This window comes from Oncorhynchus mykiss, chromosome 6, assembly GCF_057628025.1.
Source record: "Oncorhynchus mykiss isolate SJ-2025 chromosome 6, ASM5762802v1, whole genome shotgun sequence".
NCBI classification, from domain to species: domain Eukaryota; kingdom Metazoa; phylum Chordata; class Actinopteri; order Salmoniformes; family Salmonidae; genus Oncorhynchus; species Oncorhynchus mykiss.
This window is the reverse complement of record NC_143027.1, coordinates 11596747-11740925: the sequence shown is the minus strand read 5'-3', so window position 1 is coordinate 11740925 and position 144179 is coordinate 11596747. Positions and strand designations below refer to the sequence as shown.

At 42.8% G+C, this 144179-nt stretch overlaps 4 protein-coding genes and 1 long non-coding RNA gene across 28 annotated transcripts; 2 read left to right on the top strand and 3 right to left on the bottom strand.

The window, feature by feature from the left end:
• Positions 1-18729: 18729 nt before the first annotated feature.
• Positions 18730-22430, bottom strand: pheta1 (PH domain containing endocytic trafficking adaptor 1). 2 transcript variants are annotated; one of them, XM_021605250.3, is made up of 3 exons: positions 22249-22430; positions 21705-21808; positions 18730-21066 (listed from the first exon to the last, which is right to left on the bottom strand). In XM_021605250.3, exon 3 carries the CDS (start codon positions 21041-21043, stop codon positions 20201-20203), a length of 843 nt encoding a protein of 280 aa, XP_021460925.1. In that variant the 5' UTR covers positions 21044-21066; positions 21705-21808; positions 22249-22430; the 3' UTR covers positions 18730-20200. The 2 variants fall into 2 exon arrangements, with proteins under 2 accessions (XP_021460925.1, XP_021460926.1); XM_021605251.3 differs by having other exon boundaries at positions 21705-21833; positions 22249-22409.
• A 13968-nt stretch (positions 22431-36398) lies between these two features.
• Positions 36399-49087, bottom strand: prr16 (proline rich 16). Its single transcript, XM_021605247.3, has 3 exons — positions 48314-49087; positions 39928-40830; positions 36399-36931 (listed from the first exon to the last, which is right to left on the bottom strand). The coding sequence occupies exons 1-2, from the start codon at positions 48449-48451 to the stop codon at positions 40096-40098; spliced, it is 873 nt and encodes a 290-aa protein (XP_021460922.1). The 5' UTR covers positions 48452-49087; the 3' UTR covers positions 36399-36931; positions 39928-40095.
• Positions 49088-50814: 1727 nt separating this feature from the next.
• On the top strand, positions 50815-64463 carry hsd17b4 (hydroxysteroid 17-beta dehydrogenase 4). Its single transcript, XM_021605246.3, has 24 exons — positions 50815-51022; positions 51531-51584; positions 51706-51813; positions 52247-52306; positions 53854-53875; positions 54055-54101; positions 54501-54585; positions 55627-55814; positions 56972-57063; positions 57166-57190; positions 57268-57396; positions 58038-58144; positions 58433-58669; positions 58932-58983; positions 59074-59145; positions 59566-59669; positions 59804-59869; positions 60039-60108; positions 60313-60419; positions 60939-61025; positions 61170-61256; positions 61345-61483; positions 61715-61842; positions 63422-64463. Exons 1-24 carry the CDS (start codon positions 50965-50967, stop codon positions 63509-63511), a joined length of 2214 nt encoding a protein of 737 aa, XP_021460921.1. The 5' UTR covers positions 50815-50964; the 3' UTR covers positions 63512-64463.
• dmxl1 (Dmx like 1) lies at positions 64246-119464 on the bottom strand. 23 transcript variants are annotated; one of them, XR_016496508.1, is made up of 45 exons: positions 119050-119464; positions 117937-118139; positions 117417-117542; positions 108293-108370; positions 108046-108124; positions 107716-107851; positions 107506-107572; positions 107188-107366; positions 106896-107103; positions 106186-106357; positions 104223-104402; positions 103202-103437; positions 97065-97752; positions 96841-96962; positions 96639-96728; positions 95975-96074; positions 95746-95865; positions 95409-95630; positions 93195-94898; positions 92921-93031; positions 92466-92635; positions 90379-90476; positions 90106-90271; positions 89555-89831; positions 88432-89447; positions 84870-85061; positions 83629-83705; positions 82314-82435; positions 81322-81573; positions 80831-81015; positions 78963-79114; positions 78780-78865; positions 78351-78552; positions 76780-76897; positions 76359-76498; positions 70237-70323; positions 69639-69760; positions 69240-69378; positions 69060-69120; positions 68708-68835; positions 68353-68430; positions 67676-67767; positions 67489-67541; positions 66536-66753; positions 64246-66241 (listed from the first exon to the last, which is right to left on the bottom strand). XR_016496508.1 is itself a non-coding variant. In XM_036979401.2 (45 exons), the coding sequence occupies exons 2-45, from the start codon at positions 118021-118023 to the stop codon at positions 66017-66019; spliced, it is 9087 nt and encodes a 3028-aa protein (XP_036835296.2). In that variant the 5' UTR covers positions 118024-118139; positions 119050-119464; the 3' UTR covers positions 64246-66016. The 23 variants fall into 23 exon arrangements, 18 of the variants coding, with proteins under 18 accessions (XP_036835296.2, XP_036835298.2, XP_036835301.2 ...); XR_016496510.1 differs by having other exon boundaries at positions 81343-81573; XR_016496509.1 differs by having other exon boundaries at positions 89558-89831.
• Positions 66774-67101, top strand: LOC149982768 (uncharacterized). The gene is made up of 3 exons (XR_016496512.1): positions 66774-66905; positions 66936-66973; positions 67034-67101. It is a non-coding gene; the product is annotated as an uncharacterized LOC149982768 (long non-coding RNA).
• Positions 119465-144179: the final 24715 nt, after the last annotated feature.

Here is a 144179-nt window from a genome sequence, read left to right as displayed (position 1 = left end):
AGACTTTTGGAGGATGGCTTGGTGTCAAGAAGGGCAGCAAATAAGCCACTTATTTCCAGGAAAAACACCAGGGACAGACTGATATTCTGCAAAAGGTACAGGGATTGGACTGCTGAGGACTGGGGTAAAGTAATTTTCTTCGATTGTTTGGGGCATCCGGAAAAAAGCTTGTCCAGAGAAGACAAGGTGAGCACTACCATCAGTCCTGTGTCATGCCAACAGTAAAGCATCCTGATGTGCATCCATCATGTGTGGTTGCTTCTCAGCCAAGGGAGTGGGCTCAGTCACAATTTTGCCTAAGAACACAGCCATGAATAAAGAATCCTCCAAGAGCAACTTCTCCCAACCATCCAGGAACAGTTTGGTGACGAACAATGCCTTTTCAAACCATGATGGACCTTGTCATAAGGCAAAAGTGATAACTAAGTGGCTCGGGGAACAAAACATCGATATTTTGGGTCCATAGCCAGGAAACCCCCAGACTTTAATCCCATTGAGAACTTTTTAAAAATGTGTTTTAAATCCCCCCAATTTAGTGGTATCCAATTGTTTTTAGTAGCTACTATCTTGTCTCATCGCTACAACTCCCGTACGGGCTCGGGAGAGACGAAGGTTGAAAGTCATGCGTCCTCCGATAAACACCCCAACCAAGCCGCACTGCTTCTTAACACAGCGCACATCCAACCCGGAAGCCAGCCGCACCAATGAGGTGGAGGAAACACCGTGCACCTGGCAACCTTGGTTAGTGCGCACTGCACCCGGCCCGCCATAGGAGTCGCTGGTGTGCGATGAGATAAGAACATCCCTACTGGCCAAGCCCTCCCTATCCCAGACGACGCTAGGCATCGCGTCGCCCCACGGACCTCCCGGTCGCGGCCGGTTACATCAGAGCCTGGGCACGAACCCAGAGTCTCTGATGGCACAGCTGGCGCTGCAATACAGCGCCCTTAACCACTGCACTACCCGGGAGGCCCTTCCCATTGAGAACTTGTGGTCAATCCTCAAGAGGCGGGTGGACAAACAAAAACCCACAAATTCTGACACACTCTAAGCATTGATTATGCAAGAATGGGCTGCCATCAGTCAGGATGTGGCCCAGAAGTTAATTGACAGCATGCCGGGGCGGATTGCAGAGGTCTTGAAAAAGAAGGGTCAACACTGCAAATATTGACTCTTTGCATCAACTTCATGTAATTGTCAATAAAAGCCTTTGACACTTATGAAATGCTTGTAATTATACTTCAGTATTCCATGGTAACATCTGGCAAAAATATCTAAAGACACTGAAGCAGCAAACTTTGTGGAAATTAATATTTGTGTCATTCTCAAAACTTGGCCACGACTGTAGATTATTCCATGCATCTGGTGCACAAGATGAAAAGGCAGTCTTGCCTAATACTGTGAATGTCTTGGGGACATTTGGTAGCAACCACCTAGCAGACCGGGTAAGGTAACTGCTGGTGGTGAAGGAGACCTGTCTACATAGGTAAAGAGGAAGTTTTCCCATAAAGGGCTTTGTAGATGAACACATACAAATGTATCTTTCTGCGCATATAAAGTGAGGTCCAACCTACCAATTCGTACAATGTGCAATGGTGGGTGAGTGACTTGGCATTTGTAATAAAGCGCAAAGATGCAATAAATAGAGTCCAGTCTCTGTAGGACAGAGGAGGTTGCATGCATATACAACAAGTCACCATAATCAATTACAGAGAGAAACGTGGCCTGAACAAACTTCTTTCTAGCCATAAGCGGGAAGCAAGCCTTATTACAAAAATAAAAACCCAATTTAAATTTAAGCTTTGTAACAAGATTATCCACATGAACTTTAAAGGACAACTTGTCATCCAACTAAATACCTAGGTATTTGTAGGATGACACTTTTTCTATGGATAAGCCACCAGATGTGACAATGCTAATGTTCTCTGGCAGAGTTCTAGCTCTGGTAAAGGTCATGAATTTAGTTTTTTGTACATTCAAGACCACTTTGAAACCATAAAGGGAGGCCTGCAGTGACTGAAAAGCAGCCTGAACCAGAGAAGGAGCACATGAATATATGACTATCATATGCATTAGATGTAACTTTGCTGGTTGATTCCCATTTCCCAAATCATTAATAAAAATTGAGAACAACACAGGAGCTAAAATGGAACCCTGGGGCACATCTCTATTAATCTCAAGAAAGTTAGACTTGTGATTGTCAGTATATAACACATTGCGTTCTGTCAGAAAGATAGTTCCTAAACCAAGTTACTGCCCTTTTACTGAGCTCAATGTTACTGAGCTAGCAACAATTCATGGTCAACTGAATCAAAGGCCTTTGATAAATCCACAAACAGAGCGGCATAATGTTGCTTTTTATCAAGTGCATTAATGGTGTCATTTGCCACTGCTATAGCTGCAGTTGTGGTGCTGTGCCCCGATCTAAAGCCAGACTGAACACCTCTCAGTATGTTCTTTTCAATTAAGACATTTTTTTTACTAGGGATTCATAGACTTTGGCCAGAATAGGGAGTTTAGAGAGAGGATGATAGTTACAGTGCCTTGTGAAAGTATTCGGCCCCCTTGAACTTTGCGACCTTTTGCCACATTTCAGGCTTCAAACATAAAGATATAAAACTGTATTTTTTTGTGAAGAATCAACAACAAGTGGGACACAATCATGAAATGGAACGACATTTATTGGATATTTCAAACTTTTTTAACAAATCAAAAACTGAAAAATTGGGCGTGCTAAATTATTCAGCCCCCTTAAGTTAATACTTTGTAGCGCCACCTTTTGCTGCGATTACAGCTGTAAGTCGCTTGGGGTATGTCTCTATCAGTTTTGCACATCGAGAGACTGAAATTTTTTCCCATTCCTCCTTGCAAAACAGCTCAAGCTCAGTGAGGTTGGATGGAGAGCATTTGTGAACAGCAGTTTTCAGTTCTTTCCACAGATTCTCGATTGAATTCAGGTCTGGACTTTGACTTGGCCATTCTAACACCTGGATATGTTTATTTTTGAACCATTCCATTGTAGATTTTGCTTTATGTTTTGGATCATTGTCTTGTTGGAAGACAAATCTCCGTCCCAGTCTCAGGTCTTTTGCAGACTCCATCAGGTTTTCTTCCAGAATGGTCCTGTATTTGGCACCATCCATCTTCCCATCAATTTTAACCATCTTCCCTGTCCCTGCTGAAGAAAAGCAGGCCCAAACCATGATGCTGCCACCACCATGTTTGACAGTGGGGATGGTGTGTTCAGCTGTGTTGCTTTTACGCCAAACATAACGTTTTGCATTGTTGCCAAAAAGTTCAATTTTGGTTTCATCTGACCAGAGCACCTTCTTCCACATGTTTGGTGTGTCTCCCAGGCGGCTTGTGGCAAACTTTAACCAACACTTTTTATGGATATCTTTAAGAAATGGCTTTCTTCTTGCCACTCTTCCATAAAGGCCAGATTTGTGCAATATACGACTGATTGTTGTCCTATGGACAGTCTCCCACCTCAGCTGTAGATCTCTGCAGTTCATCCAGAGTGATCATGGGCCTCTTGGCTGCATCTCTGATCAGTCTTCTCCTTGTATGAGCTGAAAGTTTAGAGGGACGGCCAGGTCTTGGTAGATTTGCAGTGGTCTGATACTCCTTCCATTTCAATATTATCGCTTGCACAGTGCTCCTTGGGATGTTTAAAGCTTGGGAAATCTTTTTGTATCCAAATCCGGCTTTAAACTTCTTCACAACAGTATCTTGGACCTGCCTGGTGTGTTCCTTGTTCTTCATGATGCTCTCTGCGCTTTTAACGGACCTCTGAGACTATCACAGTGCAGGTGCATTTATACGGAGACTTGATTACACACAGGTGGATTGTATTTATCATCATTAGTCATTTAGGTCAACATTGGATCATTCAGAGATCCTCACTGAACTTCTGGAGAGAGTTTGCTGCACTGAAAGTGAAGGGGCTGAATAATTTTGCACGCCCAATTTTTAAGTTTTTGATTTGTTAAAAAAGTTTGAAATATCCAATAAATGTCGTTCCACTTCATGATTGTGTCCCACTTGTTGTTGATTCTTCACAAAAAAATACAGTTTTATATCTTTATGTTTGAAGCCTGAAATGTGGCAAAAGGTCGCAAAGTTCAAGGGGGCCGAATACTTTCGCAAGGCACTGTATTAGCATCTGAGGGATCTCCCTTTAGCACCGGGAGGACATAAGCTGATTTCAAAATGCTGGGTATGGAATTGGTCAAGAGACTCAAGTTGAAAATGTGAGCCACAGGTTCAGTAATAATACCAGCTGCTATCTTTAAGAGGTAGGGATCCAGGTTGTCTGGACCTGCAGACTTTTTAGTTTCTATAGCCTTTAGTGCTGCATAGACCTCAGTATAAGAAACAGGCTCAAAGTTCAAATGGTTGACATGAGGGCCTGTATCATAGTTGACTGTAACTGGAGCTTACATTAGAGGCCTGGACCCCACCATTATCAACTAACTGAACCAGCAGATATGAAGTGATTGTTAACAACCCCTACAATATCGGCTTTATCTTTCACTTCATTAGAATCCATCATTAAATGGTCAGGAAGGCCAGAGGATACATTATAACCTGACACTGATTTGATTAGCTTACAGAACTTGGTAGGGTTGTTTAGGTTCTCTGTGACTGCATTTAAATAGTCATCTGATGTGGACTTCCTGATCAATCCTGTGCATTTGTTTCTTAGCGCTCTGAAGGAGGCCCAGTCAAATGGAGCATTTGTATGTCTAGCTTGAGCCCAATAGATATTTCTCTTTCTACTTAATTCTGCCAAGTTATCTGAAAACCAGGGATTGTCCCTTCCACTATATTTCTTCACAGGGGCATGCTTATCACAAATCGACACAAATGTCATATAAAAATATGAATCAGACTTACTCTGTCAATATTATGGTACCGATCATGTAAGAACGTTTGCTCTTCAAACTGTCTAAAATGTCTTTTAAAAATATAACAGGGTTTGGATTTGGTCATTTTTTGTATTTCTAACACAAGCAATTGCACAGTGATCACTGACATCATTATAGAATATCCCAGTCAATGTGTATTTGAGGGGTATTCGTTAGAATAATGTCCAGTAGCTTTGATTTGTCAGGTGCTCTGGTATTCGGTCTTGTAGGCGCATTAATTAATTGAGTGAGATGCAGAGTCACACAGTTCTTTAAAAGAGTCTGATACAGATGCAAGCATGTCCCAGTTCAAATATCCTAAAATAATGAATTCAGAGTCATTTAACTTGTGCAGAACATCCGAAAGAGAGATCTCCGATCTCCCGAAGCCGAGGGCGGTCTGTAGCAGCCGACTACAGTGATGTGGGAATCCTTATATATGTTTGTTTTAACCGCAAGCAATTCAAAATGTTTGGCTTTGGTGATCGAGAGAATTTCAGAGGTGTTAAACTCGTATTTCACATAAATTGCAACCCCTCCTCCTTTACTCATCCGATCCATTCAAAAAAACGTGTACCCATCAATATAAATCCAGTTATTTGACACAGATTTCTTCAGCCAAGTGTCTGATAATGAAGCCCTCAGTCATGTCAAACCTTTTGGGAAGGCTTTGGTGCGCAATTGATGCTCGTATGCTTCTGGTAAAAAGCACTATGTCTTGGTTGAGAGGTCACAGGATGTGACTAAGATCGTATTACCAGATGTTGTAGGGATACCTGGAGAGGTTGGTCCCTGGCCTGTGCGTGTCATTGTTGCATCACCTGCATCTCCTGCTGAGGGTGAAGATTTCAGTCTAAGCTGCTGTCATTTCCGAGGAATGAAGGGAAGACTGTTGCAGATGTTACAGGTCTGATAAGTCCCTCCCCTTTTGTTGATCTAAACACTGCATTGGTTAGTGCCATTAGTTCATTGGTGGAGAAATGTCACCGTGCGGCTACTGAGATGCAAGGTTCCTGAAAGTTACGCTTGTTCTCTGGTGTGAAGCCTACTCCCAGCGGAGAAGAGGAGTATGATGCTTGGGCTGAGCAGACCACTCATCTGCTGGATGAATGGCAATGTAGTGTTAATGTGAAGAAGAGGAGTATGATGCTTGGGCTGAGCAGACCACTCATCTGCTGGATGAATGGCAATGTAGTGTTAATGTGAAGAAGCAGAGAATACTTGAAAGCCTAAAGGTTCTGCTGCTGACATTGTGAGGTTTTTGAAGATTGGAAATCCCACCGCTACTGCTACTGAAAGTGCATCTTGTCTGATGGCAAGGTTCAGAAACATGTTCCAGGAGAGAGAGAAACTTACTGCATATCTGCTGAGATTGAACAAACTGCTGCACAGTGTGCTATGCAAATGTGTAATTTAACTGTCTGAGATGAATAGCAACTGCATTGAACAGGTTGTGAGACGTGCACTGTCGCACGACATGGTTGCTCTTCGCATACGGATGACCTACAAGCTGGTGATCCATCTACCTTGTCTGAGCTGCTTCACAAGGCAAGGGAGGAGGAAGATATGCTTCAAGACAGGACTGTTCCCACAAGTGTTGTCATCAGCTCTCACTCCAGTTGTTGCTGCACCCACAGAAGTCAGTGACATGGAGCTGCTGAGGAAAGAACTGAATGGTTTGAAAACTGAGATGACTCGTCTTAGGTCTGCTGCTGTCACCACAGGTAAGCCTGACACGCTCACTCAGAAGACAGATTCCGCATTCAAAGTCAGAAGGAAGAACGCTGATCCATCTCAAGGTCCCACTAAGGATAAAGGCCGACCTGGCATCTTCTGCTATAAATGTGGAGAGGATGGACACTTCAAACGAGACTGTGAGGGTGAAGAAAATCTGAGGAAAGTCGACAAGCGTCTCATCAGCCAGAAACGGTCAATAGGAAACTACAGCAGGACCCAGGAAAGGAGCGGCCTGACGTCATCAGTGAAGATAAGTTTCACCATGTGCAACAAGAAACGTGAAGAAGCTAAATATATACTAATGTACCTACCGGGTGAGTTGGCCCTAGCGCTGTTTTTTCTGTACAGATTGAAGGCATCTATGCTAAAGCTTTACTAGATAGCGTGTCTCAGATCACCCTACATATCCTTTTACAACGTACTTGACGCCATTAAATCCCATTGAACACTTGGAGCCTTAGCTCAGTGCAATACCCACCCCTATGATGGCTATTTGTTGTTGAAGTTTTCAGGATCAGTAGTAGGTGTAGTGGAGACCATAGAAGCACTTGTGTTGGTTTACCAAACCCGGCCATGAAGTCTCTATCCTAGTTGATACAAACACTTCTGTGGTGAGAAGGCTGATGGCCTGGGAAGAGAAAGGAGGTGAAGGCTTCCTGAGCACACTACAAGTTCATCCTGCTATCAAAGAGGCTTATGAGATTTCATTTTATGTTTTATTTCTAACCTTTATTTAACTAGGCAAGTCAGTTAAGAACAAATTCTTATTACAATGACAGCTTACCCCGGCCAAACCCTAACCCAGAAGACGCTGGGACAATTGTTCGCCATCCTATGGGACTCCCAATCACGGCCTGTTGTGATACAGCCTGGAATCGAACCAGGGTCTGTAGTGATGCCTCTATCACTGAGATGAAGTGCTTAGACCGCTGCGCCACTCAGGAGCACACTGAAAGAGAAAGAGATCCCAACTGATGTTGAAAACCGGAAAAGAGGAACTTTATGGTTTTCATAGACAACCTGTAACTACCAAGAGTCACCGGGACTCAGAAGTTTCCTAGATCACCTTGTGCTCAGACCATTTCGGTAGATAGGCCTGAAGAATCCCAGTGTCCAGAAGATTCCCGGTTTCCATAAGAACTTCTTGTGAGAGCTGAAATTCAGAGGTGTACGCCTGTGTCATCTAGAAGAATAACAGTTACAGTCAGAAATGTATCGTCATGGGAGATAACCTTAAAAAGTAGCATGCCCATTGCTTACCTGTTTCATGTAGATGTAGCTCCTGTTCCTGCTGCCCCTGAGGGGAGTAAGCATAACTTACCTGAGAAGCTGACTACTTCTTCATTTAACTTCGGTGACTCACCTTTATGTGATGAATGGAATAGGAGGTTAAGAGGTGTTGAAACACAAATGATAGTCTCACTAAGCTTGTTGTCTCTGCTTGGCCGGTTCCTCTCTCTCCGCTGGGATTATCTGCCTCTAACCCTATGATGGGGGCTGAGCCACTGGCTTTCTGGTGCTCTTCCATGCCGTCCCTTGGAGGGGTGCATCACTTGAGTGGGTTGAGTCACTGATGTGATCTTCCTGTCCGGGTTGGCGCCCCCCGTGGGTTTGTGCTGTGGGGGAGATCTTTGTGGGCTATACTTGGCCTTGTCTCACGGTAGTAAGTTAATGGTTGAAGATATCCCTCTAGTGGTGTGGGGGCTGTGCTTTGGCAAAGAGCCCGTACGGGAGTTGTAGCGATGAGACAAGATAGTAGCTACTAAACAATTGGATACCACGAAATTGGGGAGAAAAAGGGGTAAAATTCAACAACAAAAAAAGAGAAAAAAGGGGGAGAGATACTCTTGTGAAGTGGGAAAACATTTTGTGCACTAAAAATAGTTTTTTCCTGAATTGGTTTTAACTGCGCCCTACTCTCCTTAAATAAAGAAAATGTATAGTTTAACTTCGCAATCGAGTCGTCTCAATTCGCTTGCTGCTTGGGTGGATTGACGAAGGTTCCAGTTGCTTTGGGAGCTAGTTTGGGTTCGACGGATCGTGAGCTGGGGAGGATGGTTTGGTTTTCGGATACATGCAGGCCACTTTCTGACAATTGGATTATAAATAGGCAACGTCCTTGGAACTATTGGTTTCAAGGGGGTTTCTATGAACCCGTGAGTAACTGTGGGGTTAGTCTAATGTTCCAATGGCGCCAATGACCATTTTCAGTTCAGCAACCGGTTTTAGGTTTAGGCTATTAACATTGTATTGTATCGTGTGTGTTGCAGATTGTTTGCTAGTCCAATAACACAGCAAGAGAGGCAATCTGTGTGTGGGAGATCTTCACCTCGTACTTCTTCAAAGAGGGTGCTGTACCCTGGCAACACCATAGACTACACTATGCACAACCACAGGCTCTTTTAAAAAACTTGTTCAGGATCGGTGTCCCGTCCGCGGGACGGTTGAGCTAACGTAGGCTAATGTGATTAGCATGAGGTTGTAAGAAACAGAAAAAAATCCCAGGACATATCTGATTTGGGCAGAAAGCTTAAATTCTTGTTAATCTAACTGCACTGTGCAATTTACAGTAGCTATTACAGTGAAATAATACCATGCTATTGTTTGAGGAGAGTGCACAATTATGAACTTGAAAATGCATGAATTAACCCATTAGACATATCTGAGCAGTCTTGATACAACATTTTGAACAGATATGCAGGATTTCACTGGATCACTCTAAAACTTTACACATACAGTGCTGCTGTCTAGTGGCCAAAGTCTAAATTGCGCCTGGGCTTGAATAATTCGTTATGCCCTTTCTTTTGCATTTCAAAATGATGGTACAAAAAAATACACAAAAACGGTTGATTTTTTCTTTGTATTATCTTTTACCAGATCTAATGTGTTATATTCTACTACATTACTTTCACATTTCTACAGTGTTTACTTTCAGATGGTATCAAGAATATGCATATCCTTGCTTCAGGGCCTGAGCTACAGGCAGTTAGGTTTGTGTATTTCATTTTAGGTGAAAATTGAAAATAAAGGGGTGGATCTTATATATATATATATATTTAAGGGTGTTGTTCCATTTACTTAGCTGTGTCAACTGCAGTTATTAAATTCCCAGTTTCTCTCCCTTTGATTTCTACTTTTCAGATGGGTGTGCTGTTTAGGTCAGTCTGTACAAAAACAAAACAGGCTATTTTAAGTCACCCATATTGAAAAGAATTAGAACAATTAGACACCCTATTACACACGCATGTATCAATCTGATTAATGTGTTGTGCGGTAAGCAGACTCAGGTGTATACAGTGGGGAGAACAAGTATTTAACACACTACCAATTTTGCAGGTTTTCCTACTTACAAAGCATGTAGAGGCCTGTAATTTTTATCATAGGTACACTTCAACTGTGAGAGACGGAATCTAAAACAAAATCCAGAAAATCACATTCTATGATTTTTAAGTAATTCATTTGCATTTTATTGCATGACATAAGTATTTGATCACCTACCAAGAATTCCGGCTCTCACAGACCTGTTAGTTTTTCTTTAAGAAGCCCTCATGTTCTCTACTCATTACCTGTATTAACTGCACCTGTTTGAACTCGTTACCTGTATAAAAGACAACTGTCCACACACTCAATCAAACAGACTCCAACCTCTCCACAATGGCCAAGACCAGACAGCTGTGTAAGGACATCAGAGATAAAATTGTAGACCTGCACAAGGCTGGGATGGGCTACAGGACAAGAGGCAAGCAGCTTGGTGAGAAGGCAACAACTGTTGGCGCAATTATTAGAAAATGGAAGAAGTTCAAGATGACGGTCAATCACACTCGGTCTGGGGCTCCATGTAAGATCTCACCTCATGGGGCATCAATGATCAGCCCAGAACTACACGGGATCAGGGATCAGCCCAGCACTACACGGCAGGACCTGGTCAATGACCTGAAGAGAGCTGGGACACAGTCTCAAAGAAAACCATTAGTAACACATTACGCCGTCATGGATTAAAATCCTGCAGCGCACGCAAGTTCCCCCTGCTCAAGCCAGCGCATGTCCAGGCCTGTCTGAAGTTTGCCAATGACCATCTGGATGATCCAGAGGAGGAATGGGAGAAGGTCATGTGGTCTGATGAGACAAAAAATAGAGCTTTTTGGTCTAAACTCCACTCGCTGTGTTTGGAGGAAGAAGAAGGAGGAGTACAACCCCAAGAACACCATCCCAACCGTGAAGCATGGAGGTGGAAACATCATTTTTTGAGGATGCTTTTCTGCAAAGGGGACAGGACGACTGCACCGTATTGAGGGGAGGATGGATGGGGCCATGTATCGCGAGATCTTGGCCAACAACCTCCTTCCCTCAGTAAGAGCATTGAAGATGGGTCGTGGCTGGGTCTTTCAGCATGACAACGACCCGAAACACACAGCCAGGGCAACTAAGGAGTGGCTCCGTAAGAAGCATCTCAAGGTCCTGGAGGGGCCTAGCCAGTGTCCAGACCTGAACCCAATAGAAAATCTTTGGAGGGAGCTGAAAGTCCGTATTGCCCAGCGACAGCCCCGAAACCTGAAGGATCTGGAGAAGGTCTGTTTGGAGGAGTGGGCCAAAATCCCTGCTGCGGTTTGTGCAAACCTGGTCAAGAACTACAGGAAATGTATGATCTCTGTAATTGCAAACAAAGGTTTCTGTACCAAATATTAAGTTCTGCTTTTCTGATGTATCAAATACTTATGTCATGCAAATAAAATGCAAATGAATTACTTAAAAATCATACAATGTGATTTTCTTGATTTTTGTTTTAGATTCCGTCTCTCACAGTTGAATTGTACCTATGATAAAAATTGCAGACCTCTACATGCGTTGTAAGTAGGAAAACCTGCAAAATCGGCAGTGTATCAAATACTTGTTCTCCCCACTGTAACTGTGGCTCCTTCCACCTTCAAAGAATAGGCAGAGGACCAACCATGGAGAATAGTAAGAAACTTCATTATTTCTGTGCCTATGCTATATTGTTTGTCCTTGTGTGTCTGTGCATGTTTTCAGTATAGGGTACTCTTCAGCCACTTAGTGTGGACACCAGGTGAGGCCACACACACAGATTCCTTTTGAACACGGTCTCTTTAACTACCTTATATTCTCAATATTAGTCTCTCTCCTTCACTTCACCCCTCTTCCCCCTAAATCCTCTAGGTTATATCAGCTGTGACGGTAAACCCCTCCTGCATCTGAACTGGCTACATAGAGGACACAGCATGAGCAGAGGTCACTTGGTCGGGTCAACAGGAAATATTATTAAAGAGATGCTTTAGATAGAGATGTAATAGTCCCAGAGTTAATGATCCAAGGTCAGTTTTGCATTTCACCTCCTGATGATTATGATGACTGACAGTGTTAGAATAAAATATTTTTTTAAAACAAGGCTTAAACATGCTCTCTCTCTCCATCTGTCTCTCATCTGCAGGTATGTTTTGATGTGAGAGAAGATGCCAACTCCCAGTCCCGTCATCGCCACCTCACCGGCTCTTAAGATAACCTTTGGGCCGACTGGGAGCCCAAGGCTGGTTAGGAGACGCCACTAGGGACACTTATGTAATTGTGATGAACTGAGAGTATATTAATTCTAGCACTGTGATTCATGAATCATATGCTGTCTTCCCTGCTCCTCTGTTCTTACCGCTTTCCCTTTCTGTCTTTAACACCTCTATCACCACATCCTCTTTCTTCCTTGGTTTTTATAATGTACACCAGATGTGCATTGCAGTACATATTTAACTTGTATTTACAATATATTTACAATGCATGTATTATCTATTTATAACACTTAGATAATGAACGTCGTTCAGAAAGGCGTTTCACATTCTCTACTGGTTGAAATTCAGTCTCTCATTTGATGAAATACTACACATTATCCTGTGTCCTCAGATAAATGCAGATTAAGGAAATTAGATATTGAGATGAATTGGGTTTAGAGTATTTACATGATACACATAGGAAGTGTAGTGGTGTACTGTTTAAATGTTTATTTGATTTCTGTATATATGAATTACAAAACAGCTTCTAACTAGTTAAATCATGATTCTAGTCTATTGCATAGTTACAATTTGTAACCATTGAGGTCCCAGGACCAGGATTGGTAAACACTGTTGAGGTGTATACCACAGGTATGACAAAACATTTATTTTTATTATTCTAATTACGTAACCAGTTTATAATAGCAATAAGGCACCTCAGGGGGATTGTGGTATATGGCCAATATACCACGGTTAGTGGCTGTGTCAAGGCATTCCACATTTGGCTGTATGTATTTTTAGATATAGGCCTATTGTAAATGTGCATTGCTGCGTTGTCTTTATTGAAGAAAGAAAAAGTACACATATAACTTGAAGCTACACATTATTGACAGAGGTAATGAACAGTCCATTGATCAGTACAGCAATTGATAAAACAGGACTATTTTAACACAAGTGGTTCTGAGCTTTTGTCAATATTACACAGGTAAGCTAACAGCTAGCAGACATCTGTCTCCAACACACTAACCTACCACCTGTTATGTTGGGCACCTATTGACCAAAAAATGATGTTATGATAATTTATTGAAATGACATGTATTGCTATAATAAAGTTTAAGGAAATACAGCCATGCACCAGAATACTACAAGACAAAACAGCTCAATCATGCCTGATGGTCTTGTAAGTGTTGAGCGGAGCGACACGGGGGAACCCAAGAGCAGACTCAGATGAGGACACGGGGGAACCCAAGAGCAGACTCAGATGAGGACAAGGGGGAACCCAAGAGCAGACTCAGATGAGGACACGGGGGAACCCAAGAGCAGACTCAGATGAGGACACGGGGGAACCCAAGAGCAGACTCAGATGAGGACACGGGGGAACCCAAGAGCAGACTCAGATGAGGACAAGGGGGAACCCAAGAGCAGACTCAGATGAGGACACGGGGGAACCCAAGAGCAGACTCAGATGAGGACACGGGGGAACCCAAGAGCAGACTCAGATGAGGACACGGGGATGAATGAACCAAAATATTTGTTACACAGAGAGATATGGAGTGCAGATCCACGGAAGCTCAGATGAGTTGCAGAAAAACAGATGTGTAGACTGAGGTTGGAGTTGGCTGAGTAGAACAGGGTGAACAGTACTGAGGGGAATCCAAGGTAGTGATGGTGAATAAAATCCAGAGCATGGTAGATGTGGAACAGGAGACAGAGAGAGCGGTAACTGCTATGAGAGGATAAACCGTGTGAGGCAGGGAAAGAGGCACAACAGCGTAACAGGATCTTGCCTAATCATACATGGCTAGAATAATAACTGACTGAGCAGAGATTACGATCTGGCAGAGTGGAAGTGGCAGGATTGAGTATTTGTAGAGGTCTTGATTATGGAACGAGTTGCATCTGCTCTGACTCCAGAACATCTGTCTCCAACCCCACAATCACACAGAGAGGGAGAGAGAGAGTGTACAGGGGGAGTAACTGCAGGTTAAGAAGACACCGGATGAACACCAGAGGGCGTAGCAGGAGAAGATGTGACAGTAAGTTTAAAAGCTAGCTTTCATTTAATTTTAAAAAAAGCTTTAAAAAGGTACAGTGAGGGAAAAAGTATTTGATCCCCTGCTGATTTTGTACCTTTTTCCCCACTTACAAAGAAATTATCAGTCTATAATTTTAATGGTAGGTTTATTTGAACAGTGAGAGACAGAATAACAAGAAAATCCATGTCAAAAATGTTATAAATTGATTTGCATTTTAATGAGGGAAATAAGTATTTGACCCCTCTGCAAAACATGACTTGGATGAGTACTTGGTGGCAAAACCCTTGTTGGCAATCACAGAGGTCAGACGTTTCTTGTAGTTGGCCACCAGGTTTGCACTAATCTCAGGAGGGATTTGGTCCCACTCCTCTTGGCAGATCTTCTCCAAGTCATTAAGGTTTCGAGGCTGACGTTTGGCAACTCAAACCTTCAGCTCCCTCCACAGATTTTCTATGGGATTAGGGTCTGGAGACTGGCTAGGCCACTACAGGACCTTAATGTGCTTATTCTTGAGCCACTCCTTTGTTGCCTTGACAATGACCCATAACACACGGCCATGCTGGAATACCCACCCACGACCCATTTTCACTGCCCTGGCTGAGGGAAGGAGGTTCTCACCCAAGATTTGACGGTACATGGTCCCGTCCATCGTCCCTTTGATGCAGTGAAGTTGTCCCCTTAGCAGAAAAACACCCCCAAAGCATAATGTTTCCACCTCCATGTTTGACGGTGGGGATGGTGTTCTTGGGGTCATAGGCAGCATTCCTCCTCCTCCAAACATGGCGAGTTGAGTTGATGCCAAAGAGCTCCATTTTAGTCTCATCTGACCACAACACTTTCACCCAGTTGTCCTCTGAATCATTCAGATGTTCATTGGCAAACTTCAGACGGGCATGTATATGTGCTTTCTTGAGCAGGGGGACCTTGCAGGCGCTGCAGGATTTCAGTCCTTCACGGTGTAGTGTGTTACCAATTGTTTTCTTGGTGACTATGGTCCCTGGGCTGAAATCATCATAGTTCTGGGCTGATTCATCACCGTTCTCATGATCATTGCAACTCCACAAGGTAAGCTCTTGCATGGAGCCCCAGGCCGAGGGAGATTGACAGTTCTTTTGTGTTTCTTCCATTTGCGAATAATCGCACCAACTGTTGTCACATTCTCACCAAGCTGCTTGGCGATGGTCTTGACATCCTTGGAGAGCTCTTTGGTCTTGGTCTTGGTCATGGTGGAGAGTTTGGAATCTGATTGATTGATTGCTTCTGTGGACAGGTGTCTTTTATGCAGGTAACAAACTGAGATTAGGAGCACTCCCTTTAAAAGTATGCTCCTAATCTCAGCTCGTTACCTGTATAAAAGACACATGGGAGCCAGAAGTCTTTCTGATTGAGAGGGGGTCAAATACTTATTTCCCTCATTAAAATGCAAATCAATTTATAACATTTTTGACATGCTTTTTGACATGCTTTTTCTCTCACTGTTCAAATAAACCTACCATTAAAATTATAGACCGATCATTTCTTTGTCAGTGGGCAAACGTACAAAATCAGTAGGGGATCAAATACTTTTTTCCCTCACTGTAGCTTAATGGGATAATGTCTTACTGTGGTGCGTGAAGAATCCAATACTTTACCTTGCATGCAGTACAAATGGCATTCTTGTGGAAACACCTCCTCTAAGAGTATGAACTAGGCTGTTTGAGAAGGTTTGAATCCTAAGCAACCTGCCTACACACGGTTTGAAGTACAATACCAACATAGCTACTGTAGTAGGTCAAAGCTGTGTGCTGGAAAACCTTGGTAGAGCATGGATGGAATAGACATTGTGGTGCTCGTGAATTTCCTTCATTTTTCGGCTTCAGACCAATGCCTATTCTCACTTAATGTTTTATTATATACAACTAGGTATAACTAGGCAATAAGAGAATTAGTAGATATACAAATATACTGTGGGTATACACAGTTGATATACAGTGGATGTACAAATGTGCAGTATCAATATGAATATATCTAAATGCAGAAGTACAAATGCAGTATAGAGCAGTTATTTCTGTGTAGGCTACCATTCAGAGAATGCTTGATGCAGTGTGCAGCATAGAGTGCATAGTCCATAGGATCTTTTCAGGTGGTGTGGTTCTGGTCATGAGTGACCTGAACTGCCTGCCAGAGGTTAATTTTTTTCTTCTTTCCTGCACTCTCCCTTGCTCTTGAGCTAGGTGCATGACCCTCTGCAGACAGAACAATGCCTTGCAGCTTGCCCTTGCAGCGGGCAGACGCAGACCCAAGCCAGACTGTGATGGAGGAGGTGAGGATGGACTCAACGATTGATGCGTAAAACCAGGTCAGGCTTGACTGGGAGACATTGAGTTTTTTAAGCTGTCACAAGTAGGTAATACATGTATCTGCTGGTGTGTGCCTTCTTGGTGACCGCTGTGATGTTGCCTTCTTGGTGACCGCTGTGATGTTGCCTTCTTGGTGACCGCTGTGATGTTGCCTTCTTGGTGACCGCTGTGATGTTGCCTTCTTGGTGACCGCTGTGATGTTGCCTTCTTGGTGACCGCTGTGATGTTGCCTTCTTGGTGACCGCTGTGATGTTGCCTTCTTGGTTGTCCTCCCACTTGAAGTTGTGGGAGATGATGGTCCCCAGGAATTTTTATGATTCAGCAGTGCCATCAAACTTCAAATCAAATATTATTTGCCGAATACAACAGGTATAGACTTAACATGAAATGCTTACTTACAAGCCCTTAACCAACAATGTGGTTTTAAGAAAATATTCACTGAATAAACTAAAGTTCAACAAAATAAAATAACAATAATGAAGCGTCATACAGGGGGTACCGGTACCGTGCGGTAGCAGAGAGAACAGTCTACGACTTGGGAGAACATTGAGGGGGGAGAGACGGTGGGGGTGTTTTCTGAAGTCAACCACCATCTCCACAGTTTTGTCTGTTGAGTTCCAAGTTATTGCGACTGTACCATTAGTCTTGAGTCATCCTGATCTCGCACGCTCACATTCCATTTCGCACGCTCACATTCCATTTCGCTACACGGGTCATCCTGATCTCGTACGCTCACAATCCATTTTGCTACATGGGTCATCCTGATACATCTGTGTAGTGAAAGAGAATGCGAGTTCGCGAGATCAGGATGATATCGTATGAAGCTATTGCACCAGGCCACCAGCCAGTTGACCTCTCCACGGTACATGGACTTTCACCGTCAGTCATGAGACCGAACAGTGGTGTCGTCTGCAAACTTGAGTAGTTTGACAGATGCGTTGTTGGAGGTGCAGTCATGGCAGTAGAGGTGAGAGCATTGATCCTTGAGGCTTACCGGTGCTGAAAGATAGTCAGAAAGGTTTTTTCCCATCTTCACGTGTTGTGTCCCGTTTGTCAGGAAGTCAGTGATCCACTGACTGATGGCGCTGGACACATTCAGCTGGGAGTTTTGTTTTGTAGCAGTTCTGGGATGATGGTATTGACGCAGAGCTGAAGTCCAATAACAATATCCTTGCATATGTCTTTGGGTTATCGAGGTGTTTGAGGATGTAGTGTAGGCCCATGTTGACAGCGTCGTCCACAGACCTGTTAGGTCTGTAGGCGATCTGCAGTGGGTCAAGGGAGGCGTCAGTGATGGTTTAGAGAGGGGACAGTACCAGGCTCTCAAAGGTTTTCATGATGAACGAGGTGAGCGCGACAGGTTTGAAGTCGTTCAGGTAGGACACTTGTTTTTTCAAGACTGGAACAACAACGGAGGATTGGAAACAACAAAATACAATAAGTCCTTGTAACACTAATAAATACAAACATGTAATAAATTGTCAATGTAGATTTGGTCATAGTGTTTTAATCATCTCTATAATATATGTATTGATAAATTAAAAGGACTAGGAATCAGGGCAGACTACCCATTCCATACAACAGTACAACAACAAAGTCATAAACCCCCCTATTTCTACAATGTACCTTCTTAAAATGTGATTTTAAACCTAACCTTAAAATGAACAACACTGCTAAACGATTTGACCCACAACTCTGACCTTAATTTAAGATCCAAAAGCATATTTTTGTTTTTATGAATTTTTAGAATATAGCAAAGTAGAAATTAGTTTGTAGCGACATCTGGTAAAGTGAAGCATTTTGCTTTCATTTAGAGACAACACAACCCCATTGTCCCATCTGGACTGGTCACCTGATGTTGAATTTAATGCCAACCATTTCAGTTTCCTCACTCACATTAAATTCACATTTATTCTACAGACATTTTTATACCTTTAACTAGGCAAGTCAGTTAAGAACAAATGTTTATTTTCAATGACGGCCTAGGAACAGTTAACTGCCTTGTTCAGGGGCAGAACGACAGAGTTTGTACCTTGTCAGCTCGGAGATTCGATCTTGCAACCTTTCGGTTATTAGTCCAACGTTCTAACCACTAGGCTACGCTGCCAACACAGAAATTGGCATCAGTTTAGCATAAAAAAAACAGCCCAACATGAACAAATGTATTCATTCGAACATTGAAATCAAGGATACACACCTGGACAAAACAAGAGAATCTTTCAGCTGTTTATTGATTTGTTTAAATTACTTATAGGTAATGCTCATAGTATTATAAGTTCAGTCATTCATTCATTCAGGGGTGAGCAGCTGAAGGTAATTGCATTACTGTCTCTAGACACAATCCCATCTTGCCACATGGAAACAGGACATTCTTCTGGCAGTAGTGTACTAAAATATTTTGGTGTTCTTTCCATGAAGTTGACCACAAACAGATTACAAAAGTATAAAGAAGCATTGGGTTGTCATCGTTCCATTTTTAGCACACTGGATATAGAGGTGTCATGCTGTGCAATGTCTCATCCAATAATTTGACATACTCCAAATGTCATATAATTAAAAAAGGGAACTGTAACTCAGTACAAAATGTCCTCCTAGTGTCAGATTTTTAAAAAACATAGTAATTAATAACATACAACTGATCATTCACTCAGTCACAATCACATCTATACCAACCACCTGTAGCCTGTTCAGGATCTTTACTGGCTTTCCACAACTTGATTTTCCATTCCTCGTCCTACCATATTTTTGGCACAAGTAACAGACTTGTCTAAATCTACCAGTCTAGTATGGTATGACCAGGAAACAGAAAAGGCCCCCCTAAAAAATATAAAACTGGGTTATGCCATTATCGGTAAATGTATATATAAAAAAAGTGACTACTGAAAATACTGTGCGTTAGATCTGGCCAAATTGAGCCATTGTCGCAAACGAACAAAAATTGCACTAAAAGTGTGGTTTGGCAAAAACGAAAGGCAGATAAAAGCATTGGGTAGGCCTACACTTATTATTAGATGACTGTCAACGACAGGTTTGGGAGGAAAATCATAAGGCACAGGTTAAAAAGAGAGAGAGAAGAATTTTCTAAATATGTAAACCATTGCTTGAGCAAAATTAATGTGGTATAAAGAATGAATGCGCCGGTGTTCATTCTTCAATGGTCCCCCTTTCAAAACCTCCGGTGAAATGGAATGAAATGCATTTTCTCAACTATGTATATGTACTGATTTCTACTATGTGTCAGACACTCAATTCAGTAACAATCAGGGGTCATCCTTTCTTTTGTGAATATAACAATGGTAGAACACAACAATGACAGAGAAAGTGATAAGTGATCGTAGTTTCTGATTGGAAAAAAACTACAACAAAATAGACAGTAAATACAAAGATTTTCCTTTAAAAAAAACATCCAAAATGTACCATAGACTCATAGAAATGTAGTGACAGACAGTCACAGGACAACACATCATATTCCCACTGGCCCACAAGACCTAAAAATACCAGGAAAGTGCTGCTTTTAGAAAATCAACCAGCTCCACAGACTGCCCCAAGGGTTTGGAATTTTAAGGACACGCTCTCTGGCATTAAAATCAAGGTATTTTGGGGTGAAACAATACTGCGAAGTGACAAGTGCCCTTTCTAATAATGGCTAACAGTTGGGCTGTGAGGTGAGGGGGAGGGGCGCCTCAATGGCTCTGAAGCCACTCCACCCTCAGTTCAGCCACCTCTTTTCCGTACCAGTCGTGAAGTTTGGAGAAGCACCCAGTCCCGGGGGAGACAGGACTCTCAAGAGATGCACCCCTCCTGCGCGGAGGAACGGGCGGAGGCCTGAACCCATCGCCCCCTCCATTCCCATTTCCCTCCCACGGCACACCAGAGTGGGGGCCCTCACCAAACCCATTGACCAGAGCAGAAGGCTTGCTCCAGGCCACCCCGTTCTCTTTAGAGGTGCCTGACGGGAGCTGCACCTCCTCCTGAAGGCTGCGAGCATGAGCCGAACCCTGTGCGAGCGCTGCACCTGTAACCTGGGTAGAGGGCACATGCGAAGCGCTGAATGATGCTCCTGATTTGGAGCGTGCCACCCCCCCAGCCTTCTTGGAGGACTTGGGCCTGCCCTGCAGCCCAGCAGCCCCCTCCTGGATTTCTTCCAGCTGCCTCTCCAACTCCCGCACCACCAGCCGCATGTAGTCGAAGCTGGCTCGCGACAGAGCCTTAACCCACGACTCCATGGCCGCCTGGTTCTCCGCCGCCATCTTGTAGACACGCGCCTTGGCGCAGTCAAACTTGATGGCAAAGGCGAACTCCTCAGCTGACTCGCAGAGCTCTACGGTGCAGCCCTCCAACACGATGACGCCGATGGGTTCCCGGCTCTCACGCTCCTCAAAGTAGAACAGCATGTTGCCCTTCAGGATCAACCAACGCCGGTGGTAGGCTGTGTTTCGCTCCCCCTTCTTGAAGAGGAAGCCTGTCTTGTCTGGCGGCGAGTCGCAGGTGGCATAGTGAGCCACACTACGTTCATTTAGCTTCATCACACCTTCTCCACAGGGGTGTTCTTAAAAAAATTATTACAAAAAAAAAAAAAAATCACAATACAGCATCTGGGTACTAGTCCAGCTCATCAATAAGATTAATTAACTAATTGTTTAGGTATACACACCTCTCACAACACAGGTCAGAGGCATCTAGGATTAGACTACTGTAAACAAATTAAACAGCTCACAAGTCCTATACCTGCCCATTTGTAGTTTACAAGTACTGTAGCTTGCAAACAAAGACAGGGGTCATGCAAGAGGTCACTGTAACAATCTCTGCTAGCTAGCGCAACTTAGCTTAATGCAGCGTTTCTCAAACACTGTCCTGGGGACCCCAAGGGGTGCATGTTTTGGTTTTTGCCCAGGCCATCAGTCTGGGGAGCTCATCAACTTGATTATTTGAATCAGCTGTGTAGTGCTTGGGCCAAAAAATGTATATAAAAAAATCCCGAGGACCGAGTTTGGGAAACGCTGGCACCGATGTTATATGATTGAACAGGTGAAAGTGAGTGATCTGCCATATATATTTAACCTTTCCAGATAAGTCTAATCAGTGATTCATTTTTTATGTATCACAACAGGGTAGTGGTGTTTTACATTTAACAGCATTTTTAGTCAAAAGTGCCGAAGACTGGATGTAGACTAGGGATATACTCACAGATCGCTCTCATATCCAGTTGGTGAACCCTTTACCGCAGGCCTGTTTGATCTCACAACAGCATCGCAGGTCAGAATTCACCATCCCCTTTCTCTCCGCTGGAGCTAGAAAAACACCGCAAATCTTACACTGTCATTTCGAAAACAAAAGGACAGTCTCACACCACAGGAAAAAAAACGGCCTTTAAGTACCAACACATGAATGTTTCAGGAATAACGTTAGCCAGCTATACTTTCAATGGCTTAGATTTGACACGTCACCAGCACAAGGATGCAACGTTACCAATAACTCCCCTTGAAAACAGTACTAGCTAGCCAATCCAACTACTGAAAGAAAGCTAACGTTAACTAGCAAACACACACCTAGCTTGATGCCCCTAGCTAACTGGCTAAATGTTTTTGGTCCAGACAGTGAAAATTATCCAACGTCAGCAAATACAGTTTCCTCGCCTTAAAACAGGATACTTAATACTATGCCTGACATTTAAATATATAACATTATATACATACAATTGTCCCATTTCCACAAGTGTTTTTTCTCATACCTTGCAGTGTTGTTTTAGCTCTTTTTCACCTTTTTCTTTTTAGCCTTTCATTCCTTTTTCCCCTATTCAGTCACGTGTTCTTTCGACACAGCATCACCCTAACCAGCAGAAGGCACACTTGCTGTCCCTCGCTCCGTGCGGGAGGTTCTTCTTTCAGTTTTATTGGCAAATCACAACCAACTGACATGTGCATACACTGCCACCTACTGTACTGGAGGGTAAGGCTGGCCACGACCGAAAGTTGAAGTCGGAGGTTTACAAACACTTTGGTTGGAGACAATAAAACTAGTTTTTCAACCACTCCACACATTTCTTGTTATCAAACTATACTTATAGGACTATAGTCGGTTAGGACATCTACTTTGTGCATGACACAAGTAATTTTTCCAACAATTGTTTACAGACAGATTATCTGTTTACAGACAGATTATTTATCACAATTCCAGTGGGTCAGAAGTTTACATACACTAAATTGACTGTGCCTTTAAACAGCTTGGCCTTTAAAGAAGCTTCGGATGGGCTAATTGACGGAATTTGAATCAATTGGAGGTGTACCCGTGGATGTATTTCAAGGCCTACCTTCAAACTCAGTGCCCCTTTGCTTGACAAGTGGGAAAATCAAAAGAAATCAGCCAAGACCTCAGAAAACAAATTGTAGACCTCCACAAGTCTGGTTCATCCTTGGGAGCAATTTCTAAACGCCTGAAGGTACCACGTTCATCTGTACAAACAATAGTACGCAAGTATAAACACCATGGGACCACGCAGCCGTCATACCGCTCAGGAAGGAGATGCATTCTGTCTCCTAGAGATGAACGTACTTCGGTGCGAAAAGTGCAAATCAATCCCAGAACAACAGCAAAGGTCCTTGTGAAGATGATGTAGGAAACAGGTACAAAAGTATCTATATGCACAGTAAAACAAGTCTTACATTAACATAACCTGAAAGGCCAAGGAAGAAGCCACTGCTCCAAAACCGGCATAAAAAAAAGCCAGACTACGGTTTGCAACTGCACATGGGGACAAAGATCATATTTTTTTGAGAAATGTCCTCTGGGCTGATGAAACAAAAATAAAACTGTTTGGCCATAATGACCATCGTTATGTTTGGAGGAAAAGGGGGGAATATTGCAAGCCGAAGAACATGTCCCAACCGTGAAGCACGGGGGTGGCAGCATGATAAGAGAATTATGTTCTCCAGATACATCACCCAATTTAATTATATTACTCTCTGTCTGCAAACCATAATTTGTAAGATCCTGGTCGAATGAAACAGACGGAGATCCAGCTAAATAATCAAAAAGGTTTATTCACGGAACGTTCTGAAGTCACGAATACAAAACAAGCCTCCCGAGCCCGTACGGGAGTTGTAGCGATGAGACAAGATACCACGAAATTGGGGAGAAAAAAACGTTAAAAAATAAAAAATTATAAAAAATAAAAAAAGAATATAAAACAATTCATTTTATACTGACTTCTCACGCCCACACATTCACACAGCCATACGCACACACACACACACAAACAGACGCACATACACACATATCCACACACACATGCACACAAACTGACGCGCGCACACGGTCTGTCTCACTACCCAGCCGACAAAGATAGTGACCCTGTCCTGCTACACACACTGTCTGTCTCACTACCCAGCCGACAGAGATAGTGACCTTGTCCTGCTACGCACACACGGTCTGTCTCACTACCCAGCCGACAGAGATAATGACCCTGTCCTGCTACACACACGGTCTGTCTCACTTCCCAGCCGACAGAGATTAGTGACCTTGTCCTTGAGACGTACTCCCCGTTCTCTCCCAAATCTCTAGTCAGGTCGGCACCAAGCTCAGACAGTCTGTGTTTAAATACCATAAAGACATATTGTTTAACCCTAATTCTGACTAGGACTACACATTTATTGATTATGATTTTATACATTCTAATCAATTCCATATAATTATATGTTTCAGGGCGGGAATATTCTAATCATTCAATTAACAGACAATTCTCACCTATCACAGCATCATGTTGTGGGGGTGCTTTGCTGCAGGAGGGACTGGTGCACTTCCCAAAATAGATGGCATCATGAGGCTGGAAAATTATGTGGACATATTAAAGCAACATCTCAAGACATCAGTCAGGAACTTAAAGCTTGTTGGGAAATGGATCTTCCAAATGGACAATGACCCAAGCATTCTTCCAAAGTTGTGGCAAATGGCTTATTAAGGACAACAAAGTCAAGGTATTGGAGTGGCCATCAGAAAGCTCTGACCTCAATCCTATGGAAAATTTGTGGGCAGGACTAAAAAAGCGTGTGCGAGCAAGGAGGCCTACAAACCAGCATTGTCAGGAGGAATGGGCCAAAATTCACCCAACTTATTGTGGGAATCTTGTGGAAGGCTACCCGAAACGTTTGAGCCAAGTTAAGCAATTTAAAGTCAATGCTACCAAATACTAATTGAGTGTATGTAAACTTCTGACCCACTGGGAATGTGATGAAAGAAATAAAAGCTGAAATAAATCATTCTCTCTACTATTATTCTGACATTTCACGTTCTTAAAATAAAGTGGTGATCCTAACTGACCTAAAACAGGACATTTTAAATGTATTTGGCTAAGGTGTATGTAAACTTCCAACTTCAACTATATTTATACCACTATATTTTCTTAATTAACTGACCCAGAATTTCTAATAAAATAAAATAATTCCCAACAAACCTCACTACTCCCATTACCCCAACCCAAAATACCACCCACTCCCCTTTCCCATCCAACCTCTCTGACCCCATCAAACAACCTATCCCTTTCTACATCATACATTTCACAATATAAAAAATACATGATCAACCATTTCCTCTACCATACAGCCATTACACATTCCAGGACCATGTTTCCCTATCAATTTCAAAGATGAATTCAATCTCATATTCCTAATATCATCCTACACAACATAACCTCCTCCCTTCTGTTCCCATTATATGACACTATCTCCCGTGCAGATTTCATTGTATTATAACAATTTCTGCCCTCACTATTTTCATCCCATTGTCTCTGCCAGCAATCTAACCCATTTTCACCGAGTCAATGTTTTCTTTTCCCCTCTACCCAACTGCACCATTATATCCACAATATTCTTTCTCACTGCTCTTTTTGTTATTCTATCTACTGTGTCATTTCCATTAACTCCTGTATGAGCCGGAATTCAAAAGAACTGAATTTCAATACCATGTCTTTATTAGCCCAACAGCATCATTATTTCTACCCATAAATCCTCACGTTCTGACGTTCCTGATCTTAAACTACACTAAACTGATGCAGAGTCCCAACATATTACTAGTCTTCTTGATTGTGCCTCCTCTATCCATTGGACTCCAACAATTATAGCAACCATTTCTGTTGAATATACAGATAAATAATTTGTTAGTCTCTTGCATAGATTAATATAGAAATCAGGAATGAATACACCTGCTCCTGTCTTTCCATTCATGAGATCCTTTGAACCATCTGTAGACACTGCAAGACAAAAATAAAACGTATTACTACTATATTGACCCACTATTGTTCCTACATTATCTTCTCACATCACTGTTTCTTTTCTTCTGTCAGGCTCAGATCAACATGTGGTCTTGTATAAAACCACAGTGGCACATTTCCTATTGCCACAGATGGCCTTATAACAACATCTCTGAGTCCATATTCATCAACCCTTTTTCCAATCTCTGGGCCAAAACCCCTCTTTTGTTATTGTTCATATTCCCAGCACTCTTCCAGTACTGACAGTATATGATGGTCTACCATACTACCCTTCAATCCAGTAGGCCAGGGCTGGCTTAACTCTTCTAAGGGATAATGGCATTTACCCAGTATCTACTTGTGAAGCCTCAACCAGTGTAGATTTTAAATGAACCATTGCACATCCTGAGTGCCCTCGCTTGCATACTATCAAGGTGCAACAGCGATGCAAAAGCCGCAGAACCATATACAAAGTACTCAATCTAAATATTAAATCTAAATATTCAGTAAATATTGCCTATCTGCCCCCCAATCATGCCCAACTATTGTCCTCACAATATGTAAGACTTTCTTATATTTAGTATCAATATACAGTGGGAGAATTTGATACACTGACGATTTTGCAGGTTTTCCTACTTACAAAGCATGTAGAGGTCTGTAATTTTTATCATAGGTACACTTCAACTGTGAGAGACGGAATCTAAAACAAAAATCCAGGAAATCACATTGTATGATTTTTAAGTAATTCATTTGCATTTTATTGCATGACATAAGTATTTGGTACATCAGAAAAGCAGAACTTAATATTTGGTACAGAAACCTTTGTTTGCAATTACAGAGATCATACGTTTCCTGTAGTTCTTGACCAGATTTGCACACACCGCAGCAGGGATTTTGGCCCACTCCTCCATACAGACCTTCTCCAGATTCTTCAGGTTTCGGGGCTGTCGCTGGGCAGTACGGACTTTCAGCTCCCTCCAAAGATTTTCTATTGGGTTCAGGTCTGGAGACTGGCTAGGCCACTCCAGGACCTTGAGATGCTTCTTACGGTGTCACTCCTTCGTTGCCCTGGCTGTGTGTTTCGGGTCGTTGTCATGCTGGAAGACCCAGCCACGACCCATCTTCAATGCTCTTACTGAGGGAAGGAGGTTGTTGGCCAAGATGTCGCGATACATGGCCCCATCCATCCTCCCCTCAATACGGTGCAGTCGTCCTGTCCCCTTTGCAGAAAAGCATCCCCAAAGAATGATGTTTCCACCTCCATGCTTCACGGTTGGGATGGTGTTCTTGGGGTTGTACTCATCCTTCTTCTTCCTCCAAACACGGCGAGTGGAGTTTAGACCTAAAAGCTCTATTTTTGTCTCATTGGACTACATGACCTTCTCCCATTCCTCCTCTGGATCATCCAGATGGTCATTGGAAAACTTCAGACGGGCCTGGACATGCACTGGCTTGAGCAGGGGGACCTTGCGTGCGCTGTAGGATTTTAATCCATGACGGCATAGTGTATTACTAATGGTTTTCTTTGAGACTGTGTCTCAGCTCTCTTCAGGTCATTGACCAGGTCCTGCCGTGTAGTTCTGGGCTGATCCCTCACCTTCCTCATGATCATTGATGCCCCACGAGGTGAGATCTTGCATGGAGCCCAAGACCGAGGGTGATTGACCGTCATCTTGAACTTCTTCCATTTTCTAATAATTGCGCCAACAGTTGTTGCCTTCTCACCAAGCTGCTTGCCTATTGTCCTGTAGCCCATCCCAGCCTTGTGCAGGTCTACAATTTTATCTCTGATGTCCTTACACAGCTGTCTGGTCTTGGCCATTGTGGAGAGGTTGGAGTCTGTTTGATTGAGTGTGTGGACAGTTGTCTTTTATACAGGTAACGAGTTCAAACAGGTGCAGTTAATACAGGTAATGAGTAGAGAACATGAGGGCTTCTTAAAGAAAATCTAACAGGTCTGTGAGAGTCGGAATTCTTACTGGTTGGTAGGTGATCAAATACTTATGTCATGCAATAAAATGCAAATGAATTACTAAAAATCATACAATGTGATTTTCTGGATTTTTGTTTTAGATTCCGCCTCTCACAGTTGAAGTGTACCTATGATAATAATTACAGGCCTCTACATGCTTTGTAAGTAGGAAAACCTGCAAAATCGGCAGTGTATCAAATACTTGTTCTCCCCACTGTATGTAATATGTCTCCATGTAAGCCTTTCATAATACCATTGCCCTAAATACTTCAATTCTGTTACCCTTTCCATTCATATTGCATATAATTGAACACTGACATCTTCCTTAAATCTTTTTATTAGTTAACAACATACGGCAACATGGCAACAGCCCCATGATAAGGACCATTCCTTTATTGCTACAACAGCACCTTGTATTGTCTCTATTACATAAAGAATATTTCTTCCCATTTTCCAAATGGCACCATCATCTGCATATAATGCCTCCCCATCACCATATCATCAAACATCAATGTGAAATAAGATAGGACTAACAGCACTACCTTGTGGAGCTCCATTTTCTACCTCATATTCTCTTGATAACGCCAATCCCACCGTGACCTGGAAAGTTAGGTCAAACAAGAACTCCATAATCCAGTTATACATTCTCCCACCCTGCCCATTTCATTCAATTTAATCAGTAAACCGTCCCGCCACATTGTATCATATGCTTTTTCAATATCAAAATATACTATTGACGGCCTCCCGAGTGGCCCAGTGGTCTAAGGCACTGCACCGCACTGTGCCACGAGAGATTCTTGGTTCGAGTCCAGGCTCTGTTGCAGCTGGCCGTGACCGGGAGACCCATGGGGCGGCACACAATTGGCCCAGCGTCTTCCAGGTTAGGGGAGGGTTTGACTGGCAGGGATGTCCTTGTCCCATCGTGCACTAGCGAGTCCTGTGGCGGGCCGGGCGCAGTGCACGCTGACACAGTCACCAGGTGTACGGTGTTTCCTCTGACACGTTGGTGCAGCTGGCTTCCGGGTTAAGTAGGCGTTGTGTCAAGAAGCAGTGCAGCTTGGTTGGGTTGTGTTTCGGAGGACGCACGGCTCTCGACCTTCGCCTCTCCCGAGTCCATACACGAGTTGCAACGGTGAGACAAGACTGTAACTACCAATTGGATACCATGAAATTGGAGAGAAAAAGGGATGAATAATAAAAAAAGATATATATATATATATATACTATTGACATCACTTCCTTCATTGCCTAAGCCTTGGTCACCTCCAGTACCAACTTTAACGAATGCATCAAGGCTTGTTCTTCATTTTCTGAATCCACTCTGGTGTGGACTTAATAGACCCCTATGTTCCAGATAATACATCAATCTTCCTACAATCAACTTTTCCATTCATTTACAGAGATTTGATGCAAGTGCAATATCAATCAATCAATCAATCAATCAATCAATCAATACAATTGATTTATAAAGCCCTTCTTACATCAGCTGATGTCACAAAGTGCTGTACAGAAACCCAGCCTAAAACCCCAAATAGCAAGCAATGCAGGTGTAGAAGCACGGTGGCTGGGAAAAACTCCCTATAAAGAACAGAACCTAGGAAGAAACCTAGAGAGGAACCAGGCTATGAGGGGTAGCCAGTCCTCTTCTGGCTGTGCCAGATGGAGATTATAACAGAACATTGCCAAGATGTTCAAATGTTCATAGATGACCAGCAGGGTCAAATAATAATAATCACAGTGGTTGTCGAGGTCTATAACTAGCAGGACTGGATGGATCTTTACCAGGCTTCACAAAAAGAATATGCAGATCCTGATGATAGCACTCCTGTCCTCCATATTTTGTTAAATAAAATCTAAATATTTCCTAAATCTTGTGTAGGCAAATGTTTAAACAAAATGTAGCATAATCAATGTAGCATAGCATCAATCACCTGGAGCAGTGCAACCAAAGACCTCATTATTTCAAACGTGGCGAATTCAGCATCCAGAGATAATCCAGAATCACATTTCTTACGGTATACATCTTCATGCGTTCTTAGCTTTTCTTCCTGACATCTTTTACATTCATCACTTAGATTGTGAACTTTATTGCACTGCTGCAAAATCTCTTCCTAGAGCGTCTGCTTTTTCTTTGTTTGAAACAGCCATAACATCGTCCTCAACTAACATAGTTATCTGTACTGTCTTTCCTTTCCCCATCATCCTCTTTATCATTTTCCACACATCCCCCAGTTGTTTCCCTTCCTATAGAAGAACAGAATTCCTGCCATGCACCTTTCTTGGCGCTCTTAAGGATGTCCAACCGCTGGGTTAGGGGAAGGTCCTGATCACTGCAAACAGTACAATTCAGCAAGAGAAAGTTTTGAAATTGAACCTACTAAATGGGGGTCGGGTGGAATGTCACATTCCCAGTACTGCGTCTAAAATGAGAGTAGTAATTGTTGGAATGCCAATGGAAATGGAAGAAGTTAAGGCTTCCCTGAAAGGAGGAAAAGTTATTGACGTGAAAAGGATGAAAAGCAAAGGAAGTGGCAGTCGAGTGGACACTACAACTGTACTGTTACAATTAGAAGGGAAGCTGCAGAATAGGGTGCAGCTAGGATCCCTCAGTTATCCGGTTAGAGAGTATGTGCCGCCTCCACTTCTGTGCTTCAAGTGCCAACGGATGGAACATGTTGCTAATGTGTGCAAAGGTAAAATGAGAAGTGCAAAGTGTGGTAGGGATCACATGTATGGGAAATGTGGGCCTGATGCTAGAGTTAAATGTTATAACTGTGAGGGCGGATTTGAAGTACAACAGGAAGCCATGGAAGCACAGAGGTACACAATTACAAACAACGTATCCTATGCTGAGACTATTTGGAAAGTGAAAAACAAACCTAGTGTTCAAAATTCCCCAAATACAACATATTAGCAGATAGTCAACGCTCCTAGGACGCCTGTGGAACCTCAGCCCCATTGATACGCGAGCATAAACGTTTGATTACATAGAAAGATCATGGTAGAAGATTGTGTACACTTCTTGGCCTTCATGTGTAGGGCAATCAATATGACTGCTCCAGGTAAGAACAGGACTGCACAAATAAAATAATTAGTGAAGGCAGCCAAAGATATTCTGGGGATTTCTGAAGTTATGTAGAAATGATACATTGGATGCTGAACCAAAATTCAAATGATGATCAGCATAATACATAGTATTAATAATAATAGTAACAGTATTATGGTGTTCCATGTTGTTTAATGGAATGCTAGGAGTTTGATTGCCAATGGACAAGAATTTAAGAAGTGTACATGATTTAGATGTTTTACAGGACGTGATGTGTGAAAAGGAAACATGGTTTAAACCTCAATTGGATTCTATTATACCTGAGTTTATCTCTGTGAGAAGTGATAGAAATTAGAGTTGGTGGGTTTCATTAATTAAAGAAGATGTAGCACTTAGAGAGATTCATGGTTTCAAAGAACATGAATGTGTGGCACTGGAGATTTGTAGAGAAGGGGGTAATATCACATTGTTTAATACTACCATAATCCTTGTAAACCTGTCTCTGAAAACCCGTATCTGGGTTGTAAACCCGTATCTGAATCTAGTTGCGATATCCAGTAAAGGTGATAATGAGATACAGTATGGTGTGGAGATTTCAGTGTGCATAACAGCTTGTGGGGCAGCAATACCACAGATGCTAATGGTTTAGTGGCTGAAGACTTTATGGAGCGAAGGGGACTAGTTGGTATAAATTATGTTTGGGGGACATGGATAAATGTGACTAAAGGTGCATTGTCATGCTTAGATCTTACATTGGGTCCTCCTCCATTGCTGGTACACAGTATGTGAGTGGGGTGTAAAGATAGAATCCACAATAGGTAGTGATCATTTTCCAGTCACATGCAACATAGATCTTGAAGTACAGTATCACTCAAAAGTTCAGACAGACCTTCTCATTCCAGGGTTTTTCTTTATTTTTGCTATTTTCTACATTGTAGAATAATAGTGAAGACCTCAAAACTATGAAATAACACATATGAAATCATGTAGTAACCAAACATGTGTTAAACAAATCCAAATATATTTTATATTTGAGATTCTTCAAGGTAGCCACCCTTTGCTTTGCACACTCTTGGCATTCTCTCAACAATCTTCATGGGGTAGTCACCGGGAATGCGTTTCAATTAAAACATGTGCCTTGTTAAGTTCATTTGTGGAATTTCTTTCCTTCTTTAATGCGTTTGAGCCAATCAGTTGTGTTGTGACAATGTAGGGGGGTATACATAAGATAGCCCTATTTGGTAAGAGACCAAGTCCATAGTGTCACGACTACCGCCAAAGTTGGCTCCTCTCCTTGTTTGGGCGGCGTTCGGTGGACGACGTCACCGGCTTTCTAGCCATCTCCACTCCATTTTTCCATTGTTGCATTAGTTTTGTCTTGTTCCCTGCACTCCTGGTTGTCATTCCCTACTCACACTGCATATATTTATTCCTCTGTTCACCTCCATGTCTTTGTGTGAAATTGTTTTTGTTACATGTTCGTGTGTTCGCACCAGGCAGGGTTTTCCCCCGTTATTCCGTGGCTTTTCACGAGGGATGTTGATTGTACAACATTTGCTAAATTTTTGTGACAGTTTCGCCCATAGCACTTTTACCTTTGGCTGGAGGTTTGGACGCAGTGGCGTCTGACTGTTTTATTTGCCTCTGCCTTAATAAAGTGTGCGTCTGTTCACAACTCTCTGCTCTCCTGACTTCTCCACCAGTAGCGCACACCTTGACACATAGTGTGGCAAGAACAGCTCAAATAAGCAAAGGGAAACAACAGCCCATCATTACTTTAAGACATGAAGGTCAGTCAATCCGGAAAATTTCAAGAACTTTCACGTGCAGTCGCAAAAACCATCAAGCGCTATGATGAAATTGGCTCTCAGAAAGACAGCCACAGGAAAGGAAGACCCCGTTACCTCTGCTGCAAAGGATACGTTTATGAGAGTTAACTGAACCTCAGATTGCAGCCCAAATAAATGCTTCACAGAGTTCAAGTAATAGACACATCTCAACATCAACTGTTCAGAGGAGACTGCGTGAATCAGGCCTTCATGGTCGAATTGCTGCAAAGAATCCACTACTCAAGAACACCAATAAGAAGAAGACTTGCTTGGGCCAAGAAACACGAGCAATGGACATTAGACCGGCGGAAATCTGTCCTTTGGTCTGATGAGTCCAAATCTGAGATTTTTGGTTCCAACCGCCGTGTCTTTGTGAGATGCAGAGTAGGTGAACGGATGATCTCCACATGTGTGGTTCCCACCATGAAGCATGGAGGAGAAGGTGGGATGGTATGAGGGTGCTTTGCTGGTGACATTGTCTGTGATGTATTTAGAATTCAAGGCACACTTAATCAGTATGGCTACCACAGCATTCTGCAGCGATACGCCATCCCATATGGTTTGCGTTTAGTCAAATCAAACTTTATTTGTTACATGCGCCGAATACAAAGTGTAGACTTTACAGTGAAATGTTTACTTACAAGCCCTTAATAACCAACAGTGCAGTTCAAGAAGTTGAAAATATTTACCAAGTAGACTAAAATAAAAAGTAATAATAAAAAGTACACAATAAGAATAACAATAACGAGGCTACAGTATATACTATATCTGGCACCGGTACCGAGTCAGTGTGCGGGGGTACAGGCTAGTTGAGGTAATCTGTACATATAGGTGGCGGCGAAGTGACTATGCATCGGTTACAAACAACCAGAGAGTAGCAGCAGTGTACAAAAGGTGGGGGGGGCTCAATGTAAACTGTCCAGTGGCGATTTTATGAATGGTTGGTGGTAGAAGCTTGGGGGTAGAAGCTGTTGAGGAGCCTTTTGGTCCTAGACTTGGCGCTCCGGTACCTCTTGCTGTGTGGTAGCAGTGAAAAAAAGTCTAGAACTAGGGTGACTGGAGTCTCTGACAAAGGACAATCATTTGTTTATCTCTCACAAAGGACTATCATTTGTTTATCAACAGGACAATGACCCAAAACACACCTCCAGGCTGTGAAAAGGTTATTTGACCAAGGAGAGTGATGGAGTGCCGCATCAGACGACCTGGCCTCCACAATTACCCGACCTCAACCCAATTGAAAAGGTGTGGGATGAGTTGGACCTCAGAGTGAAGGAAAAGCAACCCAATGTAATATTTCATAGTTTTGATGTCTTCACTATTATTCTGCAATGTAGAAAATAGTACGAATAAAGAAAAAACCTTGAATGAGTAGGTGTGTCCAAACCTTTGACTGGTACTGTAAGTATACAGGTGGTAGACGAAAGATAGTTCCTTGGTGCCTGAAATATGTAATAAAGCCATCAATGATCATGATAATGCTTTTAAAACTTTGAAGAATAATTTTACATTTGATAGCATGATAGTCTCTCAGGGAAAGAGAGTGTTGGCTAGGAAAGTCATTAATAACCCCAATCTCTTCCCAAATGATTTTTTTGTCAAATGCAAAGGATGGAAGTACTTACTTGCTGGTTCTGGGAACACTACCATAACTTTACAACTTTCTACTCCAACCTCTTTGTCTAGTGGTCCTGCGCTTTACAGATCTACTCTCAACACTCTCATGGTTTCCCCAGCAGTGTTCGTCCCTCCATCACCCTCATTGCCATTTCTCTTACTCCTGTTCCTCCTATTTACAACAGGTGTAAATAGCTGATCATCACTGGTCATATCATCATTTACAATATCAGTTGCCCTAACGCTACCATCTGAACTATCTGCCATGCCGACCCCAGCCACAGAACAAACAAACAAAGATACAGCTTGTTACTGACCGTCCGCAGGCCACGTTCGCAGCTACGCTCGCGCCTGGGAGGTTGCAGAATGGTTCTAAACTAGAGCACATGGCATGCCCAGCCTGCCAGACACGCCCGATCCGATAAATCAATGGCATTATAGGGGTGGAAGAGGCGGTGAGAGTCTGCAGTCTGTCACACAACGTGGGTGTAAGGTGTTGTTTCTGGACTCTTGTTTTGCTTTTAACCCATTGACAGTAAAACAATAAGGTTGTTAATATTCACTACATGACCAAAGGTATGTGGATACCTGCTCATCGAACAGCTCATTCCAAAGTCACAGTGTAGTATCATTACACAGTGTAGTATCATGGATGACACCTCTGGAAGTGTGCTCCAGTTGCATAAAAATCTGCTCTAGCAACAGCTGGGGCTCTTGAACAAAGGTAGACCACTATCAGAGGGATCTATTTGACCCAGTTCCTTTGATTCCAAATGGAGAATCTATGGGTATTATAATTATATTCATTCCATGTTTGTTTTTTACATTGAACGTCTTCAGCTAATTGGGACGATGGTCTTACATGGTACAATGATTACATTTTTTATTTAACCAGGCAAGTCAGTTAAGAACAAATTATTATTTACAGTGATGGCCTACCCCAGCCGACGCTGGGCCAATTATGCGCCGCCCTATGGACTCCCAAACACAGTCGGATGTGATGCAGCCTGGATTCGAACGAGGAATTGCAGTGACCCCTCTTCCACTGAGATGCGGTGCCTTAGACTGCTGCCACTCAGGAGCCCAGATATCAATTGTCTTCCTTTTGCCTCTTGTCTTCATTCACTTTGAAATAGGTTTTTGACTCTCACTGAAAATCTAATTTAACGACAGTAGCACTAGCTTGGATGAGCGTTAATACTAACTTTTTCATTTGATTTACAGCGGGGTGATATACTGTAGGTCATTGACCTTTCAAATAGCTTTAGAAGCAGGAATTACCATTTCAAATCAACACAATCAACACATACTTGAAGTTATTTTGTAATTAACATGTTAAAGGAAAAACAAAGTATAAAGACTAACATAAGTGCAAAGTGCAAATGATGTCCAAAGATGTGGACATTGTTTCCCCGACACGTCGTTGACAATGTTTGTTTTTTTTACGAGAGAACACAGTCACAAAGTCCGCATCGACTATGGGTGGGCCGAAGTGAGGTGCACTCCAGTTGTTGGATCCTAACAGCCGCTCCAGGAAATGCATAGCAGACCACAGCGATGACAGGAGGAAGTGGAAAAAGAATCAGTCATGCATTCAGTCAGTATCATTCCTCCTCTGATAAGCACAACAATGTATTTGGTTTAATCTAGTTTGCTTTCACATTTTACAAAAAAATTTCCGCCCCTATACCATAACAATAATGTGTTTATATATATATATATATATATATATATATATATATACTCTCTCACTATATAAATAAATTATCCAGATATGCCCTGCAGAAACGCATGTACTGTCAGAAGAATGACAGCCTTCTTTAAAACACGCCTTTCATCCCACGGAATAAAAAAAATATCCTCTTTTTAAATGTTACAATCTCTGTAGAAAGGTTTTATAAATATATAAATATATACAAATAAAATGTAATGCAAGTTATTCTTGCTTTAAGTGCATGCCATATCTTTGCAAGCAACTTGTATGACATTGATCACACATAGATTTCTATACGCTCAACATAGCATTCCGAACACAAATTAGTGAACATCCTCAATTCCTATATTTTAGCCATTTAACTTGCCTCATATTGTATGTTGGATTTTCAATATGACACATGTATGTATTTCATGTTTCTGTATATTAAGAGCAGTCACTGCAGATCAACAAATCTTGTCCAGCAGATTTTACTGGCTGTTTATGTCTAATACCCCACAATTCACAAAAACCTGTAACCAACACATACAATTATGAACTGAGTGTGTCTGTTCTTGTTCAAATTATGTCATAAGAAAGTAACATGACCATGGTTATGTTTCTCTCTTTCTCACGTTCAATAGGAATGTCTGCTATAAGCAGACTTCCCACCCTTGAAGAGTTCTCAGAATGCTGGGGACATCAGTAATTCCACTGCCTATAAATTATACATAGAATCTCCATTTCAATTGTAAATGAACCAGTCACATTTGGATGCAATGTTTTCATCTTATGTTTGCATTACATTTTTAACTTTTACCATGCTTCTCCCATGAATAAAACTGTGCTACTATGTCTTCCAATTCTCTATGAGGATTAATTATTTGGCCTTGGCTCAGAGGAATTGGTGTTCTGTCAAAGGTAGGGAGCCTCGTTCTCAGTGACTGTATGATGAACCAAAATTGATCCGTTTCATGTCAGTAAAGGCTGTTTCGACTTTTACCCAGAAGGACCTGCAGGGGAAACAAGGAAAACACATTAATGTGAGCATTCTGATAGGAAGAGGGAAATGCAATTGAACTTGCATAACAGCAGTAGCCATGGGGATGAACAGATTAAAAAAGACCATCACCACAATTCAAATAAAAGGATGGGGATGGTTTTTTTGGTCAGAACATTATTTCACAATTCCTTTCAGTACATTCAAGGTTACATTAAACTTATTTGTTCATAAAATCACAAAAATGGTGAACAAAATAGTACATTGTGAATTCTCTTATGTTTTTGATGTGAATGCAGCTACACCATAATAGCCAACATCAATAATCCAGTATGTGGTAGGAACTTTACACTTTCTAACTCACAGATAGATGTTGGTCAACTTGAATGCCTTGTACTTTGACTAAAAATCTATATCTAATCATCAAATTTAAATGGATTACTTCAATGGTGATTACACATTATAGTAGAATGTTGATACGGTCCCTTTCTTTACAGTTTCTGGGTGACATAAAATCTTCTGCATTTTAAGTGTCAGACAGAGGAAGTGGCAGACAGAGGAACTGTGTGTGTTTCGTACATTCTTCATAGTCTCTTGACCAATTCTTCCACTTGACAAATTCTTGACTGTAGATCTGTACAGCTGTATCACCATTTGAAAAACAAACAAGTCCCAATTGCAATATTGTTTATCTTAAAAAAGGAGATGCAGCTGATGTCTCTCCTTTTAGTCTCTAAAGGAGCATAATTATCTGATGTCTCTCCTTTTAGTCTCTAAAGGAGCATAATTATCTGATGTCTCTCCTTTTAATAGTCTCTAAAGGAGCACAATAATCTGATGTCTCTCCTTTTAGTCTCTAAAGGAGTATAATAATCTGATGTCTCTCCTTTTAATAGTCTCTAAAGGAGCACAATAATCTGATGCCTCTCCTTTTAGTCTCTAAAGGAGCACAATAATCTGATGTCTCTCCTTTTAGTCTCTAAAGGAGCATAATAATCTGATGTCTCTCCTTTTAGTCTCTAAATGAGCACAATAATCTGATGCCTCTCCTTTTAGTCTCCAAAGGAGCATAATAATCTGATGTCTCTCCTTTAAATAATCTCCAAAGGAGCACAATAATCTTGGATTAACATTGCTTCACAACTTTCTCAAAAATGCCCTCTCTCTCTCTCTCTCTCTCCCTCTCTCTCTCTCTATGTATGCGATGTATTATTAGCACTCTGATGTTTTGATAATAATATATATATATAATAATAATAATAATGTACTGTAGGTGAACATTTATCTCCATTATGGACGGAACGCCTCTGGAACAAAACTGTATTATTTGTCTTTTCACTTTCCTTTTTGTTTAATTTCTTTTCACTTTATTTCAATTTAGGAAGCTTGTATCCAATTGAAATTAAAGACCTAACCAAGTGATACATGTTGAGTATATCAACAATTGTGTCTGGCACTGTAGTACGATATGGAAGAGTATGATAGCTAATTGTTAATTGAAACAACTGTAATTGTGTCACATTTATGCATATTCCTCTTTGCCAGGTCGGCAAGTGATGATGTCACGCAGAATTTTTAACCATCAGTTTTGCACAATAAGTTTTACACCAGCATTCTAAACGTCTAGAATAGTTTCCCACCCACAGGTACATGCAGAACATGTACTGTAGCTGGGTGGGTGGGATTCATCATTGCGATAGATATCTCTATATATAGTTCTGCTGTGGGCACACTCTTGTGGAAGTCTTTTCTAATCACCCTACAATGCCCATTTCCTTTTAGTACATGTATGCATTTATGTATTTCAAGGGAATTGTTCTTAATTTGTTAGTATTCTATATGACATACATAGAGCTGTACTACTTGATGAAGGTTAAGACATTTATTTTATTTCTCCAGAATAAAATGTTTTTTACTAATCTCATCCACAATGCGACCAGGCGAAGCAAGCCTGCAGGGCATAAGCTGATATCGCTACATCCTTCATGGCATTCCTCATGTTTGTTCCATTTTTTCATGTTTCTGTTTATTTAAAATGCTTGAATAAGCACCAATCCCTATCTAAATGTTGAATGCGGGTTAGTAAGCTTGTCCATGAGAGCAAAGACATTGAATCTCAGCAGCGTTCACATCCCACTTTTTTTTGTCTTTGTTCCCACAGACTCACACACATTTTACACACACATCGCTTTCCCATGTCTACTTTAGAGCATTGTCAACATTTGTGTTGGTACAAAGGCAGTATGAAATAGTGTTATCGGCACAGTAATAGCCTAATCCTGCTAATTAGAAGGCTTGCTAGTAGGAGGTGCTACTATTTCCATTCACCTCCAGGGTATGCCTAATTTCTTCCCTTCCAAAGCACTGAAATGCTTTCATACCCTTTTGATCATTCCTTTCTGAATGACACGATAACATAATAAAGCACCCACACACAGCCACTACTGTTTAATTACAGTTCTATAAATGTATGGTAAATTAAGATTAAAATACCAACATATGTTGAATGGTAATACATCTAACTAAGATTTAACCTCAAAACATCTGAGGTTAAACACTTTCGAATAGTGTCTGTTCAGTCCACCATGGGAGATTTGACATGGTTCGTCTTCGCAAGCTAAACTCAATGTGACTATATTTATTTGACATCTTTCTATAACCTAAGCCACCAGTAGATGTTGCTCTAGATTCAGTAGTGTGACACCCTCCCCATCTCAAGAAGTGAAGTATGGCAGTGAATCAATATCAGGTGACAAAAGATACTATATGCCATCATTGTATTACTGTCTCAGCCCTATACACAGAGGTGTACTGTAGAATCTGGGTCAGCGGTCGGATTTGAGGCAAGCTTGATTTGTTGTTTAACCCAGAGCATAAATGTTCTAACACAGCTTCTTGTTTCTAAAAAATCCCTTAGAAAAACGTGATACAATGTTACTTCCCATCTCTCAAACCAATCCTGCCAAACCCTTACACTAGCAGGACAGTTGTTAGCTGCCACTCACTCACCTCACCGTTCATTCTCTCCTTGTGCATTTCTGAGCTCATGGCCACGTCTTCTAGCGCTCTTTTTTCCTCATCGTTTAGATAATCCACGTTTGACTGGAGTAGAAAGTGCTCATGAAATAGAAAACACTATAAATTATTTAGAAATATTTAAATTAAGGGTGATTAACATCAAACCGTTGTGGTGGTTGATTTTCGAAGGATGGTTTTCTGTGGTTTCAGGGAAGGGTTAGAATGAGGCACACAAGGCAGTTTTGTAGGAGGGAAACTATGGCTGACACTTAGACCGCCATTTTCTAACATGAGCTGGGATGGTGGTGAGGAGGAGGAACACTGATGGACAGGGCTCATGTCATCAGTAAATTCTGTCTGTAAGTGCATATCTGTGTTGTCAACGTCATATTGCAGGTCACAGTCAGGGCAGTACCCGTGATACTGGACCTTTTCACTGAATCGGACCCTCTCCCGGGTTGCCTGGGGGCATTTGGTCTTTTCATGCCGTAGCAAAGGCATAGGCATAAGTCCTCTCTCTTCCTTTGTACTATTAGAGATGCAACACGATAAGTCTCTGTTTGGCTTCCCTGGGAAAACACCATTACGCATAAGAGTCCCGTTAGCCTTGGCTAGTAGGCTCCCTGATAGTGGGTTCTTGTTGTGCTCCTCTGCTTTGATAGGTGTCAGCCTGGGAGGGGGCAGCGGAGGGTGGGGCTTCTTCATCACGGTCAGGATGGCGTGGCTGACAGACGGGGGCCTAAAGATGGCGATCTTGATCTTGTCGATGCTGGAGGCTGTGGTGGTGGTGGTGGTGCTGCTAGAGCTGCTGTTCAGGGTGTCTGTCTTTGAACTGTCTGTCATCTCCTCCTCCAGCTGTAGGTCACACGTGAGGGAGTCGATCTCATGCACAACCTGCACCAAGAGAAAAGGAAAAGGAGGACAGTACATATTTAGTTTGACAGACAAAGAAATTTAACAGACTAATAGAGTAGAAAATTCAGCAGCAGCCAAATTGTTACCGTGTGAAGCACTTGTTGTTGTGCAACCTGGCTAGTAAATAGTTAGGCAGGGGGAGGGGGCGTCTACTAGGCTAAAATATGGAATTGTTTTAAGATGGTCATACCAAGGATCATTTACCCATTTGATTTTGAGTTTTAGGAACCCTTTAGGTATATAACAAAAAAATATATGTATACTGTATATAAAAAATTGAATTTGGCCTTACTGCTATTAGCCCATAGAAACACACTGAATAACAGATTCATACATAGTCCAAAAAATGTGTGCAAAGGAATTTTGTTTTAAAGTGCCTGTCCTATAGCTGAAAGATATAAGAAAGATACGGAAATTATTTGTAATTTTTTTTTACCCATATTTACCCCATTTTTCTTTTGCACTGAACTACTTCCATATACACTACATGACCAAAGGTATGTGGACACCTGCTCGTCTAACATCTCATTCCAAAATCATGGGCATTAATATGGAGTTGGCCCCCCCTATGCTATCCATTCTTCTGGGAAGGTTTTCCACTAGATGTTGGATCATTGCTGCAGGGACTTGCTTCCTTTCAGCCACAAGAGTATCAGTGAGGTTGGGCACTGACGTTGGGCGATTAGGCTTGGCTCACAGTCGGCATTCCAATCCATCCCAAAGGTGTTCGATGGGGTTGAGGTCAGGGCTTTGTGCAGGCCAGTCAAGTTTTTCCACACTGATCTCGACAAACCATTTCTGTATGGACCTCGCTTTGTGCACGGGGGCATTGTCATGCTGAAACAGGAAAGAGACTTCCCCAAACTGATGCCACAAAGATGGAAGCACAGACTTGTCTAGAATGTCGGAATAGAGCTAAGCACAGGTATGCTGTAACGTTACGATTTCCCTTCACTGGAACTAAGGGGCCTAGACAGAACAATAAAAAACAGCCCCAGATAATTATTCCTCATCCACCAAACTTTACAGTTGGCAGTTTACATTGGGGCAGGTAGCGTTCTCCTGGCATCTGCCAAACCCAGATACGTCTGTCGGACTGTCAGATGGTGAAGCGTGATTCGTCACTCCAGAGAGCGCCTTTCCACTGAGTCCAATGGCGGCGAGCTTTACACCACTCCAGCCGACGCAGGCATTGCGCATGCTGATCTTAGATTTATGTGCGGCTGCTCTACCATGGAATCCCACTTAATGAAGCTCCCGACGAACAGATGATGTTGCTTTCAGAGGCAATTTGGAACTCTATAGTGAGTGCTACAACTGAGGACGGACTATTTTTACGCACTACGTGCTTTAACTCTCGGCGATCATGTTCTGTGGGCTCGTGTGGCCTACCACTTCGCGGCTGAGCCTTTATTGCTCCTAGACGTTTCCACTTCACAATAACAGCACTTACAGTTGACCGGGGCTGCTATACCAGGACAGAAATTTGACGAACTGACTTGTTGTAAAGGTGCCATCCTAAGACTGTGCCACAGTAAAAGTAATTGAGCTCTTCAGTATGGTCATTCTACTGCCAATGTTTGTCTATGGAGATTACATGGCTGTTGCCCTCAATTTTATACACCTGTCAGCAAAACAACCAACGTGTATGTGTTCGTGAGAGTCTCACCTTTTCATAGAGGCATATTCATATGTAGCCAAACAGTTTGGACGCTACTGCAGACGTTTTCGTGAGAAGACCAATTTTTGGGATGTCTCAAGGTCTGACAAACACCGCTGTAGCTCGGCCACCTTCCACCAAAGATGCGGAAGGCCGTCATTGGTGGATGCGGTAGAATGAGACATAGACGTGTACATCGACTCTAGGGCGTTATAAAGGCCCACTGCAGTCAAAAACTTGTTTTACAGTGCCTTCAGAAAGTATTCACACATTTTCCACATTTTGTTGTGTTGAATTTATAATAGATTCAATTGAGATTTTGTGTCAATAAGCCTACACACAATACCCTGTAATGTTCAAGTGGAATTTTGTTTTTAGACATTTTTACAAAGTTGATATTTTTTTGAGTCAATAAGTATTCAACCCCTTTGTTATAATAAGTTCAGGAGTAAACATTTGCCCAACAAGTGACATAATAAGCGACATGGATTCACTCTGTGTGCAATTGTAGTGTTTAACATGATTTTTGAATGACTACCTCATCTCTGTACCCCACACATACAATTATAAGGTCCCTCAGATTTGCAGTGAATTTCAAACACAGATCCAACCACAAAGACCAGGGAGGTTTTCCCAATGCCTCGCAAAGAAGGGCACATATTGGTAGATGGGTAAAAATCATAAAGCAGACATTGAATATCCCTTTGAGCATGGTGAAGTTATTAATTACACTTTGGATGGTTCATCAATACCCCCAGTCACTACAAAGAAACAGGCGTCCTTCCTAACTCCGCATGCGGAGAGGAAGTAAACCGCTCAGAGATTTCACCATGAGGCCAATGGAGACTTTAAAACAGTTACAGAGTTTAATTGCTGTGATATGAGGCTGAGGATGGATCAACAGCATTGTATTTACTTCAAAATACTAACCAAAATGACAGAGTGAAAAGAAGGAAGCCTCTACAGAAAGAAAGAATTATGTTTGCAATAAGGCACTAAAGTAATACTGAAAAAGGTGTGGCAAAGAAATTAACTTTATGTCCTGAATACAAAGTGTTATGTTTTCGGCAAATCCAACATAACACATCACTGAGTACCACTCTTCAGATTTTCAAGCATGGTGGTGGCTGCATCATGTTATGGGTATGCTTGCCATCAGCAAGGACCAGGGATTTTTTTTAGGATAAAAAGAAACGGAATAGAGCTAAGCACAGGTAAAATCCTAGAGGAAAACCTGGTTCAGTCTGCCTTCCAATAGACACTGGGAGACAAATTCAATTTTCAGCAGGACATTAACCAAAAACACAAGGCCAAATATACAATGGAGTTGTTTACCAAGACGACATTGAATGTTCCTGAGTGGCCTACTTACAGTTTTGACTCAAATCGTCTTGAAAATCTATGGCAAGACTTGAAAATGGGTGTTTAGCAATGGTCAACACCCAACTTGAAGTTTGGAAAATAAGTACTAATATTGTGCAATCCAGGTGTGCAAAGCTCTTAAAAAGGTACCCAGAAGGACTCCCAGCTGTAATCGCTGGCAATGGTGATTCTAACATGTATACTTACAGTTAAAAGTTTGGACAAACCTACTCATTCCAGAGTTTTTCTTTATTTGTACTATTTTCTACATTGTAGAATAATAGTGAAGACATCAAACTATAAAATGACACATGGAATCATGTAGTAGCATAAGAAGTGTTAAAGAAATCAAAATATTTTTTTATATTTGAGATTCTTCAAAGTAGCCAACCTTTGCCTTGAGGACAGCTTTGCACACTCTTGGCATTCTCTCAACCAGCTTCATGAGGTAGTCACCTGGAATGCATTTAAATTAACAGGTGTGCCTTGTTAAAAGCTCATTTGTGGAATTTCTTTCCTTCTTAATGAGCATATTAGTTGTGTTGTGACAAGGTAGAGGTGATATACAGAAGATAGCCCTATTTGGTAAAATACCAAGTCCATATTATGACAAGAACAGCTCAAATAAGCAAAGAGAAACGACAGTCCATCATTACCTTAAGACATGAAGGTCAGTCAATCTGGAAAATGTCAAGAACTTTGAAAGTTTATTCACGTGCAGTCGCAAAAACCATCAAGCGCTATGATGAAGCTGGCTCTCATGAGGACCGCCACAGGAAAGGAAGACCCAGAGTTACCTCTGCTGCAGAGGATAAGTTCATTAGAGTTTCCAGCCTCAGATTTCAGCCCAAATAAATGCTTCACAGAGTTCAAGTAACAGATACATCTCAACATCAACTGTTCAGAGGAGACTGCATGAATCAGGCCTTCATGGTCAAATTGCTGCAAAGAAACCACTACTCAAGGACACCAATAATAAGAGACTTGCGTGGGCCAAGAAACACCAGCAATGGACATTAGACCAGTGGAAATCTGTCCTTTGGTCGGATGTGTCCAAATTTGAAATGTTTGGTTCCAACAGGCGTGTCTTTGTGAGACGCAGAGTAGGTGAATGGATTATCTCCGCATGTGTGGTTCCCAAAGTGAATCGTAGAGGAGGAGTTGTTATGGTGTGATGGTGCTTTTGCTGGTGACACTGTCAGGGATTTATTTAGAATTCAAGGCACACTTAACCAGCATGGCTACCACAGCATTCTGCAGCGATACGCCATTCCATCTGGTTTGCGATTAGTGGGACTATCATTTGTTTTTCAACAGGGCAATGACCCAAAATACACCTCCAGGTTGTGTAAGGGCTATTTGACCAAGAAAGAGACCGATGGTGTGCTGCATCAGATTATCTGGCCTTCACACTTACCCGACCTCAACCCAATTGAGATGGTTTGGGATGAGTTGGACCGCAGAGTGAAGGAAAAGCAGCCATTGAGTGCTCAGCATATGTGAGAACTCCTTCAAGACTGTTGGAAAAGCATTCCTCATAAAGCTGGTTGAGAGAATACCAAGAATGTGCAAAGCTGTCGTCATGGTAAAAGGGTGGCTATGTTGAAGAATCTAAAATCTCAAATATATTTTGATATATACTTTTTTGGTTACTACATGATTCCATATGTGTTATTTCATCATTTTGATGTCTTCACTATTATTCTACAATGTAAAAAATAAAGAAAATCCCTTGAAAGAGTAGGTGTGTCCAAACTTTTGAATGGTACTGTATGTAAATTAGATATTTCTGTATTTAATTTTCAATAAATGTGCATTATACGGTATTGGGGGTAGATGGGTGAGAATTTTTTTTTTTTGAAGGCACTGTATATAATGTATATTTCCACACTATGTGGTTGGAATAATATTGTGAAATTGTGAAAATTATAATAATGTCCTTCTAGTGTAAGAGCTGTTTGAAAAGTCTGCCTGAAATTTCATTCTGTTTTGGTGGGATGACATCACCAGGTGGTTAGTTAGTTAATAGACCAATAAGAGAGTTTCAAACCTCTTCCAATAACAGCTTGTCTTCCGTTTCCCCTCCCCACGCAGACCAATCGCAGACAGTCCTAGCAACATTTTTGCTTGAGAAATTGCTCATTGCTGAGAAGCTATTTTTGTTTCTTTTTGACCATTTTACACAGTAAGGTACTTAATTGTTACCAGAAATGATTTGATATGGAAATAAAAACTGCTTAATTTGGCATTTAAACTAATTAATTATTCTAATAACTTTGTAGACATATGGTCCTCTCAAGCCAGATTCGCATGCAACACAACAATATTACACAGTATTCTCTGATTAATTGCAGGTTGTGTTTGATTAATTAATTTGCTAGACGTCTTTTTGTAAGGTAAGGGCAAACTATAAACTACCCATGATAGTCCAATGAAAAGAACACACACCAAACTGTATGAAGACTCTAAATCATAAGTAAGACCCTCCGGCTATAGCAATACTAACTTGATAACATACATGATCAGTTTATATAAGAATGAATTCTGTGAGTATGCTCTTGCACATGTTGGACATAATAAGATGAAATTGAAATTGTTGAAAGCACATACTTGGCCCCTCCATACATTCATGGTTGAGGTGATAATAATATACCTACATGACAGGCAGTGAAAATTGCAAAGACATCTCTTTGTAGCAAATGACTACATCTTCCCTTAGGTATGTTTACTAGTTTTGAGTAGAAATAAACCTTGATTACTCTATGTGTATGTGCATGTATAAAATACACAATGTTCAACACTATTATGGAGAGAGTCTGAAATGACTTGTTATTTTGTAATCTATTACTGACACAATACCTACTAATTAAGACCTATGGTATAAGTTGCCTATCATTTCACATTTCAGTGGTAGCCAATACTTTGCCAAACCATATCTGCGAACAGTATCCACATAGTATACCATTTTAAAAGTCATTATATTTTAAAGTAATTGACGCTAGTGAAGTAATATCAGCATATCCACATTTAATGGAATATAAAACTGAGGTTGGGTAAAAAGCTCATGTAGAGTGAAATCTCCATGCAGTCTTAAATGGATCATTTAGTGGGACACAAAAGAGAGTCACAGTATCCATTGCAACATGCTTAGGGGCATGATGGTTCTCTCTGTGCCAAGCATCTGGGTTCAGCTCCTCTTAAACATAGGCTTGAATCCAATAATTCAAGTGTGTGAGTTGCACTAGATAAATACTGCATCTAAATGGGATTTACTGAAACATTGGCTTTGACAATGAACTGACAATCCCCGAGGTGGGTTGTTTTAGTAGTGCACACTCTCCTAAATAGAATATTGATTTGTGTGTTTTATTTCTTATTTAACCTTTATTTAACTAAGCAAGTCAGTTAAGAAAAAAAAATCTTATTTACAATGGCGGCCTAGGAACAGTGGGTTAACTGCCTTTTTCTGGGGCAGAAGAATAGATTTTTTACCTTGTAAGTTCAGGGAATCGATCTAGCAACCTTTGGGTTAGATCGACGCTCTAACCACTAGGCTACCTTCCGCCCCAGATTGATGTTTCTATAACATTGTGTTTAATTCAAATACTTGTTAAAAATGTTGAAAGAGCAGCATTATGTCAGAGGAAATGTGTGTCATGTATCCATCCATTACATCCATCAATTAAGAAGAACAGTGTAGGTTTCATCTAAAGTGACAACCTGTCGTGTAAGGGTGGGTATTTCAGGACCAGCAGGCCGGACAGTTCCTTTCGTACAAACATCTAGGTAGGCTACATCCACGCGTCAAAGCAGGTTAGATTGCGTGTCATTATAGGGACAATGGAAGACCACAAGGATCAATGTGTGAAATCAACAGAAAACAAATATAGTATGAGTTAAATGAATGAATGCTCTAAAATTGATATTCCTAACAAGTGTATATCACTTAGACACAATGACAGCGCTGACACAATCCTGATACTGTAACAAGGTGCCTATCGAGAAGAGAGCTGCTGTATAATTTGACAGGAGACAATTATAATAAAAACAGTAGGCTAGACTGCATTTAGATGATGAAATGCAATGCAAAACCATACCGGTGAACTACACGTGATTAATCATGATACATGTTTGCACTTAAATGATCAAAGCCCAGTGTTCGCACTAAGGCGCAGCTGCGTTGTCATCCTTCGCACATACAACGTGTCCTATATGTCTTTCATGTTCACTAATAAGATATGTGGTCACATACGAAAGGGCAATGCACAGGCCATGGACTTAATTATATCTGAGCCTTCAGATGTTTATTATAGAACAATCGTTTTCCCAATCAGTAAAAAATCTATACCCTAAACATACCTGCATTAAAACAAAACAATGTTCATCTCAAATAAAAAAACACAAAACATAAGCCAGACATAGGAAACCTATTCCACTAACCTCTTTGAGTTCCTTGGCTACATCCCTCAAGTCTCCCAGTATGGTCTCCAAATCCTTCACGATAGTCTTGATCTGCTTTTTGACTTTAACTTTGGAGACTACTCCTTCAGCAGATTCTACATTTGATGTCCCTGACATTCTTCGTTGGCACAACGTATTTTTAAGGATTACAAGTAAATCCTTCCGCTGCCGTCAGACCACTTTGCCTATGCATTTTAATGTTCTGTTTTCTTCACTTTCCTCCCATACAGGCTAAATCACGCAATAATGTAGCGAAGCGTGGTGACAGCGTCCCGGCCAGCACGCATGCGCAATAGAGCATAGCAAAAATAATATTATCATAAAAATGTTTAATAAAATAATGTTGCTGAAGAGGTGTTTCTAGACAGTCGCTCGTGATCATTCCGCCGTTACCTTTTAACATTTCTGTCAAAAATACAAATGCTGATATGTCACATTTCCTTGTGGCAAGATGCCTAGTCAGATATTCGGTCCGTCATTTTAATCAGACTGAAATAATAAGAGAATGAAAAGGAACATGGTACATAGTACACATCAATCCAATCCAAGTCCAATATTCTAATCATAATGGTCCATAGGCTGCGCCAGACATCCCCATTGAACCGATTGTCTCTAAAAAATACATGTATATTCTATAGGTTACATACGACAGGCATAATATATTCATAAACTGCAGTTACTTTGCTGAATAAATGACAAGTGATAATAATCCCTTCTTCACATTGCATCTACATCGAAGCCTCCGTGGTGTCTGATAGCCTGCCCATACACCAGGGGAGAGAATGGTCTCTGCACGGCTGCGCGTGTCATGACACGCGCGCCGCAGAAGCAGGTCACCTTAGGCTGCTCTTCATGTTTTGATTCGAAAAGTGATACATTCGTGTTACTCACCATTATTTCCATAGTGTTATGGTTAAAACAATGTTTCCCGAACCGGTACACGTGACGTGTCATTACACTCAGCCAGCACTTTCACATGGGCTATGTCATCTATTACAACACTAGCACACCTGATTCAAGTAGCCAACTATAGTTGGATCAGGTGTACTAGATGAAATAGCCTTTAGATCACATTTGTCGAACGGCTGCGGTTCCCGATGACAGGTTCCTGGGTTAAAGTATGGCTGCATTGAAGCAGTTTGGGAAAGTTTTGCACATTTCTAGGCTTTTGTTGGGGGGTAAATATTACGGCCTCTTTAGACTTTCTAACATAGGAACAACATATAAATCTTTCCAACTCACTATTACATAACATTCATCAAGTTCCTGGAATATTTCCCAATGGGCTTGTTTCTTCTGTTTGGACAACTCATCTTATATTGCCTGCATGTTTATATGAGAAAAGCTTTTGACTTCTGCTTTTTGGGTGATTATGCCTATAGACAAACTTTAAGATGTAATGAAATAATATTTCCAACCATACTAATCGACAATACTGTAGGCTATTTTAATGGGCAGGGTCATTTACTCTTGAAGATCTCACATCCAAGTTAAGCAATCACATCCATCATCATTGACCTGTGTGTGTCTTGCACACAACACAAGGCATGGATTGCTTGCCTAGGGTAAGCAGTCATTTATTATACTTAGGCCCCACTTGGACATCTAGTTCAATTTTGGAATAAGGGTGCTTCTGGTTTGGTCTGTATCCTCAAACCTTGATCCAAAACATGTCTAGGCTATTTTTGCCATATATGATCAGAGACATGTGTGATCAATGATTTCATTTGATTAACTTCATATAGGCCCTATGACACGGTAGGCTATGTGAACAGACTAGAGATATTGGCTTTGTGAAGCTGTGGTTTTTAATTTGAGAAAAAAAATGAAAGGACATTTAAATGCTCCCACTGCTTTTCATTGATTTTCTCATAATAATGCAAAATGCTGAAGGCATACAATTGCAAGTATGTATCAGTTCAAGTTGAGTCAGTCAAACGCCCACTAAATTGTCATAATTCTTCCTCACTCAAACAAAGTGATTTGGCTGGTAGTGCTGCATCCTTAGTTGTATGTCACGAATTTACCTAAGATCCCATGATTGAGGAGCCCTTTAAAAAGAGCTCCTCAATGTAATTTTCGAACTATAGTCTAGACTATAGCCTATTAACTCACCTGTATGTCTTATTGGCCAGAGTCAGAGCAGGGTCACCATCACTTATGTTGAGCCTAGTATTAAATTAGGCCACAACCTTCTTAAGATATATTTTGTTTGCTTGGAGAACTCAATGACAATGCCGTGCCATCCACAATGGTTTGGAGAGTTGTGACATTTGTTTGACAAGCTTCTTTTTTTTTTGTGCATCCGATGCCTATAATTTTAATTCATTTGTGCATCAAATAAGCACAGGATCATTATAGCAAAAGGTTCAGCTCAAGACGTAAGCACTTTTCATCAGAGGACATTTAAGTAATTAACAGGTTAAATTATCTTGGATTTATGATGGTTTGTACTTGGATCTCTGTGATTGGTTGTTGTTACCTTTGATTACCCAGCGCCCCTCTTGCGGAAGTAAGGCAAAGTTCACCCTGTTAGCTGTTAACATTCTAGTTGTTGCCCTGCTGTCTTCGCATACTACCAGCACAGTTTTGAATCTGGACACAAAGTTAAAATCCAGAACTACTTCATCATGTCTGTGCCTTTGGTTTTCGACGGGAAAGTTGTTATTGTCACTGGGGCCGGTGGAGGTAAATGACTGCTATCTTTTGCTAACATAGCTAGCTTCATTGGGATATGCTCATCTTGTTAATTGCTAACGTTTCGTTGTGCAAGGTGGTGTTGTGTTTTAGTGGTGGTTGACATGGTTGTGAAACCATTGTAAGGATTATTGCCAGTCATATTCTTATTTGTCTGGTAGCAACCGTGGCTAACTAACTAGCTATCCTAACCAGTAGTAGTGCTTGGTGGCTATGCGCTATGTCAGAAAGTAGCCAGTTTGCTAAGTTACTGGAGCAAGTTACCCACTGCTGTCATTGTTGCAACACTTTATACTTAACTGATTTCGCTCTGCCACACAGGACAAAGTACATTTCGCTAATTCCAGATACCTTATGTGAGGGCATTCTTGCAATAAAATGACCAGTATCCCATCCACGCATGAATACAACATGTACTGTGTTGGACACTTTGCCGCAACCGTAAGTCTTATTTTACATTTTCATTTGACCAAGTATTAACTGAAACTTATTTCCATAGGACTTGGGAGAGAATATGCATTGGCTTTTGGTGTGAGGGGTGCCTCAGTAGTTGGTAAGTATTGTGAATGTATATTTTTAAGATGTACATTTTAAATAAGCTGGCAACTATACAGAAAATATACTGTTCAATGCTTAGTTATTGGTTTAATTGTTTATCTTTTCTCTGCACACAGTTAATGACCTCGGAGGAGATATTAAAGGGGGAGGGAAGAGCTCCAATGCTGCTGATAAAGTCGTGGAAGAGATAAAAGCCAAGGGAGGCAAAGCAGTGGCTAACTATGGTGGGTAGATGGACCAAGTTATCTAACTCATTTGAACTTTTGCACATGGTTCAAGAGTCTTGAGTGGCCAACCTTCCAAATCCTGTCTAGAGCCCTGTAATCTGAAGTTAGGTTCAAGGCTATGTGGGCAGGTTACAGGGCAAAATCACAGCCTTGATAGTCTCATTCCGTCCTTCCATTGCCCAATTTTACTTCCTTATGTTTTTTTTTGAGCCCTCAATGAAACTACGACTGTAGACATCCAGAACTGTTTAGGAGCATTATATCAGCTGTGAAAAGGAGCCATGCACATTTGTCTACTGTTTGACGTTTCCCTTTTTTTACTTGGCCACCCAGAAGAGCATAGACTGGTTTCTTTCTTCCCAGAGTTTCTTTGCCACCATCACACCTTGGTTAGGCATTTTGGGGGTTTATTCTCATGTTTGCCCCACAGATTCTGTAGAAGATGGTGAGAAATTGATCCAGACTGCCCTGGATGCTTTTGGGCGAATAGGTGCGTATTTAGACAACTGTTTTCCTTGTTTTAAAACCAATAACACAATGCACATTTAACAATTTTAAACATAGCATGGCTGATGGTAAGTCAAGCATGATTATACAGTGCATTTGGAAAATATTCAGACTCTTGGACCTTATTAAAACATTTTTATTATGTTACAGCATTGTCTTCTTGGGTATGATGCTACAAGTTTGGGGAAAAACTCGCCAAATGCAGATGTGCTGTTCTTTGCAGATCCCCTCAAGTTCTGTCAGGTTGGATGTGGAGCGTCGCTGCACAGCTATTTTCAGGTCTCTCCAGAGATGTTCAAGTCCGGCCTCTCGCTGGACCACTCAAGGACATTCAGAGACTTGTCCAGAAGCCACTCCTGTGTTGTCTTGACTGTGTGCTTAGGGTTGTCCTGTTGGAAGGTGAACCTTCGCCCCAGCCTGAGGTTCTGAGCACTCTGGAGCAGATTTTCATCAAGGATCTCTGTACTTTTCTCTGTTCATCTTTCCCTCGAGCCTGATCAGTCTCCCAGTCCCTGCCACTGGAAAAACATCCCCATAGCATGATGCTGCTGCCACCACCATGCTTCACTCTAGGAATGGTGCCTAGTCTCCTCCAGATGTGATGCTTGGCATTCAGGCCAAAGAGTTACATTTTGGTTATTAGCCCAGCGAATCTTGTTTCTCATTTTCTGAGAGTCTTTTGGGTGCCTTTTGGCTAACTTCAAGGGGACTGTCATGTGGCTTCCCTCTGGCCACTCTACCATATAGGCCTGATTGGTGGAGTGCTGCAGTGATGGTTGTCCATCTGGAAGGTTCTCCCATCTGCACAGAGAAACTCGAGAGCTCTGTCAGTGACCATTGGGTTCTTCGTCAGGGAGGTGACCAAGGCTCTTCTCTGATTGCTCAGACTGGCCGGGCTGCTAGCTCTAGGAAGAGTCTTGGTGGTTCCAAACTTCTTCCATTTAACATGGCTGGAGAACTGATTTCTTGGGGACCTTCAATGCTGCAGACATTTTTTGGTACCCTTCCTCAGATCTGTGCCTCCACACAATCCTGTCTCTGAGCTCTATGGACAATTCTTCGACCTCATGGCTTGGTTTTTGCTCTGACATGCACTGTCAACTGTGTGACCTTTATATATAGAGAGATGTGTGCCTTACCAAATCATGTCCAATCAATTTAATTTACCACAGGTGGACTCCAATCAAGTTGTAGAAACATCAAGGATGATGACTGGTAACAGGATGCACCTGAGCTCAATTTCAAGCCTCATAGCAAAGGGTCTGAATACTTATGTAAATAAGGTATTTGTTATGTTATATAAATTTGCAAACATTTAACCTGTTTTTGCTTTATCATTTTTTGGGGGGAGTGGGGGGGGGGGGGGGGGGTCTGAATAAGGCTGTAACAAAAGTCAAGGGGTCTGAATACTTTCCGAATGCATTGTATGTTCAGGCTTGATTGTGCAGATGGTTTGTTTTGGCATCTTACAATACATGATTTGGTGATAAGAATTTTGATTTAAACAGACCTGTTACTTATCTTTTCCAGATATTGTTGTTAATAATGCTGGGTAAGAATGTGATTTTTCTAAATCCTTTTAATCAGATTTGATGACCACTTTTTTTACAAAATAAACTAAACTGTAGTGTTTCAGATGGATATGTGACATAGAAAACTATTCAATTTGACTCAATGTATATAATTGAATAGAGGCCAAAGTGAACAACATCCTGTTTTATTGATTTCAAGGATACTTCGGGATCGTTCCTTTGGCAGAACGAGTGATTTGGATTGGGGTAAGGAGTTTATTTCTGAGTACACATTCATTCTGTCAATCATCACGGAAGGAGAATATTGCATATTAAACAGTCATATGGAACGAATAGTAAATGTCTATCAGCCTGGAGAAGAGCTTTAATTCCAAGGACTTTAGCGTAGAGAAATGGATGACAAATACAGTCTGAGTAGTAATTTGCAAGAACAGGATAACCTCTACTGTAATGCATCATTTGAGCCTGGTTCCTTTCTAGGTTTCTTCCTGGTTCTGGCCTTTTCTAGGGAGTTTTTCCCAGCCACCGTGCTTCTACACCTGCATTGTTTGCTGTTTGTGTTTTTAGGCTGGGTTTCTGTACAGCACTTTGTGACAATGGCTGATGTAAAAAGGCCTTTTATAAATACATTTGCTTGTATTTCAGACCTCATCCATAGAGTCCACCTGAGAGGGTCCTTCATGGTCACTAGAGCTGCCTGGAACCACATGAAGAAGCAGAAGTTTGGGAGGTGATGTCAAGGGTCAGACCCAGCACCATGTTGCCTATGTAAAAGGAAGTAGAGCTGACTGTTCTGCTGAATCCCAAATCGTACCCTAGAGCAGGCTCTGCAGTCCTGTAGATCAGTGTGGATTGGATAGGAATAAGCAACGTGGTAATTGCCTTCTGATAGCCTGGATAGAATTCTCACCACTGATTTGCTGTCATCTTTTCCAGGGGTTTTTAAAGTGGGGTCCGTGGAGGTACTTCAGGGGGTCGCGGCTAGACGCCAATTTCTGTTCTCAACTCTGGCCTACATGGGCTTGGTTGGCTCACAGGGAGTTGGCCCCCAACTCCATACAACAAAATTCCCAATGACAAATTGTGCAGAATTGCAGGAAATTTGCTTGAAAATGGCTAAATTTGCAACCCATGCCAAGAGATGGGCCTTTAAAATGTTCCTGCTCTGGACTTGGTTTGTCCGGACATGTACTGCCAAAGTCCTAGTAAAACTCCCTGCATGCTATTTTTTTTCTTTTATCTCACTCAAGTTGTTCTGATTATGAAGGGGGGTCTCTGATGACTCGGTCCCCGGGCCCAAAAAGTTTGAGAACCCCTTGACCCACTCAATAATTTCAGCTCATAAGCAGTGCCTAGGGATTCAGAATTCCTTTTGTACATTCAATCAATCCAGCTCTCATACTGAACACACTCCAAACAGTTAGGTAATGGCCGGTGCGGAGTACAGAGCTGTTTCAGTTAGGTAATGGCCGGTGCGGAGTACAGAGCTGTTTCAGGTTTGCGCACAGGTGGACCCTGTCTTAAATTAACGTTGAGAAATCGTCCTTATGATACCCCTTGATTTGCAGCATCGGCACCAAGAATACGTGAGAAAACGGTCTTCAAATGTTGTAGAATAGTTTTTAGGAGGTTGTTAGCGTTTGACAGGTAGTGAAGCGGATGGGTTTCTTAGCTATCGTTGTTGCCACGTGCCTGAAACGGCCTTGGCGCTTCAGTCTAATTCAGTGCACAGTGTTGAATCAACGTGCCACGGTGCCCTGTCTGTTCCCAGGATCATCATGACTTCATCGGCTGCTGGCATCTATGGCAATTTTGGGCAGGCGAACTATAGTGCGGCGAAGCTGGGTCTGCTGGGATTGGCCAACACCCTAGCCATCGAGGGCCAAAAGTACAACATCCACTGCAACACCATCGCCCCGACCGCAGGCTCGCGCCTCACAGAGACTGTTATGCCCCCAGGTCAGAGGAGCTGCTGAGGAATGGCTCTGAACAGGCTGAGCAGCACACATTACTGGGTCATTTCATTAAGACTCAATGATTTCAGTTGATCTGTTGTGTAATATTGCGATGAGTTACCAGTGCTTGGCATGTACTGATGGGTGCCTGTACTCATTGTGGGTGCCGGTATTGTTTTAATTTAGATGCAGGAGCTCTACATAATTTTGAGTTAATATTCTATTAAAGCAATAAGGCCTGAGGGGTTGTGGTATATGGCCGATATACCACGGCTAAGGGCTGTTCTTATGTGCGACTGAACATGGTGTGCCTGGATACAGCCCAGAGCCGTGGTGTATATTGGCAATATACCACAAATCCCAGAGGTGCCTTATTGCTATTACAAACTGGGTACCAATGTAATTAGAGCAGTAAAAATACATATTTTTGGCATACCTGTGGTATACGGTCTGATATACCATGGCTTTCAGCCAATCAGCATTCAGGGCTCAAACCACCCAGTTTAATACAGGAACTCAAGCAGGAGAAAACATTTGAGGTGCCGGTACTCTGCTCTAGTGATCTGCCTAAGTCGAGCACTGTTGCATCATGTAATATTGACATGTAAATGTGTTACGAAAGTTTGTCAAACTAGTGCACTCACAAACTGAGTAAACACTGAGATTAATCATGCGTTCTGACAAATGACATTTATTTATGGGTTGGGCATTTTAATGAGGTGTCGTAGATTGCTTTGGTGGGCTTGGCTGACATCTGTGATTTTCTTCTCTGGTGTCTGCCACGTGATGTCCTTTTCATATCCCATATGAAAGTCGTGTGATATGGTCCCCTTTGCTGGTATTAAAAAAAAAAAAAAGTATCTTAAACTGTAGGACATGGGTGTCAAACTCATTCCACGGAGGGCCGAGTGTCTTGCGTTTTCACTCCTCCCTTGTACTTGATTGCTGAATTAAGGTCACTAATTAGTAAGGAACTCCCCTCACCTGGTTGTTTAGGTCTTCATTGAGAGGAAAAAACAGATCTGCGGACACTAGGCCCTCTGTGGAATGAGTTCGACACCTGTCTTATGGTTTATAAAGATTAAAAAACCAGCATATCCCCACAATGTGCAAACCTTTTCATGTTATTAGCAACTTAACATGTAGCTTTTTTTGTCGTAGTTCTGTGTGAGTCCTTGAAAGCAGAATACGTGGCGCCCCTAGTTCTGTGGCTGTCTCATGACCAGTGTCAGGAAAATGGAGGCCTGTTCGAGGTTTGTTTGAGAACTGTATGAAATGTTCACTTATGCCTTTAACTGTGTCGCCTTACTCCCAATCCTTCCTGATTATTCTGTTAATGTTCTCTCCCTGTTAAGGTTGGTGCTGGCTGGATTGGAAAATGTGAGTTGAATTTATTATTCTCATTTGGGAGTATTTTCACCGTTCTACAATATTTTCCATCAATGTGTTTTGTGTAGTGCGCTGGGAGCGTTCACAGGGCCGCATTGTGAGGAAGAAGAACCAGGGCATGTTTCCTGAGACTGTACGAGACCAGTGGGACAACATCTGTGACTTCACCAATGCCACCAAACCTGCCAACATCAATGGTAACCAAGTCAAGCAGCCCTTAGACTGAACACCTATGCTGGCATATTTTGCCTCTGTCAGATACATTACAGATATTAGTCATTGACTTATACACAGATGTATTGAATTTAACCTTTTTTTTGACAATAGTATAAAATGCAGAAAATGACTGACTAGGTAGGTGTCAGTGAAACACTCAATAGTCCACCTGCAGTAAATGCTGGAACTCTTTTGGTGTTGTAATAACCAATTTCATGGGAAAAGGTCTGCAGTGTAAACTGAGTGGCTGACCAGGGATCAAACCTCTAAGAGAAGTGAACAAACTCATTTGCTTGTGCTGTTATGACACAATGTCAACTCCACCACTGGTATTTCCCCCTCGTCTTTGAATGAAGAGCACAGTACAGTATCGAGCGGAGCGCCTTTGGGTCAGACACAGAAGAGAACATGACAAGGGTTCATTATTCCCTCCTCCCTCAGCTTGCCCTTGGATGTGCAGCAGCCTGGGGGTGGCAGCCTCCAGAGGAGTGCCTCATTACCATGACTTTGTAGTGCTCCTCATTTGTACCTTATTAGAGGACTTTTGGCCGTCTTTGTTCCACAACGTCCTTATTGAGTGAATATAATGAATCTCCTCTTATCCCATTTTTTTTTTTTTTAGAGTCCGTGGCCACATTGGTGGAGGTGCTGTCAAGAGTGGAGACTGATGAGGGAATTGCCCCCAACCCCACCAGCGCTATGGCTACTGCTGCATCTGGGATCAGTCCTGTGAGTGGAGAGGTCAACAGTACTAGGCTAGAATGAAGTGATGTCATGCATGTTGGTGACAGATGGTCCCATAATGATGCTCTGTGGGCCATGTCTTCAAAGATGTTGTTTGGAGTGTCTTTGACACCAAGGGGCCATGTCTCCAAATCAAACAGTCCCTGGCAGGCTGATGTCAATGTATCCCTAGCTGACCTACGGGGCCTGGTTCTACCTAAAGGCATGCTTAGTAAATTACATGGCTTGTGTCCACTTCGTTCTGTGCTGATTGTCGCTGTGCTTCCCCTTCAGCTGGAGGCGGTGGGACAGAAGCTTCCGGAGTCGACCTTCAGCTACTCCCAAACTCAGTGCATCCTGTACGCCCTAGGAGTGGGCATGTCCACCAAGGATGACGACCACCTCAAGTTCCTGTATGAGGGCCACGAGGACTTTAGCTGTCTGCCCACCTTCGGGGTCATCCCCTCCCAGGCGGCCATGATGGACGGAGGGCTAGGTTCCGTGCCTGGACTCAACTTTGACTTCACCAGGGTAAAAGCTCCAGGAAACAATCCCAATCATCTTTATTTCCCCAAGTACAGTAGAATTTACAGTTTTATATGCATTATATAGAAAATAGATGCAGTAAACTCAGAACTCATCCCATACAGAAGTGGCAAGCAACTGTTGCTGTTCTCACATTTAATTTAGTGGGTAAATAATACATTTTTATTTTGCTTGGAGCAAAAACTGAAACCGCTATTGTCACGTAACCAATTTACTCACCTTTGTTCATTCTGATATTGTCACTCAGTTGTTGCATGGAGAGCAGTATCTGGAGCTTTTCCAACCATTACCCACCTCCGGTATGTGTGCCCATTACAGAAGTATCTCTGAGAACAACATTTTCTGCTTACAAAAGCCTGTTATTGAAAATAATTTGTCTGCATTTGCAGGAACACTGACGTCTCAGGCTAGAATCGCAGATGTGTTGGACAAAGGATCTGGCGCAGTCATTCTCCTGGATGGTTAGTTTTGTTAAGCTTACTTCCTTGTCCCTGAGAATTGGTGTGGTAGAGTAAAGGGTTTATAAGTGACATTCCACAGGGTTGAATGAGATGAGCAAAGAAATAGCAGAGGAACTTTAACAATTTAGTTATGGACCTGATATTAAAGGAAGGAAATTGAACACATGCAGTCTAAAGATTCTTTCAGAGAAACTTGAAAGAATATTTTATTTTCTCCTGTGGAATGTAACATTTTTTTTTTTTTAAAGTTTCATTATTGGTGTAAAAAAAAAGAAGCTATTTAGCAGGCACTTTTATGCAAAGCGACTTCATCATCTGCACACATTTTAAGTCCACTGTCCTGGCATTGCAAGCACCACGCTGTACCAACTGAGCTACAGAGGACCATTTGGAAGATAACAACATTGTTTTTCTCCACAGTCCACACGTACAGTGGTAAAGAGCTGTTGTGTTACAACCAGTACTCTCTGTTCATCGTGGGGGCTGGTGGCTTTGGAGGAAAGAGAACATCTGATAAAGCAATGGTAACAAGGAGTCTGTTAACAACACCAATGCTTTCAAACTATTCAGAAGTAATAACTACCATTATTTCTTTCTAGAACAAAATGGTTGACTCTTACTAATTTTCTTTCAACGTAACTTAATCTCACTCTTTCAGAGCACAGTAGCGCATCCAAACAGAAGTCCTGATGCTGTGATGACTGACACCACAACAAGAGACCAGGTTTGTTGTTCCATCTAGTGTATACACTGGTTTTCACTACTAGTGCCCAAACTGTTAGGATTTTTACAAAAGTTGAAGCATCAAATAAGTAGCCATAATGGCTCAACGGGAGCCCGACACTCAAGATATTTCTAAAAGGAGTGACTTGACATTGATTCCACGCTTTCAGGCTGCCTTGTATCGTCTGAGTGGGGACTGGAACCCCCTCCACATAGACCCCAGCTTTGCAGCAATGGGAGGTGAGTCTTCTGACCTGGTACCAGATCTGTTTTGGCAATCGTGTCAACTCCTTGTCATGCCAAAAGAAGAGTGCCAAGGAGTTGACATGATTGCACCAACAGATCTGGCACCAAGCTTTGACTCTTTAAAATGAATAAAACACTGCACAGTGTTATGCAGGATATTGTGTTGAATCATAAAGACCTCTTCTCTCCATTTTTCAGGATTCAAATCCCCTATTCTGCATGGCCTGTGCTCCTTTGGGTTTGCGGCTAGGCATGTGCTGAAGCAGTATGCCAACAACGATGCCTCCAGATTCAAGTCCATCAAGGTGAAGCACGATCTTGGATCTTAACGTCATAGACTGAATAGAACGTCCGTTCCCATTCAAGTCAATGATGGCATAATGGGGGAACTGGCGGAAAATATACAAAAAATATACAATATACAAAAAATATATTCAATTGCATGAGCCACATCAGTTAACTTTCTACATTACCATGGAAACCAGGCAGCCATTGCGAGTGTACCCTTGAGTTTACCGGTCAAATTGCCGGGATTAGAGGTTCCAAAACTGTTAACAGTTCCCGTATATCTTTTTGGAGCTTGGCACTTAATCAAGAAAAATAAGAACACCCTACCGTTGCTCTTGACTATCACTGACTTTGCTGATAGCTGCTTTGAGGAAGGTTTGACTTATGACTGTGAGATGTGGTTGTCTCACCTAGCTACCTTTTTAAGATGGGTGCTCTAACTGTAAGTCACTCTGGATAAGAGTGTCTGCTAAATGTCTAGAATTGAAAATGTAATAAGCTCTTTTTAAATGACTTTTTCCTGGTTCCTACTGTAGGTTCGCTTTGTAAAGCCAGTGCTACCAGGCCAGTCTCTACAGACTGAGATGTGGAAAGAAGGAAACCGAATTCACATTCAGTGCAAAGTAAGCAGTTTTATCATGGTTGTGCAAGAGGTTAATAGTGATCCATTAAGATTAAAAGAATTACCCAAATTAAGTCCAGTAACCTTTTTCCATGTGATACAGAATATCCAGGTTAAATTGATTGGGTTATGTCTTATTCCTCAGGTCAAAGAGAGCGGTGCTGTGGTTTTGTCAGGTGCCTATGTGGACTTGCATGCTGCTGCAGATGGCTCCCCACAAATTCTTCCTGAGGTACATCAGTCAGACTCTTCATGTGTGATGCAAAATCCCAAAGGTGGAAATGACCTCTGACTCGTTTTCCTGTTTTGAACCCTTCTAGGCAGGGGGACTCAAGAGTGAGCTGGTGTTTGCTGAGATCGGCCGTCGCATTAAGGACCTAGGGGCTGAGATGGTGAAGAAGGTCAATGCAGTGTTTGGCTGGGAGATCACCAAGGGAGGAAACACTGCAGCCCAGTGGAGTAAGTGAACCCTTGTTGCTTTCCAAGCCCTCCTGTCAATCAATGCCGTCATGTTGAACCTATGCAGCCTGCTTCCCGGGGCCTGATTACGCCAAGTCCTGGACTAAAAATGATTCTCGATGGAGAATTACCATTGTGCACTTTAGTCTACTACTAAACTTAATCTGGATCTGGGAAACTGTCCCATAGTGTAAATGCCTCAACCATAATTTCATTATGCTCTCCCCCCAGCCATTGATTTGAAAACTGGAGCTGGCGCCTTGCACAAGGGCCCATACAGTGGCAAAACCGATGTGACCATCACTGTATCTGATGATGACTTCATGGAAGTAGTGCAGGGAAAACTCAACCCTCAGAAGGTACAGACATTTCCCCAAGCCTACATGCCTGGCAACATCTGAGACACTGTAGAAAGCTGCAAGGTGACTCAGCAGAGAACTGCCAATGTGTAGCACATTCACACTTCAAAGCTTTTTAAAACTTAGTTTAAAAAAAAAAACAAGTACATCCCAGTAAGAGTGGGTTTTCTTGGCAGGAATGAGCTACATTTCACCTTTCATTGTTTTGTGACTTTAGATCAGGGATGGATAACTGGCGGCCCCTCCTTTCTGTAGGCCCGCGGATCAATTTCAGTAAAATAAAATGAGGGGTGGAGGGAACAATTTTAATGTTGAGAGGTAGAATACACAAGTTGCAGTTTTGAGAAACTGCTGATGCACAACAAATTTCAACAATTTCACTTAAGGCCCCCAAAAGGCTAGGATAGCCTTTTACTGCCTGTGTGCCACTGCAGCTCATCATGAGTAAAGATTTTTTGTGGCTCCCACCCCAATCAAAGTTGCCCTTCCCTAATTTTTATACAGAACAAAAATGTTGGTTTCATGTGCTGAAATAATATCCCAGACATTTTTCATATGTGCAAAAAGCTCCTCTCAAAATTGTGCACAAATTTGTTGACATCCCTGTTAGTGAGCATGTCTCCTTTGCCAAGATAATCCATCCACCTGACAGGTGTGGCATATCAAGCAGCTGAGGAAATGGCATGAAAATAAAAGGCCACTCTAAAATGTATTTTTTTTTCTTCACACAACACAATGCCACATGTCTTGAGGGAGTGTGTAGTTAGCATGCTGACTACAGGAAAGTTCACCAGAGCTGTTGCAAGAGAATTGCTCATTTCTCTACCATAAGCCGTCTCAATATCATTTTTAGAGAATTTGGCAGTATGTCACAACCGCAGACCACGTGTAAACCACGCCAACCCAGGACTTCCACATCTGGCTTCATCACCTGCGGGTTGTACTGAGACGTGCCACCTGGACAGCTGATAAATATGGGTTTGCACAACTGAAGAATTACTGCACAAACTGTCAGAAACCGTCTCTGGGAAGTTCAGCTGCATGCTCGTCGTTCTCACCAGGGTGTTGACCTGACTGCAGTTCAGCATCGCAATTCCTTGAAGCTGAAAATTTCCCAGTCCTTCCATGGCCTGCATACTCACCAGACATGTCACCGTTGAGCCTATTTGGAATGCTCTGGATCGACGTGTACGACAGCGTGTTCCTGTTCCCACCAATAGCCATCAACTTCACACATGCCAATGAAGGAGACAACATTCCTCAGGCCACACAAATCAACAACCTGAGCAAATATGCGAAGGAATCACCAGATACTGACTGGTTTTCTGATCCGACCTTACCAAAACAAATCTGACCAACCTATTCATATCTGTATTCCCAGTCATGTGAAATCCATAGATTAGGGCCTAATTAATTTTCTTCAATTGACTGATTTCCTTATGAACTGTAAATCTTAATGTTGAATTTGATATTTTTGTTCAGTGTAACTCCAGGAAGCCCTTAGCTTATGACCGTTTTAATATGGGGTTGTAAGAGCATATTTTTCTCAGTGACCTGAGACTTGTACTTGTTCTTCCAGGCGTTCTTTGCAGGCAAGCTGAAAGTGCGAGGGAACATCATGCTGAGCCAGAAGCTGGAGGTGATCCTTAAAGACTATGCTAAACTGTGAGGTTGAGCAAAAGGAGAACCACTCAGTTATCTAACGTGTTTGTTTCACCTGAGGTAGCAGCATTAATTGCCAATGTGCATAAAGAAGACAAGTCACGTCATTGTTTTAACACCATCCACAGAGTTCTCCAATGTGCCAATAAATCAGCACAATGTTATTTTCCTTGTTTTTTTCAAATTGCACCTCTTCTGTTGCAGTAATTTGACCTGGATTTCAATGCATCATATCTGGTGAAATAACCTAAATGATAATTTAATGCTATTTCAACAAATAGCCACATTACACTGAGTGTTAGCTGGGGCTGCGATCATGATTTTTACTTTGACGCTGATGAAATGTATAGGGACGTTTTATTAAACAGCGCCATCAAAGCTGCTGATGTGCAATTCTGAATGTCAAGTCAGATGACGGGTGCATGGGGCCAATAAATTACTGGGACAAACTGTACATGAACAATATACTATAGTGTCAACTGGGGATGCTTGCTGTATTCCAGGGCAATGAAGAAAAGGCAAGCAGAACCTGTCTGCTACATTTTTTTCACTAAAATTGCATTTGTGCTCCCAGATTAGGCATAGTTAAGTGTCCTGACTTCCCTAAAATCCAATGTAACCCACATTAAGTGTTGGCTTGGTGCAACATGCTACACTAATTTCTAATAAATCTTACGCACTTTCATCATGTGGCTTCTGACGGGGATAAACTTTTTAATCAAGGTTCCAAACAGACAAGTGTACATTTAAGTTGCTTTATTATATTACACTTGTAAATCTGACTTATTCATAAAATTAGCTTTCTGAGCATATTCACAGTGTAAAGGAAGAAAAACATGGAACCCCTATTGTATATGATGGTTCTAGTTAAATACTCATCCCTTGTCTGCGATAGCATATTACACTAAGCAATTTGTATATCTCCTACGCATTGTTGATTAAAGATTTTATTCAATTACTTTGCAGTGAAATGTGTTTTACAGGGACAGTTGTACTGCACCCCGGGAGGAAATTAGGGTTAAGTGCCTTGCTCAAGAGCACACCGATTTTTCACCTCAGGGATTCAAAACAGCGACCTTTCGGTTACTGGCCCAACGCTCTAACCATAAATCAATGTACTTTGATTCTTATATCTGCCCCTGGAGGAAGTGAAACAAACCCAGTTCTGCATCATGATCAGGCACTATTGTTTAAACACAATCCATAAATATTACTGGTATTTCACAAAATTGTCTTCATAAAGCAGGACTTGCTAAAACATCACAGTAAAGTTGTGAGGTGTAGTTTGTTCTATTTACAGAATGCAATAACGTCATTCCAGCTTATACCCCAAATATAGATGTGTGACAGTATGCCAAGGGGGGTGAAGTTATTGGGAATAATAGATATCACAATATACATGGGCCTAGATTCAATCTATAAGTTACAAGGTCATTTCCTGAAGGCAATGCATTTTGTAAAAATAAAAAGCTATTGTTCAAACCACACAAGTACCCCACTAAGGCAGCCAAATTATTTTTTATACCTAGCAGATGTGATTGGTCAAAAGACCAATTAGTGGATAAAAGATAATTGGGCCGCTTGTCTAAATGCATCCTCACTGACAAGCTAGTTAACCAGTTTGTAAAGTCAATTTCATGTTAGCAAAGGTAAATCCACAATTTAAGTGACTTATCTATGCATTTGTGGTTGATTTGGGGATGGGAGGAGGAAAGTGCTGTGTTGAGTATGAAACTGTTTAATTCCAAGACACTCATTGAAATTAGTGCTCTCTTTCTCTTATTGGCTAATGGGTGCTTACTTGGTGTTACTATAAGCTACTTGATAGTTACAACATTCTGTCTAAAATAATCAAGGGGAAGAACAGACCAATTATATTGGGTTTCCCTGATAAGTGGGTCCTTAAAGCTACATGTGTACCTCCAATAAAATGATCACTTGATTGGTCAATTGCACACAAGGTTCAACCAGAACTAAATACCACTCAACAATACCTAGGGGAAATGGGTGCAGTACCAGTATGAGTTAGATTTATAAGAACACATCACCACTGTTTGAATCTAGACCACAACAATACTAAACAGAATATTATACTTAAGGCTTGGCTTGCTCTCTGGGATCTAAACTATGCACTGCATATCATTTTACCATATTTATGAGCAAACAAAGCGAATTCCTTATGATTCGATAATGTGCTTTATATCAACTGGCCTTAACTCAAGCAAGCAGGGATGTCAGTATTTTACAGTCTTAAAATGGATGCAGAGCACTGTAGAAACACCTGACATCCCAAATCATACACTGCACAGATCTCATCTCTACATGTAAGATTCCAATATGATTGCCTTAGAAAAGTGATCACTGGTGAGAGGAGGAAGCTTGCGTCCGTTTTTGAGTGTCCTCTCCTTGTGCAGACAGACAGTCAGTCCCTCCACACTCATCTTGCAGTAACTTGTGCAAACAAAGGCAGTCTTGGTCACGTAAACCACAAGCTGAGGCTGTGCTTAGTTAGCTAAATGATGAACTTGACGTCGTTCTTCAGGTTGCCATTGTTGACGCTGAAGCGGTCAGGGAGAATCCTCATCTTCATGGTACCATCGGCGCCACACGAAAATATGTGGTTGGCCGGGCCCACCTCGATCTGCATCACGCCCGTGCCCAGATTCCGGAACAGGGACTGGCGAGCGTGCTCGTTGGGGAACTGATGCAGTAAGCACTGCATGGACAGGCTCCACACCTGCAACATCACACCACAGTCAGGGTTGGAGCAACCTTTTTGTTATTTTTGCATACGATTTATGGATTTAAATCTTTAACATGCTATACAAATATCTATTGTAATCCTGATTTTGCAATAGGCTGCTCCCACCACCCTACTCCCCTTGAACCTCCCAAAATCCACCCATAAACCTACCCTATACCGATCCACAACCGTTGTTTTTGACCCATCCTAACCCAGTCACCTGGAAAGAATAAACAAGCAACAGGTGCAGTGAGGGGGACTATGTGGCGAGGGAGGGAGGGAGGGCACCTTGATGTTGCCTTCGGCAGAGCCGCTGATGAAGCTGCCCTCGGTGGGGTCCACAGCCAGGGCCTTGACGGGGGAGTCGTGGGCCTGGAAGCTCTGGCGCTGGTGCCTGTGGGGGAGCTCCAGCACGCTGATCCAGCCCTTCCTGCCACCTGTGATTAGCAGCTGCTGCCTGGGGGCCAGCGACAGCACCGTGGCCCCCGACTCATGACAACTAAAGGCTGCAGAGAGAGGAGAGGGGCAAAATAGGAACAACTTAAATGTAGCTAACTTGGCTACTCTCTGTATTATTGTTGATGGTGTACTGGCTTCAATTGAAACAGCCAGTGTTGGAGGACTCACCATGCACTAGACTGTTCATAGTGTTGTGAAGGTGCACTAGACTGTTAATAGTGTTGTGGAGGACTCACCGTGCACTAGACTGTTCATAGTGTTGTGAAGGTGCACGAGACTGTTCATAGTGTTGTGAAGGTGCACTAGACTGTTCATAGTGTTGTGAAGGTGCACTAGACTGTTCATAGTGTTGTGGAGGACTCACCGTGCACTAGACTGTTAATAGTGTTGTGGAGGACTCACCATGGACTAGACTGTTAATAGTGTTGTGGAGGACTCACCGTGCACTAGACTGTTAATAGTGTTGTGGAGGACTCACCATGGACTAGACTGTTAATAGTGTTGTGGAGGACTCACCATGGACTAGACTGTTAATAGTGTTGTGGAGGACTCACCGTGCACTAGACTGTTAATAGTGTTGTGGAGGACTCACCATGGACTAGACTGTTAATAGTGTAGTGGAGGACTCACCATGGACTAGACTGTTAATAGTGTAGTGGAGGACTCACCATGGACTAGACTGTTAATAGTGTTGTGGAGGACTCACCATGGACTAGACTGTTAATAGTGTTGTGGAGGACTCACCATGGACTAGACTGTTAATAGTGTAGTGGAAGACTCACCGTGCACTAGACTGTTCATTGGATTCACCAATGTATCCCAAAGACACACATTCCTATGGAGACAAAAACAAAGCAAACTGAAACAGGCACTCTATAACATCAGCCCATTTGGTCCCTAGTGAAGTGATTGAGAGGTTTGATCGCAGGGCTCTGTAGCAGGGCTACGAAGCAGGGCTACGTAGTGTACCTGTTGTCTGTTGACAGCCCTGCTGTGGCTATGAGGGAGGATGAGCCCACGAACACAAAGTCGTGAGCCGTCTTATTATGGCACTGCAATGTCTGTGGAGGGAAGAACATCACCAATAAACAACAACGCTACCAGACAGTAGGAGGCACAGCTAACTGCCAAAATAAAGTGTACATCAACATAGTGTACTAATAGGGCATTGGGCCACCACTAGCCGCCAGAACAGCTTCAATGCATCTTGGGATAGATTCTATAAGTGTCTGGAACTCTATTTGAGGGATGAGACACCATTCTTCACACAACAAATTCCATCATTTGGTGTTCTGTTGACGTTGTTGGAAAATGCTGTCTCAGGCACCGCTCCAGAGTCTCCCATAAGAGTTCAAATGGATTGAGATCTGGTGACTGAAACAGCCAGGGCATATGGTTTACATAGTTTTCATGCTCATCAAACCATTCAGTGACCACCCTTGCCATGTGGATGGGGGATTTGTCATTCTGACCATCATTTTTATACATGACCCTAAGCATGATGGGATGTTAATTGCTTAATTAACTCAGGAACCACAACTGTGTTGAAGCACCTGCTTTCAATATATGTTGTATCCTTCATTTATTCAAGTGTTTCCTTTATTTTGGCAGTTACATGTAGACAGAGAGGCGCTTTTTGTTCCTACCAGGTAGGGTTTAGGGGTGTTCCCAGTCGTATTGGTCTGCCATAGACGTAGGGCTCCGTCAGCGTCAACGATACCAAACTGGACAACACAGCCAAGAGATGACCATATTAGGAAGATCATTCAAATAAGGAGTAAAAGTAATGTCCAGCAACAACATCATTCCTCAGCGGTAGCCATGTTGTTGAGGGACTGAGTTGGGCGGGGAAAACGTTACTTGGTGAATAATTAAATGTAAACTAGATATGCGTTCCAGCGCACTACTTTTGACCAGATTCTTATGAGCCCTGGTCAAAAGTAGTGCACTATAAAGGGAAATTGGGAATAGGGTGCAAATGGGGAAGGAAAATGTAGTCACCTTGTTTCCTTGGTGGTTGAATCGTATCCGTGTGACTCTGGAATTGCCTGGACTTCGGAAGCAGATGATCTGCTGAGAGTGGCCCCACTCAAACATCCGGACACTTCCGTCCTGCGCTCCTGTTAAGTCTGAGGGAGGGAGGGACTTGGTAATCACAACCACAACAATAGGATTCTCCAATCCCAATGTAGTATTGACAATAAAAAGACGTGCTAATATTCCAAGAATATACACACAAGGCAAGGATGATAACATCAAGGTCTAAACAAAATAGACATGGTACACACATAACTAGCATGTGTGGCAGTTTCAGTCATTGTATACAAGCAGGAAAGAAGTTACATCTACTTACAGTAAGGCAAGGTTGGGTGGGAGGTCATCCTTCTCACGTTGTTGATGTTCCTTTTGATGAGCTGCACCAGGAAATAAAAGGACAAGATACTCAACAAGACATGCTAGTAGAATGTACTGCATTGTGCTCAATATCAGTGGCAAAGAAAAGGAACCGCAGTAAAAGCTCTGTAGGCCTCACCACGGCAGCGCCTCTCCCCGTCTGCAGGCCCCCGAGCCAGGGCATGTTGATGGGCGTCCCTAGGCTGCTGTGGGTATAGGGGGTGGTGCCGTGGAGGGTGTTGAAGTCGTCCCGGGCCTGGATCACCAGGAAGTCATCACTAGTGTGAGAGTGCGTGTGTGAGAGAGAGAGAAGAGTTTGAGAGGACACTCCCAGACAGAACAGTATTAACACAGACTGACTGCATCCAAGAGCCAAGCTTCAGGCTTTTACTTCTTGCCAATCTAAACATCTCTGATATGGTCAATAGGTATTCAGCAGCCAAATCACAGGTAGGGACACAGAGGGACACGCAAAGTTCCTACACAACTCTAGAAGACACTTTATTTTCTTGTTTGGGTAATTGAGATCCGGGCTCACCCTTTGGCCTCGGCCTCCGTATCGTCATCGATCCACGTCAGAATCTGAGTGGCCAAGATGGAGGACACGTCCAGCTCCTGGATGTCATGAGTGGAGGCCATGACTAAGCAGTTCCGATTAGCCTGGGACACAGAGAGAATAGAGAAAGAGGAGAGAAATCCAAAATCAGTTCTTCCACTTCACACAGCCTATTGAGCCAATGTGACACCTTGCTAGTCTAACATAACATAACGACGCAGATGTCTCCTGTGGAGAACATGCGTAGAACAGACGTCTCCTGTGGAGAACATGCGTAGAACAGACGTCTCCTGTGGAGAACATGCGTAGAACAGACGTCTCCTGTGGAGAACATGCGTAGAACAGGCGTCTCCTGTGGAGAACAGGCGTCTCCTGTAGAGAACAGGCGTAGAACATGCGTCTCCTGTGGAGAACATGCGTAGAACAGACGTCTCCTGTGGAGAACATGCGTAGAACAGACGTCTCCTGTGGAGAACATGCGTAGAACAGACGTCTCCTGTGGAGAACATGCGTAGAACAGACGTCTCCTGTGGAGAACATGCATAGAACAGACATCTCCTGTGAAGAACATGTGTAGTACCTTGTTGATGGCGAAGGCGGTAATGATGTCCGAGTCCTTGTGGATGATCCGGGCCTTGCCTCCGGGGTAGCCCAGATCTGCCTCGCTCTGTAGAGCAATGCATGAATCATTACAGTCTCTGCATGTCTGAATCATTATACAGTCTCTGCCCATCTGAATCATTTCAGTGTGACCTAAAGGAAGTGGTGGGAGATGAATGGACGACGCATGCCTGTTTGCAGTAGGAGGGTGTGTATCTCTAACAGAGCCTTGCCTCAGGGCTACAGGGTGGGAGACTAGAGCATCAAGAACCCACAGTTATCAGGATTAGTGCCATTTACAACCTCTGGAGACAATGCTCAGCACATGAGGCTCAGCAAACCCACTGAGATGGGCGTCTTATTGTATAATATAAACACGAGAAGCCGAACGGAGGCTTTCACAGAACATTAGGTTGAATTACGTTCTACATCACAATTAATTAAATGGTAAATACCACATTTCCTCTCAGAGAGTGTTCGGCTCGACTATGAAGTCTAAATATGGTGACTTGCCATTTTCACATAGTACTTCATCTTAACCCGACGAACATTCAACGTGACACTCTGGGCCTGCTAATCAGAACCTATTGGACTTCATGACAGTCTTATTCTCCTCTGCACATTCTGTGGAATTAGTTTGCGACGAACTATGGCAACCTAATCACTGTATAGACTAGGAAAAGGCTTTATCACAGAGTACAGAACATGCGTTTTTATGTCATCATTTTACCGTCCCAAAATTCTGAAAATGTTATGGTGTTCTATTAAGTAAAATCACACCATATACCGTATATATAGTGAATTTTGTCTTAGATCTAGTCTACTGTATAACATTCAGATAAAAGCATGGCAATGTCTTTCATGTAGCTCTATACCATGACAGTATAAACATTGTTTGGTTCTTTATGAAGCCGTTCATTACAAAATTCATACAAATCTCAGATTGCCTAATGAAAGTAATGCACATGCATTTGTTAGCTCATGCTAACAAGATTTCAATAAAACCAATGCAGCTTTTTTTAAATGAGCCAAATTGCTTAACTAATTGGTCCAATTATTTCAAACAACTTGGGAAATTTGCCAAATGAATAATGCGCTGGGAAAGTGTGACATTCACTTCCGTGTTTTATTTGTTCCGTTTTTTTAAATGGTCTTCAAGTGCAAAAAGCACAACATGCAATATAAAACCTACACAAAATGCAATGTAAAACCTCCATAAAATGCATTAGGTTCAAGTAAATTAATTCACTAATATAATTTGATATACAATGCATCTGGAAAGTATTCAGACCCCTTGACTTTTTCCACATTTTGTTACTTTACAGCCTTATTCTAAAATGTATTCAATTGTTTTTTCCTCCTCATCAATCTACACACAATACCCCATAATGACAGAGTAAAAACCAGTTTAGAAATGTTTGCAAATTAATAAAAAATTACATAAGAATGTTTGAAATGCACACAACTGTCTATATAAAAGGTCCCACAGTTGACAGTGCATGTCAGAGCAAAAACCAAGCCATGAGGTCGAAGGAATTGTCCGTAGAGCTCTGAGACAGGATTGTGCCGCATTAAAGGTCCCCAAGAACACAGTGGCCTCCATCATTCTTAAACCACCAAGACTGACCGGGCAGCCAGCTCTAGGAAAACAGCGCAATCGAGGGAGAAGGGCCTTGGTAAGGTAGGTGACCAAGTAGCGCAGTGATCTAAGGCACTGCATCTCAGTGCAAGAGGTGTCACTACAGTCCCTGGTTAGAATCCAGGCTGTATCACATCCGGCCATGATTGGGAGTCCCATAGGGTGGTGCCAATTGGCCCAGCGTTGTCCAGGTTTGGTCGGGGTAGGCCGTCATTGTAAATAATAATTTGTCCTTAACTGACTTGCCTAGTTATATGATGGTTAAATGTAATTATTATTTTTGTTTTAACCCGATGATCACTCTGACAGAACTCTAGAGTTTCTCTGTGGAGATGGGAGAACCTTCCAGAAGGCCAACCATCTCTGCAGCACTCCACCAATCAGGCCTTTATGGTAGAGTGGCCAGACAGAAGCTACTCCTCAGTAAAATGCACATGACAGGCCGCTTGGTGTTTGTCAAAAGGCACCTCAAGACTCATGAAACAAGATTCTCTGGTCTGATGAAACCAAGATTAAACTCTTTGGCCTGAATGCCAAGAGGTCTGGAGGAAACCATCCCTATGGTGAAGCATGGTGGTGGCAGCATCATGCTGTGGGGATGTTTTTCAGCAGCAGCGACACTAGTCAGACACTAGTCAGGATTGAGGCAAAGATGAACGGAGCAAAGTACAGAGAGATCCTTGATGAAAATCTGCTCCATAGCACTCAGGACCTCAGAGTGGAGCGAAGGTTCACCTTCCAACAGGACAACGACCCTAAGCACACAGCAAAGATAAGGCAGGAGTGGCTACGGGACAAGTCTCTGAATGTCCTTGAGTGGCCCAGCCAGAGGCCAGACTTGAACATCTCTGGAGAGACCTGAAAATAGCTGTGCAGCAACGCTCCCCATCCAACCTGGCAGAGCTTGAGAGGCTCTGCAGAGAGGAATGGGATTCAGTCCCCAAATACAGGTGTGGAAAGCTAGTAGCATCATACCCAAGAAGACTTGAGTCCGTAATCACTGCCAAACAAAGTACTGAGTAAAGGGTCTGAATAGTTATGTAAATGTGATAGTTTTTTTATTTGTAATAAATTAGCAAACAATTCTCAAAACCTGTTTTTGCTTTACCCTTATGGAGTATTGTGTGTAGATTGATAAAAATAAATAAAACATGTAATCAATTTTAGAATAAGGCTGTAACTTAAAATGAGGAAAAAGTCAATGGGTCTGAATACTTTCAGAAATTACTGTGTGTGTGTGTGTGTGTGAGATACATAAACTCAGCAAAAAAAGAAACGTCCCTTTTTCAGGACTGTCTTTCGAAGATAATTTGTAAAACTTAAAATAACTAAACAGATCTTCATTGTAAAGGGTTTAAACACTGTTTCCCATGCTTGTTCAATGAACCATAAACAATTAATGAACATGCACCCGCGGAATGGTCGTTAAGACACTAACAGCTTACAGACGGTAGGCAATTAAGGTCACAGTTATGAAAACTAAAAAGAGGCCTTTCTACTGACTCTGGAAAACAACAAAAGAAAGATGCCCAGCGTCCCTGCTCATTGGCGTGAACGTGCCTTAGGGATGCTACAAGGAGGCATGAGGACTGCAGATGTGGCCAGGGCAATAAATTGCCATGTCCGTACTGTGAGACGTCTAACACAGCGCTACAGGGAGACAGGATGGACAGCTGATCGTCCTCGCAGTGGCAGACCACGTGTAACAACACCTGCACAGGATCGGTACATCCGAACATCACACCTGCGGGACAGGTACAGGATGGCAACAACTGCCCGAGTTACACCAGGAACGCACAATCCCTCCATCAGTGCTCAGACTGTCCGCAATAGGCTGAGAGAGGCTGGACTGAGGGCTTATAGGCCTGTTGTAAGGCAGGTCCTCACCAGACAAACCCACCGTCGCTGGACTAGACAGGACTGGCAAAAAGTGCTCTTCACTGACGAGTCGCGGTTTTGTCTCACCAGGGGTGATGGTCGGATTCGCGTTTATCGTCGAAGGAATGAGCGTTACACCAAGGCCTGTACTCTGGAGCGGGATCGATTTGGAGGTGGAGGGTCCGTCATGGTCTGGGGCAGTGTGTCACAGCATCATCGGACTGAGCTTGTTGTCATTGTAGGCAATCTCAACGCTGTGCGTTACAGGGAAGACATCCTCCTCCCTCATGTGGTACTCTTCCTGCAGGCTCATCCTGACATGTCCCTCCAGCATGACAAAACCACCAGCCATACTACTCTGTTCTGTGTGTGATTTCCTGCAAGACAGGAATGTCAGTGTTCTGCCACAGCCAGAGAAGAGCCTGGATCTTAACCACATTGAGCATGTCTGGGACCTGTTGGATCAGAGGGTGAGGGCTAGGGCCATTCCTCCCAGAAATGTCTGCGAACTTGCAGGTGCTTTGTGGAAGAATGGGGTAACATCTCACAGCAAGAACTGGCAAATCTGGTGCAGTCCATGAGGAGGAGATGCACTGCAGTACTTAATGCAGCTGGTGGCCACACCAGATACTGACTGTTGCTTTTGATCCCCTGCTTTTTCAGGAACACATTCCATTTCTGTTAGTCACATGTCTGTGGAACTTGTTCAGTTTATGTCTCAGTTATTGAATCTTATGTTAAGTTTGCTGAAAATAAACACATTTGACAGCGAGGACGTTTCTTTTTTTGCTGAGTTTACATACATGCATATAAATAAAGTGCCAGTCAAAAGTTGACACACTTACTCATTCCAAGGTTTTTCTTTATTTGTACTATTTTCTACATTGTAGAATAATAATAATAGTAAATACATCAAAAATATGAAATAACACATATGGAATCATGTAGTAACCAAAAAAATGTCAAATACAAAATATATTTTGATTGTTTTAAGATTCTTTAAAGTAGCCACCATTCGCATTGAGGACAGCTTTGCACACTCTTTGCATCCGCTCAACGAGCTTCATGAGGTCTTCACCTGGAATGCATTTCAATTAACAGGTGGGCCTTGTTAAATGTTAATTTGTGGAATTTCTTTTCTTCTTAATGTGTTTGAGCCAATCAGTTGTGTTGTGACAAGGTAGGGTTGGTATACAGAAGATAGCCCTATTTGGTAAAAGACCAACTCCATATTATGGCGAGAACATATCAAATAAGCAAAGCGAAACGACAGTCCATCATTACTTTAAGACATCAAGATCAATCAATGCCGGAAAATTTGCAGTCACAAAAACCATGAAGCGTTATCATGAAACCGTCTCTCATGAGGTCCACCACAGGAAAGGAAGATCCAGAATTATCTCTGCTGCAGAGGATAAGTTCATTAGAGTTACCAGCCTCAGAAATTACAGCCCAAATAAATGCTTCACAGAGTTCAACACATCTCAACAGCAACTGTTCAGAGGAGTCTGCATGAATCAGGCCTTCATGGTCGAATTGCTGCAAATAAACCACTACTAAAGACACCAATTAGAAGAAGAGACTTGCTTGGGCCAAGAAACACGAGCAATGGATATTAGACCAGTGGAAATTTGTCCTTTGGTCTGATGAGTCCAGATTTCAGATTTTTGGTTCCAACCGCCGTGTCTTTGTGAGACGCAGTGTAGGTGAACAGATTATCTCTGCATGTGTGGTTCCCACCGTGAAGCATGGAGGAGGAGGTGCGATGATGCTTTGCTGGTGACACTGTCTGATTTATTTAGAATTCAAGGCACAGTTAACCAGCATGGCTACCACAGCATCCTGCAGCGATACGCCATCCCATCTGCTTTGCGCTTAGTGGGACTATCATTTGTTTTTCAACAGGACAATGACCCAACACACCTCCAGGATGTGTAACGGCAATTTGACCAAGAAGGAGAGTGATGGAGGACTGCATCAGATGACTTGGCCTACACAATCACCCTACCTCAACCCAATTGAGATGGTTTGGGATGAGTTGGATAGCAGAGTGAAGGCAAAGCAGCCAACAAGTGCTTAACATTTGAGGGAACTGCTTCAAACATTCCAGGTGAAGCTGGTTGTGCCTAGAGTGTGCAAAGCTGTCATCAAGGCAAAGGGTGGCTATATAAAATATATTTTGATTTAACACTTTTTTGGTTCCTCCATGAGTCCATATGTGTTATTTCATAGTTCTGATATCGTCACTACTATTCTACAACGTAGAAAATAGTAAAAATAAAGAAAAACCCTTGAATGAGTAGGTGTGCCCAAATGTTTGACTGTTTTTTTCTACATTGTAGAACAATAGTGAAGATATCAAAACTATGACCGTGTTTTTATGAATTTCATGATATAATCTTGAAGTCAAGTTAAAAACAGAAAACGCAGACATGGAAGTGGACGCGGAAATAGATGACATTTTCCCAGCGTAAAACACAGGTGGCAATTAAAAACAGGAAAAAAACTGAAATGATTTTACTGGTCAATGAGCATGATAATTACAACCCATAAACCCCCACCACCAAAATTATCCAAAGCAGTACCTGGTTACAGCTAGGCTCCTCCATCCCTGAACATTTGTCATTTTCATTGAGGTCCTCAACCGACTTAATTATTTGAGAAGCCCCCAAGACATCAGACAAAACAATGTGATGAATCATGCAGAGTCAACAGGAAACACAATCTAGAATTAGACGGTTAATTATCAGGGTTTAAGAACAATAGTATTCACCAGAAATCCACAAAGTAAAAAGGCAATTAGGATATAAATACAGGAACCATGCACAACAAAAGCACAAATGTCAACAGGGATAGAAAAAGTTAATGACGCTCTCTGGGACTAGAAATTATGTTTTAGGTATTATTCAATGGGATATGTTATTTAGTGACAGTATGCAATGTGTCAGTGCTCAGACTGCTCAGCTGTCTGCATGCGGTGGGTGGGTGAAGTGGAGCGGTAGCTACCTCGTTTTGGTTTCGTTTCTTGGTGAAAATATTGCGGATGAACGTTTCCTGCACCTCTTCCTGTTTGACCAGGTACTGCCACAGCCTCTTCACAGGCAGAGCAGAGTGGTGACTGGACCTGTAGCCACACAACACTCCCCTCGGTTATACAGCTCACTTACAAAAAGGCATTTATGACGTTGTGTGGATCATATCAGTGTGTACCGAAAACCTACATTTACAGCAGTGGTCACTAACCTTTTCGGAGTCAAGATCACTTTCGATGTCAAAAAGCAAGCCTAGATCTGACACTCAGATGTATTTAGAAAAGGACTTGTAATGCGCATATGCAACATTAACTTAATAAAAACAGCTCTGTAGGAAAGTTTTGTGCAGTAGGACTGATACATTATCACAGCATATTGACTATGCTTGGCCTGCCAATATTGTTCTTCTCAGACCATATTATATTTTAAAACTATCTTTTATAACAAATTAGATAATTTGTTGTATCAGTTGGGAGGCACAGCTGAGAATAAATTGAAATAATTAGCTTTTTTATTTTACTGGACTGATGTTCAGTCTCAGTGGTGGGAGAGAGAAGCAGAGGGTCCATCCCTCACTGTCCTCTCTTTTTCTCTGGTGAAACTGACCAGAGAGAGGAGACACTGTCTTCCTCCTGACGGCCCAACTAGAGACACGCCACATTATTTCTGTCTCATGCACAAATTCATGTTGTTCCTATGACCAGAGAAAGTGAAATATCCCTTGATATTAAAATATACACGACGAGCTGCTAATGAAACAAATACTGGCCTATCGATACACTTGGCTACTCATGTACTGCAGCTGCAGTGCTGGTTGTAGCGTGAGTGGAAGAAGCGAGAAACACGTTTTATGTTTTGTAAAAGTGCTGAATAAAAACAATGTTAACAGTGTTGAATAAAAACGTAAACACGAAGTCACTTATAAAAACAGCAGCTCTTTGCTGTATTGTCTGACAGTCTCTCTCTGGTCGTGGTTTTAAAAGTTATGAGATCTCACGTAAGCTAGTATCAAACTCTACTGTTGGGTCGTGAAAGCTGTAGGCATGGTATTTTGAGCTATCCGACTGGCCAGAGCAGTAGGCACACTTGATTTAGCTCTCCTGGTCCATCTGGTAGGCGGAGTTTGTCCCTTCAGACAACTGAAATGGTTCAAAATGGGAACACTTCGCCTACCTAGCGCAGAGGGCCTCTGAATCAAGTGCACCTACCATCAACCTCGCAAGACGAATAGAACAAAAAAAATAGCGCGCAAGGCTTTGGGGACCAGCATCGTTGGCTTTTCTACAGAAATGCGCCCTGATGATCGACTAGGAATGCGCCCTGATGATCGACTAGGAATGCGCCCTGATGATCGACTAGGAATGCGCCCTGATGATCGACTAGGAATGCGCCCTGATGATCGACTAGGAATGCGCCCTGATGATCGACTAGGAATGCGCCCTTATGATCAACCAGTCGAATGCAATTGACCGGTTGGTGACCACTGATTTACAGAATGTTATGGCAAACATATGAACATACAGAGAATTCCTGTTTGGCACTCACCTGAAAGGTGTGTTGGAGGGCTCAAACAGGGCTTTGTGTCTGAGGATGGCGGGGCCTGAGGCAGCCGTCTCGTCCAGAGGGTGTGTGGAGATGTACTTGGAGGGCGGCCCCCCGAAGATCTCCAGCCTCTTCAGCAATACCTGCTCCCAACGCTGGAGGGTCTTCAGCACCGCGTGACACAGAGGAGAGCCCACAGGTAGATCTAAGAGAAACACACAAACACTAGGTGACATTAACAACAGAATATTCAGAGGCGTGAGACTTCACAAAAAGGGCAGGCAGTTATCTAAAAGAGAGTCTGGTTCAATATCACAAAATCCCTCTCTTAGTTTGGACTTCACAAGCACTAATGCTTCCAACTAAAATTGTCTCCACAAATAGACATTAGTCCAGTGGTTGTGAAGGCTAGTTGTCGTTAGTGTACGGTACCTAGTAGGTCGTGTCCTGCCATAGGGTAGAATGACTTCAGGCTGCCTAGGACCAGCTGGACCATGGCCAGGCGCATCAGACACCAACTGGACACACACACACACACATCACCATTGTTATGTCTAACCATCACTGACAAGAGTAATGTCCATTTGCTTTGATAGTGCTGCCCACCGACTGTACCTGTAGGAGTTGGGATTGGAATGTTCTCGGCTAGGAGAGTTGGGGTCAAAGTCTCCAAACTCGTCTTCATCATCATCATCATCCTCGTCCTGACTGCCCTGGCTCTCCTCCGAGTCGTACTCCACCCTGCTCTCTGACGGAGGGAGGAAAGGCTGTGGGAGGAGGAGGAGAAAACACTATAAACACAGACATACAGTTGAAGTCGGAGGTTTCCATACACCTTAGCCAAGTACATTTAAAAACTCAGTTTTTCACAATTCCTGACATTTAATCCTAGTAAAAATTCCTTAGGTCAGTTAGGATCACCACTTTATTTTAAGAATGTGAAATGTAAGAATAATAGTAGAGTGATTTATTTCAGCTTTTATTTCTGTCATCACATTCCCAGCGGGTCAGAAGTTCACATACACTCAATTAGTATTTGGTAGCATTGCCTTTAAATTATTTAACTTGGATCAAACATTTTGGGTAGCCTTCCACAAGCTTCCCACAATAAATGGGTGAATTTTGGCCCATTCCTCCTGACAGAGCTGGTGTAACCGAGTCAGGTTTGTAGGCCTCCTTGCTCGCACACACTTTTTCAGTTCTGCCCATAATTTTTTCTATAGGATTGAGGTTTGGGCTTTGTGATGGCCACTCCAATAAACTTGACTTTGTGTCCTTTTGCCCAAACTTTGGGAGGATGCTTGGGATCATTGTCCATTTGGAAGACCCATTTGCGACCAAGCTTTAACTTTAACTTCCTGATGCCTTGAGATGTTGCTTCAATATATCCATAATATTTTCCTCCCACATGATGCCATCTATTTTGTGAAGTGCACCAGTCCCTCCTGCAGCAATGCACCCCTACAACATGATGCTGCCACCCCTGTGCTTCCCGGTTGGGATGGTGTTCGTCGGCTTGTAAGCCTCTCTCTTTTTCCTCCAAACATAACGATGGTCATGATAGCCAAAGAGTTCTACTTTTGTTTCATCAGACCAGAGGACATTTCTCCAAAAAGTACGATCTTTGTCCCCATGTGCAGTTACAAACCGTAGTCTGGCTTTTTTTATAGCGGTTTTGGAGCAGTGGCTTCATCCTTTCTGCACGGCCTTTCAGGTTATGTCGATATAGGACTTGTTTTACTGTGGATATAGATACTTTTGTACCCGTTTCCTCCAGCATCTTCACAAGGTCCTTTGCTGTTTTTCTGGGATTTATCTTCACTTTTCACACCAAAGTACGTTAATCTCTAGGAGACAGAACGCATCTCCTTCCTGAGCGGATGATGGCTGCGTGGTCCCATAGTGTTTATATTTGTGTACTATTATTTTTACAGATGAACATGGTACCTTCAGGCGTTTGGAAATTGCTCCCATGGATGAACCAGACTTGTGGAGGTCTACAATTTCTTTCTGAGGTCTTGGCTGATTTCTTTAGATTTTCCCATGATGTCAAGCAAAGAGGCACTGGGTTTGAAGGTAGGCCTTGAAATACATCCACAAGTACACCTCCAATTGACTCAAATGATGTCATTGAGTCTATCATAAGCTTCTAAAGCCATTACATTATTTTCTGGAATTTTCCAAGCTGTTTAAAGGCACAGTCAACTTAGTGTATGTAAACCTCTGACCCACTGGAATTGTGATACAGTGAATTATAAGTGAAATAATCTGTCTGTAAACAACCGACTTGCCAAAACTATAGTTTGTTAACAAGAAATTTGTGGAGTGGTTGAAAAACTAGCTTTAAATAACTCCAACCTAAGTGTATGTAAACTTCTGACTTCAACTGTACATACATGTTAGAATGAGCTGAATGACTGGGTATTTCAGAGGGGCATGGTTTAAGTGAACTATGAACCTGGAAGTGTACACTACTACGGTACCTTTGCGATAAAGTAGTCCCAGATGCTGAGCTCCGGGGGGACAAAGTGCTCTTTGAAGATGGAGGTCTCTTGCTCCACCACAGGGCTGGTTGGGCTGGGGGTCTCTGGCCCCTCTCTGGAGGCACTGCGTGGCGACGACGACAGCAGCTTGAAGCGCCTGGGCTTCCTATCGAACTCCTCACTGGCTGCTGAGACAACCACACACATGCTATATTTATTGGACATACTGGACTTGCCATTTTTCAAGGTAGTGCGTAAAACTGATATAATATTACGGATAATATTGAGACGAACAAGAGCTGCAGTGTGTGTAGACTGTTGTTCCAGCCCAGCTGTAATACGCCTGATTCAACCAATCACAATCTTCAACAGATCTTTGAGTCAGGGGTGAAGGCTGCCCACGCGGCTCCGAGTTGCCTACCCTTGCGTTACAGTTACATCAGCCTCTACATCTGACGAGCACACACACACACACACACACACACACACACCTGGAGGTGACTTGGCCTTACTGGGCTTCTCTGTGATGGGGGTACGTGCCCCCCCTCCGAAAACAGCCACCCACAGCTTGCTGTTGAGCGGGTGGGCCACGATGCGGAACAGCTCGTTGCTGGAGTGGGTGGCCAGGCCGTGCACAAACAGGCTGAGGAAGACGGCCGTCAGGATCTCACACAATAACACGGCCAGGCCTGGCTGGCTCTCCTCACCAGCAGAGTTCAACAGGCGGATCAGGGTACTGATACCTGACACACAGAGACCGTGAGGGAGTGAGAGTGAATGAATTGACTAGAATTAAAGAATCACTTTATTCAAAAAAACATTATTTCAGTATGTTGTTCATTAGTCCACTGTTGATATAGTCCCAACAAATGTTTTTTTAGATGGAGCACTTTTACTGATGTAAAAGGCATCACACTTTTTTGCTTTTTAATGAAAGAACAAAATACTAATTAACAAAATATTAACTAATTGTAATTAACAAAATACTAATGAACAAAATACAAAAATGTGTTTGTGTTTAAAGTGATCCTTTAAAAGTTGTATGTTTAGGACTGTGGTGTTAAAGGGGCAAACTGCAATTGCTACATACATTTGACTTCTACATTAATACTATGTACCCATTGATTCTTGAAGAAAATTACTTAGAAATGCTTCATAAGATTAGTTCAACAATCGTAACCCATCAGAACCCAAAATATATTTAAAAAAAGATTCCAATGTTTGTAAACAAATACTATTGCCTCAAGCCACGGTTAAAACTGCCATTTTGATCTCATGGATGGTCAGTCCTTGCATCCCATAGCTGTCTATGAATTTGAGAGTGGTTACATTTGTCCAGACCCATCCCTCAGCGGGGTCTACACTTTGTTATTGTTTGAACTGCAGATTGCCCCTTTAATGTAGCAATCAAGCAATGGTTCTCCAAACAGGGTACAATTTCTGTGAAATTAAGTGAAAACTGGTGGAAGTAAAGTGGGATTACCTGGCCACTGTGCTGGGTGGGTGTTGGGCAGTACAGTCTCCTCCATGCTCACAGTGCGTACCGGGTGGTGCTGGAAGGAGAGGATACTCTGGTACACTATCCCAGTGAACTGGTTCACATGGCTGGGAGGAGAGAAAGACAAGGAAGTACACCCACTCAGTCATTTAGCAAGAAGGAAGGGGATGTTCCATTAAACAAGGGATTATCAACCAGGGGAAATAGCGACGTGTACATAGGCCTATATGGAGCGGACTGTAAATGTTTTAACTTCTCTGAATCCAGAGAACGGCAGACCCATTTAACACACAAAACACTAATACACTGCTGTGGCTCCTCATCCTCTGGTTACAATAAAGAATTCAGGAGATCTATAGATGAAGCGCAGAAGTGTATTCTGACATCAAAGAGCCTTCTCTAGATATTTAATGAGTTGGGAGGCAGCACAGAGTTCCATCTCTCACAGGGGGGATATATAGCTCTCTCAACATGATGGTTCTATTTCAGTATACTGACGGGTATATTAGAGTGCATTGTATATCTACTAAGTCCTCTATTAAGCTTGCATGAAAGAGCTGATTCCTGTCACATAACACAGAATTGAGTTACAGGAAGTGTACAGGCTAAATCTGCAATATTAGAACATAAAGTGCTTCTTTAGTGGACAGAGCAGGTTGAAAAGGACCGTGAAACTGCAACATAAAAAGCCAGCGTTCGAAGCCTTTCACATGTTCGCCAGATGGAATCACCTACCATGAGTTGAATTCAGAGTCAACGTTTCGACAGACCTCTAGCACGACTGCGGCGTGGGTTTTCATTAGCATAACAAAAGGAGAGTGTTGAATTAGAAAAAGCTAATTTAGTCGGACTGCACCGCTTCATTCTCCACACGAGAGGGGGAACTGTTGGGCACGGCTCAAAACAAAGTCCTTACTCATTTACAGATCTGTGAGCTTTGAAATGCCAAGGTCAGGCGGAGGGCCGGGCGCAGTCACGTGATTCCTATTTTAAGGTCATTCAACTATTAGATGAGACAAAGAAAAAAGCCTATTCTCTACTTTTTAACATCATACACTTTTCTCCTTGTAGTAGTACAGCTGTTAGAGAATCAAAAAAACAGGACAAGGTTTTAATGCTCATTATCACATACATTATCATACACTGACAGGCAGATTCTCTAAATCAGATGCATGGTGCAGTTGAAATGTCTGAACTGTTGCCTAATGTGCATTTCCCAGCATGCTGTTGGTTGTGAGCTGTTCTAGCACAGAGATCAGGAGCACAGATCAAAGTTGGCGGCGTTAGGATTCAGACTAACCTGTGGTTGTGGCCGTCGCAGAGACACTGGTATATGCAGGCGGACAGCGAGGCTGCCAGTGTGTGCATCACATAGATCTGGGAGAGCAGGAGGTATGAGACACATTAGGAGCAGCAGAACAGCACCATCATCAACTCACCTTATATTACCAGTGATATCCATCTATCACAAAACCCCCTCTGTAAACACTTCTGATAAGATATGACCCCTGTCAAATTCACAGCACATTACCGCCCCTGTCAAGTTCACAGCACAATACCGCCCCTGTCAAGTTCACAGCACATTACCGCCCCTGTCAAGTTCACAGCACATTACCGCCCCTGTCAAGTTCACAGCACATTACCGCCCCTGTCAAGTTCACAGCACATTACCGCCCCTGTCAAGTTCACAGCACAATACCGCTCCTGTCAAGTTCACAGCACATTACCGCCCCTGTCAAGTTCACAGCACAATACCGCCCCTGTCAAGTTCACAGCACATTACCGCCCCTGTCAAGTTCACAGCACATTCCCGCCCCTGTCAAGTTCACAGCACATTACCGCCCCTGTCAAGTTTACAGCACATTACCGCCCCTGTCAAGTTTACAGCACATTACCGCCCCTGTCAAGTTCACAGCACATTACCGCCCCTGTCAAGTTCACAGCACATTACCGCCCCTGTCAAGTTTACAGCACATTACCGCCCCTGTCAAGTTCACAGCACATTACCGCCCCTGTCAAGTTCACAGCACATTACCGCCCCTGTCAAGTTCACAGCACATTACCGCCCCTGTCAAGTTCACAGCACATTACCGCCCCTGTCAAGTTCACAGCACATTACCGCCCCTGTCAAGTTCACAGCACAATACCGCCCCTGTCAAGTTCACAGCACAATACCGCCCCTGTCAAGTTCACAGCACATTACCGCCCCTGTCAAGTTCACAGCACAATACCGCCCCTGTCAAGTTCACAGCACATTACCGCCCCTGTCAAGTTCACAGCACAATACCGCCCCTGTCAAGTTCACAGCACATTACCGCCCGTGTCAAGTTCACAGCACATTACCGCCCCTGTCAAGTTCACAGCACATTACCGCCCGTGTCAAGTTCACAGCACATTACCGCCCCTGTCAAGTTCACAGCACATTACCGCCCCCACATCCACCCCGCACAACCAACACAAGTACCACTTTGATCCTCAACATGCTCTTTGTTTGAAGTACACAGCATGACGATAGCCTTGGCTGGTGCACGTGTGTCTGACCTCGTTGTTGACGACGTCTGGGTGTGGCGGGGAGTCCAGTGCGTTGATGGTGTGCAGGATGTCGTGGGTGAGGTTAGTCAGATGGACGATGGGGTTGGCCACAACTGTCTTGGCACTGGCAGTGCAGGCCAGCAGAAGAGGAATGGAGGCGTGGTGCAGGTAGGGGGCGACGGCTGACTGGACACCATCATCCTGTGGACATAGAGTAGCGTGGCGTGAAATGTGGCTCCAAGACTAACAGACAAAATACATAAACAACTGAACTGGATCTGTCTGCACTAACTCTGTGTGTGTGCTGAGCCATATGGCAGACTGAGCATCTACCACTATAACATTATTTTTGACCCCCCCCACTTTTTATCTGAAATTATCATCACCAACTAAGTAACTTCTCATATAATGTTTTGAGCTAGTAATGTCAATATTTATCTTTAGAAATGAGCTATGACATACATAGACAATTTATGTAATGCAGCTTTGGATTTCACCCTTCTCAAAAACAGGGAATTTCACCCCATTTGGAACTTAAGAGAGCCGCTCTCTTCTCCCGTTCTGACCAGGGCATCTTGCAAAATCGCTGTCCTTGTTATGAAATTTCATCTTTACCCTGTTCAGTTAAAAATGACCAAATGTACTGATTGTTTGAAGCAGAACTAGCAGAAATATTTTGTATAGTGAACCTGGCAATCGAAAAGCCCCAATCATCAGTTAAATGTGCAATCAGCAGCAAGATGAGAGTTGTGTCCACGATGGTAGACTACACAGCCATGCTGGTAAAACACCATTTTCTACAGCGCATTTGGTAACAATGACATGTCCCTAAAGCCTATGATTTATTATTGCAAAAGCCATTTTCCAAACATCTGAATGCTGAAGGTGCGGGGCAGATATAGCCTACACATATTGAAGCAGGGATGGGGGACGGCCTACTTCTCGTTGGAGCGAGAAGCTGATTCTCCTGCACTGTGCGCAGTTATCTGAATTTTAGATCAATGTCAAACGCAGTTACGGGTATAAAAGTAGGCTGAAGGAGAGGACGCATCAACTCAGTCACAACATGAGGTATTTTCGTAATAAGGCAGGGAAAAAAAGGAACAAAACACGTCAACGAACAGCCGAGTCGGTTATATTACCGATTAATGCTTTACTTGGATCCGTTTGGGATCCGCGGACCGATGCATTCGCATCTTAAACATCTCAACCAGTAAACGATGCGTATCGGCAGATTGTTACATCCCTAAAAAAAAATACTGCTACAGAATTGCATCCTGGCTACTATTCTGCGGTTCACTCATCAGATCAGATGCTTTGATGTCAAACTTAAAGTAAGTCATCTCAGACAGAGGCGTTACTGTCATGTGGTATGACAGGAGCATCTGATGTTCCAAACGCTCCAGAGGAGAGCAGTGTTTGTGTGTTCCTGGTGTTGGAGACTCGATGCTCGTCTCCCTATAAGTAGGACGAGACGTCAGAAGAGAATTGGAATCAGTCTTGTCTGTCAGACAGCCAGCCACTCACTACAGAAGTCACTGATTCTAACCATCAGCAAAACCCCAGCCCGGCAAACGAGAGGCTGAAACAAAATGGCAAGCTCCGCTTTCTTTGCTTCAGTTTTTGTGTTGCCCTTCCTTCGTATCCCTCAGAGAACTCGCTGTCAAGTACTGAAATGCAAGAGCCTTTTTCTTAGTCTTGTTTACAACAAAGATACTTTTTTGTTAGAAGAGTTTTAATACTGCACTGAACAAAAATATATATAAACGCAATGTGTAAAGTGTTGGTCCCATGTTTTGTTAGATGAAATAAAGTATCAAAGAAATGGTTAATACGCACAACAAGCTAATTTCTCTCAGATTTTGTCCACAAATTTGTTTACATCCCTGTTAGTGAGCATTTCTCATTTGCCAAGTTAATCCATACACCTGACAGGTGTGGTATATCAATAATCTGATTAAACAGCATGATCATTACACAGGTGCACCTTGTGCTGGGGGACAATAAAAGGCCACTCTAAAATGTACAGTTTTGTCACACAACACAATGCCACAGATGTCTTGAGGGAGCGTGCAATTGGCATTCTGACTGCAAGAATATCCACCAGAGCTGTTGCCGAATAATTTAATATTAATTTCTCTACCATAAGTCGCCTCCAATGTTGTTTTAGATAATTTATCAGGAGGTCCAACCGGCCTCACAACCGCAGACCACGTGTATGGCGTTGTGTGGGTGAGTGGTTTGCTGATGTCAACATTGTGAACAGAGTGCCCCATGGTCGCGATGGGGTTATGGTATGGGCAGGCATTAGCTACGGACAATGAACACAAATGCATTTTATCGACGGCAATTTTAATGCAAAGAGATACTGTGACAAGATCCTGAGGCCCATAGTCGTGCCATTCATCCACCGCCATCACCTCATGTTTCAGCATGATAATGCACAGCCCCATATTGCAAGGAACTGTACAGAATTCCTGGAAGCAGAAAATGTCCCAGTTCTTCCATGGCCTGCATACTAACCGGACATGTTATCAATTGGGCATGTTTGGGATGCTCTGGATTGATGTGTACGACAGCGTGTTCCAGTTCCCGCCAATATCCAGAAACTTTGCACAGCCATTGAAGAGGAGTGGGACAACATTCCACAGGCCACAATCAACAACCTGAGAAACTATGCGAAGGAGATGTTGTGCTGCATGATGCAAATGGTGGTCACACCTGATACTGACTGGTTTTCTGATCCACTATTTTTAAGGTATCTGTGACCAACAGATGCATATCTGTATTCCCAGTCATGTGAAATCCATGGATTAATTGATTTCAATTGCCTGATTTCCTTATATGAACTGTAACTCAGTAAAATCTTTGAAATTGTTGCACGCTGCGTTTATATTTCTGTTCAGTATAATTATAAAACTGGGTGGTTGGAGCCCTGCATGCTGATTGGCTGAAAGCCGTGGTATATCAGACAGTATACCACAGGTAAGGCAACATGTAATTACGTTGGTAACCAGTTTATAATAGCAATAAGTCACCTCTGGGGTTTGTGATGTGGCCAATATAGCTATGATCCTTATTGATGTCACTTGTTAAATCCACTTCAATCAGTGTAGATGAAAGGGAGGACAGAGGCTAAAGAAGGATTTTTGAGCCTTGAGACATGGATTGTGTATGTGTGCCATTCAGAGGGTGGGCAAGGAAAAATATGTAGGTTTCTATAGGGTATGGTAGTAGGTTCCCAGGCATACTGGTTTGAGTCAAGAACTGCAACGCTGCTGGGTTTTTCACGCTTAACAGTTTCCCGTGTTTATCAAGAATGGTCCACCACCCAAAGGACATCCAGCCAACTTGACACAACTGTGGGAAGCATTGGAGTCAACATAGGCCAGCATCCCTGTGGAACACCTTGTAGAGTCCATGCCCTGACGAATTGAGGCTGTTCTGAAGGCAAAAGGGGGTGCTAATGTTCCTAATGTTTTTTACACAGTATATATGGCTATTGCATCCATTTGTTACTAATTTTAATAAGATTGACAACATACAGTGTGTGTGTTAGTGTGTGCTGTACCTGTTGGGACTCCTGAAGCAGCAGGATGAGTTCCATGCGCACTGAGGCCAGGCCTCCTCCGTGGGAGCCGTGCAAGCTGCAGTAGCTGAGGAACATGCGCAGGAGAGGCTGGTTGCTCTGGAGCCAGTGTCTGCGGGTGCGCTGAGCCTCACCAGGGTGGGCCTGGGCCTCCTCCTCTCCACCCGGCCCTGCCATTCCCAGGGCCAGCTCTGGCAGGCAGGGCTTGTAGCTGCAGCACCTCTGCAGGGCCACCACCTCCCTCTCCAGCCACTGGCACAGCTGGTAGCGGAGCTTCCCCCCATCCAGCTCGTAACCCGTGGACAGAGTCCGCAGCTCCGTGGTCAGGATCTTTAGGCAGGCGCTGAATTTGAGTTGAGCGGCCAGGATGTCCTCAGAGGGCATGAGGAAGTCACCCTCGTCCAGCAGCGTCTCCGTCAATGGAGAGATGGCGTCTTGAAAGACGCTACTGGTGTTGTCGGCACTCTTCATGACCAAGCCCTGTGGTTCGTCGTCGTCCTCCTCCTCTTCCTCCTCCTTGTCGCTGTCCCATTTCAACTCCAGGGCTTCATCCTGAACCGACACAGAGGGCTGGCCCCAGTCAAAACTCAGCACAGAGTCCGATTGGCTATTGGACAAGCTGTCTGACACAGACTCGAAGCCGTTCAACGCGGGCTGAGACCAGTCCAAAACTGACGCCTGTTCCTTTTTCGTCTCGCTCAGGTCGGGGTTGGTGGTATCGTCCTGGGGGAGCTTGGATCTTTTGACGACTTTGGGCATTTTGGAGAGGACCTCCAGGGCCAGCATGGGGCAGCCGGCCTGCAGGTGAGCGTAGGCTGCGGTGAAGAACAGCCTCCTCTCCACCAGGCTGATTGAGTTTGCCATGCGACCCTCCGCTGTCAGACCCACCCTGGTCTTCTCAGACGAGCCAAAATGGCGGCGCAGCAGTAAGGGATGTGTGCGGAGGTAGGTGTAGAAGTTGAAGACCTCCGGGCTACAGAGGGACGTGGACGAGGTACCTGCAAATCACAGCTCTGTCATTTCCCCAGGCATTCACATCGTCAATTTATCTTTCAATTATCAAACGTCAAATCTAAGAAGGGAAAAAGCATCGTTCTCTTACTACTACCTGGTTGAGTTGTGTGGCCAGCCTGAGTGGAGGACGCTAGGTTTGGGGCAGCAGGCTGCTCCAACAGAGTATCCAGGGCCCGGCTGTAGTCCTCCAGTACCCAGTAGGCCGTGCTACGCAGGAAAGGGTCCTGGTGGGCGGGGAGCTGGCGGTCTTGGCCCAGCACGTGCCTCTGCAGGATGCGTTTGTAGGTGGAGGACGTCTCAAACTCGGACTCATAGAGCCGGGAGATCACCAGGGCCAGCTGCAGGTCCTGCATCTTCTCCAGGCAAACCTGTACAAGGCAGGCCAAACCTCATCCAACAGTGTTGAAAGCATTTGCAGTAGCAACACAGAAAAATACCTCACAGGAATATCAAATAAGGTCACCTCTACCCTTTGCATGGCCAGATGTAATTTGTATAAATGCTCAAAGATACAACTTTGTATTTAATTATATATATTTTTTAAAGAGAGAGCTACCTCTCTCCTGAAAATCATTGTCTGAAAAAGGTGGACCTCATATCTACTGTAGTTGCTGACAGCAAAATTAGGACATTTTTTTTAACCTCCACAGCGTCCTTGAGGGAGCCTGCCAAAAGAAAGAAGGCTGCAGAGTGCTGGAAGCGCTGCTTCCCCAGCAGAGAGAAGGCGTTCTTCAAGGCAGCCCTCCTCCACCTTTCCTCACCGAAGTTGTTGCTGAAGAATGTAGTCATTTTAGCATTCTTCTGAGACCTTGATGGAACAACACACGTTGGCATTAGACTGTAATGTGAAATAATTGTTTCAATCTTTTCAGGGGATATGGGAAATTATATTCAAGAACTTCTCAAAGACGTTACCTGTACAGTCCCCAGACCACCGCTTTCTTTTTCATAGCGAGATAGAAGATGGCGGCGTCCAGAGGATCGTTCTGCCTTTGAAAAGATGCTTTTGCGACCTGATGAATAACGGAGGTAGAAAAACACATTTGTATATAGGTTATTCCACATTCTCTGATTTATATTACTGAATTCTGTGTTGCAGCAAAATCTGACTCTGTTCTCCTTTTGTATTTCAAAGGCAACCAATAACTCTTATCTATCCATCTATCCACACACGTTCAAAAGTTAGGGGTCACTTAGAAATGTCTATTTATTTAAAAGAAAAGCACATTTTTTGTCCATTAAAATAACGGCAGATTTTTAATGGTATCTACATAGGCACATTATCCGCAACCATCACTCCTGTGTTCCAATGGCACGTTGTGTTAGCTAATCCAAGTTTATAATTTTAAAAGGCTAATTGATCATTAGAAAACCCTTTTGCTATTATGTTAGCACAGCTGGAAACTGTTGTCCTGATTAAAGAAGCAATTACAACTGGCCTTCTTTAGACTAGTGGGTTCGATTACAGGCTCAAAATGGCCAGAAACAAGGAACGTTCTGAAACTCGTCAGTCTATTCTTGTTCTGAAAAATTAAGGCTATTCCATGCGAGAAATTGCCAAGAAACTGAAGATCTCGTACAACGCTGTGTACTACTCCCTTCACAGAACAGTGCAAACTGGCTCTAACCAGAATAGAATGAGGAGTGGGAGGCCCCGGTGCACAACTGAGCAAGAGGACAATTACATTGTGTCTAGTTTGAGAAACAGACCCCTCAGAAGTCCTCAACTGTCAGCTTCATTAAATAGTGCCAGCAAAACACCAGTCTCAATGTCAACAGTGAAGAGGTGACTCCGGGATGCTAGCTTTCTAGGCAGTCTCTCCAGAGATGTTCAATCAGGTTCAAGTCCGGGCTCTGGCTGGGCCACTCAAGGACATTCAGAGACTTGTCCCGAAGCTACTCCTGCATTGTCTTGGCTGTGTGCCAAGACAATGCCGTTGTCCTGTTTGAAGGTGAACCTTCACCCCAGTCTGAGGTCCTGAGTGCTCTGGAGCAGGTTTTTATCAAGGATCTCTGTACGCTCTGTGCTCCGTTCCCTCGATCCTGACTATTCTCCCAGTCCCTGCCGCTGAAAAACATCCCCACAGCATGATGCTGTCACCACCATAATTCACCCTAGGGATGGTGCCAGGTTTCCTCCAGACATGACGCTTGGCATTCAGGCCAAATCTTTGTTTCATCAGACCAGAGAATCTTGCTTCTCATGGGCTGAGAGTCCTTTAGATGCCTTTTGACAAACTCCAAGCGGGCTGTCATGTGCCTTAAAGGCCTGATTGGTGGAGTGCTGCAGAGATGGTTGTCCTTCTGGAAGGTTACCCCATCTCCACAGAGTTACTCTGGAGCTGTGTCAGTGTGACCATTGGGTTCTTGGTCACCTCCCTAACCAAGGCCTTTCTCCCCCGATTGCTCAGTTTGGTCGGACGGCCAGTTCTAATAAGAGTCCTGGTGGTTCCAAACTTCTTCCATTTAAAAATGATGGAGGCCACTGTGTTCTCGGGGGACCTTCAATGCTGTAGAAATTTTTGGTACCCTTACCCAGATCTGTGCCTTGACACAATCCTGTCTCGGAGCTCTACGGACAATTCCTTCGACCTCATGGCTTGGTTTTTGCTCTGACATGCACTATCAACTGTGGGACCTTATATAAACAGGTGTGTGCCTTTCCAAATCAATTGAATTTACCACAGGTGGACTCCAAATTTTGAGTCTCATAGCAAAGGGTCTGAGTACTGATGGAAATGTCATATTTCAGTATGACATTTTTTATAAATACGCAAACATTTAAAAAAAAACATTTTGCTTTATGGGGTATTGTGTGTAGATTGATGTATTATTCTTTTTTTAAAAATACATTTTAGAATAAGGTTGTAACATAACAAAATGTGGAAAAAGTCAAGGGGTCTGAATACTTGCCGAATGCACTGTATGTATGCATGCATGTATATATTTATTTAAAGGGAGGAAAAATGATCGCAATAGGTATATGGGACACATGGGCTCACTTTTTCTATACACCTTCGGAGTTTATTGGTGCTCCTGAGCCACCAGCCCATGCCCATGGCGCGGAGCTCGGGCCAGGTGGGGTCTCCTTTCTGCAAGGCAGGTAACATGTGGAGCAGCTCGTCCTCAGCCTCGGAGTGGAAGGCCCAGGCGTAGTGACAGGTGGACAGACCTGGAGGACCAAACACAGGTTGTCAAGACAATCAAACGTCACACTAGTCTACACAGCACCAGGCTGGAGGAACTAGAGTTGTTTGACTATGTAATAATATGTTAATTTACCCACATTGATTTAATTTATATGTATTTTTTTACAAAAATAAATAGGCTAATCAGCATAGGTCAGCCATGCAGGAATTAAACCCACAAGTCTAGTGTTGCAACAAGAATCATGTTCTAGCCATCTGAACCTCAGTGGGCTGCTGTGCTCAGTTGTGTTGAGTTCAGCCCTGCCTACCTTGGCGAAGCAGCTGAGCGCGATGGGCAGGAGGCAGGGTGGTCAGCAGGAACGTATGGAGCCTCACAGCCAACAGGAACTTCAGACCGCACTCATCCAAAGTTTCTCCACCTAGTCAATGGAAAGAACATGACCATCTGCAGTACTCCTCACAGGCCTTCTACTAGAATAAAACAAATACACCCCCTTTGTTCATAGTAGTCCATTGAACAACATTTTGTAAGGAGAAGGACTATTAAGGACAGTTTGTGTTGGGTTAAACGAGATACAGTACCTTTACCCCTGCTCTGGCTCTCCCGGATGTCAGTGCTTGTGGTGGCGATGGTGTCAGCCAGGGCCATGAGGGACATCTGCTCCATGCGGGTCAGGCCCGGCAGGCTGGAGTGGAGCAGGTGGCTGGACAGAACCTGGGCGTGCTCTGGCCCAAAGAATGTGGGGCTATATTGAGACAGGTCTATGACCTTAGCACCGCCGTCCTCCTGGTCGCTGTCCATATGCTCCAGGTCGTCCACACCCACCCCGCTGCTCTGGAAGAGCTCATCGTAGGCGTCCGTCTGACTGGACCCGTGGCCACTGTCTCCACTCAAGCTGGCCACCTTGTCCTTGGGCTTGGGGGAGCAGTCCTCGTCGGCCGCCAGCAGCGCGTACAGGGGCAGGGGAGGGATGGAGTCAATCTCTGTGTAGTCCGAGCTCTCGCCCTTGCTGAAGAGCTTGGGGTCTCTGGAAGTGCTGCCGCCGGCGCTGATGGTGCGCGAGCGGAGACGCTTGTCTTGGTTGGTGCCGTTGTCTTTGAGGGCCACAATCTCCCCGGCAATGCATTTGACGAGGTGGGAGAGGATGGCCTTGGCCCGCCGGACCTTCCCCAGGTCCATGAGCTCCAGCAGCTGTACCGGGTGGTACTGGGGCAGTGTGGGGAACAGGTGGTGTGCCGCCTCAAACAGCCCGTAGTCCTCCATCTCCGCAGGCAGGTCGTACACTGTCCTCTTCCCACTCAGCTTCTGGGCCAGGCTGGTCATGGACCTGGTCAAGCTCTTCTTGGGAGGAACGGGGTTCAGGCCCTCCTCATGGCTCTGTTTCATTGCAGCCAGGAGAGATGACACGCTGCCCATGTCTGTGGTGGTGGTGTTCGAGGCAGTGGACTTGGCCAGGGCCGGGGGCTGCCACTGGGAGTACACGTGCATCTCACAGTCCATGCCCACCACCAGGATGCCGTCTCTCACCCAGGACAGGGAGACGGGGATGGGCAGGGAGCCTTCCACGGAGGAGACCAGGTCCACGGAGCGCAGGAGGACCAGGCGGGAAGAGCTCTGCTCCCTGGGGCCCTCAGACAGGCCCAGTTCAGGAGGTTTGCCAGAGAGCAGGCCATACATGTAGAGTTTGGAACCAATCCCCACAGTAAGAATGTGGGAGCCGTCCTCCCTGGAGACCCAGTCCAGGTGGACCAGACTCTTACCAGAGGTCCCCAGGCAGTCGTCATTGGGCAGATAGATGTCCAGGTTATTATTCTCCACATTCAGGTCCTTGACGCCACTCTCCATGTTATTGTTGTTGTTACCAGTGGGAGTGGAGGCATCCAGGACGAGGGTCTGCTCTAGCACCCAGTGGGAGCCACCTGTGGACTCACACTGGAATAACCCTACATGGACCAGTGGTTCCCTGACACCCTGCTGAGGGTTAGGGCTCAGGTGGTTAGGGCTCAGGTGAGGGCTAGGGTTGTGTCGGTAGGCCACTGCAATGCGGCTGGTGTGACAACAGCTGACCGTGACTGGTCTGCCTGACACGGTCACGGCACTGCTGTTGCCCAGCCCCTCCTCCACCAATAGAGGCCATTCCTCCCAGGTGTACGTCAGTTCATTGGTGTCTGGCTCCACTGCAGCCACCCTGCACCTCCAGAACCTCACCCTCCCGTCTGAACAGGAAGTGGCCAGGAGATAGGGAGCGCCACCTGCCGGCTGCAGGGAGGACGCGCTCAGATGACCTGGAACAAGAACAATCATTGGTTAGTTTAGCCATACTTCCTGGGTAGGCTTGTACACTTGTGGCGGCAGGTAGCCTAGTGGTTAGAGCGTGGGCCAGTAACCGAAAGGATGGTGGATCGAATCCCCGAGCTGACAAGGTAAAAATCTGTCTTCTGCTCCTGAACGAGGCACTTTTCCAAGGCCGTCATTGTCAATAAGAATTTATTCTTAACTGACTTGCCTAGTTAAGTTTTTTTTAAGACACAAACTCAATACAATTGACTTAAGCTATATCTATACTGAAATATAACAGTTTGATGCCAGCAAAGTAACAAAGATGCATCCACCCCCCAAAACCGTTCCAAACAAAGGGCTGTTAATGATCTCTTATCCAATTTCAGTTGAACTGGTTCCATTCTATAGAATTAGCCAACTTTGTGAGTTGATTACATTCCTGTGGAAGAACAAACAGGATTGTCCCATTATACAGGAGAGGAGGGCAGTGTGACTGTGGTTCAGTTCCCTCTCACCTGCTGAGGGCGTGACGCTGATCACCTCAACACCATCTGGAAGAGCTAGCTCCTGGCTGTACAACCTGTGAGTGGCCAGGGTGAGGCGACTGGCACTCTGCAGGTTGGACGTGCAAGGCTTGTTCTTCTGGGCCGAGGGGGAGCTGAACGTCTCAAAGCTAAAGGAGCTGTTCATTGGCGACGAGGTCATATTCTCCTTCTCAGGCGGAGCGCCGGTCTCGTCTGTAAAGACACATAAAAACAAATATGTTTTTTTAGAGCCAGGTTAAAGCTGGCTGGCTGGCACACAATGCCTAACAATGCTGTAACATAGAAATGGATCCTTGAGGTCACACACCCATAGTGATTTGGCCAGCTGCCAGTTGCAGGTGCCACATATGCAGGAAAGACCTGCCAGTCTGGGTGAACTCTACCACCACCAGGAAGAAGCGGGCGGAGAAGCCTGGCTGGCTGGAGGCTGCAGGAGCAAAAACAAAACACACACAAGGACACGTACATCACACTGAATGAGATGGCCTGGAGAGTAAAGTGAAGGTTATATTAGTGAGTGTCTCCCCTAATCCTACCAGTCTCTATAGCGGGAGCTTCCTGAGTGGCTTCTCTCCGCTCACTGCCCAGAATCAGATCCTCTTCAAACACATGCAGCAGCTGAGTCTCCTTTCCCTGCTGCAGAACACACATTTTGCAGTTATATTTTTTGTGATTTAGCAAGACGCTATAGCGACTTATAGTAGTGAGTGCATACATTTTTATACTTTTTCAGTTGGTAGAGCACCATGCTCTACCAACTGAGCTAGACAGGACACACAATAGGACAGGATATTCTTTGTCACCGAGGGGAAAAGTGTCTTGAACAATTAAAGAGTGTGCTCATGCTTCCATACATAAATACATAGAATCTAACCATGCATAATCATCATGCATACACACACACAAAAAAGTGAATTATTTCATGCCAAGGTCAGGCTGTGACAAGGTCAGGCTGTGACCGCATGATTTAAGGCCTACTGGCTAGGCTACAGTGTAAAACACCTATGGCATGGCTGACTTTTTCATTAAGATGGCAAGAAGCCTATTAAACAATGTGTTAAATAGAATTCAGTCATGTATTGAATATTGGATTGCGCTTACTATGCCTAGCAAACCCCAATCATGGTGCTGAAAAAGGTCAGTGAAAATCTGTGTGCACTCAATAGAACATATTTCCTTCTTCCATAAACGTATACTTACGAAGTCAGTAATGGCATCTAGCTCGATGATACAACCTGGTTTAGCAGTCGATTGCTGGCTGATGATGTTAAAAACTTTCCCGACATATTTCTGAGACAAAGTAAAAAAAAATATATATATATATATTTGTAAATGTTTAAGATATCGAGAATAGTGAGGGTAAATAAAAATTATGTTGATCTGAGATATCAAAAAGACTTACTGAAATATCTGGGTTGGAGAGCTCACTGAGTAGTTTCTTGGCTTCAATAACAGCCTGATAAAGCCTCAGCGAGTGACCGTCACTGGCCACGAAGCAGGCACTGGGAGAGTTGCAGTAGACACCTGCAGTAGAGAAGAAAACTATTGCAACAAGCCATCTGCTGACATATATTGTAGCTACCAGAGTTTTCAAAGGTAAATCCCACTGACGGTCTCCTTCCTTACCAAGGCAGTTGCTGGGGATAAGTGTGGGCAGCCAGGCTACATTGGAGAAGGCGGAGGAGTGGAGAGAGTTGATCCTGGCCAGCTCAGACACCCCTCCAGAGAAGGACAGAGGTCCCACTGGATCCACCCTCCACAGAATGAGCTCGCTGTAGATGGCGTTGGGGTCCTGCGACACAGCGCCCAGGGACACCCGGCTGGGCCCGCCCCCAAAGGGTTGAGAAAGGGTGGTCGAGGGGGCGGGGACACTGTCCACGTCGGGGGTGCGCAGAGCATTGTGGTGTGAGGTGGTGAGCAACAGGGGCAGCAGGGAGTGGCAGGCCAGGTCGTTGAGGTGGAAGCGGTGGCCGCAGTAGCGTGACTTGTGGGACACGCTGAGCACAGTGGAGAAGGCCGACTCCTCTGCGAAGCTGACTGCCCACTGGTTGAGGGAGCCATCGGAGTGCGTGGAGATCATGAGCACGTTGGGGGTGAAGATGCTGAGGCGGAGGCTGCTGGAGTAGGAGGTCGCCTTGCTCTGGCCGTAGGGAATCAGCACCGACGAGGAATGTGGCAGGCCGGCAGGCCGCTGGCGGCCATGTTGGATGGCTAGGTCCACGTTCTTGTTACAGGCGTACATGACCACGCTGCGGCTCAGGGAGTTGGCGTCACCCGTGGGGAAGGCCACAGGAATCCGGGACACAAAGGACACCTGTCACGGGACAACGGAGACATGATTGGTCAGTTGGTGCTGCTTCACTTCTTCACCCAAGATAATTAGCATATTATTATGCATTACGCTTTCTGACATTTTTTATCAAATGAAGGCAGCCAGCCCTAATAAACCTGGATGTCATTGAGATTCCATCAGCAGCGTTGACTGCCGGATCAAAAGAGGCCCAACCATTATACTGCAGATAAACGCATTTCCAATTTCAAATCATGTCAGACTTAATTATAATATAATTAACACAGTGTCAGTGAGAATCCATTAAAATGTAAGCTGTACAACGCAACTGTCAAAATGATTAGTTTCTTGGAGACAGCTAATGTTGTTTTCAACTAGTGCACGTTGATTTATGTTAATATTCCACGTATTAAAAGACGCAAAAAAGATACGAAAATGAAATCAGTCAGACCACATAACACAGTGCCTACAGAAAGTATTCATACCCCTTGACTTATTCCACATTTCGTTGTATTACAGCCCGAATTCAAAATGGGTTAAATCAAATCTGTTCTCACCCATCTCCACACAATATGACAAAGTGAAAACACTTTTTTATTTTTTATGTTTGCACATTTGTTGAAAATTAAATACAGAAATATCTCATTTACATAAATATTCACACCCCTTTTGACCCCTTTGCTGACACTCCAAATTGAGCTCAGGTGCATCCGATTTCCTTAGATCATCCTTGAGATGTCACTACAACTTGATTTGAGTCCAGTTGTGGCCAATTCAATTGTTTGGACATGATTTAGAAAGAAACACACCTGTCTATATAACATTTCCAACAGTTGACAGTGCATTACAGAGCAGTGCATTTGTTGTCTGAAGAAATAGCCTTGAATTTTAAATCTTGTCTCATACAATCATTGGTTCCTGTAGATGCTGGGTAGAGATATGAAGGGAAGACCGTCATGACCCCCTTTTCAGACCTTTTGTCAGAACGCCCAGAATATGTTCTATAAGTTAAGATAGGAGACGGTGCCAGTCACATACAGGAACCAACCCTATGAACCATGCCTGTGAAGTTTGTTTGTATAGCCATAAATAAGAGAACTAACGGGACTGCCCCGACAGAGCTCCTGGCAGACTTCAGACTGGTACTTTAGGTACTGAGTGTCCCTGTGTTGGATTTCCACAACAATCTGGAGTCAACGAAACAGGATGATGATTCTGCCTGTGGAGCATTCTAGTGAGGGTCTGCGAGGAAACCGGTGGGGCATTTTATGAAACGTGAGGGAAATTCCCGTCTGACCAAAAGATGAGGACCCGCCCAGACCCATACTGCGAGCTGCCCAGGAGGAGACACATCTGCAAATAATTGAGGGACAGAGTTTTTCGACCTATAACCTTAGTGAGGGGGTTCCATCCACCACTGCCCATCGTAACCTGGGACTACTAGTAATAGCACGGGGTGTTGTTTTATATCTATAGGAAGGAGAAGTCTAGAGGCATTTCTGTGAATTGTCCATGTGATCTGGGACCACTGTACCATAGTTTCTGGGAGGCTAGAGAACCGTTGAAGATACATATGGTGCACAGGATGCAGATGGGGTGGTGTGGATATAAATACCTAAATTGTTTGATAACGTTATATAGGGATTCTGTGTGATGTGAAGATATAGGATGAGAGAATACTAAACTGAGCAACAACAAAAAAACATCCTCACTGTCAATTGCTTTTATTTTTCAGCAAACTTAACATGTGTAAATATTTGTATGAACATAACAAGATTCAAGAACAGACAAACTGAACAAGTTCCACAGAAATGTGACTAAAATAATTTGAATAATGTGTCCCTGAACAAAGGGGGGTGTCAAAAGTAACAGTCAGTATCTGCTGACACCAGCTGCATTAAGTACTGCAGTGCGTCGACTTTGATATATTATCGAATATATATTTTAAAAACAACCTGAGGATTGATTATAAAAAACGTTTGACATGTTTCTGTGGGCATTATGGATATTATTTGGAATATACGTCTGCGTTGTCGTGACCGCTCTTTCCTGTGGATTTCTGAACATAACGCGACAAACAAACGGAGGTATTTTGGGTATAAAATAATCTTTATGGAACAAAAGGAACACTGTATATCCAATTTATTATTTTATTGCAGTGGTCACCAACCGGAATTCCTAGTCGATTACCACACATTTAAAAACATTTTTTTAACCCTTTTCTCCCCAATTTCATGGTAGTTACAGTCTTGTCCATCGCTGCAACTCCTGTACGGACTTGGGGGAGGCAAAGGTCGAGTGCTGTGCGTCCCCCGAAAACAAGACCCTGCCAAGCCGCATTGCTTCTTGACATACTGCTCGCTTAACCAGGAAGCCTGGCGACCGTGTCAGCATGCATGCGCCCGGCCTGCCACAGAAGTCACTAGAGCGCGATGGGACAAGGACATCCAGGCTGGCCAAACCCTCCCCGGACTACGCTGGGCCAATTGTGCGCCGCCTCATGGGTCTCCCGTTCGGGGCCGGCTGCAACACAGCCCGGGATCGAACCCAGCTGCGCCACTCGGGAGGCCTCACCACACATTTCTGTAGAAAAGCCAACGATAAAGTCTTGCGCTTCTTTTTTTTTTGTATTGCGCCGTTGGCGGAAGGTGCCCTTGATTCAGAAGCCCTGTGCACCGGTTAGGCAAAGTGTTCCCGTTCTGAACCATTTCAATTGCCTGAAAATATTTAAGAATCTGCCTACCCAGCTGACTAGAAGATCTGTGGCTAAATCGAGTACATCTACTGCGCTGGCCAATCGGATAGCTCCAAATCACCATGCCTATAGCTTCCATGACCCCGGCCACAGTAAACTTTGATATTAATCTACATTAGATTTCATAATTTTATAAAAGACCAGAGAGAATGTCAAAGAATTCCCGCAAAGAGCTGCTGTTTTTTGTTTCTCTTTTATTCAACACCATTACAAAACATAAAAACATCTCTACTTCCACTCGCTCTACAATGAACGAGTAGCTAAGTGTATCAATAGCCCGGTGTTCTTTATTATTAGCAGCTCGTTGAGTCTATTTTAATATCAAGGAATTTCACTTTCTCTGGTCATAGTAACAACATGAATTTGTGTATGATTTGGATGCGGTGCGACTCGAATTTAGCCGTCAGGTGGAAGACTGCGTCCCCTCTCTATGGTCCCTCCGCTGAGACTAATATATAGTGTTCAAAACAACTGGGAACTCGGAAATCTCAGACTTCAGTGGGTTCAACACAACTAGGAACTCTGGAGAAAAAAAACAAGATCCGACTTGGAAGAATCTTATTGAATGGTCATCCAACTCGGAATTCAAAGTCGGAAACTCGGGCATCTTTCCAGAGCTCAGACCTGAAGATCACTCACATCATGATTTGATGTTCTTTTTTCACAGTTGTCTTGAAAGCACCATGACCATCAGATGCAGGTACCATCAGTCCAGTAAAATAAAAAGCTAATTATTTACATTTTTGCTCAGCTGTGCCTCGCAAGTGCTACACCAAGTGATCTATTTTGTTACCAAAGCTCGAGATTTTAAATATAATACCGTCTGAGAAGAACAATATTGAAAGGCCAGGCATACAGACAATATGCTGTAATAATGTATCATTCCTCCAAAACTGTTTGTATTAGGTTAATCTAAAATAAATGTAGTCATGTTTTAAAATAAATTCTGAGTGGTAGTTCACGGCTTGCTTTTGACTGCATAAGTGATCTTGACTCAGAAAAGGTTGTTCTATTGTGAAGCAAAAACCATAGAAATGTCAGTTACGCAATTTTACTGATACTTTTATGACAGGGTAGGTCAATCCATTAGAGATCACATGCAGTTCGATCACATACGCCTATGCCTACGGAAAGTATTCAGACTCCTTGACTTTTTCCACATGACTTTTTGTTACGTTACACCCTTATTCTAAAATGGATTTAATCGATTTTCCCCTCACCAATCTTAAAAACAAAATACCCCATAATGTTATATCAAAAACAGATCATTTATTACAAATAAAAAACTGAAATATCACATTTACATACACCACTGTTCAAAAGTTTGGGTTCACTTAGAAATGTCCTTGTTTTTGAAAGAAAAGCTAAAATCTTTGTCCATCAAAATAACATCAAATTGATCAGAAATACAGTGTAGACATTGTTAATGTTGTAAATGACTATTGTAGCTGAAAACGGTTGATTTTTTTTAATGGAATATCTACATAGGCGTACAGAGGCCCATTATCAGCAACCATCACTCCTGTGTTCCAGTGGCACGTTGTGTTAGATAATCCAAGTTTATCATTTTAAAAGGCTAATTGATCATTAGAAAACCCTTTTGCAATTATGTTAGCACAGCTGAAAACTGTTGTCCTGATTAAAGAAGCAATACAACTGGCCTTCTTTAGACTAGTTTAATATCTGGAGCATCAGCATTTGTGGGTTCGATTACAGACTCAAAATGGCCAGAAACAAGGAACGTTCTTCTGAAACTCGTCAGTCTATTCTTGTTCTGAGAAATTATGGCTATTCCACACGAGAAATTGCCAAGAAACTGAAGATCTCGTACAACGCTGTGTACTACTCCCTTCACAGAACAGTGCAAACAGGCTCTAACCAGAATAGAATGAGGAGTGGGAGGCCCCAGTGCACAACTGATCAAGAGGACAAGTACATTAGTGTCTAGTTTGAGAAAGACGCCTCACAAGTCTTCAATGGGCAGCTTCATTAAATAGTACCAGCAAAACACCAGTCTCAACATCAATAGTGAAGAGGCGACTCCGGGATGCTGGCCTTCTAGGCAGAGTTGCACAGAAAAAGACATCTCTCAGACTGGCCAATAAAAATAAAAGATTAAGATGGGCAAAAGAACACAGAAACTGGAAAGATGAACTCCCAGGGCGTCCCGGAGTCACCTCTTCACTGTTGACGTTGAGATAAATACTTGTGTTCTTGGGGACCTTCTATGCTGCAGACATTTTTTGGTACCTTTCCCCGGATCTGTGCCTTGACACAATCTTGTCTCGGAGCTCTTCGGACAATTCCTTGACCTCATGGCTTGGTTTTTGCACTGTCAACTGTGGGACCTTATATTGACAGGTGTATGTGCCTTTCCAAATCATGTCCAATCAACTCAATTTACCACAGGTGGACTCCAACTTGCAGAAACATCTCAAGGATGATCAATGGAAACAAGATACATCTGAGCTCAATTTCAAGTCTCATAGCAAGGGGTCTGAATATTTATGTAAATAAGGTATCTTGAAAAAAGTGTTTTTACTTTGTCATTATGGGGAATTGAAGGGGGAAAAAACAATTTAATACATTTTAGAATAAGACTAATGTAACATAATGTGGAAAAAGTCAAGGGGTCTGAATACTTGCCGAAGGCACTGTATTGTGATGCAAAACAACAGAAATGTCAGTTAGGTTGCTTTACTGATGAAGATAACATACCTGGACCTGCCGGAACATGCCGGGCTGGTATTCATCCAGCCAGTCCACATGCCACACCAGCAGAGAGCCATCCATGGGGTGGATACTGAACAGCATGTCTGCCCCTCTGTTCCAGTCCTCCAGTAGCACCTCTACCTGGTGCTCCACCGCTGCAGCAGGCAGCTGGGTGGACGCCACATCGGGTCCTCCCTCTGCCGCTCGCCTTGAAGCCTCCTCTACCTCCTCATAGTCAAGCTCTGGGAGACAGACCGACAGGAGAGCTCATATCCAAAGACCTTTCATTTCTAGGTTAAAGCGGCAATCAGCAGGTGAAACAATAAAGCGATCTCCCCAACCATTTCGTTAAACAGCTGAGGGATAGGGCTGGAGAAATGTAACCACTCAAATTCATAGAGCTACGGATGTAAGGGCTGACCATCCATGACAAAATTACAGTTTTAACCATGTTTTGTGACTATATAGTGTTTCTTTACATTTACTCTGTTTACAAACAGTGGAGTAAAACAAGCTTTTATATTTGGGTTCTGATGAGGTACGACAGTTGAACTAAGCTCATGAGGCAGTTAAACAATATGTTATATTGTTCAAGAAACAGTGGGTGTTTCATTAACTCCAAATCGGATGAAGCAACTGCAGATTGCCTCTTTAAAAAAGTGTATTATATTGCTCTATGACTTTTTATTTTATGACATGTTGTGCAATCTGGTAAAGTGTGAGAATGAAATAATTTAGGCCACGTGTCAATTCCCTCCATTCCATGGAGGTCCGGGTGATTACGGGTTTTTGTTCCACCCTTATTTGATGGATGAATTAAGGTCACTAATTAGTAAGGATCTCCAGGACAAGGGTTGCCTACCCCTGGTGTATTCACTGAGGACCAAACCTAAGAAAACAGCCAAAACTCTGAGGTACTAACATGAACTTGTCCAATTAAAAAAAGCTTGTTTTCTTTACAAAGCATTTTCCGTTGCAAAACATTGTGTCCTAATGAATCCACCCCTGCCCTCTACCTAGTACCTACCCTCCTGGGAGTTTTCCGAGTGGTTCTGCTCCACACTGCCTCTGAGCTGCTGCAGGAACACCTCCATGGCCAGGGTGAGAAGCAGCTCCTTGTTGTTGAGCCAGTGCACGGTGAAGGGCCCGCCAGGCTCCTCGTCATCTCCCCCACACAGCGACGTGATAGAGGGCAGCAGGGGGATATCTGCTCCAAACAACACACCCATACTGGATCACTTAACTGGTGTACAGTCATTTGTGCACAGAGTTGGTCCTGGTTGCAGAGCCCTGCATTACCCTGGGACTCCCATATCGCCCGACAGAGAAATGTGCGGCGCGGTCGGAACGTTTCATGCTGCGGGGCGGGCAGCGGACGATCAGAAAGACAAATTCAGGATGAAAATATAAATTTTATTTCTGCAAATGATTTAATAATGGCCGTGTCGCCGTTTAAAAGCACTGCGATCTGTTATAAAACCACTTATCATACGAATCCCTCTCAGTCATTCTGGCTCCTCTCCTCTGAGGCTCGTTAACACAACCGGCTCACGCCTGCTTCAAACAGTAGTGGTGGAAAATATATATATATTTTTTATCTGATGTGATTGAGTTTGTGGCCACTTGTGATGAATTATTAAAGCAATTATCAGCTTGCAGTTCTCACTGGAAAGTATGTTGTTAATCATTTTCTACAGGTAATGAAATAATGGCTATTATGATCGGGCACTAGTCAGCCTATCAATAGACTATTTGTTGCCTTTTCATTTGCTTACTGACAGTTTGAATTGAGCTTATTGGAATTGGAAGTTTACAAGGTGAACAGGGACTTTCCAACCAGCAAATGTCTTATGAAATCATGCATTCATTGCACATTATAATGCATAAGATAGAGGTTTTGAAGATGTGTAATTTTAACATTGCGGGACTGGGTACAGGAGCTGGAAGAGATTTGGCGGGAGCAGGTGGGATGTCAGCAAAAAAAACCTGCGGAGGCAGGCGCAGTATGAAATCCTCTACCTGGTTGTTCTTGGGCAGGTCACATTATCCCTAAATATGTGTGATGATCAGTAGAGTTGGGAATTGCCAGGGACCTCACAATACAATATTTTCTAGAGCCTGACCGATGTGGTATTTTTGGTCCGATATCGATTCCGATTTTTTGGGGGGGACAAATCGTACCCCTACCAATATATCTGCCGATATACTGTTTCATAGTGGGGAAATGAAAAAGTGTAATTTTCCCACAATGAATTCTCCTGAATTGGCATCCAAAAGAGCAGTTGTCCATTAACTATGCTTAAAAATGTCGATTTCATACATTGTGACAATGACATCATGAGTACGGCCGCAATTGTTCAGATAAACACATGAGATTCCCTTTTTCAATCCCATTTATTGAATATCGTTTACCGGTTGAATTATCGTCCGATACTGCTATATCATCCGATAATGTCAGTGAACCGATGTCACAATACTTAGGTGCCGATACGATTGATTGTATATGTATTGCGATCCAATACTGTGATTTTATTGCGATTCCATGGTCTAAACACTGCTCACAATATGTCGGCTACAGAGGGAAGCGAGAGCCATGAGAAAACGAGTTTTGATCAGTCATGGAAATAAAAGGTGTGGGAAACAAATTAGCTCCCCATTTTAAAAAAGATGGGAGTTATGAAGCTATGAAGGAAAAATACTGGTATTTTGGTGCAGGTACAGCCTAATAATATCACGATGTTGTCAAAACGATACAATATATTGCCAAAAATAATATCCCGATATGTAACTGTATCAACTCCACCCTCCATCACTAACAGTCAGTTAGATGGGCTTATAATATTGACTCTTAGGCATAACCTCTGCATTGTCATTCTTATGAATGAAGTACAGAAGGGGTTTACGACAGGCTCGGTTATCCTAAAATCAACTGTTAAGCAATGTAAACATCCTTGAATTAATGCCACTGAACCACTGTCTGTGTGCGGTACCTGTGGCAGGGTTGATGCTGGCAGCGATGTGAAAGTGGCAGAGAGCGTTGGCATGGGGCACGCTGTTGGTCTTGTGGTTGTGGTGACTGTTCTGCTGGGTCGGGAGGCGGCCGGTTAGGGAGGGCTGGGCCACACCTCTCAAGGGGGCTCTCCACGACTCCTGCAGATTCAACTGAAGCAACAAAATAGCTCCTAAGTAGGGATCTCGCTCTCATATGCTTTGGAAAACCATCCCGGAACTAAAATAGTACCTCTGATATCTCAGTCAGTGATGTTAATGAATAACTCAGCAATGTTAGCAGACTTTCCTCTGGGCATTGAATATACATTTGCATATCTATTTTTCCTGCAATGTAATTTGTCCCTTGCTCCTCAATATTTTCTGGCAAGATGCATAACCATGTAATGACAGTCGTCCGATAAGGAAAAGTTCTTTACACAACTAAAGTGAAGGCAATGCATCTGATCATTTAACTAGTTACTAGAGCACCTCAACAAAAAACTAAATACATTTTTCCGCAAAATGAACAGACGTACTTTAATCAACGGATGTACTGTATAGAAACAATATATTTTTCAGTGATCTTGTCCAGGGCTGCGAAGCCTAGAAAACGAGCTTCCTGACAGATATCCTTTTAGCTCTAAGCCTGTTACGCTCTCTTAACTTCTCACCAGCCTGATAGACTACGAGGTGGAAACATTCTTCCTACCTCCAGGGAATTCCTGTCCTGTGTTTTGATACGAGAGGGAGTCTTCTTGCTGCTTGACGATTTCAGCGAGTCGCTGCTCTGTCCGTTATTATTAACGTGACTGAGCGTGTGTCCGGACAGCAAGCTGTCACTGGGAAGCAGGGTCTCGGCCCACAGGCGACACACACTGTCCTTACAGCACGTCAGTAGAACATTGCACACTGAACCCCTGGAGGGAAAAACACAGAGGACACAACTCCATCAGGTCAGGTATGGGAGAAACATATTCTAAAGACTTAACGATGGGCCTTACCGTGGCATGTACTTGCTGGTCTTCCTCCAGGAGAAGCCTGTTACAGTGCGTGGGTGTGCCAGGTAGACAAAAGAGAAGTCGAGCTCGCCCTGAGCGTTGTGCTCCGGTGGGGTGAACAGCTTGGTCACGCCAGACTGCCATTTGCTCGTGCCGTACCACACTTTGACCAGACAGTCGTCCTGAAAACAACGGCATCACTGGGAGTTAGCACACGAAGGGTTACATGGCTGTTGTTAGAATGCGTTTCTCTGTAAGGTCTTTACTTATAAACAAAAGGAACATCTTTATGCGCATGAATGGACACCAAAGGCCACCCACCTGTCCGGCAGTAGCAAAGAATTCTCCATCTGGAGAGAACTTCATGAGCTGAATTGGGGAGGCGGTTCTATTAAGATGAGGGAGACACAACAATACATCAGATGGATCCATGAGAATGTTTTTTTTTTTTTGGGGGGGGGGGTATTTTTTTATTTGGTCTTCTTCTTCTAAACAGGCTACATTAGGACTATTTCATAGTGCAGTTCTTACTTGCAGTGCCAGATACACCTCCAGGGACACTGAGGGTCACCAATTGTCATGTCTGTCTGTTCCCCTGCCTCATCAAAACCATCGCTGATATTGGACCACAGCTGCAGGCTAGCGGACCCAGTTAAGAGACGAGTGCCTGTGTGCAAAATATAAAACAAAAAATCAGACAATGGAGAGAGAAGATTATTTTTAAAGAACACAGGACGTTTTAATTTGCAAAGATAGTATCAAGAGCCGTGTGTAATCTTAACGTGGATCCATAAAGCTTATTACAGAGCAGTGATACTATCAAGAGCAGTTTTTTTTTATACTATCAAGAGCAGGATTTACCTGTGGGGTCCCAGGCCAGGTTACGCACTATGGACTGCAAAACAAACTGTCCACTCTTCTGCCACTGGTAGCTCAGTTCCTGTAAGAACACAAGCATTCAAACGATCAAATCCAAATTGTCAATGCCAAGTCATTAGGAACAATAAATTAATAATTTCCTCACATATTATTTGTATCAGAAAGTTACACTGCAGTGCAGTCAGTAAGAATCAATTACTATTAGAGAATCAATACAATTAGCACTTACTGCTGATGTCCTGTCCTTCTGGTTCATGAGCTGAACCGGCTCAAAGACACAGACAATACTTCCATAGGAAGCTGCAACCTGTCGGCAGCAATTGAAGAGAAGAGACATTTTATTCAATGTGAAGGATTGACCTTCTCACTCTCATTATACCGTAACAAGTACCAAGCACAATACTTGTGACTTTTGAAAGGACTGTGAGCTGCAGCCTAATGGTTAGAGTGAAGATGATTAAAAGATGTGAGTACTGCAATTATGACTTAAGATAGTTGTGGTAATAGCATCCTCACAAACTGTAAATAACCACATGAATTAGAAAACATTTCTTGGCAACCTTAGAAACGTAAGGTCATTTTACTGTAGCCCTTAAAACTCATACCTGTATATGGGTTGAATATAATAGATTAAAGACACTGATACATTTTTAAATTGGAATGAAGTGGCTGTACAGTAACATGCTTTATATGACGCCAGAACTCTGGCTCTGCGGTTCACATCGGTGAATGGGTTTTGACTGACAGATGTCCAGAACTCTGGCTCTGCGGTTCACATCGGTGAATGGGTTTTGACTGACAGATGTCCAGAACTCTGGCTCTGCGGTTCACGTCGGTGAATGGGTTTTGACTGACAGATGTCCAGAACTCTGGCTCTGCGGTTCACATCGGTGAATGGGTTTTGACTGACAGATGTCCAGAACTCTGGCTCTGCGGTTCACGTCGGTGAATGGGTTTTGACTGACAGATGTCCAGAACTCTGGCTCTGCGGTTCACATCGGTGAATGGGTTTTGACTGACAGATGTCCAGAACTCTGGCTCTGCGGTTCACATCGGTGAATGGGTTTTGACTGACAGATGTCCAGAACTCTGGCTCTGCGGTTCACGTCGGTGAATGGGTTTTGACTGACAGATGTCCAGAACTCTGGCTCTGCGGTTCACGTCGGTGAATGGGTTTTGACTGACAGATGTCCAGAACTCTGGCTCTGCGGTTCACGTCGGTGAATGGGTTTTGACTGACAGATGTCCAGAACTCTGGCTCTGCGGTTCACATCGGTGAATGGGTTTTGACTGACAGATGTCCAGAACTTGGGTGACAAGCCAATCCCTCCCACTAATTGGGCAACTTCTGCAAATGTTTGGCTGTCTGAGGGAGGTAAATGCTGTAAATGAACAGGCCTATGCATACTGAACAAAAATATAAAATGCAACATGTGTTGGTCCCATATTTCATGAGCTGAAATAAAAGATCCAAAAAGCTTTTTTCGCTCAAACTTTGTGCACAAATTTGTTTACATCCCTGTGAGTGAGCAGTTCTACTTTGCCAAGATAATCCAGTCACCTGACAGGCATGGCATATCAAAAAGCTGATTAAACAGCGTGATCATTACACAGCTGCACTTTGCAATTGGCATGCTGACTGCAGGAATGTCCACCAGACCTGTTGCAAAATAATTTAGCGTTCATTTCTGTAACCAAAGCTGCCTCAGATGTCGTTATAGAGAATTTGGCAGTACGTCCAACCAGCCTCACAACCGCAGACCACGTAAGCCCAGGACCCCCACATCTGGCTTCTTCACCTGTGATGACGGACGTGCTACCTGTCCCAGACCTGCTGTTTTCAACTCTCTAGAGACAGCATGAGTGGTAGAGATACTCTTAATGATCGGCTATGAAAAGCCAACTGACATTTACTCCTGAGGTGCTGACTTGCTGCACCCTCGACAACTACTGTGATTATTATTATTTGACCATGCTGGTCATTTATGAACATTTGAACATCTTGGCCATGTTCTGTTATAATCTCCACCCGGCACAGCCAGAAGAGGACTGGCCACCCCTCATAGCCTGGTTCCTCTCTAGGTTTCTTCCTAGGTTTTGGCCTTTCTAGAGTTTTTCCTAGCCACCGTGCTTCTACACCTGCATTGCTTGCTGTTTGGGGGTTTTAGGTTTGGTTTCTGTACAGCACTTTGAGATATCAGCTGATGTACGAAGGGCTATATAAATACATTTGATTTGATGAAACTGGGTTTGCACAACCAAAGGATTTCTGCACAAACTGTCTCAGGGAAGCTCATCTGCGTGCTCGTCATCCTCACCAGGGTCTTGACCTGACTGCAGTTTGGCTCCGTAGTCAACTTCAGTGGCCACTGACACACTGGAGAAGTGTGCTCGTCACGGATGAATCTCGGTTTCAACTGTACCGGGCAGATGGCAGACAGCGTGTATGGCGTCATGTGGGTGAGCGGTTTACGGATGTCAATGTTGTGAATAGAGTGCCCCATGGTGGCGGTGGGGTTATGGTATGGACAGACAATGCATTCGTAAAGTATTCAGACCCCTTGATTTTTTCCACATTGCTACATTATAGCCTTACTCTAAAATGGATTCAATTATTTTTTCCCCCTCTACACACAATTCCCCATAATGACAAAGTGAAAACAGGTTTAGAAATGTTTGCTTATTAAAAATAAAAATAAAATACCTTAAGTATTCAGACCCTTTGCTATGACTCAAAATTAAGCTCAGATGCATCTAGTTTCCATTGATCATCCTTGAGATGTTTCTACAACTTGATTAGAGTGCACCTGTGGTAAATTCAATTGATTGGACATGATTTGGAAAGGCACACACACCTGCCTATATAAAGGGCCCACAGTTGACAGTGTAAAAACCAAGCCATGAGGTTGAAGGAATTTTCCAGTAGAGCTCCGAGACAGGATTATGTCGAAACACAGACCTAGGGAAGTGTACCCAAAAATGTCTGCAGCATTGAAGGTCCCCAAGAAGATAGTGGCCTCCATCATTCTTAAATGGAAGAAGTTTGGAACCACCAAGACTCTTCCTAGAGCAACCGGGGGAGAAGGACCTTGGTCAGGGAGGTGATCAAGAATCCGATGGTCACCGAGTTCCTCTGTGGAGATGGTTTTCCTTCTGGAAGGTTCTTCCATCTCTGTAGCACTCCACCAAATCATGCCTTTATGGTGGAGTGGCCTAAAGAAAGCCACTCTTCAGTAAAAGACATGACAGCCCTCTTGGAGTTTGCCAAAAGGTACCTAAAGACTCCCAGACCATGAGAAACAAGATTCTCTGGTCTGATGAAACCAAGATTGCACTCTTTGCCCTGAATGCCAAGAGTCACGTCTGGAAGAAACCTGGCACCATCCCTAAAGTGAAAAATGGTTGAGGCAGCATCATGCTATGGGGGATTTTTTCAGCTGCAGGGACTGAGAGACTAGTCAGGATCAACGGAAAGATGAACAGAGCAAAGTACAGAGAGATCCTTGATGAAAACTAAAAAACGTGATATTTCAGTTCTTGCTTCGTCATTATAGGGTATTGTGTGTAGATTGATGAGAAATAAGGCTGTAAAGTAACAAAATGTGGGAGAAGTCAAGGCGGCTGAATACTTTGAATGCACTGTAAGCTACAGATAATGAACACAATTGCATTTTATTGGTGGCAATTTGAATGCACAGAGATACCGCGATGAGATGCTTTCAGCCCATTGTCATGGCATTAATTAGTATCACCTCATGTTTCAGTATAATAATGCATGACCCCATGTCTCAAGGATCAGTACACAATTCCTGGAGCCTGAAAATGTCCCAGTTCTTCCATGGCCTGCATACTCAGACATGTCACCCATTGAGCCTGTTTGGAATGATCTGGATCGATGTGTACGACAGCGTGTTCCAGTTCCCGCCAATATCCAGCAACTTTGTCCCACTCCTCTTCAATGGCTGTGCAACATTCCACAGGCCACAATCAACAACCTGAGAAACTATGCGAAGGAGATGTTGTGCTGCATGAGGCAAATAGTGGTGACACCAGATACTGACTGGTTTTCTGATCCACGCACCTACCTTTTTGCATATCTATATTCCCAGTTGTGAAATCCATAGATTAGGGCCTAATGAATTTATTTACATTTTATTTTTTGGCAAGTCAGTTAAGAACAAATTCTTATTTACAATGACGGCCTAGGAACAGTGGGTTAACTGCCTTTTTCAGGGGCAGAACGACAGATTTTTACCATGTCAGCTTCGATCTAGCAACCTTTGGGTTACAGGCCCAACGCTCATGTAATATAGTGTCAGTTTATGATCACGATGTTTGATGTACATTTACAAGGGTTGTTCTGAGCCGAATTAGTCTGTCTATTATTAAGAAAATTCACGATGGCACACGCTAGTGTTATCATGATAACAGAATTGACTTCCATATCAATACCAGGTTTAGTATCACGAAACTAAATATCAAAACGATACCAGAAAAGAAAAGACTACATATTAGCCAGTCACAGAATGGCACTTGATCCAGCCAGATAAACTCAGCTACAGCTCTGTTAAATCGTTAGTTCAATATCATTACATTTGAACATTGTCCAATTTTTCGAGACAACCATGTATGCATAAATTGAGTAAATTATACAATCAATTTGACTTTGTAACTTCAAAACAATATATTGGTAATAATTTATTTGAATGACAAAAATATCTATTGATAAACTGGGTATATCAAGATGGAGCCTAGGTCTATTCACAATACAGGTGAATGCATATTATTCAGTAGGAGTGTGTGCATGCATTGAGTTATTGGACTGCTTTGCGATCACAGACTGGAACATGTTCCCGGGATTCTTCAGACGACATTGAGGAATACACCACATCAGTCACTGGCTTTATCAATAAGTGCATTGAGGACGTCGTCCCTACAGTGACTGTACGTACATACCCCAACCAGAAGCCATGGATTACAGGCAACATTCGCACTGAGCTAAAGGGTAGAGCTGCCGCTTTCAAGGTGCAGGACTCTAACCCGGAAGCTTACAAGAAATCCTGCTATGCCCTGCAACGAACCATCAAACAGGCAAAGCGGCAATACAGGGCTAAGAATGAATCATACTACACCGGCTCCGACACTAGTCGGATGTGGCAGGGCTTGCAAACTATTACAGACTACAAAGGGAAGCACAGCCGCGAGCTGCCCAGTGACACGAGCCTACCAGACGAGCTAAATCAGTTCTATGCTCGCTTCGAGGCAAGCAACACTGAGGCATGCATGAGAGCATTAGCTGTTCCGGACGACTTTGAGATGACGCTCCCCGTAGCCGACGTGAGTAAGACCTTTAAACAGGTCAACATACACAAGGCTGCGGGGCCAGACGGATTACCAGGACGTGTGCTCCGGGCATGTGCTGACCAACTGGCAGGTGTCTTCACTGACATTTTCAACATGTCCCTGATTGAGTCTGTAATACCAACATGCTTCAAGTAGACCACCATAGTCCCTGTGCCCAAGAACACAAAGGCAACCTGCCTTTGGTTCAACACTAGTTCCCTCAAAGCTCATCACCAAGCTAAGGATCCTGGGACTAAACACCTCCCACTGCAACTGGATCCTGGACTTCCTGACAGGCCGCCCCCAGGTGGTGAGGGTAGGTAGCAACACATCTGCCACGCTGATCCTTAACACTGGATCTCCCCAGGGATGCGTGCTCAGTCCCGTCCTGTACTCCCTGTTCACCCACGACTGCATGGCCAGGCTCGACTTCAACACCATCATTAAGTTTGCTGACGATCACCGACAACGACGAGACAGCCTATAGAGAGGAGGTCAGAGAACTGGCCGGGTGGTGCCAGAATAACTACCTATCCCTCAATGTAACCAAGACTAAGGAGATGATTGTGGACTACAGGAAAAGGAGCACCGAGCACGTCCCCATTCTCATCGACGGGGCTGTAGTGGAGCAGGTTGAGAGCTTCAAATTCCTTAGTGTCCACATCAACAACAAACTAGAATGGTCCAAACACACCAAGACAGTCGTGAAGAGGACACGACAAAGCCTATTCCCCCTCAGGAAACTAAAATGATTTGGCATGGGTCCTGAGATCCTCAAAAGGTTCTACAGCTGCAACATCGAGAGCATCCTGACTGGTTGCATCACTGCCTGGTACGGCAATTGCTCGGCCTCCGACCGCAATGAACTTCAGAGGCTAGTGCGTACGGCCCAGAACATCACTGGGGCAAAGCTGCCTGCCACCCCGGACCTCAACACCAGGCGGTGTCAGAGGAAGGCCCTAAAAATTGTCAAAGAACCCAGCCACCCCAGTCTTAGACTGTTCTCTCTACTACCGCATGGCAAGCGGTACCGGAGTGCCAAGTCTAGGACAAAAAGGATTCTCAACAGTTTTTACCCCCAAGCCATAAGACTCCTGAACAGGTAACCAAATGGTTACCCGGACTATTTGCATTGTGTGGCCCCCCCTCCCCAACCCTTCTTTTACGCTGCTGCTACTCTCTGTTTATCTTATATGCATAGTCACTTTAACTATACATTCATGTACATACTACCTAAATTGGCCCGACCAACCAGTGCTCCCGCACATTGGCTAAACGGGCTATCTGCATTGTGTCCCACCACCCGCCTTTTTACGCTTCTGCTACTCTCTGCTCATCATATATGCAGTCACTTTAACGATATCTACATCTACATACTACCTCAATAGTCATTGAAAATAAGAATTTGTTCTTAACAGACTTGCCTATTTAAATAAAGGTAAAAAATAAACACCTTTTTAAAATAAATAAATACCCTTTTTTTGGCACCATTGGCTAGAGCCTGTAAGTAAGCATTTCACTGTAAGGTATGTTGTATTTGGCGCACGTGACAAATAAACTTTGATTTGATTGAGCTTGTTTTAGCTGATTCCATTGGGCTACAAATGACAATCCCTTCCATTTAGGACTATTTTATTGGCAACTGATAAGATAACTTACTACTTTATTGTGCTGATTAATAACATTTGCATAGATGGGTTAGCTGCCAACGTCACAGAAACAATGCACACGTTTCTATGGGGCAGAAGTCCGGGTGTTGTTGTGATTCTGGATGGCGAGAACGACAAGAAACTGCCATGTGGGGAATCGTTTCAGCTTGTTCTTCATACCATGTCTTATTTTGACTGACCTCAGGTCTATGCTAATATGGGTCAAATTCACTAACTAACAACAACTGTAAAGAGGTATTTGACAACAAGTGCTCGTTGTGCAAATGTATTTACGTGTTCAATAAACATTGGCGACTAAATATAGTTTACATGTCATCAATCTAAGCCAACCGCGTCTGATTTGCCCCATAATTGCGCACGCGTCAAATGCTAGACAACCAACCCTTCTATAGGATAAGCAATCTCTTATTTTCTAAGTGTGCCTGTATAAGAAATGAATGACAATTTGTTAGGCAGAATGTGGTTGTGGAATCTGATTTGGTAAAGGAAGATGAAGAACTGAATAAGTTTTTGGTGGCAAGGAGACAAAGTGAATTAATAAAATGTTGGAGGGTCAACTTTGAAATCAGCAATTTTTGGCGTTATGGTTTGCATATTATCACAAACAAAGTACTAAATCAAATCAAATTTTATTTGTCACATACACATGGTTAGCAGATGTTAATGCGAGTGTAGCGAAATGCTTGTGCTTCTAGTTCCGACAATGCAGTCGGGTACTAGGGTAGTGAATTCAGCTATAAACTAACAAGGAATGTCAGCTTACAATTAAAGCTGGAAGATACCTGCATCGTCTTGCATTGTAAGTGTTCTAGCCTGTATGGACATTGTTTTTGCAGACAGTAACGAACAGTTTTAACGTTTCAACATAACGTGTTGCATTATTCAAGTTAACTTCTGTGCAGCATGTGGGGACTAGGGAGCTAATGCAGCGCAGACAGCTCTAGCGATGAATGAGTAAGTAGAGCAAGCTATTTGCACTATAAAAGGGACTGCGCTGATACAGACTTGATCCTCTCAAGCACCTTAATGCACTCATGACTACTTTCTATGAATGGCAATGTGAAAGCCTAACACCGTCATGCTAGTCCTGTTGACAACAGAACAAGCTTTCAAAATGATGCCCGCTTGACCCAGATTGCGATTTATAACGGACCGTTCTTGGATTACGTAAACAGTAATTGGGTGATGAATGACAATGCAGGGTTGAGTTCCAAACAAAACAACTACACGGGTGCTTGCTCTAGTTCAACGGCATGCTTGGAGAGTAAACAACAACAAAAAACACCTTATAGTTGAAGACTTTTCTTTGAGTAAATACATAAAAATAGAGAGAGAGAAGAAAGAAGATAAAGGAGAGAGGAAAGAGAAGGGGAGAGAGAATTTTATGGTTTTATGTGGCATCTATCCCACATTTTCCATAAATATTCTTATCATGTTACTGAAAGTAACCAGAGTACCTTATGATTTATCAACAAACGCGGCGAAAAGTACATTAAATGTAAAATAAAATCAACAGTGTAATGTTCGGATTCAGTCTCGTGTCAGGTGAACAGTTGTGTCCTCAACTTTGGTCGAATAATCTTCCCACAATCTCCAAACTGTTCCCTGTCAATTGCTACCATGGTTATGCATATGCTTTTCATATTTATTCTGTAAGAAACATTTCAACTTATCATATAGGCCAATTCCCACGAGTGTAAAGGGTTAAGCATTTTACCACATGCTAAATGTCTACTTAGCATAATTTGAAATCTGCACCAGACCCAATAATTAACACATAGGAATCAAGTATATTGGCCTCTTTCTAACTCTGAAAGTTACTGGTTGATCTAAAACGAGGTAGTCCATAGTCAGGCACAAAAATAACTATAGGCTAACTTCCTTAGATAATACAGGTTGTGTCTAATAAGGACAATATTCTAACAGTCAGGAGAGCTACATGTCATGGGTCGTGACTCGTGAGTCTGAGTCACAACATACAACATTTTCCCACCGTGTATTGGCTGGCTTATTTTTTTTTCTCTTTCTTCATTTCCTTTTTCTGAAATATTGTGATATCTATTGCATTTGTAATATTGCATCATAATTCACACATTTTGCTGCTTAGAAACAATATAGCAAATAAATGTTCAATATTGCTCAAGGTTTAGCTACAATATAGCCTATCGCAAATGAATCGTCAATATTGATACAAAGCAACGGCCATGTAAACAATATGACATGGATATACAAACAGGGTCATAGTAGCATGCAAACTCAACTGGTTCTTCGCCAAACAGCATTGTCTATAAGTTGCAGTAACTACACCAGACAAGTAATACAAGAAACAATGTCTCTTACCTGGCCTCCCTGTAGTGAGCTGTCCACACAGCCCACCTGGATGTTCCCATGCTTCGCTCCTGGGATGATCTGCAGCCTTTCAAAGTCACTGCCCAAAATCACAACGTCACAGCCAGAGGCATATGCCTATCACATGAGAGGGTGGGATGAGCGAGGAATGTCACTCAGTTAGGACAATAATCACAAAGAACTGTCAAGTGCGATTTAATGAAAGTTGAACTTCTAGTATGACTTTGCATTGCATGACACTGACAAGCAGATGATATCTGTAGTATGCATACTAATTCCATGAATAAATATACAGACAAAATGCAGACTGTCAACACGGCATAAGCAGCACAATGTAACTTTTGCCTGCACTAGAGGACAGAGACACAAATAGTCTGATATTGATCGGCTCAGTGAAAGACTGTGGGTATAGTATCAGATTCTCTTCTCTGAACAGTGCTGCTGGACTAGCACGGAGCACTCCCAAAGCATGCTTAAAATGTAGGGAGACTGACTGCCTGAAATATCTTACCGTGAATGGTTGGTTGTTTATGCTACCTACAGAAAAACAATTGTCCCCTGGGTTGACGGCCCCAGTAAGGACTTGGTGAAGATTCATGGTCCTTTGTAACGCTGTCTTCCTGCCCTCACAATGTGGCCTTGATCCAGGACAAATTCATGAGAAACCAATGCAATGACGTGGTCATTGTGCTTCAAATCATAAAGTCAGTTCCCCTGTGAGAAAGAGAAACATGTCAGTTGTTAGTTGTGCTACTGACAGTTAAGACACTAGCTAGGTAACTTGTAGCCATCGCACTCGATGTCATATTCACAGCAAGACAATCTTCAGTGGCAAACATCACCAGACATGTCAGTTAGTGAGACAACCAACGCTGGGTTGATAACTTGGTACAGTACAACATTGCTAGATTAGCAAGTAAACAAAAATGACTACATACCTAGCTAGCCAATGACAGCAAACTAGCAGTAGCAGGTAAGCTAGCTGTAGCTAAAGATTACAGCTAGTTAGTTAGCTAATGACAATGTTGAGACATTAGCCCATAAGTGCATTGGATAAGTTACACCCCTCATCCCATGAAATCATCGCGCTCCTACATGGAAAACCAACCTGAATGTAGAGGTGTTTGGCCCGCAAACTAGAACGGACACCGGCATAACAATCGTTTCTAAACTGGAAAGAGGTGAGCAAGTTCCGTGTGCCAACTCACGTGACACCATCACTCGGAAATAGATGACAGATAGCAACCCATTTAGCTAAATAAAAGCAACAGTCTATCATTTAGATTTTTTTTTTAAAGATATAACTATCAATAAGCAAGTGGTCAACTATCAAGTCAATTCACGCAACAACCAACTAGCTAGCTAGCAAAGACACGAGCATGCTACCTAGCTTTGGGACACATCGGGAGTCACTGTAACTAATACATAGATTACATATGTTTCCAATAGCTAAGCTACCCATGTTGTTGCGTCTCTACAGGCTTACTAGCTAGTTATCGTCAACTAAATGAACTAGTTAGCTGCAGCTTCGATACAAAATATTACGTTACAGTATATAACACTATTGGGCGAAATCCGAAATGTAACGTTACAGCTAGCTAGCCTAGTGTCAAAATGCACTTACTTCTCGTCGTTTGGTTTGACTCATGAATGCATTGCGACCTGCTATCATATGACTGCTAGCAAGCAGTCTGTCATTCCGTCACGTTGGTTGCTAGCTATTCTTCTTGTAAGATAACGGACAATTTCAAATAATATGCTAAATACACACGTTAAACCATTTAGCTAGCTGTGGTATAGAGTTAGCTAGTGGCGCTCCTCTCCCGTGTGACGGTCATGAAACCGTGCTATGGATTGTGGTCATTGTAGTAATTGATGGTGCGTGATTTCATCAATGACGATGCTGTTTGCGGAATATGTTTGCCCTTTACGGATGCCCTCTACATACGGAGAGAGAGGTGCTTATGATTAACTCTCGAAGTTTTAGAATGGATTTAAAATGGCAGCCATATTGGTCAGGGAGAAATCCTAACTAGTCTAGGGAAAGGGAGATACCTAGTCAGTTGTACAACATAATCCAGATTTTTCTTCCACAGGAAAATAAAAGTAAGGCCTGTGATTTATCAGAAATTGTGTAATATAATTATTGTCAACCTAAACTCGTGTCATATAATTATAAATACAGTTTATATAGGTTTTATACAAATTGTATGTATAAGTAGTCTCTAAAATATATGTAAACAGATCATAAATTTCTCAAATTGTGTTGTCTTGGAAAGCTGTGAGTGCTATTATATGATACAATATCAGTCCTACCATCAACTGATTTCAGCCAGTGTATGGCTGTGTATTGACTGCATTGTTTGAATGGAATGTTGGCATATTGTCAGTTAATACTAACAAACATATGGTGCAAATGCATTCTTAAAATGCATTATTTTACACAATTTCTTATCACAGAACTGGCAAACCATGGTTGACCAACTCCCTGGCCAAAATAGCTGACCTTTAGACCATCAGAAGAAGGTTCATGTCCAGTATTCTAAATTATAATTCCTTACTTGCTACACCATTCAATATCCTCATGCCTTCATAATTTTGGGATTCCCGAGTGGCACAGCATTCTAAGGCACTGCGTCTCAGTGTTCAAGGCATCACTAGACACCCTGGTTTGATTCCCGGCTGTATCACAACCGCCGGTGATTGGGAGACCCATAGGGCAGTGTACAATTGGCCCAGTGTTTTCAGAGTTTGGCCGGTGTAGGCTGTCATTGTAAATAATCATTTGTTCTTAACTGACTTGTCTAGTTAAATAAATAAAAATAACAATGCTGGCCCTCACACAGTCAACTAAAATAGCATGCAGTGTATTGGGTCCAATTCCCAAGTCATTCCCCATTCCCCAATAATGCTAAAAAACAACAAGGGAGTTGTACTCTTTATGTCCAAAAAGGTCATTTCTGGACAATATTTCTGTCCATTTAGGGGACAGACCCCTTTTGGCTCAAGAGCACCCCTAGAGGCAAGAATTCTGTACAGTTCTTTAATTTTCTCTTTTCCTCGGACTCTCCTCCTCACTGCTGACAGCGATGGGTAAATCAATGATGCTGATCTGGGCCAATAATTTGTATGAACATTAAATGTTTTTTAAAAATTATGCAGTCGAGATTCCCACATTTTTAGAATTCACAGAAGTCAGCACGGCCTGAGTGCAATGGTCGAGCCTTGTCCTGGGTGATCAAGGTATCTCACATGCCAGGTAAGTTTATCATGTTTTCTTACCTCTTTCAACCCTTACAACAAGTCCTACAGGATTTTGAGTGCATTTTTCTGTGGGACAACCTTCAGAAGTAAATTTTAAAAAATTAAAAAAGAGAATTCTTGCAGGAACAAATATCATGCAGGAAAATTTTACATGAAGGATCTTTTTTTAAAGGAAATATTTCACTCCTTCATTCTTATTTAAGACAAACATCAGCCTTGCAACTTGGTTTGCTGTAAATGTGGAATAGGGATATAAATGGTTTGTTAACAAAAACACTATTCACAAACAAAACATAACTCCATTTTGCGTTATGATTCGGTTAAAACCAATGTAGAAAATAGTAAAAAAAATATAGAAAAACCCTTGAATGAGAAGGTATGTCCAAAACTTTTGACTGGTACTGTACATGTACTGCATGTTGAAATGACCATTGTAAATATTGCAGATTATACCTTTAAAGCTAGAAGAGTTAATTGAAATAATAACAAAGCATTTACCTCACCTCTGTTAGTCAAAAGCTGAGAGATGGGCCTGGAGAAATGTAACCACTCTCAAATTCATAGACAGAGATTTGCATGCAAGGACTGAATATACACTATATACAAATTATAGTTTTCAAATTAAATACAATTTTGCAAATGTCATCGCAACGGCAGCAAAATGCTTATGTTTCTAGCAGTGCAGTAATACCTAACAATGCAAAACAATACAGATACATCCAAAAAATAATAATAAAGAAATGAATAAATATAAGAATGAGTCCGGAATGTATGCATATAATGTATATAATGCTGTGAAATGTATATATATTATGAATGTATATAATGCTGTGAAATAGACTGTTTGGGCAGCATATGAATAGACAAGCTGTGTACAACAGTAGTTACATTGGATGAGCCTGGACTAGAATACAGTATATACGTTTGAAGTCAGAAGTTTACATACACTTAGGTTGGAGTCATTAAAACTTGTTTTTCAACCACTCCACACATTTCTTGTTAACAAACTATAGTTTTGGCAAGTCGGTTAGGACATCTACTTTGTGCATGACACAAGTAATTTTTCCCACAATTGTTTACAGACAGATTATTTCAGATACATACACTAAGTTGACTGTGCCTTTAAACAACTTGGAAAATTCCAGAAAATAATGTCATGGCTTTAGAAGCTTCTGTTAGGCTAATTGACATCATTTGAGTCAATTGGAGGTGTACCTGTAGATGTATTTCAAGGCCTACCTTCAAACTCAGTGCCTCTTTGCTTGACATCATGGGAAAATCAAAAGAAATCAACCAAGAACTAAGAAAAATAAATTATAGCTCTCCACAAATCTTTTTCATTCTTGGGAGCAATTTCCAAACGCCTGAAGGTACCACTTTAATCTGTACAAACAATAGTACGTTTTAACACCATGGGACCACGCAGCCGTCATACTGTGTCATGACTTCCACCGAAGGTGGCTCCTCTCCCTGTTCGGGCGACGCTCGGCGCTCGTCGTCGCCGGTCTACTAGCTGCCACCGATCCCTTTTCTTTTTCGTTTGGTTTTGTCTGTCTTGTTGTTCACCTGTGTCTAGTTTAGGTTATTAGTGGGGGTATTTAATCTCGCCCTACCCTCTTGGTTTTGTGCGGGATTGTGCATGTAGCTGTCATTTTGTTTGGGTTGCGTTTTTTTTGTTTGTTCTGTTGAACAGGTGTTTTTCTGGACTGCGTTTCTGTCGTTTTGTAGCTACTGTTGTGGTCCTGTTCCTGTTCTTTGGACATGTAAATAAACACCCTTTCTTGCAATTAGCTCTTTCCTGCACCTGACTCCACACCCACCTCTCCTAGGGAGAACTTGACATACTGCTCAGGAAGGAGTTGCGTTCTGTCTCTTAGAGATGAACGTACTTTGGTACGAAAAGTGCAAATCAATCTCAGAACAACAGCAAAATACCTTGTGAAGATGCTGGAGGAAACAGGTACAAAAGTATCTACATCTACAGTAAAACGAGTCCTATATTGGCATAACCTGAATGACCGCTCAGCAAGGAAGAAGCCATTGCTACAAACCCGGCATAAAAAAGCCAGACTACGGTTTGCAACTGCACATGGGGACAAAGATCATACTTTTTGGAGAAATGTCCTCTGGTTTGATGAAACAAAAATAGAACTGTTTGGCCATAAGGACCATTGTTATGTTTGGAGGAAAAAGGGAGAGCCTTGCAAGCCGAAGAACACCATCCCAACCGTGAAGCACGGGGGTGGCAGCATCATGTTGTGGGGGTGCTTTGCTGCAGGAGGGACTCGTGCACTTCACAAAATAGATGGCATCATGAGGGAGGAAAATTATATGGATATATTGAAGCAACATCTCAAGACATCAGTCAGGAAGTTAAAGCTTGGTCGCAAATGGGTCTTCCAAATGGACAATGACCCCAAGCATACAACAAAGTCAAGGTATTGGAGTGGTCATCACAAAGCCCAAACCTCAATCCTATAGAAAATTTGTGGGCAGAACTGAAAAAGCGTGTGCGAGCAAGGAGGCCTACAAACCTGACTCAGTTACACCAGCTCTGTCAGGAGGAATGGGCCAAAATTCACCCAATTTATTATGGGAAGCTTGTGGAAGTCTAACCGAAACATTTGACCCAAGTTAAATAATTTAAAGGCAATGCTACCAAATACTAATTGAGTGTATGTAAACTTCTGACCCCCTGGGAATGTGATGACTGAAATAAAAGCTGAAATAAATCATTCTCTCTACTATTATTCTGACATTTCACATTCTTAAAATAAAGTGGTGATCCTAACTGACCTAAGACAGGGAATTTTTACTAGGATTAAATATCAGGAATTGTGAAAAACTGAGTTTAAATGTATTTGGCTAAGGTGTATGTAAACTTCTGACTTCAACTGTACATATGAAGTGGGTAAAACAGTATGTAAACAAGTGACCAGTGTTCAATGACTATGTACACAGGGCAGCAGTCTCTAAGGTGCAGGGTAGAGTACCGGGTGGTAGCCGGCTAGAAACAGTGATTAAGGTGCAGGGTAGAGTACTGGGTGCCAGTTGGCGGAGAACGGCTAGTGATGACTATTTAACAGTCTGAAGGCCTGGAGATAGAAGCTGTTTTTCAGTAGCTATTCATGACGATTTAACAGACCGATGGCCTGGAGATAGAAGCTGTTTTTCAGTCTCTCGGTACCAGCTTTGATGCACCTGTATGGTCTCTTCCTTCTATATGGTAGCGGGGTGAACAGGCTGTGGCTGAGGTCGTTGATCATCTTGGCCTTCCTGTGACACCGGGTGTAGATGTCCTGTAGGGCAGGCAGTGTGCCCCCGATGATGCATTGGGCTGGGACCGCACCACCCTCTGGAGAGCCCTGTGTTTGCGGACAGTTCAATTACTGTACCAGGCAGTGATACAGCCCGACAGGATGCTCTCAATGGTGCATCTGTAGAAGTTGGTGAGGGTCTTAGGGACCAAGCCGAATTTCTACAGCATCCTGGCGTTGTGGCACTGTTATGCCTTCTTCACCACACTGTCTGGGTGTATAGACCATTTCAGGTTGTCAGTGACGTGCATGCCGAGGGACTTGAAGCTTTTCACCCTCTCCACTGCGGCCCCGTCAATGCGGATGGTGGCGTTCTCTCTCTGCTGTTTCCTGAAGTCCAGAGAGGTTATTTTCCTGGTACCACTCCGCCAGGGCCCTCACCTCCTCCCTGTAGGCTGTCTCATCATTGTTGGTAATCGGGACTACCACTGTTGTGCCGTCAGCAAACTTGATTATTGAGTTGGAGATGTGCGTGGCCAGGCAGTCATAGGTAAACAGGGAGTACAGGAGGGGGCTGAGCACACACCCTTGTGGGGCCCCCGGGTTGTTGCCTACCTTCACCACCTGGGGTCAGCCCATCAGGAAGTCCAGGACCCAGTTGCACAGGGCGGGGTTCAGATCCAGGGCCCCGAGCTTAGTGATGAGCTTGGAGGGTACTATTTGGTATTTAATTGGATCCCCGCTGCACAAGCATCAGCTACACTTTCTGGGGTACATACATTTAAAACATCACACATAGCCTATATATCAGTACATACCCACAATATGTAGGTCTAATACATAGTACAGTGCAAATTACAATACAGTATATATAAAATGACTGTGTCTCTTCACAGACCCCTTTCTGCAGTAAGGTGTTGTTTTATCTGTTTTTTTAAACTGATTGTTTTACCTAGGGTGGCAGAGAATTCCATGTTGTCATGGGCATGGCTCTATTTAGTACTTTGCGTTTCCCAGCCTCTGTTCTGGACCTGGGGACTGTGAAGAGACTGGTTGCATGTCTTGTGTTTTACCGATGAGTGTCTGAACCTTGTGCCAACTACTTGAACAGAAAGGTTGGGTACCTTCAACACAACACCCCGCACAAAGACCAATAGCGATGCAGTCAATCTCTCTTCAAGTTTGAGCCAGCAGAGACTGATATGCATGTTACTGACTGTCACGTTCTGACCATAGTTCTTGTGTGTTTTCCTTGTTTTAGTGTTGGGCAGGACGTGAGCTGGGTGGACATTCTATGTTGTGTGTCTAGTTTGTCTATTTCTATTTTTGGCCTGATATGGTTCTCAATCAGAGGCAGGTGTTAGTCATTGTCTCTGATTGGGAACCATATTTAGGTAGCCTGTTTTGTGTTGGGATTTGTGGGTGGTTGTTTCCTGTCTTTGTGTTCTCTGCACCAGATAGGACTGTTTTGGTTTTGCCACATTTGTTCTTTTGTGTTTGTTTAGTTTTTCTTATTAAAAAACATGAACTCTAACCACGCTGCATTTTGGTCCTCCTCTCCTTTGACAGAAGAAAGCCGTTACACTGACACTTTCCCTCCATGTACATTGGCAAGAAAAAGTATGTGAACCCTTTGGAAATACCTGGAATTCTGCATAAATTGGTCATAAAATGTTCTGACCTTCATCTAGGTCACAACAGTAGACAACCACAGTCTGCTTAAACTAATAACACACAAACAATTATACATTTTCATGTCTTTATTGAACACACCGTGTAAACATTCACAGTGCAGGGTGGGAAAAGTATGTGAACCTTTGGTTTAAATAACTGATTGACCCTCCTTTGGCAGCAATAACCTCAACCAAACTTTTTCTGTAGTTGCGGATCAGACCTGCACAACGGTCAAGAGGAATTTTGGACCATTCCTCTTTACAAAACTGTTTCAGTTCAGCAATATTCTTGGGATGTCTGGTGTGAACTGCTCTCTTGAGGTCATGCCACAGCATCTCAATCGGGTTGAGGTCAGGACTCTGACTTGGCCACTCCAGAAGGTGTATTTTCTTCTGTTGAAGCCGTTCTGTTGATTTACTTCTGTGTTTTGGGTCCTTGTCCTGTTGCGTCACCCAACTTCCGTTGAGCTTCAATTTGCGGACAGAGCCTAACATTCTTCTGCAAAATGTCTTGATAAACTTGGGAATACATTTTTCAGTCGATGATAGTAAGCTGTCCAGGCCCTGAGGCAGCAAAGCAGCCTCCAACCATGATGCTCCCTCCACCATACTTTACAGTTGGGATGAGGTTTTGATGTTGGTGTGCTGTGCCTTTTTTCCTCCACACATGGTGTTGTGTGTTCCTTTTTTCTGTCCTGGTACACTTTTACAAACTTCAGACTTGCGGCAATGGTTTTCTTTGGACAGCAGACTCATCAACAGAGATGTTAGCGCGTTCCAGAGATTTCTGTAAGTCTTTAGGTGACTCTCTAGGATTCTTCTTAACTTCATTGAGCATTCTGCACTGTGCTCTTGCAGTCATCTTTGCAGGATGGCCACTCCTGGGGAGAGTAGCAACAGTGCTGAACTTTTTCAATTTATAGACAATTTGTCTTACTGTGGACTGATGATCATCAAGGCTTTTAGAGATACTTTTGTAACCCTTTCCAGCTTTATGCAGGTCAACAATTCTTAATCTTAGGTCTTCTGAGATCTCTTTTGTTTGAGGCATGGTTCACATCAGGCAATGCTTCTTGTGAATAGCAAACAAAAATGTGTGTTTTTTTATAGGGCAAGGCAGCTCTAACCAACATCTCCAATCTCGTCTCATTGATTGGACTCCGGGTTAGCTGACTCCAATTAGCTTTTGGAGAAGTCATTAGCCTAGGGGTTTACATACTTTTTCCAAACTACACTGTGAATGTTTAAATGATGTATCAATATAGACAAGAAACATACAATTATTTCTGTGTTATTAGTTTTAAGCACACTATGTTTGTCTATTGTTGTGACTTAGATGAAGATCAGATCAAATTTGATGACCAATTTATGCAGAAATCCAGGTAATTCCAAATGGTTCACATACTTTTTCTTGCCATTGTACATCTAAGTGTGATACGTGCTGCTTGGTTCTGGACCAACTGCAATTTACCTATGTCTTTTCCGCACATGACCACACAGCTGGGTATTAGTCCAGGTGCGACAAAACCAGGGCCTGTAGGACCTGTCTGGTCAACTGAGATGTCAAGAAGGAAAAGCAACGCCCTATCATGGACAGACCTCTTCCCACTATGGTGTTGAAGGCTGTGCTGTAGTGGAAGAACAGCATTCTTACAAATGTAGATGGGATAGGGAAGTGTGCAATCAATGGCGATTGCGTCATCTGTGGATCTGTTGGGGCGGTATGCAAATTGTAATGGGTCTAGGGTGTCGGGTAAGGTGGAAGTGATATGATCCTTAATTAGCCTCTCAAAGCACTTCATGATGACAGAAGTGAGTGCTTTGGGGAGATAGTAATTTAGTTAAATTACCTTCGCTTTCTTGAGTACAGGAACAATGATTGACATCTTGACACAATGGTTACATCAAGCTTGTGACTCATTCAGGACTATCCTTAATTATTGTAGCATCCACATTAATTTAGAAGTGTTTAGATACATATTCTGTTCTTATTTACAATAAATAAAACTCAAAAATGACATAATGCATTATTTACCAATGATTTTCTATTGGGAACAAAATAATCTGAAACACAACCAAAACAAACAGCAAATCCATCCAACAGATGGAGAGTCACAAGCTTGATGTAATCATTGTGTGCTATGAATATGGGACAAATACTAAACTTTTGACTACTTCAATACACATATAAGTGAATTTGTCCCAGTACTTTTGGTCCCCTAAAAAGTGGGACAATGTACAAAAAGTACTGTAATTTCTTAACGGTTCACCCGATATGGATGAAAACACCCTCAAATTAAAGATGACAGTCTTCATATTAACATCATATCATTGAATCGTTTAAAACCCAAAGTGCTGGAGTACAGAGCCAAAACAACAACACAACATTGTCACTGTTCCAATACTTTTGGAGCTCACTGAATATCATGGTCAAGAGCATTTAACATAAAGCAAAGCTATTTTGAGTGGTGCAATATGGTCTACAATTGCATGAGCTCTAAAAAAGCGATCTGTACTGCATGTACAGTGGTTAATGTAATCTAGCCAGAGGTAGGCTAGCCTGGAAGCCCTCTAGGTTGTGGGTTTGTGGTATTATCAGGCCGTCTGGTGTTATTACCGCGTGCGTCCCTGCATGGATATTTGGTCAATAATCACTTTATTAATCACTGTGTATTGTCATAATGACAGTATGCCTGCCTTCATTGTCAAGGCTATAACGTCACAGTGGAAGTGCATTGAGGTAATTTCAAGGTCAGCTAAATAGTGCAGAGATAAGTGGGACAGACAGTCTCCTGAATAATGAAAAGTCTGACATGTCATTGACATTAAGATGGTTTAGGGATATATTGTTTTCTACGGCAGTTGGTGAAACTGTTGACTGTGCTGACCAGAAGTAGGTCACAACGTCATTAAAGATGCAGTCCATGCCTCACACTAAATATTACATTGCTTAGAACACACACACACGGCAAGAATTCCTACAAAAAAAAACTATGTTTAAATGTATTTATTTTTAAACAACCTGTGTCCTCATATGTAGCTACGGGCCTGCACACACCACAGGTTTAGTCTCCCTCAGTATAAACATGTCACATTATCTGTGTGTACATGATAGTACCCCCCCCCCCCCCCCCCCCCTATTGAATACGCCTTTGAATAGAAACACACTGACTGGAAAATGCTAGAGAAAAGCTGTGCCCCAAGTGTGTTATGTCAGGTAATCTGCATAAGAACTTGTTTTTCGGAATAAAATGTAATTCTCTTAGGCCTCACTGGTGGCTAACTTTGTTAGTGAGTGCACGGATCAGACTTCTGCAAAAATAGATATTCTATTTTGACATGGCAAAGAATTGCAGTTGCAATAGCTAAGTAAGAAAGAAAACTAAAAAAATATATGATTTTATATCTTAAGAGTCTAAGCCATTGGTGGGTGGTGGGGTGGGGGTTCTAAGCTGACATATGGAATTGTTTTAAGATGGTCATAGCATGGATCATTTAGCAATTTGATTTAGAATTGTAGGACCCCTATTGGTATACACAAAAAATATATTAAAAAAATTATTTGATAAAATATTCAATTTGTCCTTTACTACTATAGCCAATAGAAACACATTGAATAACACATTCAGAAATGGCGAAGACATCCAACAAATAAATCATAAGGAATAAGGGTTGGAAGTGTCTGTCCTGTATCTAGGATATATACTGTAAGAAAGCTCACATATTTAACCCCTTATTTTTGTTGCCACTAAACTACCTCTGTACTTCCATTCATTTTATAAACCACTACTGGTTACCTTCAGACGAGTCCCGTGACACTTGTGGGGGTCGTAGAACAAAACGGAAACGACCATCGTGTTCGTGAGAGTCTCATCCTTCCACAGACAAACATCTCTATAGTTTGGCCACCTTCCACTGCAGATGCAGAAGGTAATGGATTGAGACGCAGCCCAGATATCTCTAGCTTAAACTGACAGATTTTGATGGGGATTTTTTAAAATTATGTTACTTAGATTGATGCACCGGTGCGTCAATAGACTAGGGGTTTTTAAAGACATCTATTTCTATATTTCATAGTTGCCGCTGACGTGTCTATCATCTGTCTGGCAACCCATCTGCCAGATATCCTCCATTGAAAAAATCACACATCATCTCCATCCCAAACACATGGTCCAAGTAAACTCAGTGCTGATAAAAACATCGGAGAGATTTGTGATTCAACATCATGTACTTGTCACAGTGGAAATGAAGCTGGACCCATACCAATTTGCTTACAGAAATGAGTTCAGCCAGCACCTGATCCTCAAACAGACAGATCGATCAAAGACTAACGCCAGAGTCTCTTTATTGATTTCTCCTGCGCTTTCAACACCATCCAACCGTACATCCTACATGCCAAAATGCAACAGCTGGACAGTGGACATTTAACCCACCTGTCATCTAACTGGTGCCATTGGTTCCTTGCTGATTGAGCTCAGCTAGTACAACACTCACAAATCCACCTTGGTCTGTGTGTACAAACTGTGTAGCACCAGCATGAGTTATCTCACCTGTACTTTCCATATGGCACACCAAGGACTGAATGGGGTTGACCATCAATCATGACATCATTTTGTTCTTCAAGTTCCTCAGGTCGAACAGGTTTAAAACCTCATACTCAATTGACCTGCTTAACAAGTGTCAAGGAGGACAGTTGGGGTATATAGGGATGTCTAAGAAGACTGGTGATTCATTATTCTGGAGTGGGCAGTGAATTAATTAAGAACGTACATACAAAATAACACAGAAAGTAATAGACTTGTATTTGTAGGGGAAGCAGTAAGTAACAGGATGTGTTAGATGTATTGTGCTGTCTGCTTGTTGACCATGTCTGTTTGTTGACCATGTCTGCTTGTTGACCATGTCTGTCTGTTTGTTGACCATGTCTGCTTGTTGACCATGTCTGCTTGTTGACCATGTCTGCTTGTTGATCATGTCTGCTTGTTGACCATGTCTGTCTGCTTGTTGACCATGTCTGTTTGTTGACCATGTCTGCTTGTTGACCATGTCTGTCTGTTTGTTGACCATGTCTGTTTGTTGGCATGTCTGTTTGTTGACCACGTCTGTTTGTTGACCATGTCTGTTTGTTTGTTGACCATGTCTGTTTGTTGACCACGTCTGTTTGTTGACCATGTCTGTTTGTTTGTTGACCATGTCTGCTTGTTGACCATGTCTGTCTGTTTGTTGACCATGTCTGTTTGTTTGTTGACCATGTCTGTCTGCTTGTTGACCATGTCTGTCTGCTTGTTGACCATGTCTGTTTGTTGACCATGTCTGTTTGTTGACCATGTCTGTTTGTTGACCATGTCTGTTTGTTTGTTGACCATGTCTGCTTGTTGACCATGTCTGCTTGTTGACCATGTCTGTCTGCTTGTTGACCATGTCTGTTTGTTGACCATGTCTGCTTGTTGACCATGTCTGTCTGTTTGTTGACCATGTCTGTTTGTTGACCATGTCTGTTTGTTGACCACGTCTGTTTGTTGACCATGTCTGTTTGTTTGTTGACCATGTCTGTTTGTTGACCATGTCTGTTTGTTGACCATGTCTGTTTGTTGACCATGTCTGTTTGTTGACCATGTCTGTTTGTTTGTTGACCATGTCTGCTTGTTGACCATGTCTGCTTGTTGACCATGTCTGTCTGCTTGTTGACCATGTCTGTTTGTTGACCATGTCTGCTTGTTGACCATGTCTGTCTGTTTGTTGACCACGTCTGTTTGTTGACCATGTCTGTCTGTTGACATGTCTGTTTGTTGACCAGGTCTGTTTGTTGACCAGGTCTGTTTGTTGACCAGGTCTGTTTGTTGACCACGTCTGTTTGTTGACCATGTCTGTTTGTTGACCATGTCTGTCTGTTGACATGTCTGTTTGTTGACTAGGTCTGTTTGTTGACCATGTCTGTTTGTTGACCAGGTCTGTTTGTTGACCATGTCTGTTTGTTGACCATGTCTGTTTGTTGACCACGTCTGTTTGTTGACCAGGTCTGTTTGTTGACCAGGTCTGTTTGTTGACCAGGTCTGTTTGTTGACCATGTCTGTTTGTTGACCATGTCTGTTTGTTGACCACGTCTGTTTGTTGACCAGGTCTGTTTGTTGACCAGGTCTGTTTGTTGACCAGGTCTGTTTGTTGACCATGTCTGTTTGTTGACCAGGTCTGTTTGTTGACCAGGTCTGTTTGTTGACCAGGTCTGTTTGTTGACCATGTCTGTTTGTTGACCATGTCTGTTTGTTGACCACGTCTGTTTGTTGACCAGGTCTGTCTGTTGACCATGTCTGTTTGTTGACCATGTCTGTTTGTTGACCAGGTCTGTTTGTTGACCACGTCTGTTTGTTGACCAGGTCTGTCTGTTGACCATGTCTGTTTGTTGACCATGTCTGTTTGTTGACCAGGTCTGTCTGTTGACCACGTCTGTTTGTTGACCAGGTCTGTTTGTTGACCAGGTCTGTCTGTTGACCAGGTCTGTTTGTTGACCAGGTCTGTTTGTTGACCAGGTCTGTTTGTTGACCATGTCTGTTTGTTGACCATGTCTGTTTGTTGACCAGGTCTGTCTGTTGGCCAGGTCTGTTTGTTGACCACGTCTGTTTGTTGACCAGGTCTGTCTGTTGACCAGGTCTGTTTGTTGACCAGGTCTGTTTGTTGGCCAGGTTTCTTGTTGATCTGGCTCGGTTTAGTTTGTCACAATACACCTTCGTACACAAAGCACATTTGTGAGCAAAGATCTAATTTTGTTATATAAATGAATGTTCCAACAGTATAATTATCATGTCTGACAAAAAAAAATGAAGAGCACATTGAAAGCATTTTTATTGTGTACATTTGCATGTTAAACATCATGCACAAGAGGGCAGTGTGGAAACATGAAAGTACTTCAGTGAGGAGAACTTCTTAGCTTTACAAAACAGTCAAGGCTTCCTAACCAAATGCAATGCTTAATGGAATATTCATTTTGTAACAACCATAACTCTCTCATGGAAAAATGTTTTTTATGGAAGTTGTTCATAATGGGGTTTCCCCAAAGACCATTGGCCCAATTAACAGTTGTATGATTGTATGAGAAGTACAGCAAGCTAGAATATATTATTAAAGGTATTGTTAATCTTCTTTATGGTTGACATACAATGCTCCCATTAGCTTTGGAGAGGTCGAACAATTCCTAATACATAATCCATGGCTTTTATTTTCCCTCCTCTTTAAAGTGTTTTGTAGTGTTATTATATCCAGACTTGATGGGTAATAATGTTGTCTTTTCCGAGCTGTAATTACTGCGTAAGAGACAGGAGGGAGGGCAATGTCAAAATGTGCTTGTTTCAGTGTGCCCATTCTTTGATGTTCAAGGAACAAAAAATGCAAGCCTTCAAACAAGAGAATGCCCATAGAAATATCTGAGAAGGCCATACGCACCAAACCTTAATGACACATAATGACAAATAAAACAACAAATTATTTGAAGAGGAAACCATCATCATTTGGCCCCAGTAATCATAAAATGGGAAATGATGTCATTTTGGTGAATTAGTGTACTTTAAACACCTTTTCAACACTAAGCTTTGTTCTTGGCATAAATGTGTGAAACTGTACTTAGAGAAAACTTTGTGCTCTTAGCAGCTACTGCATGTTCAGGGGATTCCTAGTCCAACTGTACCATGATGATCACATTGCTTTTGTTATCGCCATTTTTGTTAGATTGTGTGAGATTTGAATTCCTCTTTTCTGCAGTGTCAACGCTGTCTGTCTGAGTGAAAGCGTCCTCGGCTGTGTCTGTTGAGTCACCTGGAGGTGTCTGTGTGCGCTTCAAGTGCAGCATCCTGCAAAGGTGACTCGGACTGTGGGAACAATTAATTACTGTATGAGGAAGAAGGGCTGGCAGCAGCAGGAAATCCCATCACATTAACTGCACCCACTTCCTGAATCGTGTCCCAGCAGCAGCATCCAGGAAGAGGTTGCCAGGGGTCAAGTAGCCTCCTCCCACAGTTATTATCCTTCCATCACCTGCATGCCTGCCGTTGTTATGCTGACAACAACAGAACTACAGTACTTTCTCTCTCACAGAGGAGAGCTCAGGGAGTGTCTGCTGTGTTCTCTTTTTGTTATTCTGGGTAGCTTGTGGCTTTCTCTCTTACAGAGGAGAGCTCAGGGAGTGTCTGCTGTGTTCTCTTTTTGTTATTTTGGGTAGCTTGTGGCTGTGTTTCGGAAATACTGAGACTTAAATAAATAACTCATCATATGATTTGATGAATTTGTTTTGCTGCTGAAAATGGCTATTTACATTTGAATTCAATTGAATGTTGGTAATGAACAACAATATGTAGTATAAGGAAGTATTATAATGTATGCATGTTGTGTAAGGTCAACTGTCAAGAGGACAATTTGTTAACTAGTCATTTTCAATTATGCAAATTGATGTCAAATGTATTTCGGTCTCCACCTTAGATTTTGTTTTGGCACAAACTTGGTTCCTAAAAGGTAAAAAAATATATTTAAACTGTTTTTGAATTATAAATGTTACACAGCTTAATTTCACGGCACTTTTCATGATGACAGTCTATGCCTTTTGAGTATAGCCTTTGCATCACTCATTGTTTGGCAGCCCCTCTCTTGTCTCTGAAAATGCTAAGTGAACTAGGCTTAATGAGGAAAGGAGTATATATTTTTTTACAAGGATAGGACATAAGCAGATGCTCTGAGCACTTCTCACTCAGATAGCGTACTCTCACCAAGGCATCTGAAACCTAGTTGAGAATGAAAGACAGGTGTGCAGAGATCATTTTTTGCATGTCCTTTTCCACATACAGTAGATACTCTTTGATGAACGTGTTTATAACTACTACATATAAGAGGAAAATAAATGTGATTTGGTAAATGTACTTATTGAAAAGAAAAGCAGCATGACATGGGCTTGCTCCTACCTATCTTTCCGATTTGGTCCTGCTGTACATACCTACATGTACGCTATGGTCACAAGACGCAGGCCTCCTAATTGTCCCTAGAATTTCTAAGCAAACAGCTGGAGGCAGGGCTTTCTCCTACAGAGACATTTTTATGGAACGATCTGCCTACCCATGTGAGAGACGCAGACTCGGTCTCAACCTTTAAGTCTTTATTAAAGACTGATCTCTTCAGTGGGTCATATGATTGAGTGTAGTCTGGCCCAGGAGTGTGAAGGTGAACGGAAAAGCACTGGAGCAACGAACCGCCCTTGCTGTCTCTGCCTGGCCGGTTCCCCTCTCTCCACTGGGATTCTCTGCCTCTAACCCTATTACAGGGGCTGAGTCACTGGCTTACTGGTGCTCTTCCATGCCGTCCCTAGGAGGGGTGCGTCATTTGAGTGGGTTGAGTCACTGTCGTGATCTTCCTGTCTGGGTTGGCACCCCCCCTTGGGTTGTGCCGTGGCGGAGATCTTTGTGGGCTATACTCAGCCTTGCCTCAGGATGGTAAGTTGGTGGTTGAAGATATCCCTCTAGTGGTGTGGGGGCTGTGCTTTGGCAAAGTGGGTGGGGTTATATCCTGCCTGTTTGGCCCTGTCTGGGGGCATCATCGGACGGGGTCACAGTGTCTCCTGACCCCTCCTGTCTCAGCCTCCAGTATTTATGTAGTAGTTTTTGTGTCGGGGGGCTAGGGTCAGTCTGTTATATCTGGAGTATTTCTCCTGTCTTTTCCGGTGTCCTGTGTGAATTTAAGTATGCTCTCTCTAATTCTCTCTTTCTCTCTCTCTCTCTCTTTGAACATCTTGGCCATGTTCTGTTATAATCTCCACCCGGCACAGCCACAAGAGGACTGGCTAAACCTCATAGCCTGGTTCCTCTCTAGGTTTCTTTCTAGGTTTTGGCCTTTCTAGGGAGTTTTTCCTTGCCACCTTGCTTCTACACCTGCATTGCTTGCTGTTTGGAGTTTTAGGCTGGGTTTCTGTACAGCACTTTGAGATATCAGCTGATGTAAGAAGGGCTATATAAATACATTTGATTTTATTTGATTAATAGCAACATTAACTGGCATTACTTTCTTATATAGCAAACCGTTGTCAGGGAATAAAAATATCTAAAATATAGTTAATGTGAATTGATTTCCTTTGGTGTCATACTGTTTGTTGTCTGTTTATTGAATATTGATCCATCACCGTAAATCTTGACATCAATAGCCCACTATAAAATTACATGAACGTTTAATGTCCTAAATACTGTAGATCACAAATGTACCTGTGCCAGACATAAGTGACTATGTAAAGACCGGTTGTTTGAGTTATGGACCTTGAATGCACCTAAAATGGTCTGATGGGCCATTATCTTTCATAGTAGTTGGTTATCATCCCAGGTGATTTATGCCGTGCATGTGGATCCTCACCCACAATGACCTACATTGCTTTCATCTGACACATCAATCATGTATCAGTTCCAATTCAGGTCTGCCTACACTGGAAAGTCAAAAGCCTGATTGTGATGTTTAATCATGGGTGGATATCAGTTCACTGCAGACCTCTACTCTTGATTCCTTTCAGTTAATCAAAACATTGTTATTGTTCATATACAATACATGTAGATACAACATGGTGGGGGTACACTGATTTCAGAGCAGAAACCCTTGCTTTCCACACAGTCTTCACCATGGGAAACACGTGCAAATCTGCAGGTAACGGAATAAAACAAGTTCCGAAATCCACTGAGGAAAAACATATGACTCAATAGAGAGTTCAGATGATGCTAAAATATGCAGGAAAATACGCCCGCCTCACATGTACATACGCATCCACGTTGAGAGAGTGACAGAGATGGATCGGCTAAAAAATGTATGAGCACTATCATGTGTTAGCACTGGCAGGATTATTTATTCAGCAGGACCTGAGCACAGTTGTCATTAAAACATCTGGTTTACCCACAGCCGGCTAGAGATGGGGCTAATGGGACACCCCCCCCCCCCCCCCCCCCCCAAACCAGGGACTCAAAGACGCACATGTGACTCACAGAGCCGAGGCAGGACGGGTTCCTGGTCCAGTTACCCCGTGCCTGAAGCAGATGCCTCTCTGCTGCACCAGGTCCATTTGGAAAGGCACATGACGGCGGATGCCTACTGAAGCCCAAAACACTGGGCTCTTTAACTGTCACTCGTCACTATAGGGACTCAGGGCAGAAACACTGATTTATTCATGCTTTTAAGCAAGCCTTGGTGCATGCTCTGGCTCAGACTCAAGTTGCAGGTTTCTGAGTGAATCTCTACCCCAGCTTTACAACATTTTGCCATTATAGGTCACCAGGCTTACCTTAATTGAATATGCTGAGGTAGATGTCTGAAGCTTTCAGTCAGAGCTCAGAGCTCATCTCTGAAAGAGCTGATGTGCAAACTGCAACACTATTCTAAAACAGTGATGATGGGACAAAATATAATGGTTGGCATAACTACAAACAGTAAAACCATGGCCAGTAAGAAGAATTGTAAAAACCTATTCTGGATAATCATCTACCAGAGTCATTTTAGTAGCCTACTGTTTATCACTTACAACACATCGCTTTAACACAGTGGGTAGCTGTTATGATTCAGAGAAGAAGAGGATCCTGCTGGAATTAAGTAGAATATATAATAAAGGGAACGCTTATTACCTGAATATACATTTATTTATATATTGATAACATGTTACTGTCATGCCCTGACCTTAGTATTCTTTGTTTTCTTTATTATTTTGGTTAGGTCAGGGTGTGACATGGGTGATGTATGTGTTTTTGTACTGTCTAGGGGTTTTGTAGGTTTATGGGGTTGTTTACCATCTAGGTGTTTATGTATGTCTATGGTTGCCTAGATTGGTTCTCAATTAGAAGCAGCTGTTTATCGTTGTCTCTGATTGGGAACCATATTTAGGCAGCCATCTTTGGGTATTTTGTGGGTTATTGTCTATGTCTATGTGTTAGTTGCCTGTGTCTGCACTATATATTTAGCGTCACGTTCGTTTTGTAGTTTATGTGTTTCTTCGTCGTCATTAAAGGAACATGTATTCATATCACGCTGCGCCTTGGTCTCCTCCATTCAACGAACGTGACAGTTACGGAGAGTATGGTGGCCTATGTGTTGATGAGAAAACCGTTTCACTGCAATTTTCTCTGAGACCAATTAAGTAGTGTGAAGCTGTTCCCTGACAGAGAGAGGGTGTTAAAGACTGCATGCCCTCTCCAATGCCACAGAATTAAAAAATGTTCCTGCCGGAATGAGGTGACAGCTCTGGTCATCATCATGTGCCATTCTTACGCATCTGTCTGTCTGTCTGTCTGACTTTTCAAAGGATCCTCCACTTGAAATGCATAACAAGCCCATTTCAATTTCAACGTCATGCACGCTCCAATGTTTTTTTTATGGTACATGTCAACTGGAAGCTGACACATCCCCTTATGAAATAAAACAAGAGTATTATAAACTGTTCAACAGTAGTGGATACTAAAATATATAAAAGTTGTAATTGATGATCAAACAGTATTGTGCTGTCTTTAACTTAGACAATAGTATGAAATAATAACTGTCTGTTGGGATGCGTGACTGTTTCTCTTCTCTCTCTAGACTGCATATGGCAGGGCCCCATTCCTTTCCTATAGAACATACAGTAGCTGAGACTGCATGTGGCAGGGCCCCATTCCTTTCCTATAGAACATACAGTAGCTGAGACTGCATGTGGCAGGGCCCCATTCCTTTCCTAAAGAACATACAGAAGCTGAGACTGCATATGGCAGGGCCCCATTCCTTTCCTATAGAACATACAGTAGCTGAGACTGCATGTGGCAGGGCCCCATTCCTTTCCTATAGAACATACAGTAGCTGAGACTGCATGTGGCAGGGCCCCATACCTTTCCTATAGAACATACAGTAGCTGAGACTGCATGTGGCAGGGCCCCATTCCTTTCCTATAGAACATACAGTAGCTGAGACTGCATGTGGCAGGGCCCCATACCTTTCCTATAGAACATACAGTAGCTGAGACTGCATGTGGCAGGGCCCCATACCTTTCCTATAGAACATACAGTAGCTGAGATTGCATGTGGCAGGGCCCCAATCCTTCCATACTAGCTGTCTCATTGCCACAGCAGGTGAACAACAGCAAAGGGTTCCTGTTAACAAAAAGGAATTAACCACCAGACTTAAATCCCAAGCCTGGGCAACCAGTTACCAGTCACCACTTAGAGAAACAATGGACAAATCCAGTATCCTGGGATCTTTCCCCTGACACGTTTTTTATTTGACCTTTATTTAACCAGGTAAGTTCTTATTTACAATGACAGCCTAGGAACAGTGGTTTAACTGCCTTGTTCAGGGCAGAACGACAGATTTTTACATTGTCAGCTCAGGGAATCAATCTAGCAACCTTTCGGTTACTGGCCCAATGCTCTAACCACTAGGCTACCTGCCGCCCCAGGTCAATGCATCAGTGGCTGTGTTCTCCCAAAATAGGCCATTGAACACACAAGATTAGTGTGTATCTAATCTTGTGTGTTCTGTATCTTCACAGCGAGAATTCACACCCCTTGAATTTTTTCACATTTTGTTGTGTTACAGCCTGAATTTAAAATGGATTAAATTGACATTTTGTGTCACTGGCCGACACACAATACCCCATAATGTCAAAGTGGAATTAGGCTTTTACAAATGTTTACAAATTAATAAAAAATTAAAAGCTGAAATGTCTTGAGTCAATAAGTATTCAACCCCTTTGTTATGGTGGGCCTAAATAAATTCAGGACTATAAATGTGCTTAACAAGACACATAATAAGTTGCATGGACTCCGTGTGTAATAACAGGATTTTTGAATGACTACCTCATCTCTGTCCCCCACACATACAATTATCTGTAAGGTCCCTCAGTCAAGCGGGGAATTTCAAACACAGATTCAACCACAAAGACCAGGGAGGTTTTCAAATGAGTTGCAGAAGGGGACCCTTTGTAGGCTAAAAATAAAGGTGAAGTTATTAATTACACTTTGGATGGTGTATGAATACACCCCGTCACTACAAAGATACAGGCGTCCTTCCTAACTCAGTTGTCGGAGAGTAAGAAAACCGCTCAGGGATTTCACCAGGAGGCCAAAGGGGACTTGGATCAACAGCATTGTACTTACTCCACAATACTAACCTAATTGACAGAGTGAAAGGAAGGAAGCCTGTACAGAATACAAATATTCCAAAACATGAATCCTGTTTGCAACAAGGCACTAAAGCAATACTGCAAATAATGTGGCAAAGCAATAGATTTTGGTCCTGAATACAAAGCGTTATGTTTGGGGAAAATCCAATACAACACATTACTGAGTACTACTCTCCATATTTTCAAGCATAATGATGGCTGCATCATGTTTTTTGGCTATGCGTGTAATCATTAACGACTGGGGAGTTTTCAGGATCAGAAATAAATGGAAAGCACAGGCAATATCCTAGAGGAGAACCTGGTTCAGTCTACTTTCCACCAGACACTGGGAGATGAATTCACCTTTCCGCAGGACAATAACCGAAATCACAAGTCCTAATCTACAATGGAGTACACCAAGAAGACAGTGAATGTTCTTGAGTGGCCGAGTTACAGTTTGGACTTAAATCTACTTGAAAATCTATGGCAAGACCTGAAAATGGTTGTTCAGCAATGATTAACAACCAATTTGACAGAGCTTGAAGAATTCAAATTAAAAAATAACAGGCAAATGTTGCACAATCCAGGTGTGGAAGGCTCTTAGAGACTTACCCAAAAATACTCACAGCTGTAATCGCTGCCAAAGGTGCTTATACAAAGTATTGATGTTTCTGTATTTAATTTATAAAACATTTGCAAAAATGTCTAAAAACATGTTTTCACTTTGTCATTATAGGGTATTCATTATTTGTCATTATGGGTGAGACTTTTATTTATTTAATCAATTTAGAATTCAGACTGTAACACAACAAAATGTGGAAAAAGTCAAGGGGTGTAAATACTTTCTGAAGGCACTGAATGTTTTGTTTTGGTTGGGGGATTATTTGGCATGTTATTTATATTGGATTAATGCCACCGGTATGGCTATGTCACATGGTATGGCTATGTCACATGGTATGGCTATGTCACATGGTATGGCTATGTCACATGGTATGGCTATGTCACATGATATGGCTATGTCACATGGTATGGCTATGTCACATGGTATGGCTATGTCACATGGTATGGCTATGTCACATGGTATGGCTATGTCACATGGTTGTCACACGTTATGGCTATGTCACACGGTATGGCTATGTCACACGGTATGGCTATGTCACATGGAATGAATAATATTACCATACACAATAACAGGTTAATCAACTTGCATAATGTAGATTTGTTCCAAATGGATTTGACCATTAGATCACTTTGTAACACCTGCTGATGTAAAAAGGGTTTTATAAATGCGATTGATTGATTGAATCAGCGTTCTATAATTTTACGTGACATAGTTTTTAATGCTGTCCACTATCAAATACATGCAGGTCTAGAAGAACACATGGCACAAGAACTTTAAAGAGACAACAGCCATTTATCTGGGATAATAGTTGATCATCTTTTGGTTATTGACTCACACACAAGGATCCACTTGCACTGCTACTAAGTGATGTAGTAGTGAGTTACTCAAATGCAATTCAATATAATTCATGATGATAAAGGAGGAATATCGAACCATGCTGTAGGCGTGGGGGTGTGGCATATGACCAATACGATTGTTACATTAACATTCAAAATGTAACACTATAATCAGAGTTTTACACTCTGTAGAGTGGCACTATCTGACATGGTGTTAACATGAACACTTTAAGTGTTAAATATGTTATGATGAACATCACAGGGTGGTGAAAGTGCACGGTGATGAGATTGATGCGCCTTTCCATTGAATATTGAGGGTCTTACTCTGGTGACATGAAGATCGATCCCTGGCAACCATTTGACAAATAAAAATAATCTAGTTTTTATCCATAATAATCTCATCATGTAGGCTTGCCTATCCGAACACTGTACCTGTGAGCGTTTGGCTATAGCCAAAGATTGAAGGGGTTTGATTAATCTTGCCTGAGCACCAGTGTGGGTGTGGTTTTATACGACGCAACACGGAGTGCTTGCATACAGCCGTGGTATATCGAATCAAATCAAATGTTATTAGTCATATGCGCCGAACACAACAGGTGTAGACCTTACAGCGAAATGCTTACTTACAAGCCCCTAACCAACAATGCAGTTTAAAAAATATGAATAAGAATAAGAAATAAAAGTAACAAGCAGTTATAGAGCAGCAGTAAAAAAATAGCGAGACTATATACAGGGGGTAACGATACAGAGTCAATGTGCGGGGGCAACGGATTGTCGAGGTAATTGAGGCAATATGTACATGTAGGTTATTAAAGCGACTATGCATAGATAATAACAGAGAGCAGCAGCGGCGTGGGGGGAGGGGGCAATGGAAATAGTCTGGGTAGCCATTTGAGTAGATGTACAGGAGTCTTATGGATTGGGGGTAGAAGCTGTTTAGAAGCCTCTTGGACCTAGACTTGACGCTCCAGTGCTGCTTGCCGTGCGGTAGCAGAGAGAACAGTCTATGAGTAGGGTGACTGGAGTCTTTGACAATTTTTAGGGCCTTCCTCTGACACCCCCTGGTATAGAGGTCCTGGATGGCAGAAAGCTTGGCCCCAGTGATGTACTGGGCCGTATGGACTACCGTCTGTAGTGTCTTGCGATCAGAGGCCGAGCAGTTGCCATACCAGGCAATGATGCAACCAGTCAGGACGCTCTCGATGGTGCAGCTGTAGAACCTTTTGAGGATCTGAGGACCCATGCCAAATCTTTTCTGTCTTCATGACTGTCTTGGTGTGCTTGGACCATGTTAGTTTGTTCGTGATGTGGACACCAAGGAATTTGAAGCTCTCAACCTGCTCTACTACAGCCCCGTCGATGAAAATGGGGGTGTGCTCGATCCTCCTTTTCCTGCAATCAACAATCAACTCCTTTGTCTTGATCACGTTGAGGGAGAGGTTGTTGTCCTGGCACCACATGGCCAGGTCTCTGACCTCCTGCCTATAGGCTGTCTCATCGATCAGGCCTACCACTGTTGTGTAATCGGACAAGCGTCGGAGCTGGTGTAGTACGATCTGATCTTAGTCCTATATTTACACTTTGCCTGTTTGATGGTTAGTCAGAGGGCATAGCGGGATTTCTTATAAGCTTCAAGGGTTAGAGTCCTACTCCTTGAAAGCGGCAGCTCTATCCTTTAGCTCAGTGTGGATGTTGCCTGTAATCCATGGCTTCTGGTTGGGGTATGTACGTACAGTCACTGTGGGGACGACATCATCGTTGCACTTGTTGATGAAGCCAATGACTGATGTGGTGTACTCCTCAATGCCATAGGAAGAATCCCGGAACATATTCCAGTTTGTGCTTGCAAAACAGTCCTGTAGCTTAGTATATGCTTCATCTAACCACTTTTTTATTGACTGAGTCACTGGTGCTTCCTGCTTACATTTTTGCTTGTAAGCAGGAATCAGGAGGATAGAATTATGGTCAGATTTGCCAAATGGAGGGTGAGGGAGAGCTTTGTATGTGTCTCTGTGTGTGGAGTAAAGGTGGCCTAGAGTTTTTTTCCCTCTGGCTGCACATTTAATAAGCTGATAAAATTATTGTAAAACATTAAAGTCCCCGGCCACTAGGAGCGCCACCTCTGGATAAGCGTTTTGCTGTTTGCTTATGGCAGTGCACAGCTCATTGAGTGCGGTCTTAGTGCCAGCATCGCTCTGTGGTGGTATGTAGACAGCTACGAAAAATACAGATAAAAACTCTCTAGGTAGATAGTGTGGTCTACAGCTTATCATGAGCTACTCTACCTCAGGTGAGCAAAATGTTGAGACTTCCTTAGATATCGTGCACCAGCTGTTGTTTATATATATGCATAGTCCGCCACCCCTTGTCTTACCAGACTCTGCTGTTCTATCCTGCCGATACGGTGTATAACCAGCCAGCTGTATGTTGATAATGTCATTGTTCAGCCACGACTTCATGAAGCATAAGATATTACAGTTTTTAATGTCCCGTTGGTAGTTTAATCTTCCTCATAGGTTGTCGATTTTATTTTCCAATGATTGCACGTTAGCTAGTAGAAGTGTGGGAACAAGGGCAGGGGGGGTTTATTTGATCGCCTACGAATTCTCAGAAGGCAGCCCAAACTCCGTCCTCTTTTTCTCCGTTGTCTCTTCGCGCAAATGACGGGGATTTGGGCCTGTTCCCGGGAAAGCAGTATGTCATTCACGTCAGGCTCATCGGACTCGTTAAAGGGGAAAAAAAAGCTTCTGCCAGTTCGTGGTGAGTAATCGCTGTTTTGATGTCAAACAGTTATTTTCCATCATAAGAGACAGTAGCAGCAACATTATGTACAAAATAGTTTACAGATATTGGCCATACCACAAACCCCTCAGGTGACTTATTGCTATTATAAACTGGTTACCGACGTAATTAAAACAGTAAAAACTGATGTTTTGTCATACGATATATCACGGCTGTCAGCATTCAGGGTTCAAAG

Bases quoted from the DNA above. Each gene is read 5' to 3' on its own strand.
- hsd17b4 (XM_021605246.3), top strand. From the start codon at position 50,965: ATGTCTGTGCCTTTGGTTTTCGACGGGAAAGTTGTTATTGTCACTGGG. The intron at 51,585-51,705 runs GTAAGTATTGTG...CTCTGCACACAG, and splicing joins GAGGGGTGCCTCAGTAGTTG to TTAATGACCTCGGAGGAGAT. The intron at 53,876-54,054 runs GTAAGAATGTGA...ATTGATTTCAAG, and splicing joins ATTGTTGTTAATAATGCTGG to GATACTTCGGGATCGTTCCT.
- pheta1 (XM_021605250.3), bottom strand. From the start codon at position 21,043: ATGAAGCTAAATGAACGTAGTGTGGCTCACTATGCCACCTGCGACTCG.
- dmxl1 (XM_036979401.2), bottom strand. From the start codon at position 118,023: ATGAATCTTCACCAAGTCCTTACTGGGGCCGTCAACCCAGGGGACAAT. The intron at 83,706-84,869 runs GTCAGACACACG...CTGCTCTCCCAG, and splicing joins CAGACGTCGTCAACAACGAG to ATCTATGTGATGCACACACT. The intron at 81,574-82,313 runs GTAATCCCACTT...TCTGTGTGTCAG, and splicing joins CCACCCAGCACAGTGGCCAG to GTATCAGTACCCTGATCCGC.
- prr16 (XM_021605247.3), bottom strand. From the start codon at position 48,451: ATGTCAGGGACATCAAATGTAGAATCTGCTGAAGGAGTAGTCTCCAAA. The intron at 40,831-48,313 runs GTTAGTGGAATA...CTCTTGGTGCAG, and splicing joins TAGCCAAGGAACTCAAAGAG to GTTGTGCATGAGATCGACTC.